Source organism: Lytechinus variegatus, chromosome 1 (genome assembly GCF_018143015.1).
Source record: "Lytechinus variegatus isolate NC3 chromosome 1, Lvar_3.0, whole genome shotgun sequence".
Lineage (NCBI taxonomy): Eukaryota > Metazoa > Echinodermata > Echinoidea > Temnopleuroida > Toxopneustidae > Lytechinus > Lytechinus variegatus.
The window spans coordinates 36055963-36176362 of NC_054740.1; the positions used below are offsets into that span (position 1 = coordinate 36055963).

The 120400-nt window shown below is 36.2% G+C and overlaps 2 protein-coding genes across 4 annotated transcripts; one reads left to right on the forward strand and one right to left on the reverse strand.

The window, feature by feature from the left end:
- The first annotated feature begins 34969 nt into the window (after window positions 1-34969).
- Window positions 34970-74839, forward strand: LOC121412919 (protein Shroom2-like). Of its 3 annotated transcripts, none has more exons than XM_041605683.1 (10): window positions 34970-35196; window positions 46097-46291; window positions 46725-49794; window positions 50176-50333; window positions 50857-51174; window positions 69136-69663; window positions 70023-70200; window positions 70629-70726; window positions 71086-71257; window positions 71719-74839. In XM_041605683.1, the coding sequence occupies exons 1-10, from the start codon at window positions 35075-35077 to the stop codon at window positions 72115-72117; spliced, it is 5238 nt and encodes a 1745-aa protein (XP_041461617.1). In that variant the 5' UTR covers window positions 34970-35074; the 3' UTR covers window positions 72118-74839. The 3 variants fall into 3 exon arrangements, with proteins under 3 accessions (XP_041461617.1, XP_041461625.1, XP_041461631.1); XM_041605691.1 differs by having other exon boundaries at window positions 50860-51174; XM_041605697.1 differs by lacking the exon at window positions 34970-35196 and adding an exon at window positions 42683-42774.
- A 6169-nt stretch (window positions 74840-81008) lies between these two features.
- Window positions 81009-95570, reverse strand: LOC121412939 (deoxycytidylate deaminase-like). Its single transcript, XM_041605703.1, has 5 exons — window positions 95507-95570; window positions 85677-85801; window positions 84346-84481; window positions 82510-82723; window positions 81009-81293 (listed from the first exon to the last, which is right to left on the reverse strand). The coding sequence occupies exons 2-5, from the start codon at window positions 85770-85772 to the stop codon at window positions 81212-81214; spliced, it is 528 nt and encodes a 175-aa protein (XP_041461637.1). The 5' UTR covers window positions 85773-85801; window positions 95507-95570; the 3' UTR covers window positions 81009-81211.
- Window positions 95571-120400: the final 24830 nt, after the last annotated feature.

Consider the following 120400-nt stretch of genomic DNA (forward strand, 5'->3'; position numbering starts at 1 on the left):
AAATGAACATTATAATCATACTTTCTATGGACTGATATTTCATGATAAGTCATGTAAGAAAGTAATTCATAACAAACAAACTGATGATTACATTTAATAGAGTTTCTGCATCAGAAATGGGTAGGCCTACAGTAGTATCATTAGCTAATCTGAAATGAACATGATAAATCTAGGGAATCAAATTCTGCATTTATCTGTATTGTTGCACTCCTTGCTTCAACCTTGCTATTGCTGTCACTTGCAATTCAATTTCATTTTAATTGAAATTTTATTGAAAATATTTGTTAGAATGAATGAGACCTGTTTTGAAAGAGATAATCAAATATTTCCCATCCTTGAAGATATTCTCAAGAACATCTTGCTGGAAGAAAAATATTCCAGAACATATCAAACACTGTATGAAAATCATATCCTTAATCATCGTTAAACCGATTCTTGTTTGGTACCCAAAGGAAAAGAAAAATTTCATCTTGCAATCACCATGGGCAAAGGAAACCTTGTCTTATCAAAAGGGTTGGATGGTAGAATATAATATTCATGATGATGTCCTAACCTAGTTTCACTTCTCATCCGTGTTATTTTAACAGATTTTTTTTTTCTCAAAGGGAATATTGATAAAGTTACAAAGATGACTTGCATTTATAAGCAATTTCCAGCTTAGTTGACCAATAAAATGTAGATTTCTATATTTGGTTTTGAGATTTGATGTGTCATTCTGTTTGAAACAAAAAGAGGAACTATCTTTTTTTGTTATGTGAATAGATAATTATGCTTTCTTGAAATTGAAATCATTCGACCAATTAAAAACAATGTTCCTATAAGCTCTAAATATCAATTAATCATATCTAACTTAGATATTCCAATAAAAGGACAGAATAGCCCTGGTTGTATCAGCAACATTTACTCAGTTCACCTCTGTTTAGGGTGATTTTTTCTTTCATTTGAAAAGAAAACATTGTCAAAAGTCACACCTAAATCCATGCCTAATTCAAACCGTCAAATTTACTTTATCGTTCCCTCGCCAATTCTGTCAGGAATAAATTCCTGTCATTCAGACGCCATTCAAATATCAAATACCAGCTTCACAATAGAAATATTGGAAAAAATATAGTTTTTGTTATATTTGCATTGGTGTTCTTTTCAAACTTTGTAGAAAGAGATAAAGGTGTGGTGTGAAAGTAAAGTTTATTTTAGTTTAACTGGACAAAGAATATTTGTCCAAGCTAATATCTTAAATCAACATGATATTCAAGATGGGTTCTTGTTCAGTTATTTTTATTCAATAAAATCATATTGTGAAACTTTGTGTTCTTTACCTTTCCTCATTTGCATGGTTTTGTTGTCAGGAATGTGATATTTTTGCTTAAATAAAATTCTGTGTTGTTCATTAAAGAATGAAATATAAATAAAAGATTAAAAACACCAATAGCAGAGCAAATTATTTAACATTTTATTTTATGTCATACTAATTACAATTTTATACCCACCCACACACATAATCTCATATAGGGAGAAGTATGTGTTAAAAAAATGTCTTCATATTTTTTTTCTCATAGAGGTTCTTATCTGATTGAACGCAAATACATGCAGTAGTTTCTTTTTCGATACTGTATAATTATAGTTACTAAATGATAGTTCATACAGTATCTCATTTATGAACCACATTGAACATCATTCCCAAAGGGTCCTTCCAGGGACAAGATTATTGGTTTCAGCTTTCATTTTCCAATATTTGTTGGAATGTTTGCTCATAAACTTGTAAGGGGGGGGGGGGGGGCGTCAAATGTATTGCTGTGCACATGCATGACCAAATTATTTCCAAACACTCCCTAAACAAGTTTTTCATATATGTGCAAAGTAACCTCCTAAACAAGTTTTCTGCAGGCTTCATTTACACATTTTGGCCCCTAAACATGTTTTGTCTTCTTGCTAACAATAAGCTTAAATAGACAAAACTATATTCATGGTTATTGCATGCCCCGTGTGCAGTTGGGGTTAAAATACCACAATCTGGAAGAATCCAAACACTTTTCAGAAATGAGGAGGAAAAAGCACCGGGAAAATATACCCTAGATATGTTTGACCCCGCGATTGACCATTGACCAGTCTTTCAAATCCACCCCTTTTTTTGAAAATCAGTGTTTTTGATACCCTTAATGAGTGCATGCGTTGCCCGCGTCAAAAACTGAAAAATACCCCTTTAAACATGATTTTTGGTCACGTATGTGTACAGCAATATTTTTAACCCCCCCCCCCGGGCTTGTAATGCCTACTTCAGAATAGGTGGTTTCAGATTGCCTCAAAGTTTTTTTAAACCACTTAATGAAATGGCAAACATTAATTCTGGCCTGAATGTGAAAAATTAAATTAAAAAAGATAGGTAAAAGATTACATTATATTTGTTGAATTAAAAGGTTTAATCATTAGTTTCAGTTTGCACATTTAAGGTATCAAATTTGCTATTTTCAGAGCATATTGCTCCTTTTCATTTCATTTTCTGATATTCAAGAGCTAATGTTACTTGTTGAAACTAAAAAAAAGGCAAGTAACAAAAATGCATTCTTAAAATAAGTTAATTAAAAATATTATGGGTCACATCATAGCAAAAATTCAGTATTGTTTCAATAGTTTCTACATAGTAGATAACCTGTCAAATATTACATTCATATAATAGGGCTTTTTATTATTACTATAATTAAATGCTTGTAGTTTTGATATAAGACGTGCGACTATTCAGTATCATTTATTCCATTGGGTGTGGCATATCTTTTTGCGTACAATCATCATGAACTTGTGTTAGGATTCTTTGTCCTGGTAAGCCCCGAGGCCTGGGCAACCAGACGCTCATTGTCTAGGTTCATGGGCAAACACAGGTAGGGGGTATATAGGGGGACCAGATGGGACAAGAAAGGGGGAAATGGAGGCACTATTGAAATCCGCCAATAGGTTGGGAATGTTATGACGTACATGCTTGGCATTGTTCAGAGTATGATGATGCAAAACTTTGATAGAGCTTGGATGGATTTACGTTTTTGGAAGAGATGGGTTTGAGGAACGTCTTCCTTTGAATATTGAATATTGATGATCTGATTTGTGAATCCATCGACTTGTGTATTCTCTTAAAGATAAATTCCAGTATTGGTAACGATCTCAAAATGAATATTTACAGAATCTAATATAATGACCACCCAAGTGTCTGTTTGTATGAATAAAAAATATGTGCCAAAGGATTCTGGAAGAAATTGTGTAATTGCTGAGAAATAAGCAAAATAAGCGCGGATTCGGTCACTTCTGTCGGGTCTTTATTCCAGCAATAATTATACACTGTCCCACGTGTGCCTATCTGTGTTGGTGATCTTCAGTGTGAACATTTTTCAGGGTAGATTTCAAGATTTCACAAACTTCAGTTTATGTAACTGTATCAGATCTAGATCCTCGATGATATACTGACAATTCAGCCTGGTTTTACAGACTTTCTCATGAAATCAGTGTTTACTGCAACTACTGGCATTTCTCTTTAAGTACTGCAGGTTTTGTATGTGGATCTCCCATTGCCTTACCAAATGAGAAAGATGAAAGCCCCTTTGTCAGGTTGGAAAATTTGGGTGGAAGTCGTTATATGGAAATGTTTATAGGTGGTTTCAGACCGCCTCGGAGTTCGTTGGTTCCAGGTATTTTCTGATCAGGAAATTTACCCCGAAAGAAAATACCCACTAAATAGTAGGTATTGCATGGTCAAAATCATGAGAACTTTCGCAGGGATTTTACCAAGGTCGCAGGTATTTTTGGCAATGAGAAAGCAATTTACGGGAACTTAGAGCCCAGTCGTGGGTGGCTGCTGAGCTAGTGATTTTGAATCTCGTGCCCTACCTGCTTGTCAGACCATACTGCGCATCCTCGTAACTTCAGGAACTTATCCCGAAGGGTATGTTTTGGGGCAGTGTGAGTGCAGGAATAGTTATTGGGTATTTTTTAGCCTTTTAAAGTTTTTGTAATTTAACAGGGATTCTTATGATTGAGGCGGTTTGCAACCATCTTATTAGAAAATCAGAAATAAGTACTTGAGTCATGAATAAAAATCATGCTTACAATGGGTAGTCTATCTCAGGATATGATGTTAATCGTTGAGATTTGAATTCTTGAAACCACATGGTCATATCTTGGTTGACAGGGAATCTGCATTGTGTGATCAATCTTGACACCCATCTCATGATGTAGTTCTTGGGCAGTACCAAAGCATTTTTAGTAGAACTCAAGACTAGTACCCTGATTTGGTAATGAAGTCGCGTTCATGTTTGTCGACTGGAAATTGGTAAGCTAATTCGGATCTTGGGCCACTTGTTAGCCCTTTTTTCCCATTTATAAATACATCCTTTGATGAATGATATTTTTTAGCACCATGTTCCCATGAAAGGGAGCATTATTCGTCCGTGAGAAATGCATTTATTTTGGGGGGAAATAACATGTGTAAAATGTTATGACACAGCGCAAGAATTGTTTCATATTTTGGAAGAATAGAGACTTGTGTGTATTTGAAAAGTTTTGTTTGATTTAGGGAAATGGAACAAGTAGAATTCCCTATTGAAACCAGATGAGAAAAGTGATTTGTTTTGTATCCAGTGTCATCTTTTTTTTTCTCTAACTAAGCACCCTTTTCCAAAAAAATAAAATTTATACATAATAGTACATAAAATATCATTTCATAAATGATTTAACATTTTTTTGAACTGATTATTTATAGGTAATTTCATAGAAAATTAAAAAATTACTTTGATCTCTTACTGTTTAGTTATGTAAAATAGTTATTTTGTATTTGACTTTTTAGAACTCGTTATTAACATACTAATACACCATTTAAAAAATCTACCACCCCCTGAAAATGAATAAGAAATATATGAATATATTCAATGATAAATTAATAAAAGAGATAATGGCTATTCAAAGAGCAATTGAATTGATTGGTTGAAATCTGATATGACTTGAGGCAATATTGTCATTCTTTTGTATGGAGGCATCAACCCCTATGCCTTGACTATTATCAGTGCATGAAAATTCCTGTGAGAAAAAGTGTAATTGTATGAATTAAGAAACCGCAATCAAGTGCCCATTCGGGGGTGCACCATCAGAATGCAGTTGCAATTCTATGCTTCAGTGATTAAGTTTGGTGAGAAAAGGCAAAAATTGTTTCAAAAATGTGACAATTACAAAGAAATGGAGCTGTGGGAGGCTCCATGCCAGAGGCCACGTGCACCTCCAAGTCTTTTGGGGGAAAGAATTAAAAACTATATCTTTTGGGGCAAAGTAATAGCCTGAGGTTGGCTCGCTGGTAAGCTGGTGGTAGTATAATAATTGGATATTATTAATCAGTGATGGGAAAATTGTGGTTGAAAATTTTCATTTCTTCAGCATCTAGAGTGGAATATTTCTCTGTTATTATTGATGGGAATATTGAAGCTCAGCTTTTTGTTCAGTCTTCATACTTCAGTTTTGGTCAGTAGCGGTATTAAATTGAGATAAAAAAAATTTAATTGGGTTTTACAGACAGATAATTTTTTTAAACATGGGCCCCATTGCATGAAATTTACTATTTTGATAAATTTGCCATCCATTGGTAACTACCATGGTAACAATAATCAGCAGCCAATCAAAATCAAGGATTCCATGAGAGTAATCATTTCATGGAAAAAATACCATAATGGTAACTTTTATGGAACAGGGCCCTGGGAACTGACTGACCTCACTGTCCACAAGATGCGAGTTGAGGCTTGAACCACACACCCTTGGCTTGAAGCAATGTCTAACATCAACCATAAGTTTGATTGCAGGTGCACACAACAACATACCCAGTTGTAGCTTTGGACATTGCAAGTGGAATCTTTATATTGTCAATTACAGATTTCAAGGTTTAAACTTTAACAGCCTATATTCGAACATTGGTAAAACCAGACCCTTGTTTGGGATCCCAGGTTGTCTCGCTCTCATGGACAGTTAAGCCTACAAGGTGTACCTCGACAATAATTTGCATGTCTTTATTAATTCACCTTGACTATTGTTATCCAGTCTGAATGGACCAAGGTGGGTTATGATTCATTTTTATTCAATGTGTGCCAACTGTCTCCTTATGGCAGTGTCTGCAGGGCTTTTGTTTGAGATGCGGTTCACTGATTTGGGTTCAGGTTTGTTGCGCAAGCGGATCTCGATTAGCGCCAATTTGAACACAGAGAAATAAAAGGCTGTGAGATTTCACTTGTAATTAGTTTATCATCAGATGTCTTCATCATGAAAGCATTTTGAGCTGTTTCTCTCTTTTGGACTGATATGAAAGAGATAAATACTTCGTAGCGAAACTAATCCTTCAGTTTATGCAAGAGTCATGAAATTAGTTTTGATTAATTAATTAAATTACACTAACATTTTATGAAATGATAAAAGATAGTTCCAGATTGATACAAATCCCAAATAATTATACTATGATACAAATGTATGTAATTGTAATGTATATTAAACAATTTTAACATTTTTTGGGGGGGGAGAAAGGGGGATAATGTTCCCCCTTGTATTCCATTTTAGCTCTAGTTCAGATGGCACATTCCTGCCAGATTTGAGAATATTCACCTTTCGGTATTTTTGTTTGCAATGCAACTGCCATCATGGGGAAGACATAAAATTCTTATTTCGATTCAGTCATTCCCTTATCTCACACTTGATTGTAATCAAATCTCAACTTTTCCTTTAAGAGTTAAAGTAGAGGTAATGATACAAACTTGACTGAAACCTTTGGTTGACATGTCTGGATAGAGAACTAACCTCATCCATCATTGTTTGATACAGGTAAACATTTGACTCTTTAGCTGAACAAGACTATTTTTTGAAAAAGCGATAATTGGGCCATAAACAAGGTCATGATAAAGTGTGTGAAGCCCTTAACATTCCCCTAATAATTGCCTCAAATTGCTGCATATGTTTGTAGCCATGACCATGTATTTGGTAAGTTTTGAATCAATAGTACCTAAAAAAAAAAAGTTGCGGTTTGTAGATTTTTAGATAGGGAGATTTGTTTAGTAGTCATTGCTATTTGGTATGAAGGTTGATTGTTTTCTAGCCAAGATATATTCAAATAATTACAGAATTTGATTGATCTTGATAATTATCTTCATAAATCAGCCTGATATTATCTAATCAAAGTAAATGGCGTTCATATTGATAATTATGATTTATCATGTTGTTTATATGTAAAGTCCCACCCTAATACTCTTTAGTGACAGGAAGAAAATATTTGAAACTATTTTAAGTGTCTTATTTGAGAGGTCAGTTATTAGTGCATACAGTCCCACTATTCATTTTTAGTGAATTGTGCAGAGAGGGGAGAGAGTTTTACCCCCCCCCCCCAGAAAAAAAAATTGAATGAAATAAAATAAAATGATAATTATGACACAAAAATTGTTTTGAAACAAATAAAAATAAATGTGAAATAAAATAGGGATGAAATTAATGACATTTATCACATACCCCAGTTGCCTGCATATTAATCAAAGCATTCACCTTATATACCAAACAAAATTACCAAAAAATGATATGAAAATAAAAGTGTAGTGTTAATTGGTTCTTCCACTAGTCCTTCTTGTAGAGGGCATCAATGTTCCTACCCATGCAATTAGGAGTAATTTTTTCCTGGTTTACATTCCATTAGACCTCTGAGAATCGGGTCATTGAGGTTGAATGAAAATGAGGACAGGAAAATATTATAAATCATATCTTATGTACAGTCATGAAAGATCAACTTTACTTTGTATAGAATCATGTAGGGTAATTGCATGTTGGATATTCCAGTTGTGTTCAATGCCCATTTAATTTCATCCCACAGGGGCCAATCCCATTTTAGTCTTTAAAAAGGTTTTTTCTATTGATTATGTTTCCTCAAATGGCCTCCATGAAGTTCTGCTGTGTCCAGTTTGTGTTCTACTGCTTGGTACAACATGACACCTATCTGATTAGATGAGCTTGTGGGTGTTTCATAAAGCTGTTCTTCAGTTAAGAGCGACTTGAAGAACGACTGGTGATCCTTTCTTGTTGTAAGGTCTAAATAATATCAACCATTAAAATGATTATTGGCGATTGTTTAGCGTGTAAGAAAGGTTCACCAGTTCTTAAAGTCGCTCTTAACTTACGAACAGCTTTATGAAACGGCCTCCTGGTATTTGACTAAATAGGAAACCTAATGAGACGAAGCAGCAATCACACAAAATAATTAACTACAAACCAATGACTAGTAACATATTTCAATATTTTTTCAGTATTTTTCAAGATATTTGTTTTTGTAAGATACATCAAGACTTATACCCTTTTCATAAACCTATCCTCCAATTAGCCGCCTAAGAGTAATGCGGATAATTCAATAAAAATTGCGTTCATAAACTCCGAAAATAAGCCGCATTATTTTTACGAGCGCCCGTCCTGAAAAAGGCGGATAATCACCATGACAACTGGACATGCCCCCTCCGATGCGGTTTTGTTGGAAAAGGGTGACCTTGTGACCGCACCATGGCAATTATCCGCATTATTTGGAAATGCGTTCATAAACTCAAAATCTTATCCCGATGCTGCTATTATGCAGATAATAGCAGCATCAGAGTAATGCGGATAAATCTTGTCCTACTTCAATTTTACGACCAAATTATGCTGCTATTAGCCGCCTAATTCATAGTAATTGGTTTTATGAAAGGGGTATAAGATTATATTTCTTGTTATGATTATTATGATTGAATCATAAGGGTTTTAAAATGATTTTCTGCTATCTGTTGGGCTTAGATTAATCTTAAGCCATCAAAGCCATGGCCATTGATTCCCTAACAGTTGGCCGCAATGCTCCTCTCATTGGCCTTGCATATTTTGGTGCCCTTTTAAAATTTTCCAATTTGTACTATAACATAGAAATGTACCTTTAAGAAAAATGGCCGTGCCCTGAAAAAAAAGATATCAAGTTCTGTATCTGGATCTCGCAAAATGCATCTTACATCCTACAAAAAAGAATAGTATCTCATTCTACTCCTATAGTCGGTTTGCTAAACTGAATACTTGAATGAAGATCATTGTTCTATTTGAATTTTCCCTAACTGTATGGGATTGGGAGAAATGCCTGAATTCAACCAAAGAATGGGAATTTTAACCCCCTAGGGTAAGGTTGGCTACATAATAATCTGATTAAGAATATTATTTCGAAACTGACATCACTCATAATTCTTTACGTGTACAGCAGATGATGCAATATTGACTTACACATGCTCATGTAAAGGGGATTTTCTACCTCTTCAGCCATCTGGTTTACTATTGCATGTTATCCCAGTCATGGAAAAACTTCCTACCTTGTTTTCCAACCTGGTTGTATTGATTTTGAAACCAAAACCTCATTATTATTTGTTCAGTGAGATATTAAATGATTGAGTTGTCACCTTGATCCCATAAAAAAAGAAACAGAATTTTTATTTCATCACTGACTTTATGAATTTACAGAATATAAGAATAAAAAAAAACCTTGTCCCAAATAGTGAAACCCCCAAAATGCACCAATATAATTATTTTCATTTTTTTTCTGAATGTGATTTCTATTGTCAGCCGTGATTTTATCCAAGTCCATATATAAACCTTTTTCTAAGGGGGGGGTGTTGGATTTAGTATTTTCGATTTATTAAAATGAAAAAAAAAAGAAAAATGATATTTGCCCTGTTGCATAAAGAAATAAAAATTAACAATTATATTCAATTGTAATTTTCTGGTAGTGGTTTACCATCTCAATTTACAGTGCAAATTGATTGTATCTTATACCCTTTTCATAAACCTATCCTCCAATTAGCCGCCTAAGAGTAATGCGGATAATTCAATAAAAATTGCGTTCATAAACTCCGAAAATAAGCCGCATTATTTTTACGAGCGCCCGTCCTGAAAAAGGCGGATAATCGCCATGACAACTGGACACGCCCCCTCCGATGCGGTTGTGTTTGAAAAGGGTGACCTTGTGACCGCACCATGGCAATTATCCGCATTATTTGGAAATGCGTTCATAAACTCAAAATCTTGTCCCGATGCTGCTATTATGCGGATAATAGCAGCATCAGAGTAATGCGGATAACTCTTGTCCTCCTCCAATTTTACGACCAAATTATGCTGCTATTAGCCGCCTAATTCATTTTAATGGGGTTTATGAAAGGGGTATTATATTGCATCTTTCTGTTGCACATGTTAGATTGATATCATTTGAAATTTCTGAGGGCAACACCTCCCCCCCCCACACACACACCTTTGGGTGCAAGCGTGATTACAACTTACCTTTGAATCACCTGATTCAGAAAGTATTCTGTACAATAATAGCTCTTGACTAGAAGTTCAGTCCTCCAAATTTTTTTCTTACATCTTCAAGTGTGGGATGATCCAAGTTTTATCACTCTATTAATAGGGTGATCATTTTCTGGTGACCTCATTGTTTGTATAATTTATTATCAGAAGTTATATTTATAGATTTCTACATTGCGGTCATACTGGATGGATGGGTTTTATCACCATGTATGCCTATTGAGTCTTATTGAAAGGATATAGATGAGGGTCAAACACTTCATATTGATTCTGATTATGTTATATACCAGCAAATATTTATATCTTCAATTAAGAATTCATTCTTTTCTCCTAAAAGAACACTTCTCTGATTTGTAAACTTGAAAATTCTGATGTTAGCATACTTTATGGTCTTTTTTGGTGATGATTTTCATTTTGTCAAAATGTACACACTTAAAACATACAAATATTGTAAACATAAAGATGTATATGTTTTATTTCCTTTTTCTTTTTTTTGGGGGGGGTCCATCCAGGGAAGATTATTCTTGAGATTGGTTGTTTTAAATGATTTTTGAACCAAACTATGAAGTTAAAGATACTTTTCAGATTACACTCTTTCTTATTTTCATTTGTTTCTTTCGCTCTCCCTCTCCAGAGGAGATTGAATTGGCATTGAATTTGTGAAAGGTATTTGAACTTGAAGTGGCAAAGAATTCATCTGGTATTTGTTGGGTCTTATCCTAAAGAGGGCTTGTTGAAACATGTTTGACGATATCACTCGTCATTGGATATGTATCTATGGATTTGTGGAGAGTCCCCCATGGTTTTTAAGCTTCTTATTTAGAGAAAGATGGAGAATCATTCAATCATTGACACATTTTATTTTGTTTGCCCCCTTTTAGGATATAGAATCTAAAGCCTGTGTATTGAATGGATATCATTCAAGTGCATTCCTCTGAACTTAAAGATCTACATGACCACAAATCTTACTTATCATTTTGAAAGACAATAGTCTATATTATTGGTTTGATTGTCCAAAATCATCTATCCTTTCCCCCATCAATTGAAATTTTCTCTATGTGTTCTTTAATCCCTTTGGGTAGTTATTGGCTTATTTAGAATATTACTGAAATGAAATTATGTGTGCCACGGACGTCTTTTTTGATCCCTGGTTAAGTTGTGAGCAAATATAAACTTCCTCGAATTGAAAGCATTCTCAAATAATATTGAACAATCTTTAATTATTTTGAGTAGGTGATGGGCTATAGATATAAGAGATCAATTATCTGGATTTGGGAGTCTTTAACCACTGGTTTGGTGCCATTAATGTGACCTCGGTGACTTCTCATGACCTCTGGCAGGCCTCCCGCCAGTGAGGGGAAGTCTCAGGAATGCCAAGTCTGCTCAAGTGCATTACCATTTTTTATCCTTTTTCTCTGAGACAAGACCCCTCTCAGCAGGTCCCTGGCCAAGCTTGCAATTAGGGAAGAATTTGGATGAAAAAAAGGGAAAACGGAAAAGAGATTATATTGATTCTGTTGTACTAGCGAATGGTAATTCTTTAATCTTCAGCCATACATCTATCCTATCATCTGATTGTACATTACTACTTGGTATTACAGAGACATATGAGACAGCATTGAATTATAAAACTATAGAAAGTGGTTATAAACTCCTTTTACTTTTGAGAGAGGGGTTGAGATGATATAAATGCATTTGTGAACCCAAGCAAGGCAACCATTAAAAATATAATGTAGATTTTAATAATGTTTGAAGGGGTGATACAGAGAAATTTGGCTCCCAAGAAACATCTTTTTCAGTTGATGATTAATTACATTCATTGTTTATTTGTTTATTTTCTGACTACTCTTGCTATCATGTAGGACTTTCATGCTTTAGATAGAGCAAGCGTGTATTTCAAATTTTACAAAAAAAAAAAAACTGATGAATAATTCATGATACTCCATGATCATTTCTGTGTTAAGGGTTATATTGAAATTAGTGTAGGGTCTAGTTGTGACATTAAATAACAAAGATTTCGATAAAGAGGAAATCCTCATATTTGAGGTTATTAACCCTTGTGTACTGAGAAGTGTTGACATCCCATTGATGTTGGATATCTTATGATACATTGTTGATCAAAGAGAGAAAAGCCTTTTGATGAAGTCGCTCAAGGGTTCAATCTCCTGGACACATTCAAGTGGTATCAAAAGAAACAAGTCCAAGACAGGAAGCTAGATCTTTTGTCTTCTCTGGATCTCTTTTGATATTGATAAAAAGCTGGGGGTCATTGTGCTGATGGGGAGGGGGGGGTTGAATATATCTTGAGCAATGGCTCATTGAAACGCGTGATCTTGCTGGTAGGGAGCAACTGCTGCGAGGCAACAGAGCGTGAGAGGCTTAGCATGGGAATGACCTTACTCCGTTTCCATCTTGAAGTGGTCTTGGGGAGATCGAAAACCAGATGCAAAAAGTAGAGCACTGAGGATAGTCATTTAAGAAGTTTCTTCTACATTTTTTTCCTCATATTTTGAGGAAAAGTGGAGTTTTATTCCTGGTGCAGCTTTTCTGAAGTTATCATTTCTGATACAAGATATGGATAGTTTATTACTAGTCTTTGTATCATGTAACGTCATCTTCATCAATCTTTGACTTTATTGGTGACCATTTTTCATGATGTTAATATTGATGCAGTTAGTCTTAAAATTGTCATCAGAATAGACAGCTTGAGAACCAATGTGATTTTTCATTAAAGACACCATGATGGAAATTTATAAAGTGTCACCATTTGCATTCAGGTAAGAGAAAATCTTTTTTGTTCATCACCATGTGACTCCATTTCATTTTCTAAACATTTTATTCAGGATAAATTTAGTAACAATTATACTTTTTGTGATTTCCTCTTTACAAAAAACATTTAATTCTTTTGCTTTATTAAAGCCCTTCACAATCTGTTTATTATGAATGTGGTTAATGTACATGCCTGTAATAGTACAAAAACATGTGAAGAAGAAACTCAAACATGTGTGCTGTATTTTCATCCCATTCTTGTCTTGAGAAGTAATTTCAATCAAAAAGAAATATTTTAATTCAATATTTTAATTCAATATTTTAATTCAAATTCTTTTATTTCACATCTCTTAAAAAACATTAGACATCAGATAATAGACTATCAAAAACTTTAATTGTGTATTTTTAATGACATATATCTTGCAGTTCAAGAGCTCTTGTGAGTATTATGTGCTCTGTTCCAAAGACACTGTATAATGATGTCACGTTTTTTCTCTTCAAATCTGGTCATTGATTTTGTCCACAGAAGGGAAAGTGAAAAGAAGGTGTCCTTCCTTTCACACCTTTAATATGGGTTAAGGAGATTCCTTTTTGATAGGTATTTACTTGGCTCTAAGTCGAGCAAGGCCAAAATGTCTTTGCACACATCCATGCACATGAAGACAAAAAGAAGGCCATGGCTCAACATTGATAAGAGTTGTTACCTTCTCGTAGGAAATATAAGTTCATTTATACCGTGTTTACACAGTGACACGGCTCGGGGGTTCTACATGCGAGCCGTGCTCAACATGGCAATTTTATGCTGTGTAAACGCGATCAGTGTGATCCGCGAGCCGTGTCGAACACGGCTTTTTTGATCCGCCAAAATCGTAGGTTTCAACCCGCGAGCCGAGTCAGACTCGGCAATTTTTTCGTGTGTAAACAGAAAGCCGTGTCGAACTCTCTTGACCTAGGTCACTGCGCGCGCTTTCACTTTTGGCATTGTTGTTGTTCGCACGGACAAGATTCGATTCCGGCGGTGAATTTCCCGCCTTTAATTTGCGACGTCATAATTCTTCTTCCGTTCGAGATCCGCGAGCCATGTTGAACTCGCCTTTTTATATGTACGTATAAACGTGATCTCTGATCCCTTCGCAGTGTTCAACCCGGCTCGCGGATTCAACACCCGAGCCGAGTCAATGTGTAAACACGGTATTAGTTTTTCCCTTGGGTAGGGGTGTCTCAGTAAATGCTGATTCCCGGGGGGGGGGGGCAGTCAAATATATTGCTGTACAAACGTGTGACCAAGGAATTTCCAAACACCCCCTTAAACAAGTTTTTCTCTGTGTGCAAAATAACCCCCTAAACAAGTTTTAAGTTTTTCGCAGGCCTTTATTTACACATTTTGGCCCACCACTTTCACTTGTCAATGCTTTGTGGTTGCCGTGTCCAGCATTTTACATGTACCATATCCTATATTATGATTAATTGAAATTATTCATGAAAGAGAGAAAAAAACCTTAATTTTGCCAAATAAATGAGATGCAAAATCAATGAGTTAATACCTATCACGAGACGAAGGTCATACCATCCTATTGAATTCCTTTCACATTCAGATATGCTTCATTGGAGTAATTTGTCTCTTTGTCTATTGCAATTTGAATGTTAACAAATGTGCTGCCTGATGTAAGATATATTGATTTTAGTGGAGACAATGTGTTCCTTTATATACAAGGAGAAATGAAGACAATATTGACTTTTTACAGCCTTCATATGGATTTGTGATGTGTATTATTCATATCCTTCTTCTTGTGGCTGCTTACAAGTTCCAAATTACTGCTGCCATCTTTTAGGCTCTTGTGCTGTAACAAGACCCCCAGTAAAACTTTAGAAAGAAATGCCTTGTGTACTTGTTTTTCCTTAAGTTTGAACAAGAAATCTTGGTAAAACCTTGTCCTAGTTTGTCCAAATTTCCATTTTGGAAACATTTGTTTAGCCACTGCCCTCATTGGAATCTTATCAGTCTCTGCAGTGTGCACTAGCTACAAGAGACAACTGGGGTTTGAAGTGTGTCCGAGACTCTGTGAGGGCTTAGTATAGTTTTTACTTTCCTAGATATGCACAGGTCCACCCGGAATAGTAAAATATGATATTTTGTTGTGTGAACACCAACTGACCAATCTGCTTATTTAGAATGATTATGAATATTCATACCAGGGAGCCGTTTCATAAAGATGTTCGTAAGTTAAGAGCGACTTAAAGAATGACTGGTGAACCTTTCTTACACGCTTAACCATCACCAATGAATATACCATTTTCCACAAAGGATCACCAGTCGTTCTTAAAGTTGCTCTTTACTTACGAACAGCTTTATGAAACACCCACCAGGGACGTAATGTGGTAATGTCAATTAATTGAATTAAAAAATAAGTGAATATTGCCTGTACTTCTGAATGTACCCCCTCTAACCCTGAAGTTTATTACTTTCTCCCCATGGAGTCCTCTCTATCACATTAACCCCATCCCTTCTTATTGTCCTGACTAATCCCCCTCCTTGGATCAGTGACAGTAATACCCCATTGTCTAGCACCCCTCCACAACCTGAACCCCCCCCCCCTGTCACCACCACCACACATCTGTATTAAATCCCCAACCTGTAAGTTGGTGACCATTTCTGTTTCTACTACAGCCTTCATCAATGAATGGATTAAGCCAGTTAGAAATATCCAATATTGATTTTCAGAGACAATCCTCCGGTATTCTTCCCTGCAGCTCTTTGATCAGCTTATTTCCATTGACCACCAGCTTTGAAATCCAGCTTACTTGTGCCAACATGTTTCAGTTGTTCCATATCTGTATTGTCCAAAGATGGTAGGAGTTAGATCCGTCATTGTCTTACAGTTGTTTGGGTAACATTGATCACAGCCTTTGTAAAGCAGCACTCATTAGGAGGCATGAGGGTGGAACATTGTCTCATTGCTACTATCCACAAGATTTACAGTATTTTGTTACAGAGCAAGATTTACAGTATTATATGCAAAATGCCCAAAACCAATATGGGGGAGGGGGTCATTAAGGTAAAAATTAATGAAATGGGGAAATATAAATAATTCCTTAATGGTAGATAGTAATAATGCAAGCACTTGTATCCACTGTCCACCCTGTAAAATGATTGTTACATTACATTATTGGGTAGATGGCCCAGTTCCTTAATTTGTTATTGATAACCTCATGCTTTTTTTCACAATTGTAACCATGTGTTTTCTAGAACTCCTTAACTTCAGTGACTCAAACCCCCTCATATAAATGAGGATCCTTATTATGAGCTTATGATTGCCATAATTATATGTTGTAATTGTAGCCATATGTGTTTATGGTGTTCAATTTAATGTTCCAGAATATCCTTGTTTTTGTAATTTCTTTTTTTGTGGAAGGTTTCTCTCTACATGCATATTATGGCTTTAGTTATCTTTTTTTTTTATTGAATATACTTTGAATTAAGTTTTTTCTCACTAAAAATACATATAAATACTAAATAGATACTATTCCATTTAAAAATTTTAGTAGCTCCCCTCATAAACTCGTCTATAGGCATAAAATCCAAAACTCGCTCTGGGAACTCAGAAAAAATTAATGCATTCTCAGTAATATACAAGCATGTCAGTTATCAACAGGGTCATTAATTTGTTTGACTTTGAAACATTTTATCATTATATGACTCATGTCAGTTATCATCTGAACGTGGAAATATGCATTGAAATGCATCATTCTTGTAAAAGCATATTGTCTGAAGATAATAAAATTATAAAAAGACAATAGCAAATAAACAATACCCTTACATTTATTTGCTGTTCCTGTTCATTAGAGAAAATTGATGACTTTTATAGAGCTTTCTGAACATAAGTACCCCTGCAATCATGTCTTGATAATCATAAAATGTGTATTTTGTCAGCTATTTGAAAATCATATTGATAAGATTGGGGAATTGAACTTTGGGTTGTACATGTATTTATCATGTTTGTCAAGAATTTGCGCGGGAGCCATGAACCATATAAAAACATATTGTTTTATTCTTGTCAATTCGAAAGGTATGCATATTTACTTTAGTATCAATAATATTGAATGAACGGATGTAGATAACGGTGGGAATTTCCCATAGAAAGAACATAGATTTGTTGAACAAAAGCAAAGGATTCTGAAATGCAGGGTGTAGGCCTTATCCAGATTGCAATAAACTTTTAGATAAGACCGTGTACAGTTTGAATAATGCAAATGTTTGAGTTTGCAAACTTAAAGAGAAATGCCAGTAGTTGCAGTAAACACTGATTTCATGAGAAAGTCTGTAAAACCAGGCTTAATTGTTAGTATATCATCGAGGATCTAGATCTGGTAAAGTTACATAAACTCAACTTTGTGAAATCGTGAAATCTACGCTGAAAAATGTTCATACTGAAGATCACCAACACAAATAGGCACACGTGGGACAGCGTATTATTATTGCTGGAATAAAGACCCGACGGAAGTGACCGAATTCGCGCTTATTTTGCTTATTTCTCAGCAATTACACAGTTTCTTCCAGAATCCTTTGGCACATATTTTTTATTCATACAAACAGACACTTGGGTGGTCATATTAGATTCTGTAAAAAGTCATTTTGAGATCGTTACCAATACTGGAATTTATCGTTAAAACGGCTATTATAGATTGAATATTACTAGTAGACCCTAGATTCAATGGTTAAAAGAAACCATTATCAATATAGTTCTACCTGTCATGAATATCCACTCACATGATTTATAGTAGTTTCATTCTTTTTTACAATTTGAAGATTGAACAAGGTATTTCATTTGTTGTAAAGTAGGTGGTTTCAGACCGCCTCGAAGTTCGCCAGTTCCAGGTATTCTCTGATCAGGAAATTTACCCCGATCAGAAAATACCAGGTATTTTGGTAATGTGAAAGCAAACTACGCGTAATCTCCCCGAAAGAAAATACCCGCTAAATAGTAGGTACTTGGCGAAATTACGAGAACTTTCGCGGGGATTTTTCCAAGGTCACAGGTATTTTGGCGATGTGAAAGCAAATTACGGGAACTTTTAGCCCAGCGTGTCGTTGGGCGCGGGAGCTGTGGGTGGCTGCTGGGCTAGTGATTTTGAATCTCGCGCCTTGCCTGCTTATCAGACCATACTGCGCATGCTCGTAACTTTAGGAACTTATCCCGAAGGGTATGTTTCAGGGCGGTGTGAATGCAGGAATAATTAACGGGTATTTTTCAGCCTAAAAAAGTTCTCGTAATTTAACGGGGATTCTTGTGATCGAGGTGGTTTGAAACCACCTAGTTTGTTTTAGAACAGATACTAGTCATATTTTGAGTTTAACAAACATTTTGGCCCGACTCAAAATAATGCTGTAATATTTGATTCAAATTAGTTTTGAAATTTGCATTGACTGTGAATACATCCAATTGATCCTTATTGGGTTTAGAAATAATGACACCATAGATTAATAGTAGACATGATGTCAAAACTGATTTAAACGTTTCAATTTGATTGAGTGCTTGACAAAATATCAACAAGTGGGATTAAGTTTCGGGTTCATAAATGTCAATGAGTATCTAGTCACCCTATTACCCCTACCCATATTATCGTCCTAAACCATGCTTATTAGAAAAATATGCCTGGCAAGGTTTATTTTGCTTCGGTATTGTTGTATATGTTCAAATATGCAATGAATGCCATATTTGACCATGTATTGTCCATTTGATATCTGCTGCCGGGTATTTTTAGTTGATGTTTTCACAACTGAAATGACGTTCCTTTGTCGGGCATCCCGAGGATAAGTGTGCTGAAAAGTGGAAGGCTTTGGAGAGAAAGACATCATTTTTCGGTCGGCTTGATAGTTATTATGGAATAATCTTATTTCCAGCAGTGCCTGGAATGTGAGGTATATTTTGATGATATGCCCTGATGAACTCACAATGACAAATCATGGGTGTTATATTTATTGCTATTAACTGCCAACAAAGTTTGCAAGTGTCCAAGAAGCTCGTTGTGTGGTTATAATTGACTTGAATTTCTGTCTTCGTTTGTTATTTCTTACCCAGTCTTTTTGCAGCATCTTGTGTAGAGATAAATCATTATGAAAAATGAAGTGAAAAGAAATAGGAAATATAGATCTTCAGTACAATAGCTATTTTGGTCAATATGCATGGTAGAATATTATTTTGATGTAGTGATGTGGGAGTTATTAGGGCGTTGAAATAGATATTTAGTTTTCTTTCACTTTTCTTTCACTATCAATAGTTTTATGTTTCATTTCTTTTACGTCCAGTCACGATGTGGTCTTTGTTTCTGCCTGTGTTTTTCTTTGCTCAGTGATACATTATCCTAAGCATGTAGGTGGGACCAATATTTGAACTCCCATCACCATTTGCTCTGCCTTTGAAAGTGAACTTTGCCCTCGACAACGAAGCCGGCTGGAGCTGCTATGCATCAAATATCCATTCATTCTCAAAGCAGCATACCTTCTTGTCGGCTAACCAAGCTGTATCGCTGTCTCCGGACTACTGCAATTTAGAGGGGAAAGCTCGCTGACTTTCTTTTCAAATATATACATCTTGAATTTATTCATTTTTCTGCATCTTGTTTTGTTGATGTTGGAGTTGGAGTAGTTCTTGTTCAGAGATTGAAGCCAAGGAAATTTTTTGTATACAAGTAAACTTGTTTGAAATGATCATTTCATTTGGATACTTGATCCTTCATTCTTTGTATGTGCTATTTGATTCAGTTGAAAAAACATTTTGATTTTGGTGCTTTTCAGAGGGTAAGTTTCTATATTCTGTATTTTTTTCTTTTATAGTATATCACGCTATTGTATTATGTACTTGAAAAATTATATAATTTGAACAATGTTTCCTTGGCTATTAATTTGTAATACTTTTTTCGTTAGTAGTTACCTTCTGCAAGCACAATAGTTATGTGTGACTATTTAACTTCTATAGTTGCAGAACTGTTTTTCTTCAAATGAAGGTATTTTCATGTCAAGCTTACAATAGGATGCAATAGGATTTTCATTTGAAACGTCTTTCTAAATTTGTTGGAAAAAGTCTACAAACTACCATGTTTGTCACACAGAAATAACAGTAGGTGGTTTCAGACCGCCTCAAAGTTTGCCAGTTCCAGGTATTTTGGTAATGTGAAAGGAAACTAATTTCCCCGAAAGAAAATACCCACTAGATAGTAGTACGAGAACGTTCGTGGGGATTTTTTCAAGGTCGCAGGTATTTTGGCAATGTGAAGCAATTTACGGGAACTTTTAGCCCAGCGTGTCGTTGGGCGCGGGCGCTGTGGGTGACTTCTGGGCTAGTGATTTTGAATCTCGCGCCTTGTCTGCTTATCAGACCTTACTGCACATGCTCGTAACTTCAGGAACTTATCCCAAAGGGTATGTTTTGGGGCGGTGTAAATGCAGGAATAATTACTGGGTACTTTTTAGCCTAAAAATGTTCCCGTAATTTAACAGGGATTCTTATGATCGAGGCAGTTTGAAACAACCTAATTTAGACAAATATCTAGAAGATGTCAAGCTGCTTTTGGGTAATTATACCAAACAAAGAGTCGTTAAGTCAGTGCTCTTATTGATTCTTGTCTACTAACTTGAGTAAACATCTATTATTCTTTCACATAAAGTCATATCACATTTATTTAAAAAAATAAGTTGTTGTTTTCTTGGTGTAAGATGCTCCTATAAGTTCTGCTTAAATCTCATACATCAAGAAGTTTCTAAGTGATGACGTGAATCCCCGGAATTTTATGTTCTCGGATTTGTTTTCTCTTTTATTCATGTGTATACTCTTTTGTGTAATTTATTGCCTTGGAATGGCAAAGGGGGATTGCTTTCTTGTTTATAGGAACTGTACAAAACACCCTCACAAAATACATGTTTCTTAAAGAGTAATTTCGAAGTGCTTGGAATACCAATGAAGGACCCTTTCTTCATTTTCTTGCACAGCAAGAATGATGCATATCTATGGATCAGTGTTTAACTTATAAACAATTTTGCTTCTTTACTTGTGAAGATAGGACTAGGGTTATCCTGAACAGTCATGGTTAAAATCCTTCAACTAATTATAAGATTCAAATATAAAGATTCTTTGGGTTTTATTTTTGTCATATCATATACACAAAGGCTGCCAGCTTTTTCTATCCACTGCATATGACCCTGTAGCCCTACCTGCATAATAATCTTATCTGTCTCTTTGACCAGGTAATAATTTCTGGATTAGAATCATACCCACACCACCACCACCACTACATGGACATGTACCTCTCTTTTTATGTTACCCCTCTGTGAGATCCAATTCTGCCAAATATTGGTCTTGGGCTTACAGCCATTCAAAGTACCGGGTTGAAACTGTTGGTTTGGAATAGGGTGGAGAGAGCATGTATTTATTCTTGAGAGATATTCTGTGTTGCTAATGATTAGAGAACAAGTTATTAAAACAAGTGCACTTTATGATACCGGGACTACTCTTACCTGATAGAAATATGTGGAAAGCATGCAGGTAAAAACATCCTCTGTTTGGTTCTAGAACTCAGCAAGTGGGGGCCCTTACTGTTTAATTTCAGAATTATGCTAAAGTTTGAAGTTCCTAGGTAAAATCATTAAGCCTGAAGTGCTTGGTATATTTTCAAAGAAATTATGCAACAATGAGAATGACAATAATATTTTTAGGTTGCCTTACTCATAGCAAAATCACCTTACAATTGGAGCACAGCCCTTTTTAAAAACTTGAAAATTGTATTATTCACGAATGAATGTCATGTAGACAGCCTCATGGGGTAGAAAAAGAGAAATAAGAGAGCGAGGGGGTGGGGCAAATAAGGAGAGGAGAAAACATATCTGAGAGGTCCCTGGAGAGCAACACCCTACTGAGAGTCTTGACTAGTTAATAAAGATTGGAAGTTTTTAATAGCTTTCCTATTACTGCTGGGTGATTTAATTCATTAGTGTTTTACATAGCTGTAATGGCTAGCAGAGGAATGGTAGTGTTCGTGGTTGGGCTTCTTGAGAAACTTTGTATTCTAAAAAAAAACAGTAACAGATTAAAATTGAGGGTATTGAGAGTAAAAAAATTGTTTTGGGGGATCATAGGGGATTGAACAAAATGAAATTAATATTCAGAGCACTATGGTCACTGTCAATTGGTACAAAAGTAATATTCCTCCCTTCTTGTTTTCAAGGCCGATAAGCAAAGTCCTCTGTTATTTGAAGATCTTCCCACCAAAACCTGTTTCTTTGTTTGGGCTATCTCTATTGGAAGACCATTCCAAAGAGAAAAATAACATTTGCTCAATGGCTCATTATTGACTAGCTCATCATTAGTCAGCCTGTGCTAATGTATATCCCAAGATTTAGAGGGAGACGCAAAAACAATTCCCGAAACTTTGGCAATATTGATCACCCAAAGTCAGGTGAGGGGAAAATAACACTTGAAAGTTCCTTGAAATGTTTGATGTGATTGTGGCGTCAACCGATACTGTGTGACATAAGAGCATCTACCATCTATGCTTTCAAATCATCCACTGATGCGAGGTGTATTCTGATATTCTATGTACCAGATGAAGAGGATCCTAACTCTATTTGTCAGTCGGCTTTACCATCAACCGGGCTTACATACAATATTTGTATTTGATTCAAAAACACAACTCAAAGACACCCATTTCAAAGGGAGAGAAGTGTTGAGTTACTGATCAGTGATGTAAGGATGGAGGGGTGAAGACACCATATTTGTCATCTGGCTGTAAATTGGACCCTCTGAGGCTATCTATTATAATGTTGGTAATACTGATGGAGTATACAAACAAACAAGGTGGTCCTATCTCCTGTGTGTTTGCAAAAGGCATTCCATAGTCTTTCAATCAAGAGCCGAGCTGGACCAGAGATCAATTTTGAAGAACGTTGATTCGGTATCATGAGGTTAGGAGCATTTGCTTTGAACAGGAGGATGGATATCTCATTTAATTCAAGCTCGTTTGTAAGATTGATTAATATTTGCCCAAGCCTGTTCCATTGGATGATGCATTAGCTTTATTTCTTTACTGGAATATATAGGTCTATAGACAAAGGTAATTGAGAAATTTGTTGGATTTTTTTCCTCCATCTGGTTCAGTTCTGCAGTTACATTTCTGCTCTTTTCTTACTATTATCTGTTTAATCCTAATTGAGTGTCCTGTATTGTGATATCTGCATGGTTACTATTTAATTACTGGTAAGCAATTAGATTGATTAATTATATTTTTTTCCAGTCACCCTCACCCTTTACATGTACTTGATGGTTGGATTCTTGCATGCAGATTTCTTAATACATGTAAACTTAGGCAGTTGTATTCATATTCGGATATTTTGTTATTTTATGGAACAATATCACGATTTATTTCATATGACATATTTTTTATGAAAGGCTTTATCTGGTTTGGCTGTGCAGATGCTCATCATTGTAAGACAGATTAACCATGGAGAAACTCAAAGTGTAGATGGTTAACATTGTAGGAAAGCATGGTACACTTATCTTCTTGTGATAAATTACTTGCATCATGTTGTGCTGGTTGTGCAGCCTTCAGACCAGTTATATTTAATATCTTCCCCCAATTTGTTCCTTTGTAAAATAACGAGGCATATATTTTGAATGTACGCACCCTTTTCTGTCATAGTTAAATTTTTGTTTGATTACATTTTCACAATCTTTATCCAATGACTCAAAATGACTAGAAAAGCAAGGGATCTACCCCTGGAGCACTCGATTACGTAGGATCAAAAGAATACAAGCGTCTGCCCACTGACTTCAACTTGAATTGGTTTTATTCAGTTGCAAGAATGGTTTTGACAATCACAAAAAGTGCAGTTGTGACAGTGCATACCTTCTCTACGATTACAAACTCCTCCTTTACAATTGCACAGAGAAAGGGCTGGGATGTATTAATCATATTCTATTTTACAGCATGTCAACATATGTATTCCTCATATCTGCGCCGTGCTTTTGCACTATTCTTTCTACCTACGCACTTTGAATATTGGAGAGGTGTGTCATATTTAATGGCTTGAATTTCTCTTCATTCGAATGAAAATATTTTGGGTTGCCTTGAGCTATCTTTTCAAAGATGTAGTCGTATCCTCCATATCACAATGTTTCCACATAAAGGCGACTGTGATAAAGGCAATTTCACGATCTAATTTGTACACCATCATTACAGGCATTGAAATCTGTCACTGTGTCAATATTTTGTGTGAAATTGTGACATCTAAGTGTTGCAATACGTGAGGCAGGGTTTTCTAAAGAAAATATGTGAATGTCAAAATAAATGACATCACTAAAAAAAAGGTTTTTCACCTGGATTTTCTAGATCATGATCTTAGAGTTATAATGCAACATTTCACATAATAACGTTAAACAGGTAATTTATTTACTTCCCATCTGTCGTCTGTTTCTTTTTATTTTTCTCATCATGATATTGACATTAGTCGAATTGTCAAAATCTATAACAGTTGAATATGTATTTAAGGAACTTCATATTGTCAAATCACTAATGATATTTCTTTCTTTACCTCCATTTCTCCTTATGCAACCCCTCCTGATGTGTAAAAATGGTCATCCCTTCTTCACCATCGCCGCTGGTATCTTTCTTTTCAACCACACAGGTGAGTATTGGTTTGAATTTGTTGGGTTTAGATTTAGCTGAAGTCATTTGGCAAATGTTTGGGTCAAGTTATTAGCTCTGATCAGAAGTTTCCTTTTTGGTTCTCTTTTGAATGATTTTTTTATTTTTTATAATTTTGAATTGTAGCACCTTCAAATGAATCCCCTCCATGGATGATAATCACAGGTCAAAAAAATATTCTGCAGAGATGGGTAATAACATAACTTACATACTATGCAGCAAATCACTTTAGAAACTGTAGTGAATCATTGCTTACACAGCTAGTAAACCAGTTTAGGATTTCAAATCTTTGATCAGGAAAAGCAGTTCATATGTTGGCTGTGTATGTATGTTGAAACATTTCATTCCTTTGTAGAGATGTCACACCCACCTACGCACATACATGTATGCCATATATTTCTATCATAAAACCATTAAATATATTAATTTGACTATATATTCAGCATGAAGTGGCAGAGCTCAGTAGTTCCCCCGAGCAGCATCAGGTGTTTGTTACGATCATTATCATGCCGGGTGTGTGTGAAGGAATGTGTTTACTATCAAAGAATATCACCGTCATCATTTAATATTTCACTAATTACTTTATTTGTCTCACCATGGGGCCTGTTTGTTTAGTGTCTATGCAGTTTACCCAACGGTATTCTTCCCAGGGGCCTACTGTAGTTCTTATAAAATGTTAGATGTATCCCAAGTTTATATGGTATAATCTTGGTCCATGTGACAGACCAAGGTTGAGATAATTGTTTAAACTTTATGACTTCATGAGTTCTTATAAACTATGTGAAGTTTTTCAATTTTGTATTACGATACAGATTGTATTTTGCTATCATACTTTGGTAGCAAGTTTCTACACTGTAAAAACTGTGGTGTTAAGAATGACACCAATTGGTGTTTATAGAGGACCACACCCTGAGGTGTTAAAATAACACCCTAGAGATTGAACATAACACCAAAGAGTGTAAATGTAACAAACATAGGTGTTGTAATATCACCTATAGGTGTAAAACTAACAGACCAATTTAACACCGGTGTAAAATAACTGGTGTGGTCCTCTACGTACACCGGTTAACACCACAGTTTTTGCTGTGTATATATTCTACTCTTTTCCACCTTTCAAATAACTTAATAAACTGCACCTTTAATCTGTCTTGACTCCATCATTATTCATGCCAGGCAAAGTCAGTTTTAGGAGCATGGTATTGCTTATTTTATGTGATAGAAAGAACATAACCCCCAGTCAGTATTAATGTCAAGTTCCCAAAGAAAATTTGAAAAAGGATTGAAAAATTGGCAAACATACCGAAGGGGAGGGATTCTTCAGCAAAGCGAAAGGTCTTTCGGCTAATCCATCAAGCTATTACATCAGACATTTATGAGAGTTGTCAATCATAAAAAGTTGTTTTGCATTCAAAAATGCCAGCCCTCTTTCAACAAGTATGTGTACAATGATCTATCAATATTGAACATTGCTATGATATGCCTTGTGTACAGAAGATTGGAGTTTGCTCTCTCTTTTTGCAATTCACTCAATCTGTTTTGGTTCCCTTTTTGCATGCTTTCTTTACTTACTTGATATTTTTTAATGCTATCACTATCATTTTATTTTCTCTTATCAGATTTTTATCTCAATTACATATTTACTTCTATTAAGATTTTTTTGGAGGGCGGGGTTCCTGACATTTATAATTATGGCATTTTACTTGTGATTGTAAATTTTACCATGAAATATCAGCTTTTGGATTGCATCTTTCCCAGAAGCTGTATGATATACTTTTGCATTTCATTTAACAATTTGAAAATGAATAGTCTTTAGATTTCCAAGCCTCAAGTAGTAAACAGTAGCAAGAATGTCACAAACCAGATATGACACCTGAAAACAAGATCCCTTAATATTAGAATAACATCACATGATTTTTCAAGGTGCTGATCATTGTTTACATATCTTTATCAACATCATGCTTCATACATGATGGTATGTGGAGGTAGAGAACATTTTCAGGCTTTTATATGAAGGGCTTGGCACCCCAGTCCTCCCCCCCCCCCTCTAAAAATGGAGGTGGGGCTTTTGATATTGGCTCAGCAGCTCATGCCAACTTTACCTCTGCCTTCTTGGGTCACCTTTAGAAGATTCCTACTTTGCTTCAATCTTCATTTTTTATCACATATCTGTGTTGAAACTCTGAAAGATCCCCTTGAGAAAAAAAGAATGATGATGGGTGTGATTCCCCTCCCTTTTAGGGGCTTCCGCTCATGTGAACATGTATTTTATAAATCCATTATGTGAAGGATGATGAGCGAGTCATGTGGGATTGATCATCAATCAACATCCTTCATTACCTACCAATGGGTTTGCATTTGATGTCTGGGGACCCTGACTGGAGTATTTTGCAAATTTGTGGAGGAGTAGTAGCCCCACCTGAGTAGTATGTACACCAACATGGATTGGTATCGCAAGTGGGGGGCAGAGGGGCACACACAAAAAATGGGTAGGGGAGCAAAATAAAAAGCAGATTAGGATTGCAACACGAATGACCCCGTCATCAGTGCTGACCACCCCCCCCCCCAAAAAAAAGAAGACAACCATACCCACGAGTGATAACAGGTAGATAAAGTTAGGTAGATAAAGTTTGGTAAATATGGCAGCCGCTGCTTTGTCAGGCAAACATATGCACCATCAACTCAAAACTAGCCAACCTGTCTCTGAGTCTGAGTAGAGTGAGAGAGTGCATGAAGTCAGTTCTGGCCCCCAAAGATGGTGGTGCCCCCCTTTACCGATACCAAACATCTGAACATGAACTTGACAAATTTAAAATACACACCCCTCCTCCATTACTCTCATGACTCAGGGGATGAAAAATGTAACCACTTAACCTTTGAACCCGGCACTAAACAGGCACGGACTCCTATTTGTTTGTGTTCCGGGCCAGGTATGTGGGAAAATCAAACAGAAGACATCTGCAAAATACAGATTGAATTTGATAAAAAAAAAAATAAGAAGGTAGGGGAAGGAATGAACATGAAAAGGAAGTTTGTAAGGTAGGTTGGTATTGACATGAAAATGACTAAATGAGACCCTAAATTTTTTTATTGTTGGTACTTGGAAACCGAATAAATTTTGATAAAAAAATTCCCCTTACCCTGGCCCCTATTTAATGAAAAGGTATCTCTTTGCTTAGAAATTAAGTCCACAGCAACTTTGTTGAAGTGCATCCAATTTTCATTTCTTGCTTGAATATTACCCAATCATATTTTTGTCTCCCCCCTTTATTCATTTTTTGTATTTTTACATTTATTTTCAATAGGGGGGCTTATATGCATAATTTTTTTCTATCCCCATCTAACATTTACCCTTTGCATTATTAAGTATTATAGAATAGTCATTATGGGTACACCGACCAACAAAAGTGAGAAAGAAAAATACTTCTAGTATTTTGATAGTAGCCTGATCTATTTTATCCTGAATGGTTGAATTTATGTTGGTTATATAGGTACACCCACTTAAATACCTCCTCCTCAATTATTTATCAAATTAAAAAAGGTCATATGACAGTCCTCAGATTTCTTTACAACTCTTTTCCAAAATAGATGAGTAAAAAAATAAGTTTGGAATTACTTTGTGGGAGATGAATTCTCTTTCAAAACCTGCGTAATATCAATGTAAAGGTTTGCATTTGAGAAGTGCCGACATGATTCATGGTTTTTTATGCATGCATGATTTCAAATAAGTGTTCCGTTTACATAAAGAAGACCTCCTGCATCGACCTAACCTAACAAATCTGATATCAGTTTAACGTATTGAAAACCATCCAGCAAACCTCTTAGCACGGAATATGTTTATTCCACTTTACCATGTGAATTCATCCATGCTTGGGGGTTAATATTTCCCCTATTGTAAAACAAAAACGTGAGAATGTAAACACTATTAAGTCTGTTTCCTTAGAATGTCAAACATAATGACAAAACTATTGATATGCTTCTGGCCTCTACCTCTGGGACAATATTGAAAAGACCGATGTCAAAAGGTGATGCGGATAGTATTGATGAGAAAACTGTCATCTGTTTAGGGATGAATTCCTGTAGAGATAAAAGTGATTCGATCTCTGAATTACGAACAATTCTCATGTCACCCTCGTCCACCCCCCTTCCCCAGTACAAAAGGAGAGAAGTCAGTCAGTATATGTTATGGTCAGACCAAACATCGCCCCCATTGTTGGATGGACAGGAGGTCGATACTATCGGGCAGCCACTGCAATAGTGCATTCTCTGACTAAAAGAAAGGTCTTTCCCAGCACACAGATGTGCGTATTGATCTTCTTCTGGCTCGAAGCTCTAAAGTGATCATATTTGCATATGAATAGATGAAAATTCTCATTTTCTCCCCCCCTTATGGCCAGTGAGACAGAATGTTCCGCAATTGTTGTTCTAGAATTGGAATTTGGATCCAGGGGGCCTTTGCCTTTTGTCGTCTAGTTACAGAGAGAAAGATAGGCTGTGGACCATGAAGAAGATTAAATTGTTATGGATTTTCCTAACTTTGTAAGGACTTCGTAAGGAGATAAGCATTGATACGGTCATGTTAACAGATACATGTTAAGACCATTTCATATCTATCTTTTGATGGAACTTCTGATGGGTCTTTGCCTAGAGAAGACAAAATTATGTACATATACATTTAGTCATTTTAAAGTGTCTTTTATTCTACTTGTGACTGTGGAGACCAGGGCAGGTTGACACAAGTACAACACAAGTGACTAGAACTGCCATTTTGTTTGGTTATCGAAGCATGTAAGCGGCTCTCTTGAGTGCGACAGATGCTGGGAACAAGAATGCAAGGAATCAGTTCGTACATGCCTCCCCCTGAATGAGCGGAGTCTACTGGCCATGCTCGGCAGACGGGCTCGTTGCTCACTCATGCCATTCAGTCCCAGGCTGCTTACGGAGGAGGTGGTGTAATTGTTACAGTGCTGGCTCACCGTGTAATGATCTCTCGACTTGAGATCCCTTGTCAGTCGTGCTTGCTCCGTGTTATTCATCATCATTCTGCTTCTCTGGGGGAACCGCTCTGTTTGCGTGGTGCACTTAACGTCTTGAACCAATGAGCTCTCTACACAAAGAAAAACCCTCCTTTTATTACCCACTGCACTGCGACAACCAGCATTTAGTCATCAACATTGCACTTGGTGGATATAGTATTTGTGGTGGCAGTTTGACTGGATTTATGATTCACTGGAAGATTTGCTCTCTGAAACTCAGTTGATTGGAATGATAATTTGTCTGCTGTGATGAGTTTGATTTATAGTGGGGATGTCATGATGCCATATATGGATTTATAGGAACTTTGTATTACCACTGCTTTTGACCCTGCAGCGATAAGGTAGGCCTAAATACTTGGTATCTTAGATGGTGGTAGTTGATAAGGGAGATAATCATAAGGGATCGCCATATAGGCTATTACTTGTTATCATTGTTTTCATCTGTAGATTTGTCATTAAATCAATGCAAACTCTTTACTGATCTTGATTATCTGATTATTATCTGGATTATCTCCTGGGATTTTTCCTCTTCATTTCATATTTTCCTTATTCTATTTTATTGCTCAAATCCACCCATCCAATTCCATCTTTTCCATTATTCTGCTTTTAAAACATTAGGCATGTTAGGCCTATAAATCTGTATGTCTATATATATTCACCCCCCCCCCCTCTCTCTCTCTCTCCTCTCCCTATTTTCTAACTGCATCTGAAACTGAATGTCTCTTAATATCCCTTCATATTTCCCAGATTAATTGAAGCTAGCTGTACCGCTGTGTGTCATACACGCACATGTATTCCATACAGTAGTCCATTATGCCGAGTAGCAATTAATCCAATACCGAGGAAACCTGTTGGATTCTATTAGGGGCCCCCTTCATGCCCTTTTGGCTTTAATGTAGCTGGAAGCTACCATTGAACTCTTTCAATTAATTTATCAAGTTGATGATCAAGTGCAAGCCATTTAATTGTTGATTCCGCTTCCATTGCTCTTTGTATTGATTGGTTGGAACCTCTATGTTATTGTATAATAATAGGCTATGCTATTAGTAGTTTAGGCCTATACACTATAAATGAAATGCAAACTCTAATTTTATTTATTGGTGTATTAAAATTAATCCAGTGAGATTTAGAATGTAGAAATTTAAATTGCATATAAATTATGACCTATATAGATTTAAAATTAAATCTATTTGGATACACCTTGCCCCATAACAATCAATTATTTTTTTTTCAATTAAAGTTAAAATCTCTGAAATCTAGATGCAATGTATAACATTTTATTTAGGCCCTAATGTTTGATTTGCGTAATGAATTCACCTTTATTCCTATCAAGTGAAGTAACTGAGATTAATTCAATTAAATTGTGATTTTATTTTTCCATAAATAAGAGGCATTCACCCTGAATGGAAAGCAAACACAATATATACTGGTACCTACATGAACCACTCACAATAGTATTCAGCAGATAATGAAGTCCACAAATCAATTTATTTTTACCTCGCCCTTTTGTGTAATTATTATTAACCATAATGCTTTATTGTTCACAAAAATATTGATTTCATGTGCAAGTTTCACTTCGTATGGAATATTTTGGATTACCAATATTAATGGAATTTTTCATATTCATGAATGAATATTCTGTCTTAATGTCATAATGAAAATTAGTGACCCATGATTATTGGTTTGCTTGCATTAATTTGCAATAAAAGAAAGGCTTGGCTGCAGTAATTAGATACAGATTCTTCAAATAGCTGTGTGCCTTATGCCCCTAAAAATTCTTCAAGTAGCTGTGTGCAGTGTTCGTGCCTCCAATTAAAATATCTTGATTTGAAGAGTTAGTATGAAGGCTGCAATTTCCATGGCAATGGGTTGCTAATATAATATTTGCTTTGAAGTGACAGTTTGTACGTAAGCGGGTTCCTTCCAGACTTAAGAGAATTTATTGATTTTTCTTTAAAAGAAAACAGTCAAGGAAAGTTAAGGGAAATTGCCAAATTCTTCTGGAAAATTATGAGAACCATAACTGATATTTCTATGAAGGACCTTTGCCTTGTAAAACTGCTTGACCTGGAAACTGCACAAGATGGCAGCATTGAACATGGAGTTATACTATCCTGGAACTAAGAATGAGGATCACTCGGTCATCTGCTTATCTCATCATTTTGTCACTTTTGAGAGAGAACAAGTGTAAAGGACAGGTAATGATCTTGCCAAATTGATCACAACGCCCTCGAATTAGCTTTGCTGTCATGCAATTGACTCGGAGGTCAGCCGGTGCCACAGATAGTTCAAGATTGGGGAGCTGATGTTTGAATGTGATTTACAGATTTTGTCTGAAATTGCCGGTCTCTCGAGCAAGCCTAATAAAAGAGGAATAAATCATGCACTGGTTCATAAATTCCCCATCTGATTTAATGTTTTGATTTCTTATGAACCTGATTGCAGAAGAGAATGGTGTAAAGTCTGTAATTCAATTAAACTGCCAGACGTAAACACACCACCTACCTGTGTTGTTGTCCCCAAATGACCGAAGAATAAACAGGAAACAGATGTTTACTTGACTTACTATTCTTAAACAACAAAAAAATCATTTCATAATAGAAACATGGAATTTGTGCATATTTTGCAGTTTGCAACCAACCCCCACGTCCTTGGTCGTTCTTTGTCGGACATTCCTGGCATTTTTCAGAGAGTAATTGGTAAAAGTTGCAAATATGATTAACATCGTGGATTTGGGCGATATGTAATCATTTATGGAGTTTAGGCACATTTTTCATATTAGATTGAGGTTTAGTCGCATTCCTTAGGACGTGAATGTTGTTAGCTGGCCCTAAACTGAGATTGGTTTCAGGGGATTAGCAGATTCAGCATATTTTATTTGATTAAATAATAAACACAGTTTAGAAGTTCAATTTCATGTAGTACCCACGTGTGTGTGTGTCTAACCAATAGTATATTAATTGAATAGGTAAATCAGATCACCCAAATAGAAACAAATACATTGAATAATATGAATAAAAGACCTTTTTTGAAAATCATTAATTAAAATGTTTGCATTCGTAATTGAATGAATGAGCAATATTATATACATGTAGGCCTGCATATGAATAAATGGTAAAAAGATGGATATAAAATCAAAATTGTCTTCATCACCCACCTAAATAAGTAAACTATGAATTATTTTTGTAAAAGATGGAAGTAATGTAATGTTTCTAGTAGGTTTTTAAAGTATACAAAAATGTATACCTGTGTGTACAAAACCCACAACTTGTAGACACTGTAATCTCCTCCCAATATAGCTATGCAAGACAATGCATAAAGAATGCAGTAAGCCATAAGCCAAGCTTATTATCACTATGGCGATATACCCTTCATCAAGGTATGATGTTTGTAGAGTGAAGCCAATCCCATATCCATAGTGGCATTTCATAATGCATCCACCTTGTGCTATTGCTGTCTGTTGCCAAGGACATGGCGTATCCAAGCTATTCTGGATCAACTTGTAGAATTTGCATTCTTGTGTTTCTTATCTTAAACTTCAGCGTTTTGGATACAGTTTTATGGCTGCCTGTCTCCTCTCAAGTGACGCATAAATTAACTTATCTTCCAAGGATTTGTAATGGCTATAGTTCACCACTTTGTATATACCCATGACATGAGTTCATTATGGTACTTATAGTAATTCAATATTAAAAAAAAAATGATTTCCTGGAAAATTTGTTTATATCATATCAGTTCTTTTGAGGAATATCATTTTTATTCTTTTTTTAATATTGTCTAAAGCCAATTCAAGCAGTCCTCTATTGCATTATAGGCCCTGTATGTCATGGTCATCTGTTCTATCTTCCTTGCTTCCGTCTTATAAATCCGTCTTGTCGCTTTTAAATCATGAATCAGACGTGTCTCCTTTTCATGTAAACAGTTGAATGTTTAGAGCAAAGCAAAGACTTACCGACCGGATATGAAATTGAATCAATATGCCAGCAGTCTGTATACTGTCTTTCATTTTATCGTGATTACCTGTATACATTTCCTATTTGAACAATCGGCAACAGATGTGAATAGGCAAAGGGTGTGTTACTAGTATGCTCAGTCACACTTACAAAACCTGACTCGCAACCAACCAATGCTGTGCCATTCAAAATAGCATCTTTGATCGGTCTTTGATCAGTTTCATGGGTGTGACTGTAGCATATTAAAAGTTATTGGCTTAACGGGTTGACAGTTGTAACCTTGTAATTTGTGTATAAAGCCTATCTGAATTACGTAACATGAGAGTCGAAGAGTTAGGATTGAATGCCATCTGGTGAGAGCCAGAAGGGCTTTTGTGAGTTGAATTCAAACTCCAAGCAAATATTTAAGTTCATTCTCAGAAGGCTCCAACGTGCTGAATTTCAGTCTGATTACAACTTACTATGAGGGTTGTGGCAATATACTTTGAAAAATTCACACAATAAGTTTTTTTAATGATTAATGCCATTTTGGTTCTCAACTGACCCCTTCAAGAGTGTTCTATCTGTGGTAATAAAATCTTAGTAGAATCTTCCTTGACTAATGGTACAACAATGTAGAAACTCAACGTCTGTGAACCTGAACCAAAACGAGCACATGTCAACAGTTCGAATCAAAGGAACAACAAGTGAATGAAATACGTAGTCAAATTAGGTTAATTACCACTATTCTGTTTTTGTTTACAAGTATTTCCCCTTCTGCCGTACCTGTGCATTGGTTTCCATGAAAGAAGTTCAATTCTTTGATATCTCTGTACAACATACATTGTCTTGACGTCATAAAAATGTTTACGTTCAAACATAAAGGCCCCTTTTCCTAAGAATAAGATTTAATCAGGGTCTATCCCATACCACAAAGGTTTATTGAGTAGCCTTTGACCAGGAAACTATAGCCTAAGAAATCCTGTATTTGTCTTTAAGACGATTGACACCTTGAGATAAAGGCTGAATCATTGTCCACTATTCAAGTACTGATAGTGAGTACCATTCAAGGTATCAAGCCTTTGGTTTAGTTGAGTCATTATCAGGATTAATTTGCCTTGATTGGCACAAGTTCGTTTAGTTTACCCAACCAGAAGCAGTCTTCCACTACAGATAATTAAGAAACTGACATCTCTACGGGGAAGGTTCAAAGACACCTGAGACCTCGTATAGTGAAGTTCATTTGGATCTAGACAGGCTCCAAGAGTTGTTGCTTTGAACTTGATCTACCAATGAAAGATGGGGTTGAAGAATCTTGCTCGTTGTCTTCTTGATTTTGGAGATGTACATGAAGTGTATGCTCATATCTTTTGCGAGGTACCAGCGCTGAACGTAATCCGGAGACGAAGAAATGGGACACTGTAAGTCATAACTGCAGTAATGAAGACTTGATTGAAAATTAGGCAGAAATCATAGATGTCGGAGCTCGTCTCGTTTGCGGCTAATTATTCAATAACCAAGCAGTATTTCAATAGTACTTGATTCATTTTTCAATTTTCTTTAAGCTGATGGTGATTACAACCAAAGTCTCAAATTAGATTTGCAAAATGGCTGAGCACTACTCATTACTTTTTGATTTAAGACAAATTCTATATCCTCTGTAGTTAAAGAAATCATGTGCTGATTTTTTAGTATATGTACTTCATGAAAGGACCTGTCTGATATTTATCAGACAAAGTCTGTTCTTTGTCTGACAGTTACCATATTATCAGCCAGACACCTGTTTCTCATCAGCCATTCAAAATCAAGAAAAGTTGTCAGACAACAATTTTGACAAATTAAACACTATCCTAGTCTGTGTCTCAAGAGTTCAGGAATTAATTTGTTCCATAGATTTAACATGCTTTACAACATCCGGTGATTTCTTCCTTTCTTTCATCTTCTTCGGTATTCTTTTGTTGTGGTGAATAGTGGAATCTTGTTGACCATTTCTTGTGACCACTTGTTTTCAATGTCCACTGGGATGACTCATCCAGAATCACTTCTTACCAGTGGTTTGAGGTTTGGTTTTTTTAAATACCGTGCTACAATGTATTACATGAGAACTATAACATGGGCCAACAGTTTTGTGGACTAGTCTTTGAGCAAAGACTTCTCTACTGCATAATGAACAAGCATATTGTAAAACCTGTCTGTGATTTTGCACAAGGAATCCCTGACATACATGTACGTCTTTTCCTGGTGCTTTTATTGTTACACATCAAGTTTAAGATAACAGAAACATGAACATTTAACCAATATTATATTGGTTTTTGACCATTATCAAGGGAATCTCATTGTGAATAAAATGGGTTTATTTTTTAGATCTAGGATCTGTGTTTTTCCACAACAGAAAAACACAAGAATTTCAGATTTCAAAATAGAAACACAGAAATTGTGCCTTCTACACAATTTCAGGAAACAAAAATAAAGAAATTCCGTACATTTATCAAGTTTTGTGATCTCAGCACTGTGTCAGTGAGTCTGTTCTTGGAGACAAGCTACAAGTCTTAACAACCCTAAGCTTTATCTGTTAATCCCTGTGATTTAGTGATAATCTATTGACACCATGGTCATGGGAGATTAACTCCAGTGACATCATGTTAATCACTATGACCACTATGGTCCTTCATGCATGGGTGACTAGTCGGTCCTTCAGATTCGTATTGAAAATCAGGGGTTGGTTTAATTCCAAGGGATTTTCAGACAGGAATGTTCACTAGATTATGGATTTGTATTTTTTGTCAAAATGACACTCATGCAGAAACATGTATACATTTACAAAATGATAGTGTCTTTCAGAAGTAAAGTATGTGTTATTACTTGTATTGACCTCATTATAGTGTAGGTGCATGACTTGGACAAAAAGTCTTGTACACCATTCTGCTTCTTTGCAAGGCTGCGTTTATGCGACCTCAACCCAGAATCATGATTGGAATCACGATTTGAATCATGATTCAAAACAGCAACATGAATCACGATCCGACAGAATCAGCGTTTATACGACCATCTTTCTAACGCTGTTTCTCCCTGAATTCGGGCCGATCCAGTGCGCATCACAGTGCGCAGTTTGACCCAGGAAGTATATATAGGTCAACATTTTCGCGCGTGTTTCTAACTTCACGTCGGCTGCTAGATTTTTGCTGCCACCGGAGCTAACGCTGGATCGTTTGTGCAAGTGCAACTCGGCTTCCGAAAAATAAATCTTTTACTTCCAGAATTCCGTGTATTGTACCTCGTATTGTTTTTGTTTACTTGTATTCAATCTTGTCGGTTCATCAAAAATGGTGTTCGGTAGCCGTAGTACTGGGCACGAATTCTGTTAATTTTGTCTCGACAGGCGGTGCCACATCTCCGTTGAAATCCCTCCCTTGCAAGCGCCGCTGAAAGGGACTCGTAGATCGTCTTATATTTCTGTGAATCCCGGTAAGGGATGCTTGTGCTTCAGGCTGAGCCCAAAGCACAAGCAGAGCCCTGAGTTCGTCGTCAGTCCAATTTGTGCCTTTGGAACTTGAAGACATGATTGATGAAAACAGTGAAATCAGGGTGACCAGACGTCCCGTATTTCCCGGGATTGTCCCGTATTTCAGAATATTGAACAAAATGTAGTTAATACATTTGAAAGTGACGAATTTTCATTAAATAACCAACAGCTGACGAAGCAGGGACAACAATTAAATCGATAACTGTAAACTTTTGCAAGTTCTGCGATGATTTCTTGCTAATACATTGCAAACGAACTGGCCTCCTGCCTGTGTGTGGCAGGCTACTAGCTAGGCATGGAGGATCGAAGCAAATTCTCAATGGTGCAAACACCTCACATGATAAACAGTTTTTCCACCAAAATAATCACAAAATCGGCGGGAAATTCTTATAATTATACTATGGATTCTCAGTTTAATGATTTGGAGATGTAATCGGAGGAAAATGTTATTGACTTTTCATAGATCTAGTTTCAGCTTTCGTTTTGAGTCTTGGTGTGCACGATGCCGCGATGTTTCATCTAATTTTTAAGTTTGACAATATGTTTCACTTTGAAATTTTATTCATTTCTAAAACATTTTATGTTTAAAATTTTAAAAATACATTTAATAAAGTTATGATTTTTATTAGATGATTGGATTTTTTTGTTTACTTGAAGTTTGAACTTTTCCCTTTTCTTTATTTTATATATACCCTATCCTTTCTGCTTGCCCTTTTTTGTTCCATCTATCTTTATTTCCTATCTTTCTTTCCTCGACATTTTCTTTTCTCTCTCTCTCTCTGTTCATTTTTCTTTCTTTCCTTCTTTATCCAATATACTTTTTTATTTCCTTCATTCTTTCTTTCCTTATAATTACCTTGGCTTCCTTCTCTCTTCGTCTCCTGTTTCTTTTCGTTCTTTCTCTCCTTCCATTATTTTCTATTTTTTCGTTCTCTTCCCCTTCATTCTTCCCTTCCATTCTTTATTCCTTTCTTCATTTTTCCCTTCTCATTCTTTTCCCTTATTTTTATTTTCTTTCTATTGTTTCTTTCTTTCAAAGAATGAAGGAAACATGTTTATTTCCTTCATTCTTTCTTTCCTCCTACTTTTTCTCACCTTTCCCCCTTTAATTGTCTCCTTTATTTTGCGAGACATTTATTAATCTTCCCTTCCTTCCTTTCTTTCTTTCTATATTCATTTCAAAGAATGACGGAAACCTTTTTTTATCTCTTTTATTATTTCTTTCATCCTTTTATTCTAACTTTCTGTTATTTTTTCTGTTTTCTTTCCTTCCCAATCATCTCTTTTCTTTCTCTCCTTCATTCTTTCGTTCACCTTCCCTTCTAATTCTTTATATTTTTTTCAAAAGTCTTATTATTATACTATGGATTCTCAGAAGCCCACACTTTGTGTGGGCTTCTTTGTTGATCTTCGTTTGTCAATTGTCCCGTATTTCATTTTGTGAAATCTGGTCACCCTGAGTGAAATATACAAATGACGCTACAGTACAACCCCGGGGTACAATACACAGAATGATAATTCCTAAATGCACATGACAATTGGCATATACCGGTACTAGTACACTGGCAATCTGCTACACGAAAATTAACCTGCACGAAACACAGCGCGCGCCTTTGAGTCGAACCCGGAAGAAGCACGACACAATGACGTCATAGAATCATGATTCAAATCACGATATCGTTTATACGACCCTTTTCGTTCGTGATTCTACAGAAACGTCTTTCCAAACGCCCCTTTTTCCGTGTTTCATGTTTGTGATTTGAAAGACGTTTATTTCCAATTTCGACTAAACGCAATCGTGATTCTGCAGAATCGTGATTTGAATCATGATTCTAATCATGATTCTAGGGTAAAAAAGTGTCGAATAAACGCACCCCAAGAGACCCCAAGATGAGCCGTCAGTTCCATCTTCTTTTATTTTTAGTGAACAAATACAGAGGTTTCTGTTTTTTACATTCCCTTTGAATCTAAAAGCAAAGTGTGAGCAGTCAGATCACGACATTCCTTTCCGTGTCTTCACCATGTCATGTGTACCTGAAAGAATGGTGGCGGAGGCACGTAGAGGGCTATAAATAACCGCTAAGCAAAGTCTAGGTAGGGCCAATAGGAATGATAGGACAAATATGGATTGCTCAATCAGATTGTTTTTAATGTGCCGCAACAATGCTGACGCATTATCTACTATCTCTTTGTTTTGTTTTTTGCATAGCAACTCGTACTTCAACCAGGTGTACCTGATCAAATATATTTAAGCTCTTCTTCTTTTGATAGATTGAACATTCACGTGCACTTGTTGAATTGTCATGTGCTCAAACATACTGAAATATTCAGGTTTGTGGGCGTTCCGTTGATATTAAATCATGACATTAGTAGATTTTATTGCTCAGAGCTGGTTGACATGTCAGTTTCAGTTACTGGCTGTGTTGAAAAAGTAAATATATGCCTACAAGTGATGCTATTTTGAAATAAGAAGGAAGGTGAATGTTGTAAAGTGTATTCACATAACATTGTGTTATCAAATGCATTATTCAAAAGCAATCTATTATCATTATTTCAGTCTGTCATTTTTCTACCAGTTGCAACAAAGCTAATAGCTTTACCATGTCATGTTGACATTTGAACTACCAAGTGTATTTGGGCTAAGCTGCATAGTTTTTAATGGTGATCTCATAAGTTTGGAGGCAAATCTACTGTAGCTACTCCTTTATTCTGAATCAAGAGATCTAGATATTGTGGACTATCTTCCCTACTTAACTATGAAAGACTTAAAATACTCAGACTTATAAATTGGGAGCATTCAATGTTAGTCACATCATCAATTAGTACCCAGATGTAAGAATGAACAGATGATAAGGACCAAGGTAACGAGAGGTGATGTCTGCCGGCCTTCATTCACAAGACCTCATTGCTGAGATGACTACCAAATTGGTTCTTCAAGCAGCTGACGATGGGCCACACAGCTGAGGACTGATGGGAAGTCACATGATTGCAAGACTGCTATGGTCTGTTCACATGGCTTGTGGTTCTATGTGACATTGCACATTTCTTTGAGTTTCTGTCGTGATTACCTAGGGTTCTATTTGTTGGTGTTTAATAGAAGTTATCTCTTTCCCCATCTATTACGTACCCCCTTACATATTGTTGAGAAACGGCAAATGTTGCAAATTGTATAATGCCCAAGTAAATCTGAAGAGCTGATACGCAGGCCTACATGTACATTTTGATTTTATAATTTTTTCAGATATTTTCTGAGGATTTCTAAATTAAACAAAGCTAATCAAATCAAGATGCATATCTACATGTAAGATCCCATCGACTCTCAATAGATGATTTGATGTGTTTTTTAACATGATTTTAAATTTCATTTACTTGTGAATTGTGTCGAAGTATGATGTGTTTTAGTGTTATCAGATATAAACTGTTGTACAGTAATTGAAAGCCTCTTCTTGTACATGTTTTCATTAGCAATGTGAACCATCTTCGCAAGGAATTTATGACTGACCAGTCTATGACACTCTGTGGGAGGGATGCCATCCAAGTGATAGATATTCAGAGAACTTCCCTCCTGCTAATTGACCAATGTCCTCATCCCTCACCTCCCTCTCCATAGGGGGTTGATAGAGGGAGCTATTTCTGTTTACCTCATCCTGAGAGAGTGTTAATTGTCCCTGAAACACAATATGAGTATATCTATATCTCCTCGTAACTTTATTGGAATATGAAAAAAAGTTCCTGCTGTTATTCATTTAATTGAATTACATAGCAGGTCTGATTAACACACATTGTTTGGTCATGGGAGGATGTGTGGAGGTAATTATCCACAGGACATGTTTCATTTCAGACCATTCAAATTCTTGAATAATATTACTATATAATTTCTTACATGTAGTTTCAGCCCGTGAACTTAAATACCATGATTTCTTATAGTGAATTATGATGGTTTCATACTACTTGATTAATGTTGGATAAAATAATCACAATTTAGAGGTCATCACAAGCTGTTGGCCTGATGATTGGCAAAAGTCTTAAGATGTTTATTATTATGATTTTATTTTTCTGCTGTGATACCTCAGGGTTTTTTTGTCATAGAATTGAAAGCTTTTAATGTTAGGTGTGATACTGCTTGAAGCCATGTTGATACTTCAGTACTAGTATATTTTCATATTAAAAAGAAAATCCAAGGTAGACCATATTCCATGTGGTTACCCTAAGCATATTGAGATAATTGGTCCAATTTACCTCACAAAAGGCTCACAATTTTTAAACAAACATGAATTGATTGGACTCATTTTCATGGATAGAATTAATAGTTTTCAACCAAACCACCTTCATGTACCAACCTTTAGGGGGTACTTCTGTATGGCATGCCTGAACAAATAATCACTTTTTTTATTTTTTATGAAACTTTGTGGGGTGGAATATTGTTTGAAAAATAATTGTTAACAAGTGCGCTTATACTTGGTCACAAGGTGTCTTTACTTCAAGCTCTTTGGATAAATAGAAAGCGAGACTTTTTGTCCCTGCCACGAAAACCAACATTATTGCTTTAGACCGCGTTGATTGACAAGACCTATTACAAAAGGAATTGTGAAAAGTCCAAGCGAATTCCATAGTGGTAGATTACATTGCTCTGCTATCTTGGGGATAAAAAGTTGGTTTTTGTATTATTTATCAATTGGAACAGGGGAAAATGTAAATAGAATTGTAGCAGCACAAGTTGGAATGTGATATTTGATATTATTCTGTTTGTAAATTGCCTCTGTGATTAAATATTTCTTCTCTTGCATGGCACGATTGGCTATTTTTTACCATCTGCTGCGTTACCCCTTCCCCTCTTGGGCTCTCCTGGTTAAAGCAGTGTACTTATATTTTATAACAAAGTCAGTGTACCAAACGACTTTGAAGGTTGAAAGGATAAAAATAGTGCATTGTTGCTACTTGCAAGTGTATAGCAATCATTTAGGGTGTAGCTGTGTTCTTTTGGCGGTTAGGTCGATGACGTCCAACCCTTCTAACGTGGGCGCATTTTTCACCTCTCCGTTTGCACAATGTGCGTTTCCACTTTTAGATTTTCAATGAGAAACAATGTATTTGTGGTCTCCTACTCTTTGTCAATAGTGTTTGTCCAAAGCTGTGGTACAAGCCATGGTTGCCAATTTTGGGTCACATGGTGTTTGTCGTATCAAGCCGTGCGTTGTATTGTCACCTTCTATTGTTGTACCTTGAATTAGTATTATACAGGTATTACTCATGATAAAGTCCGGTATTCAAGCATTTGTAAATTCCCCTTTCGTTTTTTATATTTGGACATGCATGCTCCTCCCTGTTTTGTCTATTGAAAGCCACCGCAGACTTGATAGTTGGGGAATTTTAGGTTGATTTTTGTCATTATTCCCACGATGGTTTATCTAGAGAGAAGTGTCTCCTGTCGGAGAGCTCGCTCAAGGGTTAGAGTATATGTATCGCAGCGGTGTTGGTAAGACGTGATATTTAACATTTCTGAGGACAGTTCTGGAATTTTTCTTTTGTACCAGATACACGTAGAAGGAAAGAAAGAAGACTGCTTATAAACATTTCAAAATCTTATGTATGCATCTTGATTGTCTAAAAGTTAGAAACACATTAAAAACTTGTTTGAAATTTCCCAACATTAACAACTTTTAAAACTCTTACGTTGTTATAATTTCATTGTTTTAATCTTCTTATTGAAGAAGACACATCTTCTTAAGTGATTGTTCTATAGTCACACAATCTGTAGAAACAATTTAACTCACAGAAAAGTAGACTATTTGTTTTCTTCGTTGAGTTTTGTCCTTTTCATGTTTTATATTTTATAGTAATTATAGTATAATGAAATGAAAAGGTGTGACATTTAGTTTATTTTATATGAAAATTAAAATAAGTCAGCGACAACTAAGTTCCCAAAGTTTTTTTAGGGTATAACCTCTGCCTGTATAGTGTATAAGCATGCCCAATTTGAAATATTAGGGCGGTTTAGGTTTAATTTGAACTAGTTTGATTTCAGTCAGTACTGGTCTCGCCCTTCACTTGTTTACTCATACAACTTCCATTCATTCTCAATCTCTATTGTAACTATCCAACAAGCTAGTATTAGTAAGCCATACTTTTTCTGAAAGTTTGAAATGGAAAAGAACTGAGCAATAAATTGTTTTGTTATACATGTATGTAATATGAATTGTTTTGTTTAATTATCTGAGGCTGTATTGTTTAACTGTATAAAATCACTTTAGTCTTTGAGTCATAAGCAGGGTATTGAAAAATGAAAGCTGAGGCCTATTGGCCTCTATATCTTATTCTTGTGCCTTGTGGCAAAAAGATATATATATAAAAGGCCTAAATATCAGCTGTTCAGGTAAAACCTACAAGATGTGGTTTTAGATCCACAAACAAAATGCTAGTATGTAGACTATGTTACAGGTAAAATAGTTTGCATGATATTAATAATTCAATCTTCAATAGTTTTTCTTTTGCAATTAGCATAAACTGAATATAAATTTGGTCTGTTTGTAGACTAGACCATCTTATCTTCTGATTTTGGTCTCCTGTAGATTTTTAAGAAGGATATGAAACGCATGGTAGGCTGCACAGTTGGATATTCGCCTGCTTTCGTTTTCTTCAGTAAGATTGTGGGATGTACATAGAGGTTAGTAAGAAGTTCCTCAAGAATGAGTTGGCAGTTTTCAAATTAAATATTATATTAAAATGGTGGTTCATCAGTAAGCAAGAAGTTTAAGCAAGATGGAATTCTGTGGATGTGGATTTGTTTGTTGAAACAATTTTGTTTCATATTGCAAGTGTGTAATAGTATGAACTCGGATGTTTTTTTACTTGCAATTGAAGTTGAACTTGGCAATTATTTATAGCTTCATTAAAACCCCTTTAAACCATGTGTATTTGAAATGTAAAATAAGTTCATGAACTATGGAGGCCCATACCCTTAAAATTCATGAATTTAGAATAATTCCAGAAAATGTTATTGGATATAGTTGCTAGTTTGTGAGTGGTGAATTCTTAACTTCAAAGATTTATATCTTACAGATATTAATTTATTGTCTAAATGTTTTAATTTGAATAACTTGAATTTAATGTTAAATCTGTAGGGTTCAAATTCAATCTACAGTTTACTGGTCAGTGGTCACTAACCAGAAGCTGTCCTGGATCTACATGTATTTTAAATCCCTGCAATTTTGCATGTAGGCCTACATTATGGATATTGGATACCGTAAATTAGAATGTTCATCTTTAGCATCATCTTTTTTAGTCTTGACCAAATCTGTTTCCGGAACAGATTGGGCCTTCCTGCAAGAAAGTGAAACGTCATTCATAAATTTGGATGCCATCTTGTATCAGGTTATCAGGTAGACAAAAGATCTTGGACCAGACAATCGTGAGCCAACATGGTCTTGTTTATCCAGATGATAGCTCCAACAAGCCACGTGTGTAGGATATATTTACATAGGCTTTCTGTGCGGAGGAAAGTACAAAAGATTATGGATGACCAAAGGAGAGAAATATAACAGCTCCACAAGTTTGAAGGACCATGCTTGCATCACTGCATATTTGACATTCCAACCAATATGCAGATTTCTATTTCTATGTGGTGTAGGAAAGACAAAGCCACAGAAAATAATATGGACAAGGTCATATGATGTATTTTATAAAAAAATAGCTGTGTCATATATGGATCAGTGAGGAGTGTTGTGGTATTGATATGACAAAAAAAGGTCATCTGTTGTCTACAATATATGTTGCAATATGTCACCCAAGTGATTACCACAGTTTTAAGTTAAGATAATTCCAAACTGGGGCCCTAGTATTTGACCTTTGTTTATCATAAACACATATGTATACATTGTACCATAATGTAATAATTCATCTGTTCTGTCCACTTTAGAACATTATTATTTGCAACATACACTTATAGCTGACAAAAAAATTGTTCAGACTTGGGTCAGTTTTCATTTGATTGTTTCTGTGTGTTTTGGTTCAGAGAATACATCAATCTGAATAATTGGCTGAATCCATCTGTAGAGGCTCTTCAATTCATATTGAATTGGCCTATTGCACTTAAAATGGTCTTACGGTCAAAAGTGTTGGATGCTTACCGTCTCCATTGCATACCATTACTGTGCTCAATTGACAACTTTGTCATGATGGGCTGATCGGTCATAGGTTCACAATCGGAACGATTTAAAAATAGATGCTATTTTCACTCTAATCTTCTATGATGATCTCTGACAGGAATGGTCCTTGAAATATTGGTGGTGGTCATAGTCCCACATGCAGGCATTCCTGTGAGGAGTAAAGGGTCTTTGGAATGCCCAGTCCCCATCATGCAGTTCCACATGCAGGAATGTCCTTTGGGTTGTGGTTTTTCATACTGGTTTAGTCCTGATGGGAGACTTACTACTATGTATAAAAACTGAGACAATTATTTACGATTAATGAGGTTTCAGAATGAAAAGTATTTCAGTTTTATGAATTAGTGAAGCATTGAAAATATAAATTAAGTGAGACTTGGGCTTGAAATAAGTACTTAGTGTCCACCAATGTATGTTATTCATGATATATTACAATTACTGTTTCTTAATCACTTAAAATCTACCCTTCATTATTTTCCTTTTTAACATTTTTTTACAAATTCAATCCAAAATTTTCACAATATTTCTATATCTAACTCTATGACATCATATAACATCTCAAAAGATAACATTCGTCACTTCCATAAAGCACTTTTGATTAAATCAAAGTTTTCCTCTTCTTTCTCCATGCATCAGGGGGTCATCAGCATCTGATTTCCGAGGCCCTAAGAGCCCCGATCTGAGAAAGCAAGCACAAGAGAATGCAGCCATGATGAAACAGACAATGTACCCAACAACGACAAGTAGTGCAACTTCATCGTCAATAGACCCTATGCCAAAGGAAGTCGCTGAACAGAAACCAGTCAATACCAAAAGAGTCAGGAAACGAGAGTAAGATGCCTTTGACTCTCTCATTTTTATCCATTTAATTAAAACTCAGCAAATTAAAAAAAATATATATATTATTTCCAAGTTTCCTTACAATTCATTGAAAATAGATGATATGAATTGTTATTCAGTGTTGGTGGCATCTAAAATGTTTTAAGCAATTTACTTATGTGTTCTATGCTTTTCAGCAGTAATATGCAATATGAAGGAATCATATATATATATACATATATAAAATGCTATGACAAAGGAACCTTTTTGTTTGTAACAAGTCAACTGAAGGTATGCCTCTGGACACATACAAAAAAGACATTTTTGTGCCGGTTTTAGTTAAAGTTTTTCTTGATCCATGAAGTTTTATATTCCTTGCAGTTTCAACTTGGCTCTTGATCATAATGACTTACTGCACTATTCTATTTATATCTCCTTGACACAGATCTCAGCCTGGTTCACCGAGGCCCAAATCTTGGCACACAGACCTTAGAGCCTTGAGTCAACCAGATCTGTCCAGGATGCCTCAGCACTCCCAAAGACCCGGTGAACACTCACAACCACGCTACAGGAATCCTCCTCCAACACAATACAACCAGTTCCACAGTTCATCAGATACATCCTTCATGAAGTCCAGTTACGAAGAGAAAATAATCTACCACCCGCATGGCAGGTCCACCGGGAATCTGAATAACAACAGTGCTGAGGACACTATAGAACCCTTGCCAGGGCATGTGCAGAAGAAAAGGGAAGCATTCGAAAGGACGATTTTGTCACAGAGCATGGATAAGATAAATACTGACGATTATGGGGATGGGTATAGCAAGAGAGGTTTTAAAGGAAAGGAGGTGATAACGCAAGGTGTGAATCCTAACTTAAGAAATATCAGCCGCGATATTGAACCTGCAGAGACTTATCCAAAGGTTGTTGTGGCAACACATATAAACAGTGTCCAGTCAAAGGCAGTACTGGGCAGAGTACCAGAAAGTGGTGAGCAGAAAGGTCAGAAGTTTGGAGGTGCACATGATGTCAATATCTACGCTGTTCAGATGCCAGAGAGGCAGATTGCCAGTTCAGCAGATTCATCTGTCACCAGGAATTACGCGCAGGCGCACAGCAATTTGGCAGGGCATCCCCAGACAAGCTACGTGCAGTCAGCGTTTGGTGCCAACGCACATTCAACAAGTTATAATTCTTACCAAGGAGAAGTAAGGAAGGTGCCACCAGCAATACCAAAGAGAGAAGACTCTAAGACTAAGACCCAGGCGTATAGTGATCATGTGAAATCCTCATCATGGCCGGTATCCACCATCAGTTCAGAGACCACTTGTACATTGACAGTGTGTCCAACAATTCAACCAAGTGAATTGCCTCCAGTGAAACTGATGAAGACAGAGAAAGAGCAGAAGTCACCCTCGCAATCTGCTTCACAATCAAATGTCAATCAGAATTCCAATGGTGCGATGCAAGATATTGTGGTGGCAAAACGAATATGGATTGACGATGCTAGTGAGCCTGAATTTAACTTTGAGGACGGTAAAATTCCTAGTAGTGACAATACATTGAATACAAATGTGAGTCCTCCATCCCCTCCTGTAAGAGACAATGAAAATGGACATTTCAAACTCAAACAAAGCAAAACCACTCGTAGTTCTGATGACAGGTTCAATACATCAGATCATTTGATCCAGGACTATCGCTCTTTCTTGGAAAAGACAGAACAGCAGCAGGAGAATCTGAAGTCATATCAACCAGACAGTAGTGTGCCAGACAATAAAAATTCAAGAGAACTTCTCATGAGAACTTGTGATTTTGGAAAAGCAACTCAGCAAGATATTGTGGAAACTTCACCGATGGCACAAACGCAACCTGCAAGAGATTCTCCACGGATATCCTGGTATCAGGAGAAGAAAAATCAGGAGAGGAGAAGACAAAGAAAACGCTCATCACTGTCCTCTGATGATTCATTGAACTTGTCAGACTTTGATCAAAATAGGAAAAATCTGGTGCAGAATCCCGCTAGAACCTGGCGCAACCCAAGTGATAGTCGGGATGAAGAATGGAAGAAGTCAACAACTTCTCAGCAGCAGCATCCTGTTGAGTCCAGGATTTCTAGCCATTCACGACAATCCAGTGATCTGGACAATCCTAATGCTCCAAGAAAGCGGACACCAATAAGCCCATCTCTGATGGAAGAAACCTTTAGAATGGAGCCAGAACAGAAGACCTTTACTGAAAAGGTGGAAAGGACTGGAATTCGCCAGGAGAGCAGAGATAGTCATAAGTCAGGCATATTTGAGAAGAATGATGACAACCAGCTTGAAAAAATTCAGTCAGACAGTAATCTCTCTGAAAATTCAATTCTTCGAAGATTAAAAAGGGAAGGCTCATTCAAGAACAGTGTGAACCTTGACCCAGAAAGGTCAGAGGGTAATGAGACTTCTGCAAGGAAGATCATACCAGACACAAAGAGAGACCTTCGAAATCTAGGTCTTACTGAGAATGTATTCAAACAGGATCACAGATCAAAAGGTAATCATTACAAATCTGGGTCTTTCACACATGATTCAAGGGGGTATTCAGCAGATCCACGCCTGATGAGAACAACCCCAGTGCCATCATCACACCAACGCACACATTCCATAGACACATACAACCGTAATCCTCCTAGGAGGCATGAAAGTTTTGAGCGAAGGGGAAATGCAGTTTCCCGCGAGAGCTCCTTTTCTGAACGTAATGTAGCAGAAAAGCAAGGGTACTGGGAAGCAAAGTCTCAAGAGAATGACCCGGAACGTGATAAAGGGGAACACAAGAAGTCAAAGTCGGATTCTGATCAACATCCTAAAGCAGACAAACAGAGGAAGAAGATGTCTGATCCTATCAACAAACCCCAGAATGTCAGGAAGACATCAGATCCTGAGAACAAGCAACTGATCTGGGATGCCCTCAAAGGGTTCATGGACTACCGACGTTCCCCACCAGGAACCAGCCCTTCCAGTTCCCGTCCGACTAGCATGTACGGCTCAGAGCAATCCCTGCATCGCAGTGAAATTCACCAATCTACCAGTTCTCTTGTCAGCGGGTACTCTAGTAGCAGACACTACCCCCAAGATTCTCTATCAAGCATCGGCTCATCTTTTTCTTACCCATTGCACCAGCCTCAGGATTCAGGCTTTGGGTCAAACAGTGATATCTCACAAGTCCGTAGCCCACACTCACCTCCCCAAACGGGAGTGGTTTCTCCAAAGGATGTGCGTGTAGCTGCTTCCATCTCACGTATCTCTGTATCGTCTCCAGGACCACAGTACCAGTCTAGCAATTCGGGCAACGAGCGAAGGAGAAGTCACCAAATTCAAAGACCACACCCATCCAAACACCTTACATCAAGGATGTCTGTGGACTCTAACCTCCCTAATTACCGTAACCAACAGGAAATGACGAGGTCCAACAGGTCACCCCAGGAAAAACTGGATTTCTCACCAACTCGACAGATATCACCTTTACCATCATACAATGTAAGTAATGTGATTCTTAAATCAAAATTACTAGAATAAATGTACAAATAAAATATTGCACTGCTTATTTGTCAGATCTGTTCAGTAAACTACATTTTACATTAAAAATACCTCACCTCCAGAAAAAAAAGAAATTTGTGTACTTTTCCCAAACTAATTTTTACAAGGTTAAAAAATATGCAAAGATACATGTTTCTCTCTCTAATCTTGAATGTCAATTATTTTTGTGGAGATTAAAATGCTAAATTGAACACGTTTGTTTGATCCTCATAAATGAAGGTGAGAAAGTGTAGTGCCAATGTGTAAGTAGTTCTACCAAATGACTTCAAGATTAAATCTATCATTAGTAAATCAATTATTTTTTTCCCTTACATTTGTCAGGTCCATGTGGCAGAACGAGTGCCAATCTCTAGTCTCAAAGAGGAGGAGATCAACAAAGAGGGCGCTATTTATTATGAATCGCTTCAACCCGAGCATACAGAGACGGAAGCAAACCAAATCTTCAGATTCCCTCCCAGTAAAAAGCCAGACCATGTCAGGTACGACTGCGTTATCCTCAATAACACTCAAAATAATGATAATCAGCTTTTATATACACCAGTAGTGCTTGGGATGATGATTCGAGAATTTCATAGAAATCATTTCAAAGACATTTTCAGTGATTTTCATGATAATGATCTTAACTTCAACAAGGTTGAGCTCCTTATTTTCATTAACTCAACAAAATAGTTTGTGTCAAATCACCATCTGTTTCAGATAGCTATATTAAAGGCCAGTCCCTAGATGTAGATAATCATTTCTTATTGATCTGTAAAAACCCAAACATATATACATATCATTAATAAGGATAGGGTAGGGACTTAAATATGAAAAAAGGTGGTCTTATATTAATAGAATACTGCATGCCGTCATTCAAATAGTCTCACTTTTCCCCCAATTTCTGTCCATATTTAGCGGAAGAAGTAAAACTATCTTGTCTAAAAGAGAAGTAGTATTTAAGGCGTCAAATGATAATAAATCAAATTTATTTAAATATTTGATTATTAAATCTTTATCATTCAGCAGCTCTGGTGGTCAGAGAATATCACCTAAAACATCACCTGGTCATCCTCGGGTCAGCAGCTTGACCATTGATCCGTCAAACCAAGGAGTGGACATCAGCCCCCCTCCACCACCCACGCCCCTATCCCCTCTCGATATCAAGGGTAACATGGAGTTCCCCCCTCCTCCACCTGAGCTGGCACCCGTATCCAACATCAAGAGGAATAGTCCAAAGCAAGAACCCAGTGAATCGACTGGAAGTCAGGGAACTCAAGAGGGCAGCATTCAACTAACTAGCACAGAGAGAATAACGCCCACATACTCAGACCGGCTGCAACAGTGAGTTCATACTTTATTCTTGTGTGGGTGTATGAAGGGTGTGTTTCTATATGGCTTTGTCTATGGTTGTTTTGTTGTTTGTGTTTTTTTGTCATCTTTAAGGTTCTTAAGTCAGTATCCTGTGACTGTGAAGTTGCTCATACCATTGTCTTCTAAATCTGTTCTTCAGTTTCTGCCCTCTTCAACTTTTTAGTCTTCTTTTTTTTTGGTATCACATTGTTACTTATTGGTTCTATTAGCGGGCACAGGAATAGTTGGTCTCTAACTCTATCATTACATAGCATTGACTATCAATCAAATTCCTTTGTTTATATCAGTAAAGAAACAAGTATTGATTAAACATCTAACGAGGAGGCGTTTGATGTTTAAAATATTTCTTCATGTCAGCAAATATATCGGCTTCTTTTAAACTTCATTCAAGCCAAGCTCTTTCTTAATCTGACTACCTATTCACAATCATTCCCAAGAATGTGTACTATTTACATCCAGGTTTATATATAGTTCAAAATAATGAATAATATCTCATTTTATCTTAATTTCAATATCAACAGTGTACAAAAATAGCTCTTAATGGAATTGAAACCTTTGAAGTTTTGGTCCCTGCAAAGGGTCAACAGATTAAGATAGGATTGATAATGTTCTCTGAATGCAGGAATGATTGCGATATCTTATGCGCTTAGACAATCAAATCCGCTTGCTTCTCCAGGACTTAGATTGTAATTCCACGAATGATGCCAAAGTTATTAATTGAGACAGTTAAAACCTGTCTAGGGGATTTTCGGTTGTAGTGTTGCTACATATGTCTTCATGTTGTGCAAGATTAGGAAAATTAGTATTTTGTTTGGATGATTCCATTTGGGATGTTAATCTATTTGTGTGCATGTTTGTGTACCTACCCCCCCCCCACACACACACAAATGCTCACACACCGTTTCCTCCACACTTGGAATCAAAACTATCTTTGCCCTCTTATAACAATAGGGGTGGGGTCAGTACGTAAAAGCAGAACTGTGAGATAAATGAAATGCAAACTTTCTGTTTCAAGTTTAGATTTTTTTATCTCGCTCAATTCAAATTTGAAACTTGAATACATACTGTGATAGTAATACAATCCCATATCAATAGAAGACCAGCAAAAGTTTCCACCACAATGTGATGAACCTAGCCCTAGTTTCTGCATACCCAAACAAACAAAAAATAAACAAAAAAGTTAAAGAGAGTTAGGTGTGTCTTAAAACCAATTTTGATTTATTGCTAAAACAAACTAATTTTTCAATGTTCTTGATAATAATGGGAAACCAAAAGTTTTACTGCTTGTCATACCCATGTACTTTATATGGCAAATGGCCCCTTTGTGGCTGTTCTTGAGTAGAGGAAATGGCTTTTTAAATAGTTCAAGTATGGTTCAAAATCCTAAAATTGCCTCCTCCATCAAATTCTGTATTACTTTTGAACCTCTGCCAATCACTCTCAACTCCCAATATGCCTTTGATTCTGCTTAGGGAATTAAATAAACTTAAAGAGAAATGCCAGTAGTTGCAGTAAACACTAATTTCATGAGAAAGTCTGTAAAACCAAGCTTAATTGTCAGAATATCATCGAGGATCTAGATCTGGTACAGTTACATAAACTGAACTTTGTGAAATCCTGAAATCTACGCTGAAAAATGTTCACACTGAAGATCACCAACACTGAAGATCACCAACACAGATAGGCACACGTGGGACAGTGTATTATTATTGCTGGAATAAAGACCCGACGGAAGTGATCGAATCCGCGCTTATTTTGCTGATTTCTCAGCAATTACACAATTTCTCCCAGAATCCTTTGGCACATATTTTTTATTCATACAAACAGACACTTGGGTGGTCATTATATTAGATTCTGTAAAAAGTCATTTTGAAATCGTTACCAAAACTGGAATTTATCTTTAAAACAAAAAGACTGTGAAAGAATATTTTACTATAATCTCATTTTTGTCATCTTGGGGGAAAAATTAAGTTGATCAAGGACAAGTTTGTGTTTTGATAGGCCTGAGGTTTGGCCATCTATGGCATTCTCATGAAAGTTCATTAGCTCCATGTTTAGGTTGTAGTTTTTAAATCTACTCAAGTTTGCACCTTGAGGACAATATGGGGGTGAAGTGTCTTCAAAATGTTCTTTCTTGTAGATGTAATGAATTTAAGAATTAATGTAAATTAAAAATGATTGAAATGGTTTGCAGACATTTGTTTATATTAAATCGGAGGTTTTGCTACCTTTTACATGTTTTAAAATTCACTACCTCTTTAACCAGGATTAATATTACAATCATATGTTTGGCTTTGAGGTTTCAGACAATCTGACAATCAATTATAACTATCAATAAGATATCACTGTTCAGTACAACAACTATAACACATCTTCTGTAAACATCTTTTCTGGTTCCCCCAAATTATATTCACAACCATCCAGGCATATCCTTGAACAAAAATCATTCATGTTGTTCCTATGTAGCCAACAGGTGCTCAGCTAACCAAAACAGACCTTATTGTTTCATAATCATATTATCACATTATCTAAGAAAAAAAAGAGGTTTATCATGCGATATGTAATAGCGGATAAGAATCTTTCACATTTTTTATGGGATTAGTGAGCATGCATTCATTTGATTGAAAGCTGCAAGGTTAGACGTTACTATTATCAGATTAGACCAATAATGATGCATTTCTCTTGTCAGTCTGTGAAAATCAGACTGTCGTACATGATAAGAAATTCTACTGAATGAAGCTTAAGGTGTCATGGAAGATGCATCCTTTAAAACATGATGAAGTCGATCTCTCGGGATTAACTTAGGCTTAGGCTTAGAATGTGACTCATGAAATGAGTCTTTGTGTTTACCAACTAGTCCCCCATTGTTACTATATGATCTTGCTATACTTTTCGCTGTGACGAAATTATGAATATCATTTTCATCCAATTTTCTGCCAGTTTGCCTCTCGCTGATCACCTTCTTTGAAGAAAAAATATTTGACTTCATTTTTGAAATATATGGAATTGATCTCTAATCAACTGTCTAATGAGTTTCTTTGTTGGACTTTGAAATGTAGTTCATCCAGAAAATTGCAATGAATGGCTGTCCTATATTTCAAGAGAAACATATTTCATTGAAATAACCTAATATTTCTTTGCTGTACAGCCCTGGGCCATTATCTTTTTCTGTTTTTTTTTATCGGTGTACTTATCTGAAATTCTAATTTTATTTTCTAATAGTGAGACAGGTTAGTGAGGTTGCAACAAGAAATTACCCTATTCTGACTTCCCATTCAATAAATCTATACAATCTGATGTGAAGAGGGTCTTTGTGAGACCCTTCTTGTTCGGAGTTGTAATTGAAATTTTCTCATTTTTTTTTAATGCCTCCAGGGTTGATCAGGCTGCAAATCATTGAATGTAATTGGACAAATATTTCAATGACAGGAAATGAAATAGATGCTTCATTTAGATTAGGAATCATGAGGGAGTGCTTAGAGTTTATATTCGTTGATGTTGGCCATCTACTATTTTGTGCCCCCCCCCCTTTTATTTTCCCTCCATTCTTTATCTTTCTGTTTTGCTCCAGTTCTCTTCATGTTTTTACTTTGCTTTCCATGTATACCACTACATCTTTATCAGTTTCTTTTTATTTTCATTTTCCTTTACTTTCTTTGTTTTTTTCTCTCAGCAGTCCCCTCACCCTTATCTCTCTCTTGATTGCTTCTCTCCCCCCCTCACCCTCTGCCTCCTGCTCATCACTCCTGTTGTCCCCTCCCATTTTCTGACATTCTCTCATGTTAATTCTGTACATCTTGAAACCCCACCCCATTTTTTTTTCTTACATTCATTTGCACTTATAAACATTTACCAAGGCTATTCTTTTCATTGTGTTTCAATAAGTTCATAAAAACAGTATATCATATTTCTGGTATAGCAGTTTCAATTTCAAGAGATAATATTGTGAAATGGAGCTTTCGAATGCTACCATGAAATTGATAACATTCCACAAAGTCCTGAAACAATTCCCAGAGACTGGCCCAAGTCAATCATGATAGCTGTATATCAAAATCAGGGAACATTACATGTAATCATCTTACCAGCGATTCTTACTCACAAAACTACTCTGAGCCAATCAGGTTGAAGGCTTTCGGTAGCTTATGACAGTTGCCAGGGAATATCAATCTGCCTGAAACCCCCACAATATTGCATCTTCACCCAGTCCCTCTGAATTGGAAACCCTAACCTTCCCTCTAGTTTATAATGGAATCTCCCACCACCACTGGGCTCTCATTCAAAGCTCCTGTTCACCCACTTGTAACACACATTAGAAGTGATTGCATTGAGACTGATCATCATCCAGCACAGCACTTGCTCTTTGTGGTTTCTATCCAGTTTCTGTAATATAATTATGAAACTTTCTCAAATCTGAAAATTTGTTTGAGAACATCTGCTCCACGGAGAAGGCTAGAAGCCAACCTTCGAATTCATCTCCTTTGCTACTTTCTTTTAAGGTAGTATTATTCATTCTTTGTTATCCATATCACTTTCAATTCTGTTTTATTCATCTTTGGTGTATTGTGAAAGGTTACCATTTCTGATGAAATTATGATTTTACTATATGACTACTACTCCTTTGAGTACTACTATATTGATGTTTTTGTTGTTGCATCTGTTGGGTGTTTGCAAGTGTGTATTTATTTTTACACCAGGAAGGTTTTTCATCGTCAGCTCCACTTTGAAAGTTTTTTTCTGTCTTAAAACACTTTTTTTGTATTGGTGCGATATTCATATTTCATTTTGATTTGTAGGTCCAGTTCTCTCCCAGTGAGCAAAATGTCTAGAAATTCACTATCGATGTATTGCACAGGGCATAGGATGAAAATAGAGAACAATGATTAAACATGTTTTGGTTTATTATTCACAATTCATACAATGTTTTTCACATTTTATACAATATTTATACTTACAGTACCTCCTTGGTTTCTTATCATATGAAGTTACCAAGTACATATGCTGTTATGATGAAATATGCATTCTAGATGGGATGCTATTTGCAAGCCAAGTATTTTCTTTGTATTTATCTTGTCTGTATGTGTGTGGAAATTTTCCTTTTGAATTGATGCAGGAGGGAATTAATTTTTGTGTAATTTGTGGATCAAAGTCCATCCTAAAATTCTAATTAAAACTCAATGCCCTGTCCCTGGTCAGGCTTGGTCAACATTTTACAGCTCTTCATGTTTGAAGATGTCCTTAGCAAACCTCTGTTTTGATAGACAGGTTGTGGTCTTGCACTGATGACTCATCAGTAGTCCCACACTATTGTGCAAGATGTTGGAGGAACAATGGATGCTCCTAACCACCCTCTCAACAAACTCATCACATCTTGAATAATTTGGCTATCAAGTTCATGCTTCTCCATTATTAACAGTCATCTTTTAATGGGCTCGCCTGCTAGAATCCAATCGCCAACCAATTTTTTACAGGATTTCTTGAGGCATGAATGCCTAATCTTCTTTGCGGCTGTTTGACATCTGCGAAACAAAGGAAATCTTGCTGGTTTCTCGTGATTTATCTTTGCCTTGGGCTGTGAATATTAAATGAAGTAAAATGAGTCTCATTGTGAGGTCCCAACTCCCATCATGCAAATTGCATATGGAGCTTTCGTCCACAAACCTCAAATTCTAACCGGAGGTAATAGCAGAATAGAGAAATTTATTAAAGGAGTGGGATAACTGAAAATTGAGTTGATACAATAGATGTGGTAGTGATGCTGGTACAGTGCCCCTGCTTCATAATTTCTTCCTAATACTTTCTGTTGAGATTTTAAAAATTTTGTGTGTTTATGGAATTATGCATCATGTTGACTGGTCAGTGGTCACTTCTGGAATTTGTTTCTATGCTAATTAACATTAATGTACACTGAAAATGCTATCATGTTACATTTTATGGCCTGATTTTCAGTCCTTATCAATCCAGATCATAATGAGATAAGTCACCAGAATCAAGGCTATAGTTGTTGGTTGGTTTTGTTTGGTTTTTGTCCACATTTCTTGTCAGGAATATGGTGCTTCATTGTTGCATTTCATGGTAGTGTTCAAGATTAAATCTGACCGTAAAGTAATTGCTAATTAGCAAACTTTGGATGTTCATTGTGCCCAATGCAGTATATCTTCAAGTTCTGCTATAGAAGCCATAGCAAATACAATATTTTTTGAATAATGAAGGTTTTCTTTTTGATCATGTTTCTGTGAAGTCGGGATGCTTGTGGGATAACTGTAAAATGCTCATACCTGGAAAATTATAACCGTAATACAGAAAATATGTAGGGGCCTATCTTTGAAGGGTACTGACTTTTTCAATGCCATCATTTCCAGAAATATGCTTTCTCTGTAAAGCTATCTTATGATGCCTTTGCTATGGGAGACAAGACAATGCTGGGAAATTGCCTTGGTCCAGTGACTTATTTCTTTAGACACCAAAAGTTATCCATAAAGTTATCATGCCATATCTACACTTTGTATGTCAATAGTATTTTAAAGGAAGTGGATTAATGAATTGTTGAACAGATATTCCTTCTGTGGTGGATTGGGAATACCCCAAGCTTATCGTAAGAGTTTCCCCTACCTGTAAGCTCCTTTATCATGTGTACATGTCATTGGAATGTGTCATGAGGGGACCAGAGAGGATGTGAAGGATCATTGTGGTTTCATCATGACTCACCAGGATCAAGTCCAGTCAGGGATAGTCCAGTCCTTTGTGTAGTCCAGGAACTAGCCTGTGTTGGTATAGTCAGCTGCTGTGTCTGCGATATGAGACTACAAGATTTGCTCCGTATTATTTTCCACAAAAACTTACCGAAATGCTGGTGCTGGGTTAGATTCTGTGTTTTTGGCCTAAGTTTGAGGCCTTGCCATCAGTTGCTAGATTACAACTAGGGCTATATTTTCCAATTTTTCATTATCTGTAAACAGAAGTCTTTGGGAGAATTCTTACTGGTGAGTACCTAATATTAGATATTTTACCCTTAGAAGGCCATCAGAATATTACAAACATCTTGATTTATTTTCCTTCCCCTCTGATGACGTACTTCTCGTAGCATGGAACAAGAAACTTAGCTCACGACTTGTTGAAAACACCTGATTTGCTATTGTGCTACAGTCCTTTCATGTAGTCAATATTGCCATAAAATTGGCGCTTGCCACTTACGTTGGTGTTGTGTAGCCATGCTTGGGAGATCCTCAGGAATTTCCGCCAATGTGGACTCTTTGTGATACCTTGTTATCAATTGACATAAACAACTTTCAATGAAAACTTTGCATGGTATGGAAACATTGTGCTTTTATTGCAGACCCGGATTGTGAGCATTGTAATTTCCTTGGAAGCAGAGGACAAAAACCATGCTTCATTTAGCAAATTGTCTGCTCGTTCCTGAAGCAGGTTGGTTAGACATCGGTTTATGCCATGCAATTCCTCTTACTGAATTGGCCAGTGGTTTTATCTTTTTTTGAAAAGAATCAAAGTTGAAATTATCCTTTTCAGAGATCCACGTTTTATTGTTGCCATTTTCTTATTTCTCCCGATACCTGTACAAGTTTTTTTGTAAACAACTTGATTAGTTCATTTTCTTGTTTCTTTATAATGCCCTTCACAGCTGTGCTTCTTCAGGGAACCGAAAGTCTAGAATGAAAAGCAATGTTTTGTTCATTGAAAGTTGACTTCATTTGAAGATCACCCAAAACTGAATACTGTGGAATGTGGTTGTAAACAAAATTCTTCAAGATTTCCAGAGGGAAAGTTTCAAGAGAAACTATACAAGAATCTTGGTGTATGACATATCGTATTCAAAAGTTCAAATTAATTCTTAACTCCAATGACTTCATAATTCTTAACTCCAATGACTTCATAATTCTTGAATCACGATTAGCTTACATTGACCCCCAAAACCTGTTGGCAAGGTGTTAACAGATTCTATACAGAAAGTTGCTAAAAACTAAGAAACCTTACAACAAACTCGGAACATCCTAAAACCTCTGGCAAAAAGGGTGTCTTATTCATTTAGTTTTTGAGCTGCAGTAGATCCCCGCTTTGACTACCTGGCAATCTACTAAGGCTTTATAGCAGACAATAAACCAGAACGAATCCTTCCATTTAAAATCCTCTTTATGATGGATATATGTTATAATTATCCTGAGATTGAGAAGATTTTCACTCATTACTAGCTCTTCAGGGCGGTGGTTGCAGACTTTCCCCCTTCTTAATCCTGATCCTATTTGATTTTCAAATCTTTCCGACTTCTGGTTGAGTCTAAATTCAATTCTCTTGTAACTGTTTTCTAAAGGGATGGAAAGCATTTAGGCCTATATAAAAATGAAGTACACAAGGTGATCTTGTAGAAGGCAGTTTGGGCTCTCTTGCATAGGTTTGTTAAATAAATGATAATTCAGGGAAACTAGAGCAAAACTTTTGGATGCCATGAAGCTTTGGCTTTGTTGAAAATTTCAGATTATTGAGTGGGGATGGAGGAGATCAGTGTAAAAATAAATAAAGAAAATGATGCATACAAATTTAAGTCGCACTTTAAGTGAATAATATTGTGAACCATATGTATTACCATAACATTCAAATTTTAGACGGTATCAAAATAAGTATGACAAAGAGCCCATCTTCAATTCAGGATTACAAGTCAAGTTGTTCCTGGCCAGCCATTTTTGATAAATTCCTCTTGAAAAATAGTTCTTCCCTATTCTCTGTGGTCCTGGAATTAAAACGAAGCTAAATCTCAAGTGTGGAGTGCCTAGGATTCCTACGTGGCGATAAACTCTGATGCAAGTCACCAAGTTGAATAACCTTTGAATATGTGAACTTCCAAACTCTCAGATTGCATAGGGGTCCAAAGTCAAGAAAGAAAAAGGTGAATTACTGAAGTTTATGACAGGACAAAGTTTCTTACAAGATGGTGGCCTACTTTGTGATGCCTGAATTGATAATCCTCGATCTATTTAAGATTTGTAGTGCAATAACTGCACAGTAAAGAGATAAATTCTCATGATTATGTAGGCCTAGACCTATCTTTTCTTGAATGGTGCAATGTAGTTCAGTCATCAATTATCATATCTAGTAAAGCTTAAATCATTTTATTGATAGTATCGGTCTTACTATTGTAATACATTACAAGTGACCCCCCCCCATGATGATGACCACCATCACTACATCCGAGAAGGCCTTGTTAAGTGAGAAAATAACCCCCAAATTTCTCACTTTGCTTCTAATTACAGCATACATGCCATGGTAGTGGGTCTATTTATAATGGAGAGGTATTCATTTGCTTATTATAATCATGAAATGTTTCACATTATGCTTTATGTCAACCTCTTCATGAATGAATAGGCCTGCATCTAATTGGAATTTCACCCAAGATGAACAGAGGAATCTTCTGTACAGCTTTGATTTGTGAATTCTAACCATGGTACGGACTGAAATTCCCTGTTTCATTTTCCTAAGTGGAAAGTAAATTTGCTTTGCATTCGTTTGAGTTGAATACTTCACAATATCCCTCTCCCAGCTTAAAATATTAAAGTACCCCTACTGTGCATGTATACAAATTTCCAAGCCTGTTATCATTATTTCAAAAGGATAGAAAATGGGACAGTTTAAACTATTTTAAGCTTTATTGACTTGTTACAAACCTTTTACTCAGCCATTTCTTTTAATATGTTAATGTGCTTGCTTGAGGTGCATAGCCTTGTATTCAGTAAGGGAGGATAGAGGATGTTTTTCATTTCTGAATAGTGCATTCACTAATATTGATTCCGTATTTCAAATCAATATAAGTCATGTCCCGCTCTATTATTACCAAAATTATTGATATTCAAAATTTCAATGTTTTTGTTTATGTTAAAAATCAGTGTTTAGATTTTTGTTACATATTTTCAGTCTTGTCCAGTTAGCAAATAGTCGCAATGAAGTACCCAGTTTTTCCCCTTTTGCCCCAATATATCAAGCTGGTGATGTAACTCCTGTGTGATTATAGGATGAGCATACATTGATAACTGACCGATTGTGGCTGGCCGGCAGGAGATCAGTGATGGTCAAGCGGTTTGTATTGTCCAAGTTCCTTTTCATCTTTGAAAGCCTCTCATTAGGTATTTCGCCCTGAGAAGGACTGCATGTTTGTTGATTGAGATAGACAGTGTATTTTAGAGTGGTGTGGTTTACCAGGTGTTATTATCTCTGTATTATAACTTGTCTGTGTGATTTGGACAGATCTTGGTAAGTTAATTAACCACTTAAACAAGATTCATTCAAGGTACCAAGTACTCTAAAAGGACCAGTTGGATTTTTTGTTCTTTAGGTGGTTTCAGACCGCCTCGAAGTTCGCCAGTTCCAGGTATTCTCTGATCGGGAAATTTACCCCGATCAGAAAATACCAGGTATTTTGGTAATGTGAAAGCAAACTACGCGTAATCTCCCCGAAAGAAAATACCCGCTAAATAGTAGGTACTTGGCGAAATTACGAGAACTTTCGTGGGGATTTTTCCAAGGTCGCAGGTATTTTGGCGATGTGAAAGCAAATTACGGGAACTTTTATCCCAGCGTGTCGTTGGGCGCGGCGGCGTGGGTGGCTGCTGGGCTCGTGATTTTGAATCTCCCGCCTTGCCTGCTTATCAGACCACACTGCGCATGCTCGTAACTTCGGGAACTTATTCTGAAGGATGTGTTTCGGGGCGGTCTGAATGCAGGAATAATTAACGAGTATTTTTTAGCTTTAAAAAGTTCTCGTAATTTAACGGGGATTCTTGTGATCGAGGCGGTTTGAAACCGCCTTTTGTTACTAAAGTTGAAATAAGGAAACCTTTAAATTTAGGTGTGAGATGGAAGTTTAATTATTTATATCTGATCATTACTCAAAGATCATTTCATTGACCAATAACATTACTGTTGATAGTTATTCTGTGGCAATGTTACAGGAAATCTGGTCTTTTTATGAATTTAAGGATATATATTTTATTTAGAATTTTCCTGTTTGATATGTTAATGGAAATGATTGAATATGTGTGCAAAAAGATGGAGATGAAAACTTGCAAATTACCATTGACCTCTACTTGGATGACGTGCACTGTTTTTTGTGGATTCTGTTGTAAATAATTCCTTCAGTCCCAGCATTGGCTTCGGGAAGGGAATGACCTTATTTTGATGAACTACAAAATCCAGTCAAGAACATTGCCTTCTGATTGAAAACCTCAAAATTACAATAAAAACTATGTAGAGTGAATGATCAACCCATTCGGAAACCAATGACATAGTACTTGCTATTGTTGTCAAAGCACAACATTGAGGTTTGTTTCCGTTCAAAGGTTTTCATACAGGTTTTATATTCCATGTCTCATTAGGTGGTCTGTCTATGACAGATCACCTATTGTTTTCGTCAGAATTTTCTTTCTTTATTTCTTTATTTCTTTCTTTATTCTTGGCACCTATGTTTGTCGCCAACTTTTCTCGAAATTGGCTGAATCAATTTTGCTGATTTTTTCGTCATATATAGAATCTATCATAGAGACCTCAAAATAAGCTTTTCAAGGTCATATGGTCATGATGACGTCATCTACGCGCCATTTTGTAAAATTCTTCATTTGATCATATCTTCATTATCAATTATCAAAACTTAACAATATTTACATGACATTAACTTCATGTCAAGGGTCAAATGTCAATGTCATAAAAGGTCATGTAGAGGTCATGACGCGCGCGTACGCGTGCGTCAAAGGTAAAAAAATTCTCCAAATGGCCTATAAAAATTTTTGGGTACGTTTCAGGTCATTTTAAGCATTTCAAAAATTTGCGCGCGCGCACGTACGCGCGCGCGTTCCCGCGCGTAACGCCTGAACGCAACACATAAACACCGTTTTTTTTACATCATTGCATTGATAATAAAATTTTGAACAATTTGATACCTTGATCAACCTTCTACGACCATTAATAACGAAATTAACACCCGTTAAAGTTTGCAGCACGTGTGCGCGCGAGCTCTCACTATAGGCCATATATGGGCAAAAACATGCCTTTTGAAAATTCACTGTAGCTCTTTAAATAGTCCGTTGACGCCAATTTTTTTTTTCATATATCGATAGAGTATGAGTTGTAGATTTCATTTCATGTCACCAATGTCCCTCAATTATATCGTGACGTCATCAAAATGGCGCCTAAACTAAAAATTTTAATTTTTTTAAAATCACGTCATCAAATTTATGCAAATTTGGTTGTAACTTCTTGAATATAGATCGTTTTTCACCCAGATTTTCATATATTGTAGTTTAGAAGCTACTCTTTCTCGTCATTTAACATGAATTTTCGTTTTGAGAAACGCATCATTGCGTAAAATAGCGATGAAAAGAGGCATGTCATTTTTCCTCATTTTGCGTGTAATCTCTATGGGACATGACTTTTTCTCATAACTAGATTCGACATTCCTCTATTTCGTGAGCCATATCTCCATTTTTTCTTGTCGGTTTTCCCTGAGCTTTTACCATGCAGTAGCTGAGATCCTACGCTTTCGGAAGTGTGCCCTCCATTTTTTGATCAGATGCCGGGATCATGCCCGTTTTTCACTTGCAAAATTGGTATTGTAATTCTCAGAATTGCTTACGTGTAATCTCTATGGGGAATATCGTAGCTCAATGGATAACGCATTTGACTTGCTTTCTCGAGGGCGGAGGTTCGAGTCCTGGGGTGAACAAGATGATCTTTTTTTCAATTTTTTTTTCTTTTTGCCACCTCTTACATGATCCTTTATGATAATTAAAAGGCATAAAAGTTTAAATTTAGCAAGATAAAACAGATTATAATTGCTTTTTTCATATAACATGCACTGTCATACATCAAAGAGACCCTTTTCACAGAGCTTTATCATCTCCCGTCTTTCACAAGTATTCCATCCATAATGAGCATTCCGTTGTCATCATGAAGATCATATTGACATGCATGAACATGGTAATAGTGATCATGATTGCGAGTATAAAGACAGACCACCTAATTCGTCCGCCTGACGAATTAAATTCTAGTTTATCTTTGAATTGGTTCAGGAAAATTGGCATTGTGTTGAAAACCCTTGGATGATTTAGCATTTTGTTGGTGTGCCAGTGGGTTTCGGCAAGTGATTAGTGTCATTTTACAGATTACGGCTCCTATTTCTCGGACTTGCACCCTAAATCCTTGATTGAACCCTTGCACTTGCTGGAAAAGGTCAGAAATTGTGAACTTGGTATTTTAATTCTCCCTGCTAGATGTCCAACTTAAAATTTATAGCACCTTTTCATACTCCATTTTGCTGGTAGAGGTGTTCTGTCAATTTTCTGCATTGCCAACGCTCTATTTTGGGTTCAAATTACCTGAAATAAATGGGGAAAGATAAATCAAGTGTGAAATTGATTCCTATCTCAGAGAAAGGAGGGGCATTCAAGTTCATTCACATGCAACATTGTTCCTCAAGTCATAACCCTTTACCTTCTGTAATACAAAAAAATCTAAATGACAAGTTATACCCCCACCACCCTGAAAAATATATTCAAATTTGGAAAGGACATAGACCTACTAGTAATTGCTAGTTAATATGGAAGTTAAGATTAACATTAAATGAAAGTTATTGACTGTGAGTCTGAAAATACTTCAGAATCAGAGTCCAATATGAAATATGGTCTTGCAGATAACGAGATATAAAATTATAAATCTTTATAGTTGCTCCTGGCCATATGTTTCATTCTCTTTATTGCTTCCTGTTGAATCATATATATAGTTCAGGGTTTTTTTTCTTCTCCTGAAACAATATAACAACCCTATTATAATGATTTATTTCAAATAGAGGGCCACTGCACCATCTTGCTTGGTGTCTTCCTATTTGTGTTTGTAAGATGAGGTCATCATAGCCTGAGGGCACAGGCCACATGAGGTCATAGGTAGTCTGCATATCTGAAGATATCAAGTATGGTAGTCTTACCATTCAGACATTATAAAGATGTGTCTTTGAAGCAATATGTAAAATTGGCTTATGTTATTTGAAAGCTGATAACGAGATTATAGTGAATGATTCAATGTGCCTATATTGTTGATAGTGTCTTGTTTAACTTATAGTCTTTTTAGCTTTTCAAAATTCTGTAGAGAATTAGAGAATCCATACATTTTGATGCTGATCTCAGAATGAAGAAGATCTGTTGTGATGTTCAAAGTAGTATTACCATTTTGTTTCATTCTCATGGTGTGAGCAGAAAACACAACTACACCCACATTCTTTATGTTCTTTGGGGCAATAAATGTGATATCTAGGAGTGATCTGAAACAAGCGATTTCCTGTTTGAACAGCTGAACATTTATTTGGCGGTTTCACTGTCATAGCACCACCCCCCTCCAAAAAAAAGAAAGAATATTCAAGAATCTTGAAAGCATAGACAAGGAGCTTCAAACCGTGGATCCTAACACTAGAAGCATGTATGAGAAGGGAGGTCACTCCAGCTTATTGAGGTGGAGGGGTGTTTTTCTAGCGGGATGCAGCAAGGGGCAGGGAAGCTCCATGGAATTTTTCAAAGTTTAGGAAGGGATAAGAACCTGTACATCTTGAGATTTATAGCGCTCCTTGGGGACACTTTGATAGGGGTCACTGGAGGAACTATTTTCACAAAGGGGCATCTGTGTTTGATGGTCTGCGGTAATTTGTAGGGGAAATACTGAAGGATTTCGGGCACTTTCAAGTGTAGTACAGCTTCTTTGGGTTATGTGTGTGGGCTGCTATACTTTATTATGGAGGGTGATTTTATTGAAACTAAAGCAACAGTAGATTTATTCATGTGCTACAGTCAAGGAACAAGGTAGCATTGAGGTTAATGGTGGTCTGAAGACTGATTCCTCCATGTTTTAAATGGATTTCTTTGTTGAGGGGGGTGTGTAATGTAAAAAATAGGGCTCCCAAATTATCACTAACATTGCCTTTTTGCTATCAAGGTAGGACTACCTTCTTCATATTTGAGGCCTCTTATTCTCAGTTTGGTGTAAATGAGGTGACACTATATAGACCTCTTCTTCGTAGAAAGTGACATTTCTTGAAGGTAAACAACTGAGTACTAACAAGGATTTCCATTTTAGTGTGAGCTGTTTACCACCACCAATTCCAAGCAACTTGCTGCTTTCTCATTGAAAGAGTCAAGGAGAATGAAGCAAAATTCCTTCTCACTCGTCTTTCACCATTGGGGAAATGGCCCTACCCCTCATGGTCTAGTTCAAAGCCATCATGACCCAAGGCCGACATGCCTGGTGTCACTTCTCCCTAGTATATTTCCTGCCTGTCTCTCTCTACATCAATCTCTTATCAACCCCCTTTGGCCACATTCCATCCCTGTTAGATCAAGGATTTAGCCGCAGAGCAACTCCAAACTGAATTCATGGGACCATCATTCATCCAAAAACCCATTCATTTTGCATAAAGTCCTTATCAAAGTCATAGGTCTAGGCCAATTTCTTTTCTCAAATTCTGTAACTTTTCATATCATAATATAATTCTACATACTCAATTTCATATTTAATCCTTCGTATCAGACACTTTTGACTTCCTTTAGTCCTTTGACATTGTTGGACTTTACTTGGCATAATTGTATGCACATTGTTTGCAATTATAATTTGAAAACCTGCAAGATTTATAATTATTCTTCTTTCAAAATCTAAGTTTAAACTTTTTCCATTCGATTTAACTAATGCCATTACACCTAAATTGTACAGATGTGCAGGCTTACAAGTAAGCTAAGTTTACTGTTTGTAGTTTAAAGTTAACTTACCGACCAAGCAATAAGTCACCAAAGGGTCACTCAACTGAAGTAGCCAGTGGAATGTTTTCTATCTTAATTCTTTGTTTGTATTTTTACTTTGCATCGTGAAGCAGATCTAAGTTTTGACTTCTTCTACACTGCAAGTACTCAATGTCTAGTAACCTTAATGACTCATGCATGCCCATTCAATAAATTTATTATTTTTTTTAGTTGGAACATTTTTTCTTTTTTGTTGTTTTTTTTATTTATTTTTTCTCTCTTTTTGGGGGGGAGGGTAGTCTTGTAGGGTTGGGAATGTGTAATCAGTATCAGGAAGGTCCACCTTGAATGTTGTATGTTTCTATATGTTATCTTGAGACTCCCTAAAAGTCAAACAAGAAACCATCAGCAGAGTGATCTTTAGATTATCACATTTTGGGGAATGGATGTACATCAATTCATTAGTCACTGCAGTCTGCTTATGATCAATTAGGTCAACAGTAATGGAATGGACCTGTTTTTGCCCCTCATCTTGAAGTCAAATCCATCATCAGGTTGTCATGGTGACCTCTCTGATTGTCATCAGGTTCAAGGAGAAGTCTTTCTCAATCTTGACAAATTTTTGGTGAAAGATATATTCTGATGGTTCTCTTCTTTCTTTGTCAGAAGAGTGTTAATTTTCACAATTTTTTTGTTTCTTGCTAGTCTTGTTGTTGAGAAATCTATGTTTTAAAACCTTGTTCATTTTGAAGAAAAAAATGACAGCCATGATGACAGCATTCCCAAGATGCAAATGTTCAAGGGTCACAAACTAGGTGTCTTGGTTTGTCAAGTTTCTTGGTGTCATTAGTGTAGCATTTCAGGACTTTCTGTGCAAGTGGAAAGTGATATTTCTATATAAGTTTAAATTGGATGTTCTATCTTGGAAATACATCCAAGGGGAGATGAATCCAATGGGATTCTCTGAACCCGAGATTTGTATTTTCATATTTTGGAACAGAAAGGTTATAGTGTAATACGTGAAATGATGGATGTTGTCATGTTAGTGTTTGTGTAACCCTTTGTGACATATTCATGGAATACAGGCTACGGTATGATTATTATTAGGAGACAATGAAATACAAATAATTCAAGTAAAGCTTTAAATTTCCAATGCAATTAGTAGGGGCAATTACATGAAGGATTGTTGATCATTGTTCTAATGAAAACATTTCTCTTTCTCTCACTTAGTTTCTTTGCCAATCTCTTTCCTTCTTCAGTTATTTCCAGTTAGAACTTCTTCCACTTTCTCTCTCTCTCTCTCTCGTCACCTTTCTTCTCACACTGGTGTTTCACTTCATCTTTCTCTCTCAGTTATCTGTTTTACATCCTCTTTATTTTGTCCTCTTCTCCTTTTGTATAGCAATCATTTCTCTTACTAATGAAACCTTTATCATCAGCAGCTATCACCACTTTCACATCCTCTTCACTATCACCTTAGTCTATTTCTTTATGATGAGTGTTTACCAGTAAGCGATAGCAAACCCTCTAGATAGCTAAGAATCTTCTTCACTGAATCACATACCACTCATACCACATCCTCCCCGTCTGTGCCAATGTGTCTATTATGATTAAGATAGCTAAAATGAGATCAGTCACCGGTCTTCATCTCCGGTTACCACCCTCTCTGTCAGCCGATCTCATTCCCAGCTTCCGGAGATGCTCGGATCTTAATCAAGTATCCTCTAATGATCCAACCTGGTCTATGTGTTACGACTTACGAGTACTATATTCCATTGCTGTAGTGTTACAACTAAAGCTGTTGCGATCTTAAACGCCCATGTCATTCTTCGTATGATGATGATATAATTAGCAGATGGCATCAAGTCTATATGAAATCATTACCTAGTGTGTATCGTGTTCATCCTTACATCTTGTATATAAAGGGTGGCTAAATCAATTTATTGTCATTTAGAATCACACGACCACTAGGAGATCTAAACAGGATGCCTACTTCTGCTTCTCAAACTGTAATCGCCAAGTAGGATTTTTGTTTCTTATCCCTCCCCATCTCTCTTTATGTTCTATGTGCCTTTACTCAACGTTATATGGCATATGAATATTTTTGCATTCTTTTTGAGAAAAAATATTGATTGCCATTTCTGTTTTGTATCTTCCACAGAGCACCTTCTCTTGAGGTCCAGGTAGAACCTACACCCTTAGCCAAAGTAGAAGAGACGACACCATCGATATCACCCAACTCTATCATCTCTGGGCGATCATCACCCGACAACCACGACGTTGAGCCTGCAACATCACCACAGCACGTCCCCCGACTTCCCAGCGTCCAAGAGAACATCCCTTTCTCTGAGCATAGGGATTCCCCAGTCCCCACCCGTCCTACAACACTTGTAGAGTCACCCATCCGTCGCAGTCCAGCAGAACCAGAGCCTTTGGACGTTGCAGAAGACGAGGAAGAAGAGGAAGCCTTAGACGTGTGTGACAGCGGGATCAATATCTTTACCAGAGAACAGGAGAAGACGGAGAAGGAGCTTAGTGAGGTCTCTGATCCTGTTTTGAAGTGGGTCCTGCAAGCACTGACTCCAAGCAATACCATCCTATCTGATCTCTTCCCTCTACCCAAGTCTAAGAGGAGTCAATCAATCGGTGGAACTGTCACAATGACCATGGACGTGACCACACCCACAAAGTAAGTTTGAAATGTATTTCTAAATCTTCAATAATCCTTTTAAAAGTTCAGTAACAAAGATTTTTCGATTGGGTTGCCATCAAATACCCTTTCAAATCCAGATTTTTTACACTAAGATTGCAATACTATGTAAGAAGACAAGAGCCGACATTAACATTATATTCATCTTTTTTGGGATCTATGTTTTTAATCAAAGATGACTTGTTTTATCCAGAATATGAAAAGATTCTATACAAACATTTTCAAAATTTAATTGCTATATCCATTCCCCTTCCCCAGTCAATTTGAATTGAACCATTTAATCGAAACATGAATCTGTTTGGGTGGTAACCAGCTTTTTTCCTTTTCTCTTTGATCAGGAGCGAGAGTGAGACGGTAGCTGAACAGAGGAGTCCTAGTGAGTGTGTGAACCTGGTCTTATCAAGTTCCAGGTATCTTAGGATCTCCCCTGCTAAGGCTATCATCCTTCAGAGAGCTCAGACCATGAACAAGAGCGACGATCTTGGCAATAACAACACAGAGCTGAGAAAGACACAGGTAAATAGTCACATTTTGAAATCATATTTCATGATACAAATTAACAGAGAACAGGATGAGCAGACCAACTTGAGAGAAGAAAAGAGATGAAATTGCTTTTCTCAACCATGTGTCCATTAGTTACAAAATAAAATAAGATTAAAAATGAAAGAGCACTCTATGAGTTCCCTAAGTTCATTATTTTCTGAACTATTATGTTTACTACTAGACTTTGGAAATGTCCTGGGACTGACTGTTGGCAAGGACTAATCGTCCTTATTTCCTTGCTTGTATACTTTTGTAGATCTATTTTTTTTGCATTAATCACAAGATAGTTCATAAGATTTGTTATTGGAGCCCATTATTTACTATTTAAGGTGATGTGTATGTGATTTGCATATGGAGGAAAGATATTAGTCAACTATTTTTTTTTTAAATCAATTTAACAGGAGGAGCTCGTTGACCGGATCAGCAAGAAGTTGATAGACATCAAGGATCTGCAGAAGGAGGTTGCAGAGGAAATGACAAATCTTGAAGATATGGGCAGGTAGGTCTATCCCTTACATTCCCATTGAAATTAATTTGATACCAGGGGCATATAATACAAAAGCTTAGCTTAGCATTTTTCTATGATTGATTGCATTATGTACAATCAATCATGAAAATAAAGTGTACAATTTAATCGCTCCCTTTGTGTTAGGGGACTCAGGGTGGTGTTTCGTAAAGATACTCAACTTAACACATTACTGGAACATATTTTTGGATGCTAAATTACTTACGTAGGGATTTGTAATTTCGCAGAACATAATTTCTTCTTGAAAAGAAAATTAGTGCGAGAGTGGAGGATTGTTATGATACACTCCCTTGTCATAACTTCAACATCTTTTGTATTTATTCCTCCAACAGGCAAGTAATGGACAGTGTAAAGGCGAACTGCAAGGCCAGTGAATACAACAAGTGCAACATGTACATTGCAGACATTGAGAGGGTTACTAAGCTACTTCTATCCCTGTCCCGTCGGCTGAGTAAGGTGGAGAGTGTGCTAGGTAGCATGGAGAATAGTGAAGAAGAAGAGAAGGTGAGACCTTTCATAACCTGTTGCCTTTTGGAACTAGGTTTTCTCTGTACAAAGACTGGGAAATACAGAATTCAGTAGTTAATGTGTTAATAAAAAAAATCATAAGACGTGTTTTAAATGTTTGAGCATTGTTGGAATACATATTATCATGCAATTTGGACTATTGTTGAAAAATAAAATGCAAGTGGGCAGATTTATGTGGTCTATATAATCCATTGAGATATTGTATCACATCTGTTCTAATAAAAATGTATCATTCCATAGAATCGAACTAGGTGCTATTTAGTGTTCGTATTTGCCATGTTCTGATAAAAGGTGTAGTGAAGCAATTTTATATCATTGAATATATTATATGTTTATATATTTTAGGAAAATATTTGATTTCTTTGGTCAATGCATATAGTGAAGTTGAAGTGTGTAGAAAACTGAAATTTACATGAATCTTTGTATTTCTTTTCTAGGTGAATCTTGAGAAGTTGAAGGTGACCATCAATTCACAGTACCAGGATGCCAAGATGTTGAAGGAGAGTATCACCCGTCGTCACTCCACCATCAGCTCCATGCTCCTCAACAAGATCTCCAACGATCAGCATGACAACTTCACCTACTATACCCAGATGCTTCCTAGGCATCTCATTATGGGTCAAGAACTTGATGATAAAGTCAAACTAGGTGAGGAGCAGCTGGAAGCACTTAGTGAGAGCCTCAAGCAGATGAGCCTGAGCTCGGATAGTGAAAACAGCAGGGACACCAATGGCAATGTCCATGGTTTCAAAGAAGAGGCTGCGATGTCGTCATCGTCGATTGGGATCGTTGGTTCAGAGGAGATCAACTCCAATGCGACTAGTTCATACTGCTGATGATGACCCCTACGTCATAGCTGACCTGACCTTCATGCTGCAATGTCATGTGACTGTTCTTAGTTTGAGAAGAACGCACCTTGATGACTGAAGATAACAAGAACATTGGAGACTGTTCACATTAAGGACTGTACTTAATCAATGAGCTGGATAAGCAGTGTCCTTTACAAGGAGATGGCTTTATGAGCTGTTATGGAAATAACCAATTGAATTGGTGAGGCGATCCAGTAGTCTTGACAACTGCTATTGTGGTAAGATACATATGTCTTGGATGGACCAGAATGCAATGTTATTTATGAAACATTGACCTGTTGACGCTTCTTCACGATCTCTGCTTGACAGAAAATGATGTAGAGGCCTCTACGAAAGTGATACTTGCAAACAGGAATCAAAGCAAGTCTAAAATTACGAGAAATTGCTGAAACGAGCAAGAGACTCACGATTCCAACCATTTGTTTCTTTGTGTGTGTGGTATGGTCATAACTTGAAATGGCAGTTGGATCTCCCAACTAGCTGGACTAGTCTTATTGATATAGATTTGATGCTGCCTTTATCAAGGGATTTTAAAACTTATATCGGAAAACATCATGAAAGGCTGATAATGTGTCAAGAGCTTTAAAAAAGAAGCGCAATTGAAAAGAGTGATAGAAGCTAAAGTAGCAAGATACTTTGGTCTTTCAGTCATAAAACCCTTGGCCTGTTGATACTAATTTCAGTTATTTAACCGGGCCTACAAACAAGCTTTCTACTCTCAAACAGATTGTTGACACAAACATTTATCCGTCTTTCATATGATACATTTACATATACACATGAAATAATTAGTCAATTTGATATGTTTATATCATATCTATATTGGCATCAGTATGTTGAAAAATTGGCATGGGATAATGAAAAACACTGTAATATCTGTATAGATAGAAGTGCCATATTTAAAATGTTTCAAGTTGTTTGTATTTTTTTAACTTGCAATATTTGTAAGTTTGAGCTAAGAAGTAGAAACTAATTTTTTGTATCTGCATATTCAGAAATGTGTTTTTTATGGACATAACACCCAACCGATGCCTTCTCTTTGTAACAATAACAAAATAGTTTGTATATTTGGAACAGGAAGCTTGTTTTCTCATTTTTTAAAATTATTTAGACCAAATAACTACATTGCTATTAGAATCATGAGCTGAAAGTGGACTAAATGAAACATTTTGTTTTCCAGTTACTGATTTCCAAATTTCTATGTAAAGTTCATGCAAACTCAAGCCGGCTTTCCTAGTATTGAATGTATTCATTTTGATTTTGCTGTGTTCTAAAGAGGTGTATTCATGTAAATCATATGAAATATTTTGTACCGCATTTTCTAGTAATTCTTTTTATCAGATACTTATGTACAAACATAATTGTCAAGTATTTTGTGAATACCAATTCTTCCCAATTCGAGGATGAAATGCTTGCAATTAGAAATGTGATTTTTCAGTTGCATGGCGGTGGAAAAACTATTTTCTCTCATGAAAGTTTTGATAATAATTCAGCCAAATCAATTTTGTATTCATTTTTAGATAAAAGAAAAAAATAATTCACAAAACACTTGACCTTGATCTTTCAGACCTACGTACTGTAGAAGATAACAGCAGGAATGTATTCATTTGTTTTATGAATCTTCTCCGATTATCATTCATTCACCAATTATAATAAATCACTTAAAATACTTATCATTGCATTGTGACAACTTATATGTACAGTGGCTGAAAGTAGCAGACATTGCAGAGCTATGAGGATTAATCAGTTTTACTGGTTATAGATTTGTTTGGGTTTTATGGTATTACTTGTCAGTTTTAGGTTTTGTTAACAGTAACTGGTATTTTGCGTTGCGATTGTGTATGTTCGTTACCAAGGCATTCTGACACAAATATATCCCAGTTTGATATTATTCCATTATAGAATCTCTAGATAACCATGATTCAAGTCATTTGTAATATTCATATGAATTTTGGTGTAGACGTTCATTCATAGAGATCAATTCATGCATCGTAGTCGTTTTCCATTCATTCATCCATTCTTATTTTGACAGAATTTTGTTCCTCAGAATTTGTGTGGAATAGTGCATGTCATAGAAACTCTTTCCTTCAAAAATTTTGACCAAAGTTTGCTCCCAACGGCGAGGACTTGACTGATCATGTGACTTCCCATGAAAAGGTTTCTAGGGCAATTGTAATAGGCTGTAGTGGGTTTTTTAGAAAATCAATGTTGGAATCAAGTTAGTGTTTATAATGAGCTTTAATTTATTAAAGGGGGGATCACAGGGTCTCTGTAAATACATATATGGCCTTTCTACTCTTAAGGGTATCTTGATAAAGGAATGTATTGCACACTGCTTGTGGCGCTTGATAAAGAATGAATGCCTTTTGATCTGTTATTTTGTATTCTTGTGAATTGTCTTGTCCAGTTTAAGATTACTTTTGTATTTGCTGTAACAGCTCATTTTGTAAGACGGTAAAAATCTGTATATAAATTAGTACTATTTTCTCTTTTAAAAGTGAAAAATATATATATATATATTGCACCAGGTTAACTGGTTATGCTATTTAAATACTGCTGATATATACGTATGTTCTTGAATTAAGTTAAAAGCTTTATCCTATTATACATGTAATCTAATGTATTATCAACCTTCTTTCCATAATAATCAAACAGAAGATATCAGCTATTAAAATGTCCTTAAACTGAACTGATTTGCTCTGCGGAATTCATTTGTGTTGACTCCCTATCCTATTCATAAGACACAATACTAGTGTAGCTTGCCATTTAACTCTTAACAGTATGCACACGACTACAGAGAGAGGGGAGAATGAGGGAAAGGAGCAATAGCAAGAGGGAGGAGAGGTCAAAGAAGGGAAAGATGGAGAGAGGGAGAGAGTGTGTGTAAAAGAGGGCCCGGGAGGGCCACTTCCATTGACGAGTGGATACCATGCGCGACCATGTGAATTCGAAATGCACCCTAAACACATATTTTCCATATTCTGAGAATGCACCCCTTAACAAGTATTGGAAACAAAACGAAAATCTTGGCAAGTAGTACCTCAAATGAACCCCTAAACAAGTAATATTTTATTGTTCTGTCACGGGTCCGTCGGTTTTACCTTTACATATCGCGCAAATATTGGACTCTAAACACATAATTTGGGGCAAAAAGGACATCCTTTATAAAACATTTTAATTTTGTTTTATCTTCCACGCAAATTTGACCCTAAACATGTAGCTCTCCTAGTGAAACAGATACCCTTTTTTCATTATTTTTGTGTTTTTGACACCCGTATCACGTTAACTACGTAACGTGCCCTATCTTGAAAAAGACATCCATTTTACGTGTTTTGGGGTCGCGCATGGTATCCACTCGTCGATGTAAGTGCCCCCTCCGGGAAAGAGGTGACGAGGAGGGGACAAGAAGGGAGCAAGGAACAGAAGAGAGATTATTTTGCTCAAGATGATTAAATTTAGATTACTTCTCCAAGTTCATATTGGTTGGAAGGATGAAGATTGGAAAAAGTGAGCAACAAATGCAAAAGAGGAGAGGGTAAATTGAATGTAATTGCTTGATAAGAATGAATGAATTATAAGTATGATATAAACTCAAAAATATACTTTGTAACAAATTCACCAAGTTTGGGAATTTGGGGCCAATTTTTTTTCTTTTTAAATGATAAAGCCAATTTTCATGTATTGGGAAAATATCAAGGAGACCCCCAAAATATACAGTTTTGGCAACATTTCTAAAAAAATGCCATTTTTCCAAATGATTAATTCTGCATGTTTGCTAATATTTTGAAAATGTTCAACCAAGCCAACTTTCATGTGTTTCATATCAATGCCCCCAATTATTGAAAAGGGGGATTAGAAAAACTTTTTAAAACTATTTTCATTGAGAAATATCTTAGTAGAGAAACTCATAAAATGAACAATTGGTAACAAAATTATTGAAAAGGGTTTGTTAAGCACCTTGGAAGTATTTTTTTTTAATAAATTGCAATCATACGAATGTTCATGTTTTTAAATTATTTCAGGTTCAACTCTCATCAGAGAGAATGTGGAACACATTAAAAAAGTCTGTTTGCTACATAAATGACACATGAAGAAGCAATCAATTTTTCAATTTTTTGGTGAAGCCAATTTTAATATTATGTTCAATCTTATCTCCACAGGGATCAAGTGCTATCGTCATATAAAAAAAGCTACAAAGGTTTGTATGCACAAAATTTGACATTTTTTCATGAAAATCCATCACAATCTGTTTCATGCCGCAAGCACCACTTTCAATTAGGTGAATCAAGGAACTTGCTTTAATAATTTCATCTTTTATTTTTAAGTACTGTTCAAACACTCTGCTTACTCTGCCTAAGTCAAATCTGTTCAACTTAGGAGAAATTAAATTTTGAAAAGGTGTATAACAGATGTTTTGAATAATCTGGTCTAAAAAATTGCTTCAATTGAAGCAATTATTCAACTTCAAGAAGTTCGACTTGGGCAATTAGTTAACGCTACATGTATGTTTTTTTTTATTCTTATGTATCTTGAAATATTGTACAAACATTAAAATGATAAGAAATTTGAGGATTAACTCTCAAATGTGCATCAAATACAACAGATCAATGATTGCAATAAAATACACACATTAATTATTTCTGTCAAAGAAGGTAAGTTGCACTTAAATTTTCCAGGTTCTCTGTCAGATAAAATACACACTAAAACATTTTCAACTGACCAGGAAGCATTATCAGATGTAAACCCCTCAAAAAAAGTTCGGAAATCTGTTTTTGGCCATTAAATTCTCCCAACTCCTATTTTTACACAATGCATATTTTACATCATTCAAAAGATCATTTAATTTTCTTTAAAATGATACCATTCTTGTTATGATCATGCCATCATGAAAAGAGTAGGATTCAAAAGTAATGGATGAGGTCTGAATTGAAAAGCTGCGAAACGAGCGAAAAAAGTTTGGAAATCTGACTTTGGCCATTAATTTATCCTAACTCCCAAATTTTAACAATGCATCTTTTACATCATTCAAAAGATCATTTCATTCTCTTTAAAATGATACCATGCTTGCCAAGATCATGCCATCACGAAAAGAGCAGGATTCAAAAGTGTTGGATGAGGTCTGAACTGAAAAGCTGCAAAACGAGCAGAAATAGACATGAAGGGTCAATACAGAACATGATTCTTCTGTGTCAATACAGATGAAAACCCATTCAAATGAATTTTGACCTTGCCCCACATTTCAAGGCACTGCACCTCCATGCGAACCATAATCATATCATGTAGGGTATCATTTTAAAGAAAATTAAATGCTCTATTCACCGATAGTAATTACACATTGATATTTACTAAAATCGAGGAGGGATTATCAATCAAAGTCAGATTTCCAAACTCTTTTTGAGGAGTTTATAGCATCAATGTGCTTGTACCTAAATATTCTCCACAAGTAGGATAGTTCAGATAAGGCTGTTAATAAAGTTTAATATGGCAATGGTGTCAACCTCATATTGTCTGAAAAACAGTCACCTACATGAATTCACCCCAATCAATTTTTTTTAAAAACTTAATCCATGTTTTTTTCTTTGGTGTAATGAAACAATTTTTATACTTTTTTAAGCACTACTACTACTTGATAGTTATATTCATTGTTTGTTTTTAATATCTATAATTTGTAAACTCATGCTGTTAGTCTTTTGACTTTTTTTAGTACTTTACTATTGAATTTGAATTTTTGTAGAGAATTCTTTCTAGTTCTAGGCAAAATAAAGTGGTCTTAGCAGTCCTCAAAATCATGAATTACTTATACACAGATTTTTGACAGCCAACCAATGATAAAGAGTATGTGTACATCATCATTTGCATTTATAAATGTATGAATAGTACATGAACAATTGTAAAAAAATGAGAATAAAACATTGAACGTATTTAACATTAAGAACTCAAAACATACATGTACACATAGCAAAAGAATGTCATAATATCATTAGTGGGCAATGCAAAGCATTTCAAGAAATTTGAAAATTACTTGCTGGTCAATTTTTTGTCCCAAAATCAACCAATCTTACAACTTGCAACCGATTATCGTACTAGCCTACCTACGGGGGGCGGGGGGGGGGACAGTTTGCACCCCCTGACGAGTCACAACCCATGCAAGGGACGTATCCCTGCCCCCCCCCCCCTGACGAGCTTGAAGACTTTTTTTTAAAAATTTTGCTTGTCGATTTTTTTTCTGGAACTATATCCTATATTTGTGGTTGAAGACCTTTTTTTTTTGCTTGTCAAATTTTGGGCCGACGAATTTGAAATATCAACTAATCAAATCAATCATAAAGGAGCATAACAAAAATTGTGATGTTCATGAAGCACTTTAGTCTACCTTTATCTTAAACAATAACAAGTAGGACATTTCAACCTGAAGAGAAACTAAGACTGTTTGACAAGACAGTGAGTTGTTGGGCCAAAATAGACCACAAAGTACAAACAGGCATATTGCTTTACCATTTTTTCACCCCAGACCACCCCCCCCCCCCTTTCTAACTCATAAAACCCTTGTTTCATGTATGCTAAGATATTCTTTTAATATACATTACAAGGAACCGGATAGGTGATGTTGTTTAAAATTTCCTATAGATGTGAGAATTCAAGAAGTATATATTAAATTAATAAATATATTACCAACTGCAACCTATGAAGAGCATGGAAAATTGATCAATTTTTAACAATTAATCAAATAATTTGACTAAGTACTTTAAGTAGCCTCAATAACAGTGTAAGACGACTTATGTACATGCTGAATCTGCTAAATTCATATCTCAAAGTACCACAGAAACAGTTTGATTCGGGAGAATTGGACCAAACAGACATTGTATGTTCTAAAATTGCTCTCATTTGGCCAATTATTTTCTTAGAAGGTCAATTTAGGCAGACTTAACTTCAGATGAAACTAGAGTCTCAACAACATGTCCTTTAAAGTATAAACTTGATTTTTTTTTTGGGGGGGTTGAACAGGGGAAGCTATAGTTCAGTTCAGAGATTCAGGACTTAACGGAGGCCAATAGTTCTAATAACATATTGTGGTTAAAGTAAATAACAGACAAGATATAAAAGGGAAACACATTTGAGTACAAAAAATTGAAATGAATTATATTCAAGAATCCATTGCTATTTCAGTGATTTTTTTTAACCACCGACTGACCAATACACACATATGATACATGGAATGTTCACTTTTACATGATTCATGAATCTTAAAAACTAATAATGATGGCAGCTATTCAAATTTTCACTTTACTGAACATATTATAGTACTGCTAATACATACATATAAAAAAGGACTAAAACTGTTCCAGCCAATTATAAAACAGAACAAGTATTTTTTTTAAATAGCAAAAATACAAAATATTATAGACTCCATGTGATGAAAATACATTACAGGAGAATGAAACCATTGGAACAAGATAGCTTGTGTGAAAACAGAAAAATCAAAGAAACAGATCAACAAAAGTTGGAGAAAAATCGGACAAATAATGAGAAAGTTATGAGCATTTGAATATTGCGATCACTAATGCTATGGAGATAGCAAATTGGCAATGCGATAAAAATGTGTGATGTCACTTGTGAACAACTCTCCCCATTACTTTAGTATATATTTCACTTGAATTGCCTCTTTTATCACATCTATCCATAGATAATGTGTTCTTTCTACATGAGGGCATGTATTACATATTTTTTAAGAATACATCATGGATAAAGAGTTTGTATCATCATAAGAAAAAGCAAAAAGAGACATTTTGAGGGTATTTTATAGTCCACCAAAGGGAAAGTTGTTCATCAGTGACATCACACATCCTTGTCGCATTGCCAATGGGAGGATCTCCATAGCATTAATGATTGCAATATTCAAATGCTCATAACTTCCTCATTATTTGTCCGATTTTTCTCAAACTTTCTTTATTCTTATTCTTTGATTTTTCTGTTTCTACACAAGCCTATTCGTTCCAAAGGTTTCATTCCCCTTTAGATATCAACTTGGGAAGTTGTCACTGACAGCAGTAGGGCCATTAATCCTCATTCATTGAAGTTTTACAATCCATCCATATCAAACTAAAAGTTGGGATGAGTTGGATCCAACAGACATGATACAGCATGGAGATGACCAATGCTTAAATACTCTAAAGGCACTGACACGGTCAGCATGCAAGCATTGGAACACATCACCTACAAAGCAATCCCAATTCACTCATGAAGTTCTTTTTCTCTTTCTCTGTGCTTTAAAGGTCAAGTCCACCCCAGAAAAATGTTGATTTTAATAAACAGAGAAAAATCAAACGATCATTACGCTGAAAATTTCATCAAAATCGGATGTAAAATAAGAAAGTTATGACATTCTAAAGTTTCGCTTATTTTTCACAAAACAGTGATATGCACAACTCAGTGACATGCAAATGAGACAGTCGATGATATCATTCATTCACTATTTCTTTTGTTTTTTATTGTTTTACTTAAACGTTAAAAAAAAAACATTATTTCATTTTTTACAGATTTGACAATAAGGACCAACTTAATTGAACCATATAGTATTAAACAATGCTAATTACATATGTTTAGGGAGGAATTAACCTTTGTTTCACACGACAACAGGGAGAAAAATTGAATATTTCTTATAATAAAATACAAAAGAAATAGTGAGTGAGTGATGTCATCAGTCTCCACATTGCAGACTGACAAGGGTGTAAATATATAACTGTTTTGTGAAATTAAGCAAAACTTTAAACTGTCATGAATCTTATTTTACATCCGATTTTGATGAAATTTTCAGTGTTATGCTTATTTGATTTTTTAGTTTTTTTTATTTGAATCAACTTTTTGTTGGGGTGGACTTGTCCTTTAAGGAAGATAATTATTTGGCACTATTCCATTTGAAGTAATAAGTAGATATTTCATAGCAAAATCCAAATACTGATACAAGTACTTGTTAGTTCTCTCGCTCTCTCTCTCTCTCTCAATTGATCCATCAACATGATTTTTCTCCTCTACCATCTTGGTACGCCCGCACAGGGTCCTGCTATCTGTCGTTCGTTGAGTCGTTCTCGTCTTCCAAAGCACCAAAATCTATGGTTACTCTGCTCTGCTTAGGTACATGTTGCCTGTGTGAGGATAAAACAAATTATACATTTTTCATTTTTTTAATATGGTCCTTACCAATTTAAGCACTCATAATTTTTCTGGACCTCGTTGCAGAAAGAGTTGCAATCAACCATGACTCAAAAAATCAAACAAATTTGATTTTCAACCAATCAGAAGTGTGCATTTAAGACTTAACTTTAAGCGTAACTCTTTCTGATACCAGCCCGACTTCTCTTCTGATCTTCCAAATTTTGATTCTTCATCTAATCCACCTTAAAGACTTACTCAATGAATAAATTTAACTGCATAGACTGCAAAAACTTCAATATATTCACAATATTCACATCCTAAAAATCATTTTCATTTATAAACAACACCAATGAATATACTTTGACTCTTTCATCCTACAGATATCAGAAGTTATTACCAATTACATTGATTAAGGGGGTGTTGCAAGAAAATATATTTGCAATCAAATTGCAAATATTCTGTTGTAATTTTATAATTTATAGATCAATTTTAGCTGCAGCAAATCATATTACACCCCTTGTTTCAAGAAGCAGGTTAGCAATTATTCACAAATTTGCAATTGATTGATTGATCGATCGATTTAGGGACCAAAAATAGACTTGCAATTGACCGCAAGTTTCTTACAATGTCCCATTAGACTATGGTATGGACACATGGCAAAGTCACACACTTTAAAGGTCCCATGAAATACAGCAAAGATGCTGATTTATTCGTTAGCTTAGCGGTTACTAATTACGATTCCATCAAAATTTTACCCGAAAAACGTCCCACATCAGGTTCAAAGGCAGTTTTATAATGAAAATTGAGCCAAATCGCCCAGCCTACAAAAATTTAGCCCAATTTGGGTTTCATATATCACGTGACAATTATGACGTCAGGGAAGGAAACTGCTGAGTGTTGTTGACGTTTGGAGCATGAAGTGCCTATTGTGGTTGCACGTGGACGTGTACAATAACTAAGGGTCCGGCTGCACAGCTGGGAAAACCTGCCTTCGATGACGTCACAATGATTGACAGGTCAATCGGTCGACTCTTTTGAAAATTTTAGTGGGCGTTCCCGTTGAAGTTCATTTCCATGGAATAACTCAACACCGGTTCGTCGTTCACAGGAACCGATGGCAAATTTGTATTTTTCGAGTAAAACTACCTAATAATAGATATGTATCTAGAATAATATGGAATCGGTGTCATAGGACCTTTAACATACCTGTATGGTATCCCTGCTGCATCCAGCAACCTTCTCGATGCAATCATAGAAGGTTTATCATGCTTGGTATCTGACATGTAGACGACCTCTTTGATTCCAGATTGCATTATAACCTTGGTGCATTCATTGCAGGGGAAGAGAGCGACATAGATGGTGCAACCTTTCACCGATGCACAATTCTTGTTCATCACTGCGTTCATTTCAGCATGGCATACTGCATGAGGGAAGAAAATAGTTTGTTGGCTCCAAGAATTCTTTCAGGAAACTGTGATCAGTTTAAAGGGGAATGAAACCTTTGGAATGGGTAGGCTTGTGTCAAAACAGAAAAATCAAAGAAGAACAAAAAAGTTTGAGAAAAATTTGACAAATAATAAAAAAGTTATGAGCATTTGAATATTGCAATCATTAATGCGATGGAGATCCTCCCATTGGCAATGCGACAAGGATGTGTGATGTCACATGTGAACAGCTTTCCCTTTGATGGACTATAAAATACCCTCAAAATGTCTCTTTCTGCTTTTTCTTGTGGTGATACAAACTCTTTATCCACGATGTATTCTTTAGAAATCTGTATTATATGCCCTCCTAAAGAAAGAACACATGATCTACTGATAGATGTGATAAAAGAGGCAATTTAAGTGAAATATATACTAAAGTAATGGGGAGAGTTGTTCACAAGTGACATCACACATCTTTGTCGTATTGCCAATTTGAGGATCTCTATAGCATTAGTGATCGCAGTATTCAAATGCTCATAGCTTTCTCATTATTTGTTAGATTTTTCTCAAACTTTCGTTGATCCGTTTCTTAGACTTTTCTGTTTTCACACAAGCTATCTTGTTCCATAGGTTTCATTCTACTTTAAGTTTGTAGACACACCATAAACAAAACATACACTGTTCGGTCCAAAGAATACAAGTCCATTTATGGACATGGCAGGATATTTTATTGATTCAATTATTTCACTATTTCATAATGAATGGTTTTTGAGGTTTACTAAACAATTTCTATTGTTTCTGTGCATACAATATTGAATATTCTAGCCCACTTGAATTGCAATGCAATATTACATTCAATGATTGACAATGTACCATTATACTTTTCAAGTTTTGAGGTATTTTTGCATGAAATAATCCAGGGTGCTACATAAGCACTTGCCTGACTCTAACTTTTACTTGCCCCGGGCAATGGGGCAAGTGTTTTGAAGTAAAGAACAAAATTACTTGCCCGAATTGGGGAACCAAAATTCTCACAGTAAAATGACCAAAATTAGGCTCAATATGATATAATGAACCTAATTTTGGTCATGGCAGGCAAGATAGAATCACTTTGGAAAAAGACATGCAATAACAGAGTAGATCCGTTCATGTCAAAAGAGAGAAAAAGGTCGATGGTTTATAAAACCCCAAAACTTTCTTTTGAATAACAATATTGATATCTTATTGTGCGCACACACCGTCCAGAGATGCTCATGGTGCTAGCAAAGCAACAGTTCCTTTGGATACAAATATTTTATTTTACATGTTTTGAAGAGGTAAAACTTCATTTTTCAATGATTTTTTCGGGCAAGTGAAAAAGATTTTTGGGCAAGTATATTCCAACTATTTACAAATTAACTTGGCCAACTGGGCAAGTGCTTCTAAAAAGTTATGTAGCACCCTGCATAATCTATCCATTAGATGCCTGTATGTCATTATGAAAGAAGTTATGACAGGTTCAGAGGTGTCATAAATGTTTAAGCAGGGTTGTTGTTCCCAATCTTGGCAAAAAAGGTTAGCAGACAATCTCTGATTTAGACAAGAAGGAATTCCGTGCAGTTTCAAAAGACTTACATACCATATGGAATTTTGGTCTCCAGCCAATCATCATTCTTGCGTTGCCACGGTAACGATTCATCACTGCACCCTCTAGGCATCCCATTGTATCCAATGCCAACAATTTTATTTTCATCATTGACAATACACGCTCCAACCTGAATTTCATGAAATGAATTAACGGAAATTGTCTAAAACACTCTCCCTTACAGCACATGAAATAATATCCATCATTAGATTTGATCTTCCTTGCTAGTTTTATAGTTTACATTGCAAATCAACATTAATGTGTACATAATGGCAACATGGTGTTAACTGTTTTTAGTGGAAAAACAGAGAAAATGTGAGTCATATGACCTTTCTGTAGCATAATTCTATATCCCATCCCCATTTAATTTTCACAATATGTACAAGGACGTCGTGTGACTGTGACGTAAATGCTAATATGAAACATGACACGTATAAGAAAAGCCTACAAAAATAAATGCTTTAAATTGAACAACCCTGTGTACAACAATGTTGCTGTTTATGTTTGTTACACGACTCAGTTTTATAGAGGGGAGCAATAAAAGCTCTCCTAAAAATTTAAAGGGGAGCATTAGAGGAGCAAATGCTACAAAAAGCTCTTCTTTGACTATGCAATATTTATCTCATTGAACTTTTTAATGTCATTCATGCAAGTGTGTCATTGCTTACAATATAATTGTGTGTTATATACAAAACCTTGACAGAGAATGAGGTTTTTTGAGGTTGACTCTTAAATGTTTGATCATCGACGGACACTATTAAGCGATTGCAGAGGCGAGTGATAAATCACTATAGGAGAGTGGTAGCAATTGATCACTCAAAATGAGTCCCTAGATGGCTTCAAACTGCCTCGATCACAAGAATCCCCGTTAAATTACCAGAACCTTTTTAGGCTGAAAAATACCCATTAATTATTCCTGCATTCACACCGTCCTGAAACATACCCTTCAGGATAAATTCCTGAAGTTTCGAGCATGCGCAGTATGGTCTGATAAGCAGGCAAGGCGCGAGATTCAAAATCACTAGCCTAACAGCCACCCACGGCGCCGCGCCCAACAACACACTGGGCTGAAAGTTCCCGTAATTTGCTTTCACATCGCCAAAATACCTGCCACCTTGGAAAAATTCCCGCGAAAGTTCTCGTAATTTCGCCAAGTACCTACTATTTAGCGGGTATTTTCTTTCGGGGAAATTACGCGTAGTTTGCTTTCACATTACCAAAATACCTGGTATTTTCTGATCGGGGTAAATTTCCCGATCAGAGAATACCTGGAACTGACGAACTTCGAGGCGGTCTGAAACCACCTACTGATAACTCTAGTTTACCTGTGTACGTGGATCTTTGCTTCTCTGTGCTGATAAGAAAGCCACAGCCATGAAATAATCAGCCCAATCAAGATAGTCCTCTCGTTTCACAGCCATTCTCGTCCCGTCTGCTGCTGAATACAGAGCTGAGATACAGTATTTAATTAAAGGACAAGTCCACCCCAACAAAAAGTTTATTTGAATAAAAAAAGAGAAAAATCCAACAAGCATAACACTGAAAATTTCATCAAAATCGGATATAAAACAAGAATGTTATGACATTCTAAAATTTCGCTTAATTTCACAGTACATTTATACACACATCCTGGTCGATATGCAAATGAGAAGACTGATGAAGTCATCCACTCACTTTTTCTTTTGTATTTTATTATATAAAATATGAAATATTCAAATTCTCTCCTCTTCATGTGGAATTAGCGTTGTCTAATACTATATGGTTCAGTCAAGTTGGTCCTTATTGTTAATCTGTAAAAAATGAAATATTGTCGATTTCATACAATAGAAAACAAAAGTAGTGAGTGATGGACATAATCGACCGCCTCATTTGCATGTCACTGAGATGTGCACATAAGCAAACTGTAAAATGTCATTACTTTTCCTTTTTTACATCCGATTTGGATGAAATTTTCAGCCTTATGCTAGTTTGATTTTTCTCTATTTATTCAAATCAACTTTTTTCTAGAGTGGACTTGACCTTTAAAGAAAAGGTCATTATAAAAAAAGATAATATAATAAAAAAATGAATAATAATACAATCATTATTATATCACCAATTTTATATTACCTTCTAACAAGTAACAACTGATATGAATGACTGAATGTTATAAAAATAATATGTCAACTTATATAGCACAGTTACTATGTGTATATACTCAACTGCGCTTTGATACTTGATATCATATTACCCTGGCTGGAGATGAGCCGTCATGTTAATAGGCGCTAAAGCGTTCAAGGAATAAATCCTACCGGGTACCTATTCACCTTTAATACACGAGTAGGGTGCAGCACAATGTGGATCTTGCTGAAGTAAATTACGCCATGGCCGGGATTCGAACCCACAGGCCACAACCCTCTGTTTCAAAGTCCAGAGACTAATCAACTGGGCCACAATGCTCTACATATACAATTATTATTTCACAGAAAGATATTGGTAACTTTATTGGTTTTAGATGGAATATGATACACAAATCATAATTGGAAGCAATTTGCCTTTCCATTTGCTCTGATAATAAGGTGCAACTATCAAATTTCACTTTAAACAGAAGCAAAATTTAAACACATGTGCCGCTACCCCCCCCCCCCAAAAAAAAAATTATGGAAATCAGCCAATTTTAATCTGCCCAGTGGTACTTCTCAAATTGGAAATATCGAACAAAACAGAGGTATCTCTCTGTTTTGATCCTCCGCTCTTCGGAGATTGGCGACAAATTGCAGTCAATAGCATAGATGAGTTGCTCAAATACTGGGATGAAATCTAGCTCATTAGTTAGTGTGAGAAGAGTACAAGCGATGGGTTTGAATTTTATATATAAAATGAAGGGTCATCTTCAGGATGGAATCATTAACCGTATGAGGAAGGGAAGGGTCATGCGGCAAGAGAGTGACTTGTGGAATATTTTTCCAAACTCTTAGAACATTGTGGTATTTTCTGAGCCATCCAATATAGTATAAATATTTATGCTGTTTGACCTGCGACCGATCAGTGGCATGCAATGTTTTGAAATCAGCCGTGAATAAAGACGTGTGAGGAATTAGATACTGGCCAAAAATCACCAATTTTGAGGATAACTGGAGGATGGACACGGAGTGAAATACGGGTGTAGAGTACGAAATTAAGCTCTTTTTTTTCTCATTAATATTTTTTTCTATAATATTTACAATAAATTTTTTAATCACATTTGCCTCCAGGAGTATCCGAATGAGTTCATGGTCCTGAAGTTCGGGTAGGTGGAGTGTAGTGTAGCGGTAGTGAAGTGGAGCTTGCACAAACTTCGCTTGAGGTTGCAAGCAGATATCATAAAAAATAAACTTTTAAGTTCAAACTTTAATGTGATACTGACCAATTATAGCATTTTGCCATCTGATATAAATATCTCACCTTGTGAGCTATAGTTTTTGTTTAAATTGCGACAAAACTTTGTTCCGCAAAGTTAGGTCACACTTTTTCGGAACAGATTTCAAGCACAGCGCACATTTGTCAATTGGAATAGAATTTTGACTTTGAGATGATGAGATCGCGATAACACGGCGAACACATGTGCACACTTGACCTACACTAACCCAGGGAACTCCCGCCTGCGTACCGCCCGCTACGCGGGCGGGAGCCCAGGATCTTACGTGTAAAGGCATACTCACCTGACAAGCGTGAAGTATGGTCAAAATAATTCTCCGAATAAATAGTTAAAACAGAAATCAAGCACTTACCACGATTATATGGATGATGGCCTAACGAGTGGCAGTTTTTCTGACATCTGGGCACAGACTGGAACCTCAAAAAACAAAAAGTTCTCTCCTACCCCCGTCTCGATCGGCCATTTTTGTTATGAATTGTATTTATAAATTGTATTTATTCGGAGAATTATTTTCCCTGGGTTAGACCTATGGTAGGCAGGACAACAAGAATTTCAAAATGTGTTTGTTGTCCCCAAGAATGATATCAAAAAATTTCTTAATATCTAATTTGTCATGTGAAACCACTTAAAACTTACGTAAAATTCATTTAAACTGCAAAAAAGAGCAATTTCATAGCACCAACGTGGGTCGAAAAAGTCACAGACATTGCGGGTCCCTGTGTTATGCACTGTCCTTACTATCGATAGTTTAAACGATCACGATGTGCTCGCTAAATGCGCGCGCCCGTCGGCGTCTGCTAGCCGTCCTCTGCTGTGACTCTCAAATAGCCCCGCATGTGCGATTTTTAGTCAGATCGTCCCATATGCTGTTTTTCATGTTAGTACATAGATGCGTGCGCGTTTTTTGCGGACGCAGATCATGTACCCATCTCCGTCGTCTGCTACGGCTCTCTTTATCAGTCCCAACTTGTGAAATGTGTTTTCATGGTGTATTTTCATTTGGTCTACATGCAGTTTACCCACTTGTCATTTGGTCTAATGCCAAATGGACTAAACCCATTTGGTCTACTAAATTGCCATTTGGTCTACACTTGGTCTAATTCTCATTTAGCGAAATGTCCAGTTGGTCTAATTTCAGCATAACCTACATAATTATGTATTTTTTTTACTTTGTCAAATACTGGTACATACAATTGGCTTTATATCATGCAGTTCCACATTGTAAATATGTATATTCATTTGGTTCACATGCAATTTTCCCACTTCTCATTTAGTCTAATGCCGAATGGGCTAAACCCATTTGGTTTAAAAAAAAATTATAATTGCCATTTGGTCTACAATTTGTCTAATTTACATTTGGTCTACACTTGATCTAATTTTGAGTCCAGTCCAGGGTCTAATTTCAACATGACCTACATCATTATGATTTTATACTTTGTGAAAGATATACTTTTTTCTTTATATAATTTCATTTTACCTTCTAGTTTTAGCATTGGTTTCCAAATAAATAATACTTGAACAGTGGCATAATCATGATAATGGAGCCAAAAGTTTTGAAAGGTGTATCGGGTAAATTTATAAAGTTGTAAGCAGAAGCAAACAACAAAAAAATGTTGAAGCGGGGGGGGGGTGTTAATTAATTTCCTTTTATTTTCCAATGCCTGATCAATCTTTGTTTTTGCTTGCTAAATTTTTTAAAAATGATATGTTCTGTTCTCTACAATTTTTACTAATGATCCTTTTTTTACTTATCATTTTTTTTTCAGACACATTCGCACCCGAACCGACTCTACAAGGGAAGAGAAGGAATTATTGAACCCCTTGAGAATATACAGGTCAAGGGCTGTAATAGTATACAGGGGCACTTCCTGGGAGTTTAATTTCATTTTAATTATGTGTTTTCAGGATTTTTTTTTTAGGATATCTAACATTGCAGTGAAAATTATTGCCCCTGCTGATAGTTTTTCAGCTGTGCATGCCCCTCCTTAATTTCAGTGAATAAGGTGTGTCACTGCCCTCTATGATTCATTTTGAATTTTAATGGGCTCCAAAATGCAGTAATTTATAAATGATAGCATAATCTTATTTTGATAAAGCATTTTACTTAACGGGGGGGGGGGGGGGGTGAATTTGACTACTAAACCAGCCCCCCCCCCAGGTCAAGGATTAAATTTTTGGAAAAAAGCATATATCATATATAAAATAAATATAGTTATTGCATATCAGAATGTTATTTTTTTTCTTGATGTTTTCTCAATAACTCTAAGCTGTTATTGATGAATTCTTTCTTGAAACAAAAATAAGCAATTTATCCAAACATGTCAGTTTCATTTTGTAGACATATGCATTGAATTTACCAATTCAGAATATAAGGTATGCAATCTTTCATAAATGTTGATTTTTATCACTGGTGGATCTGGGGGAGGGCACATCTAGCTCAACCCCACCCCCCTTTGAGAGCAACAGTCAAGATGTAATGAAAATGTGCAATTTTTATCAAAGAATGCCCCCCCATAAGGCCCTTTTTTGCTTGACAAATTTTCATCCTGAAAATGTGCCCCCCCCCCCCAGGAAAAATCCTGGATCCACCACCCCTGGTTTTGATTAAGTTTACATGTATTTTCATTTTGAAAAAAAAAATTTCCTATAGAGATTTATAAACAGCATGATTTACACTGAGCATTTCATACACTTTGTGCAGAAGAAATATTATCTTGAGAAATTTGGTTATTAAATTATGGAAGATATCTTTTGGAAATGAAATTACTTTATTGCAGTTATTTCTTACATTGTATTGTCATTTTACTTGATAGAAATTCATTATTTTTTATAACCATGACAGTGTTATAAATTCATATTTGCTAAATTGTAATAATCATTTTGATGTTCCTTCATCTTCATGAAAGTATGAATTCTAGTCATCTGCTTCAGTCTGTCCAATGCAATGGTTACAAAGGTCCTAAGCATCCCTTGTCATTTTGCAATAATTAGTTAAGTCAGTAGTCAAGTAAGGGGTCAGACAGTTTGGCTGTATTATATTTGTTTAATTGTCTTACTAGTGTCAATTTACTAAACTTTTTCTGCTTGTGATTGAACCACCAAATTGCCAGATAGTACCATTTTGTTGGGCAGACATTAACATTGACTAGAGGACTTACTTTCCAAACCAACCTAAAGATAATATGATACTTCATGTATTACAGGGGTATATTGCCTCCATTCCATTGTTGGGATGTATGCCATGGGCTGGGTAATATCATCTAACTTGTCCTGGAATAATCATTCTCTATAACAAGTTCACAGACAAACGGAGATTCCACTTCAGCAACTCTCAGTTGAACATCAACATTCCTGGCATTGGTGGGGGAAGCCAAAAATTTTAGGGGGGAACCGTCAAAATCTTTTGACCCCCCCCCCCCAAAAAAAAAAAGAGTGACCAAATAATATCTTCGGGGGGGGGGGATACAGGAAACAAAATTGACAAGCCAAAAAAAATAATGTTATCAACAAAAAATTGAGGGGGGGGGGAATCGTCCCCTCCCCACCTCAAATTTAGGGGGATACGTCCCCCCCCACTTCCACCGCCTATGATTCCTGGTGCTTGGAGATCTGCGAAAGGCATGCTATAACATCCACTTAAGTTCCATTTCCTTTCATGTTTTTTCCTCTTCTTAGTGAGCATCTCCAAGTGTTCATATTTTTTCAGTGTCCTTTTTTAGATTTATCAAACTCAGTTTTATTACCTGATAAAATTCTATCCCAAGAATTGAACACTTTGATCAAATTTGGTTACTTCAACTTAATGTTAAAGGAGAATGAAACCATTGGAACAAGATAGCTTGTGTGAAAACAGAAAAATCAAAGAAACAGATCAACAAAAGTTTGAGAAAAATCGGACAAATAATGAGAAAGTTATGAGCATTTGATTATTGCGATCACTATTGCTATGGAGACAGCAAATTGGCAAAGCGACAAAGATGTGTGATGTCACTTGTGAACAACTCTCCCCATTACTTTAGTATATATTTTACTTGAATTGCCTCTTTTATCACATCTATCCATAGATCATGTGTTCTTTCTACACGAGGGCATGTAATACATATTTTTTAAGAATACATCATGGATAAAGAGTTTGTATCATCATAAGAAAAAGCAAAAAGAGATATTTTGAGGGTATTTTATAGACCACCAAAGGGAAAGTTGTTCATCAGTGACATCACACATCCTTGTCGCATTGCCAATGGGAGGATATCCATAGCATTAGTGATTGCAATATTCAAATGCTCATAACTTTCTCAATATTTGTCTGATTTTTCTCAAACTTTCTTTATTCTTATTCTTTGATTTTTCTGTTTCTACACAAGCCTATTTGTTCCAAAGGTTTCATTCCCCTTTAAATAAACTGACAATATATAACTGAAAATATATAATAAAAGGCAAAATAATAATTATGAGAAAAATAATAAAGAAAAACAGTTACTCAAATCAAATTCACTCAAAACCATACACTAATGTACTCTCCTCAAAAATCAGTTCTCACTTTTAGGTATTGATCATTCATTCAGTCAATAAAATAATAAAAACAGAGACAGGAGGTCCTCCTCAAAATAAACACAGTGTCTCACATACACACTACACATTAAGAGTAAAATCAGTTTGTATCTTTCGTGGGATTTGTTTTTATGTAAATCTGGATTCTTCTTGTTAGTAGGGCCTTAGGTCACTCTGACTTGAACTTAAAACTTCCAATCTCAAGAAGGCAAGATATATCTCAGTAGATAGTCATTATCAAGATGTTTAGGAGTTCAATCTGGTGGTGAGGTTATTCATGATGGCATCTGATATTCTGGCAGAAAGAATGAGAAATAAAAAAGTGCATAAATACAATTATTTATTTTTTCAATTCAAATTAACTTAACGAGTCATTCAAGATATTGAACTTTTTTAGAGGGGGGGGGGGGGGGGGGGGGGGTGATGGCATGACAAGTTTTTAGTCCAAATTATTTTTATCTTCATTTTTTTCCACTTTGTATTACCATTTATTCAAAAATTGCAATAAACATATTAATAAATGAGTTTTAATCTAGTTGGCAAAAGAAAAACCAGTGGTGGCGGCAGTGCAAAGAAAAGGCCAGTAAAAGGCAGTAAAGCACTGTGTCTGAGTGACTGACACCACGTACGGCACTGACAGTGAGGTGAATGTTCATTTTCCAGTGCATGCACATTATTGCCCCATCATATTCACTCGTTTTCAGAAAATATTTAGTTATTCCTCATATGACCATGATTATCTCCTTCATGTCATTACTCTGGTGTTTATTCATGATTTTAAATTCAGGAAATCATTTAGCAAACAAAGAAAACAAAGCATTTCTTGACTGTGATTCCATGTGATTCAAGTTCAATTTCATTTCTGTGTATCACACGTACGCACGTACGTGACGTAATCTTGATCTCTAATCTGCTAATTGTTATGTTAATTAATCATCCCGTGCGCGCGATTAAAATGGCTCGAAATTCGACCAAATTCAAGGGCAGCTCAGCTTGTAAACCTCACTGAGAAGGGCTTCCACAGCCCTTGCGATTCCCCGCGCTGCAATTTAACTGCAAGACACAGAAAGGAAATCAATTCAAGTTTCACAATCAACGGAAAATCCAGAACCCTTCGAGACCCATTTTGCAAGAAATACAACTAAATAAGGTAAAAATTTAGAGCAACTCAAGACATTTTTCACTTACCGACACTTTCATGGTTATTTTTGGAACATTTCATGGAATTTGGGGCACGAAAATGACTTCGGTAGCTCGCGAAAGTCCTATGCATTATGATGACATATTTTTCATCGCACGGGAGGACAATCACAAAGAGAAAATATCATATTCATCCGCGCTGACAGAGGCTTAATTTTGACGATATCGCATCGCTATGCGATTTCACTCATTGACAAGCGGACCAAACTTACGTACAAATTTTGAGCACTTCCGCGACAGCGCCATCTAGTGACTACGGCCGTGCCTACCTACGGCTACGCCATACTTCACCGTCACATTCATGACATTATATGGTGAGACTACTACATATCGACCACCTCTTTTGAAACCGACCACCTTGCGCGCGTTAAAATTGTTGCGTACATAGAGTTTTTGTTTAGTATGATGGGGTGTCCAAACTTCGCGCACTTTTCAAAAATATTCATCAGGCTTAATTTTGTCCACAAATTATTCATAATTTATACAAAACCAATTCAAGAAATAGTTACCACATTGACGGCAAGATCGTAAACTATAAAATCATGGACGAAAATGTAAAGTAGGTCACGGGGTTTCGCCAGTATCGCGATCTCAAAATTCTATTCCGATCGGCGAATGCGGGCTGTGCTTGAAAACCGTTCAGAAAAAGTGTGACCTAACTTCGCGCACCAAAGCTTTTGTGGAGATTTAAACAAAAACTCAAGCTCAAAAAGTGAAATATTTATATCAGATTGATGGCAAAATGCTATGGAATAGGTTAGTACCAAATTTAACTCACATTTTTTATGATTTCTGCTTGTAAAATGGTGATATCGTGATGCTTGTTGCTTTCTTCAAAACGGGCGCTAACGGTGACAAATTTGCCGATCTTTTGCCTATATTTTCATGAATACTGGACTAATCCTAAAGAAACTTTCAGCGAAGGGTAATTGTAGGTCGCTTTTCACATTGATGATGTCAGATTTTAAGGATATTGGCTAGTTTTTGAGATAATGACCGTCCGCGAAGTTTGGACACGCGCGAAGTTTGGACTCACTGCCATACGTATTTAACTCTATGGTTGCGTATTACAAACGATACGCGCGGGAGAGTAGGCGCAGTGTCCATAGAAACGGTAAGAATCGATTTTACGAGAAAAAAAGAAGCAACAAAAAGTAAATATTTAGTAGAATTGATCAAAATTGTATTGACCAGACCCAAACCCCGCTGAAAAACCAAGAAATCCGATAGGAAACGGCTTTAGAACAAGTATCCGTCGTCAATCGTCGAATCATGTGCCGGAGCTCGCAATGGAAGTAGTGAGACGATCATTTAGCATGTTAACATTCTAACTGATTTGGAAGAGTCAAAATACTTCGCCACAGCGACAAAAATAGGCCGTAAACTTAGTGTATCGCGGGTGGTCGGTTTCAAAAGATGGGTGCAAATGAGCATATGTAAAATCGTCGCATTCGTTGTTCGTCGATATATATGCTGATTGAATGGGAGTCGCCGTGAGAAACATGGGAATCTGATCTGCTCAATTTTCTGCACAAATGAGATGAAAACTGGGTAAAAATTGATGAATATTTTCGCAGATACAATGCTTAGAAGATTAGGTGGTCGATAAGGGGTAGTTCCAACCATACTAGGTTTATAGTGTATGATCTTGAAGTCGATTTTGGTAGCTTTCATTTGAATATTATTTGAATCGTTTTCTTAATAAAATGTGAATATTTTTTCAAGAATTCTAGACTAATGTCTCAAGTTCAATTTTAGGTGTGCAGACATCATCGAGCTTCTCTCGCTACGCCTACCGTACGCCTCGCCCGCCGTAGTCGGGGGCGCGTCTCATCCCTAGGTATTGCTGAGCTGCGGTAGTGGCAGTGCCGCAATTCTGCCGACATGCGCCAGTTAAACTTGTATATATACCGGTACGCCACTCACTACGAAATTAATCACAAATATAATCGTATATTATACTTAACTACTCTCAAATTGCAACATCACAGGCCTAATTATACTCACATTGCGGCACAAAAAATGGCCCTTGCCTCGAAATTTACAAAGTTCCGCGCGGATAATATGTCATAAGGTATCTTCCAAAAAATAAACTCGCAAGAAAAGAAAAAAAAGGAATCCGAAACTCACCATATCAATAATCAATTTACTGGGCGTTGTGGCATGCGCCTGTAATCCAAGTCATCATCACCAGGCGCGCCGGAACACTTTCAGTTTTGGGGGGCAAAATCCCGAAGAGGGCACAATATTTTTGACAGCGTGAGATACCGAAGAGATCGAGCGGGAGAGGCTGTGGAACCCCCCCCCCGTAAGGACTTTGTGTAAAAATGGAGTATAAAAGTTGCGTTTCTAAGAGCATTCAAAAATAAATTTCTTGAGAATTAAACAGTATTGGAGTTCCTTTTGCTCCTTCTGTTTCCCCCTCTTCTGACCCGGACTGGTTTTTCTTCATGATCAGGGTCGCAGTTCCAGCAAATTACGAGCCTTATTGCAAACGAAATTGTTTCAAACCAATGTATAATATAGGCCTTTGACCGTACGCAGCCGAGGGCCGCCGATCGAGAGGGCAAAATTCACCAAAATTGTGCACGAAATCCTTCAATTTTATTCTAGAAAATGCAAAAGCTCCCCCATCACAAGCCCCCTCGCTCTTAAGTTTCTTCGAAAATTTAGGTTTTGCAGCCCCACCCACTCCCGGGTTGTTGTTGTTGTTGTTTTTTTTTAAACGTCCATGAATAACAAAAGCTGGGATGAACCAGAGCTAGCTGCAATCTCGATCTGATTAGTAACAGGTAATGGGAAGAAGTTTTGGAATCTAAAATACATAAGTGCTATATCATATGAGCTGAAATAGTATCAGACAAAACGCTTTCCAATCATGCCAATGAAAAGGAATAGAGGAAAATACGGGGCTGTGAAAATATCTTAAGATTTTGTTTTATAGTTGAGCAGTACTGTAACGCTTATTTTTTCTTTTATATTCTTTATTTACATTTTTATTCATATCTCGGATAATATGAGTCCGGTCAAGAAGACACTTTCACAGATGATTTTATTTTTTTTCATGTCTAAACATTATCTCTAAGTTGCTTTCGAGTGGGATTCACCATTTTCACAATATGAATTATAATCCTCTACACATGATTATTCTGTGTATAATTTTCTGATAACATGTCTATACTGAGTTGAAATGACCTTGGTATTTTCTTTAGGGCACTGTCTTGTTATCACTATCAACTCAATTTATATTTAGTTGAAAATGAAATAATTGAAACAAGTTTCTCGAGATAATATGGTTTCTGGGCTTGACAGCTATGACATAGATCTCGGGGGGGCGGGGGGGGGGGCACTTCCATTCATGAGTGGATACCTTGCGCGATCATGGGGTCTCGAAAAGCACCCTAAACACATAATTTCCATATTCTGAAAATGCACCCCTTAACAAGTATTGGCGTGTGAAACCCTACCCTTAAGAATTATTGGAAACAAAACAATACTCTTAGTAAATATTCTCTGAAATGAACCCCTAAACAAGTATAGGAATGTTTATTGTTATGGGTCCTTCGGTCGTCTGCTTTACCTTATTTGGTTTAGTACGACCCCCAACTTCTAAACCTTGCGCAAATCGGACTCTAAACACGAAGTGTTGGGGCAAAAAGGACATCCTTTATAAAACATTTTAATTTTGTTTTATCATCCCCACAAATTCGACCCAAAACACGTAATTTTCCTAGCGAAATAGATAGCCTTTTTTTTCATTTTGTGTTTTTGACACCCTTATCACGTTACGTACGTAACGTGCCATATCGTGAAAAAGACATCCTTTTTACTTGTTTTTTTTGTGGTCGCGCATGGTATCCACTCGTCAATGTAAGTGCCCCCCCCCCCCCCGGACATAGATTCCATTATGTTGCTCGAGTAACGAGTGTTCACGCGCGTTAGTGATATCGGGTCCGGTCTGAGCGTTTCTGGGCGACCGCGCGTTTATAGACGACACAGCCAGCATCATAGAGTTATAAACCTAATCATTGGTGGACCACTATCAATTTGCCATTCGCTTTTAGTCTGAAATGTATTCATTAAAAGGTTGAACGTTATCACACTGTAATAAGATGGAAAAGGGGCTTATCAAAGGTATGTTTCACAGAGGAACACTGTTCGTCAAAAGACGCGAGGCTTACTATGATAATGTATTTGCCCCGTCAGGGGCAAAAATTTTTCATTTTTGACAATAAAAATGACAATTATCAGGCAGAAAAGTGCCTTCGTTTACTTTTATCCTTAAATATTTTATCATTTTTCTACTTTCAGGGGGGCACATTGGGGGGGCAAAATCTCGTTTTGCCCCCCCAAAATTTTATTTGGGGGGGCAAATGCCCCCCCTGCCCCCCCGCTTCCGGCGCCCTTGATCATCACCACCACCACCATCATCAACATCATCATGCACAATCATCATCACCATTATCATATTCGTTACAATCATTAGTCTTTTGGTTAATCGTTGTTAATCTTAAAATGTAGTCCGGCAGCCCAGGAGGTTTATTCAACCGAAAGCCGGACAAGCAAATGACCCCATAGCTGGATGGCATGGACCTTGAAGTTTACAAAAATGCATTGCTGCCGGGTTCTATGCGTGGTCTTCCTTCCGAAATGACGTAATATATGACGTCACTACAAAATGGCCCTATTTCACCATTTTTCAGACATTGTACACATATCATGAAGTCAAGGGAGAATATCTCAGCCAAATCATGCTTGTTTTGTATGAAACTTTCACAATGTATTGTTCGAGTAGTGCACAAGAGATATGCAAAATTTCACGAACAAAAATTATTGTTTACATATGCAAATTACGTAATGAAATTTGCATATCATTAGTTTTGGAGATTTCTCGCATAAAAAATTGTCAAAAATCGATTTAGAAATTTATTTTCTTTTGTAGTGTACTTTATTTGATATTTTTTCTCTCAAGCATAATATCATTGTCTTTATCTATATCTCTACTTTAAGAAAATATATAACAGTAATTGAAAAAGACATTACAGACTGTGATTTCAGCCCCCTTTCCAATATGGTGCGCACGTAGAAATCGTGCGTTTTTGGCCTATTTTCACCATATGGCTGAGGTGTGCGAACGATATGCCTACTTTATTGATGTTTCCTGCATTTTGCATGATATTAAATCTTCCAAACAACATATTTTCTTCTTCATTATGTCTCTGGTGATCAATCAATGATTTCAGCAAAAATTGACTGCCCACTGGGCAGTCTATAGGCTACGTTTTCAGCCTAGTTTTCAACAACGAACCTATACAATGTAAGACTGCATCGTTGTAGTCGAGTCGGATAAGAGGTTCCTGTACATGTGTACCATCAAAATATTTTTCACTCAATTTTTCAATCAACGTTTTGGTATTTGTCTAAACTGTCTCGTTAATGAATCTTGATGTTCCCTTCCCAAAATCGTGTCCAACGGGGTTCAAAATTGATATCTTTGGCGGCCCTCTTGGACTTTTTAAAAATGAAAATCAATTATTTTCATATTTTATTGCACGGAGTCTGACAATGGGACAATCTTTTAATCAATACGCATTTCTCTATGATTGGGATAGTAGAAATCGATTTAATTCGTTTTCTGATGATATATTTTGAAATAAAATTTATCCCGAAATGGGCATGATTTTGGTCAAAAATTTGCATGTGCATTGATATCTATCTGTTCAATCATTAACATCAACAACTATTCCAAAATATCAGCATTCGACACGAAAGAGGATATAATATACCGATAATACTGTAACGCTTCATGACAGTATGTATGTCTTTATTTGCTTAGTTAAAGGGCAAATACTATTATTACCCATTTATTGGAAAATATGCCACTTTGGACAGTTGGAGCCCACATTAAGGTAAAAAACGTTTCTGATATGGAATAAAGCCACTTTCATTCTTTTTAAACTACATGGAGATAAGAAGGGTAGAGTTTCCTCTATCTGCTACTAGCATACTGAAGCATACCCCTTCAGGGAGCGTCGAAATCACCCACCCTTTTTCATATTTGTGGGAAAATATGCTTTTTCAAGCCCCCATTGAGGCAAAAAGTGTTGCTGCTATGAAGTACGGCCACTTTCATTGTTTTTAAACTATGTGGAGACAAGAGTAGAGTTTTCTCTATCTGCTACAAAAAAGGTGTGCTGTTACAGCAAAGCCTACCCCCTCTGAGGACTGCTAAAGTTACCCGATAATTATACATATTTTGCCCATTAATGGGAAAATATGCTATTTTCGAGCCCCCATTTGGGCAAAAAGTGCTTCTGCTATTTAGTAAAACCACGTTTATTATTTTCAAACTATATGGAGACGAAAGAGTAGAGTTTCTCCTATCTGCTACATATAAAGAGGTGTTAGCATATTGGAACATACCCCCTTAGGGGGTCTCCGAAATCACTTACCCTTTTTCCATATTTTACCTATTTATGGGAAAATATGCAATTTTCGAGCCCCCATTGAGGCAAAAGTGTTTCTGCTATGTAGTAAGGCCACCTTTATTTTTTTCAAACTATATGGAGACGAAAGAGTAGACTTTCTTCTATCTGCTACATATAAAGAAGTGCTGGTACAGTAAAGCCTACCACCTTTGGGAACTGCCAAAGTTACCCGCCCCTTTTACGTAATTTGCAAATTCATGGGAAAATGTGCTATTTTCGAGCCCCCATTGAGGCAAAGGTGTTTCTGCTATGTAGTAAAACTACTCTTATTGCTTTTAAACTATATGGAGACGAAAGAGTAGAGTTTCCTCTATCTGCTGCATATAAAGAGGTGTTGGCATATTGGAACATACCCCCCTTATGGGGTCGCCGAAATCACCTACCCTTTTTCCATACTTTACCTGTTTATGGGAAAATGTGCTATTTTCGAGCCCCCATTCAGGCAAAAAGCGTTTCTGCTATATGGTGAAGCCAGTTTCATTCTTTTGAAACTACATGGAATTAAAGGAGTAGACTTTCTTCAATCTGCTGCTAATAAGTGGTTGCACAGCAAAGTCTATCCCCTCCGGGGGTTCCGAAAGTCACACACCCCTTTTCCATATTTTTTCCAATATGGGGAAAATCTGCCAATCTTGGAGCCTCTGAAGAAGGTAGCAGTCGATGTACCGCACTTTTTTTTACATGTAGCTGATAGATAAAAATGCCTCTTCTTTTATTTCAAAGTGGTTTCCAAAATCAAAGCTAGCTTTACTATATAGCAGAAATGCCCTTTTGTCTGAATGGGGGCTCAAACATTGCATTTTTTTACAATAAAGAATGAAAATAGACATATGTAACTGATAAAGAAGATCCTACTTTGTCTCTTTATGTGGTTACAAAACAAAAACAAGGGCTTTGCCGCAAGGCAGAAACACTGTTTGCCTCAAAGTGACTAATTTTCCGAGAAACTGGCAAGATACGAAAAAAAGATTGGGTGACTTTGGCAGCCCCCTGAGGGTTAGGCTTTGCTATGCCCCAATTTCTTTATATGTAGCTGATAGAGAAAAGTGATTTAAAGGAAAAAATTACATACTCAAAACAAAATGTTACCACATTGGGGGCTCCGAAAAGCACGATATCATCATAGTCAAGCTATGGATAATGGTATGGTACTGTATGTAACATTTTACTGGTTCTTGTGGGACTATGCTTTAAGGTGCCCGAGAGTAATTGTATGCAAAATGAAAATTCAGAGCAATGCCTCGAACTTCTATCTTTTTCAAGAGATTTAATTATCATAAAAATTGCTTTGTGTAGAAAATGCCTTTTACCCTCATACACATTATACAAGTAATACATACCTTTCTATCGATCGCTAAGTACGTTATTTTCTGCATGTTAGGCACATCAACAAAGGCGATCGGATGCAAGATGAAACAGATAGATGTTAATGCACTTGAACATTTTGGTTCAAAATTTTTGATGAATTCTTTTTTTAATATATTAACCGGACTATTCAGAAAACAATTTCAACCGATTTCTACTATCCAAATCCTAGTGAAATGCGTATTGATTTAAAATTTCCCATTGTCAGACTTTGTGCAATAAAATATGAAAATAATTGATTTTCATTAAAAATGTCCAAGAGGGCTGCCAAAGATACCAATTTTGAACTCCGTTGGGCACGATTTTGGGAAGGGAACATCAAGATTCATTAACTAGACACTTTAGGCAAATACCAAAACATCGAGTGAAAAATGTTTTGATGGTACATAGAAACCCCCTTATCCGACTCGACTACAACGATGCAGTCATACATGGTATAGGTTCGTTGTTGAAAACTAGGCTGAAAACGTAGCCTATAGACTGCCCAGTGGGGAATCAATTTTTGCTGAAATCATTGATTGATCACCAGAGACATAATGAAGAAGAAAATATGTTGTTTGGAAGATTTAATATCATGCAAAATGCAGGAAACATCAATAAAGTAGGCATATCGTTCGCACACCTCAGCCATATGGTGAAAATAGGCCAAAAACGCACGATTTCTACGTGCGCACCATATTGGAAAGGGGGCTGAAATCACAGTCTATAATGTCTTTTTCAATTACTGTTATATATTTTCTTAAAGTAGAGATATAGATGAAGACAATGATATTATGCTTGAGAGAAAAAATATCAAATAAAGTACACTACAAAAGAAAATAAATTTCTAAATCGATTTTTGACATTTTTTTATGCGAGAAATCTCCAAAACTAATGATATGCAAATTTCATTACGTAATTTGCATATGTAAACAATAATTTCTGTTCGTGAAATTTTGCATATCTCTTGTGCACTACTCGAATAATACATTGTGAAAGTTTCATACAAAACAAGCATGATTTGGCTGAGATATTCTCCCTTGACTTCATGCTATGTGTACAATGTCTGAAAAATGGTGAAATAGGACCATTTTGTAGTGACGTCATATATTACGTCATTTCGGAGGGAAGACCACGCATAGAACCCGGCAGCAATGCATTTTTGTAAACTTCAAGGTCCATGCCATCCAGCTATGGGGTCATTTGCTTGTCCGGCTTTCGGTTGAATAAACCTCCTGGGCTGCCGGACTAATGTCATCCAACATTATGATATAGTATACCCATGCATCTTTGGGAGCGATACAGGCGAGCTATCGGAACCACCAACAACAAAAGAAAACTTGTTTTAATGGTCTCAATTACACCATATCCTACTTCGTTCCTTGTAAGAAGAAGACTTACCGAGATGGTTATATCGTGCAAACTATTCCCAAGCAAATATCTGGGTCACCTCAAGATGGTAACGGATGCACTAGAAAACAAAAGAGAAGACATCATTCCAATCTCATCATCTGCCGATTCCCAGGTATACGGTTTAATTACGTAGCAGTGTTGTTTCTGAGTGGATTTGTCTCCGGGTTTTGAACCACAATGTCCGGGGATCAAATCCCGGCGCAGCACCCGTGTCCTCTGGCAAGGTAGAGCAAGGATGACCAACTCTGTATTGTCCCGAAGAGAACTTGAAAACTTACTCAAAATTTCGCTATTTGTTTTGGAAACAATAACTTATGTCAGTCTTGTTTACCTCCTCAAAGAAATAATAATTTTCTTCGAAATGCAAACAAATATCCCCGGGGCACTTCCATTAACGAGTGGATACCATGCGCGACCAAGAGGTCTCGAAAAGCACCCTTAACACGTATTTTCCATATTCTGAATATTCACCCCTTAACAAGTATTGGCATGTGAAACCCTACCCTTAACAAGTATTGGAAACAAAATGATACTATTGGCAAGTATTCCCTGAAATGAACCCCTAAACAAGAACAGGAATATTTTTTTATTTTTACGGGTCCTTTGGCAGTCGGCTTTACCTTATTTGGTTTAGTACGATCCCATCTTCTACACCTCGCGCAAATAGGAATCTAAACACGTAGTGTTGGGGCAAAAAGGACATCCTTTATAAAACATTTTAATTTTGTTTTATCATCCCCGCAAATTCGACCCTAAACACGTAATTTTCCTAGCGAAATAAATACCCTTCTTTCATTATTTTTGTGATTTTGACACCCTTTTCACGTTACGTACGTAACGTGCCGTATCGTGAAAAGGACATCCTTTTTACGTGTTTTTTGGTCGCGCATGGTATCCACTCGTCAATGTAAGTGGCCCCCCCCCCCCCCGGGACTCGATCTTGGAGCAAGAAGTACATCCTTTCTAAATCATTTTAGTCTTAATGTTTTATACCCTCGCAAATTCGACCCTAAACACGTATATTTTCTATTGTAATAGATACACTTTTTCAGTATTTTGGTGTTTTTGACTATACGTACATCTTGCCCTATCTTATAAGTTAAAAAAAACATCCTTTTTACGTGATTTTTGATCGCCGCATGGTATCCGCTCGTCAATGTAAGTGCCCCCCGGAAAAATATACAGAATTTAAATACAAGAAAAACAGATTTAAAAACAGTGCTTAACAAATATTACAAATAATAACTGAAACAATTTGAAAATTATTAAACGTTTGATATATATATACATGCTTAGCAATTGTGAATTCTTTTTAATGACCATTGACTAATTATTGTGTCTTAAAAAGTTTTATTATGGATAATTTTATCAATCTATCATTCATTTTTTATCAATAACTTACTGCGCAAATGTATGTGTATAATTTTAATTGTCTCTCTACATTTTTCTAACCATGTATTTTTAATTGATACCCTGTAAAGCATGTGTAATTCAGTTTTTACTGCGATACATGTCTATTGAATAAACCATTAATTAAATGAATGAATGAATGAGGCATTTATCGACATTTGCCATTCTCCACCCAGGTGTACTCAAAGCATGGCTCCCGGCAAGAAGGATTTTTTTTTACTCCTCTATGCCGTTCAGGGCGTGCAGGCCCGTGCTAAAGCTGATGTAATTATTATGAAGCACTTAAAACCAGTAATCGCTATCAAATGTAAATGTTCCATAAATACATTTTGACATCATCGTTATGATACAAATTATCATCAGTTTATTATCAAATATTTCAGTTACATCCCAAATTTAGCAGGACCATTTTACTTTTGTTTTATTACAAGGATATATTTCCATATTTAAAGATTTTATTTCATTATTGTTTCATAAATTTAGATTGCCTGGGTAATCCCTGTATTACTGGTTGGTGTGAGGAAACTCCTACCGGTATATATATGTCGCAACAACGATCGGTTTTCTAACGTAGCCTCATGGATGTCGTCACCGAAAACGTTTGACTTCAAATACCAAAGAAGAGACACCAAATACACTCGAACCGGCATCAGCCACAACGGAATCGGGAACAAAAACCCGGAAACCGCACTGTAAAAACTGCGGTGTTAAAACTGACACCAATATAGATCGAGGACCACACCCTGATCCTGAGGTGTTAAAATTACACCCTAGAGATTAAACATAACACCAAAGAGTGTAAATGTAACAAAAAAAGGTTTTGTAATAACACCTATAGGTGTAAAACTAACACCACCAATTTAACACCGGTGTACGGTGGTCCTCTAATACACCGGTTAACGCCAGTTTTTGCTGTGCGGCACCAAATAAACAGGAAGCGGTAACCGGTTCATTGAAACCGGATCCGAATTCACTACACTCGCAATGGTTTCCAAGGCTTCTCCACAAAACATCACCGACGATGGTTAGTAATATTCATAGAAATATGATTTGAATAAAGAAATAATACTTAGAAAGTACAAGTTAATCTAGGAAAAGAAAGACAAGTAGACAGGCTGGGCTTTACACAAAACAATTAAAGGTGAATTAAGTCAATCACAGAGAAAAGGAGGATTTGAATAAATGGAGGAAAATCATAAAAGCATAATCCTAGAAATTTCATCAAAATCGGATGTTAGATAAGTAAGCTTTAATTTTTTTTGAAGACTTAAGAAGCAGACCATAATTATTTTCTTTAAAAAATGTGAGACAGTAACACTGACAGTGTAACTCTATAGGTCTCACACTCACCCTTGCTTAGTCTTTTCACACTTATAATGAAAAGCATTGTTTGATTCACTGCAAAAACACCGGTGTTGATTTAACACCAGCCCGGAATCTATATGTCCACACCAGAGAAGTGTTAAACAACACCAGTTTGGTTTTGGTCTAACACCAGATAGGTGTTTATACAACACCAATTAGTATATTAAAACAGCATCGGTTTGATTCCAAACTGGTAATGTTTCTGAACCAGTTTGGAATCACTTCACTAGTGTGGACATACTAGATTTCGGGCCGGTGTTAAATCAACACCTGAGTTTTTGCAGTGTTCCTCTATGAACATGCTTTTCATATTGAGTTTAAACTTACTTTATTGTCTGCAGTGACTATTTTAGTGAAATGTCTTGATTGGCTGATAAGTACTGGCCTCTGGTACTATAGTAACTTCACTGGGCCCCGTCCCCGGTGGGGTCACTCAATATGACTTGGGGACCGCATGACCGTTACCAAAATCGCGGGAAAAGGGGTCAATTTCACGGAACGTCCGCGGACAGAACACTCCTCGAAGTAGTGAAAATAGGGGTCCTCGATCTCGATCTGATGGAACTATAGGGGTGCAGGAAAAAGGGGGGAACGATTGTACGGGAATCCATCGCCGAGTCACCAGCCGCAGAGGGCACGCGCATCATGCTCTGTATCTTTATATGGACAACTCTACATTTATTTTTTACAAAGAATTCTACTTTTCTTATTTTTCACGAAAAATAAAGTTCTTTTGGATTATTGTATCAGTAAGACATGGCTCTTGGTCATCTTTAATTTAGGACTGAGCACTCTGACGCCTGTGTTTCAATTTCCTATCGGAGGAAAGGGTGTAAATGCCCTGTCCTTGAAATACGGTAAATAGGGGTAAATTTGCGAAATGGGCAACAGTGTCCTTACAATCTTATAATTAGGGGTGTTTCAAGGTACCATTTTACCGCAATTTTGTCCTTGTTTTGCGTGAAAATAGGGGGGTAAATTTCACAAAATGTCCTTGAAATTGACTGCAATAGGGGGCTACTTGCATTTGTGGTAACGGTCATACGTGTCCCCCTCTGCGGCTGAGTGACTTACGATTGATCTAATCAATCACAACTATGGAAAGCCAGCAACGTCTACAGCTAGAATACATTTTTCTTTTGTCTTCAAACTAGATATGATGTATATTCATACATTCACTGTTTTCTTATCAATTTAGCATGTTTCTCTTTGTTTACAAAGGACATTGTGCAAATATCCTGGAGATTAAATTATGACATTCCCATTTAGGCCTACTTGGGGTTAATCAGATCAATCCCAATTCTTTGTAAGACGGGCGGGCACAGGACAGCATTTCAAGGGATTAAAAAATTGATATCGATCGAGTCCGGATAGCGTCTATAATCAGGTGTTGACCAAAACGAATGCTCAAGATCGAAGAACATAAATCAGGATAGCGTCTTACAAGGTGTTTTGATTCCAATAATTGGCTTAAAAAATACGATCTGGGTAGGGTTTATAAAGATGTTTGGACTCCAATATAGCAACATTTGTGTGACGAGGGGCAAATAAGTTGTGTATAGCGATGGAGGTATAAAGAAATTATTGTCAAAACTTTTGAAAACACTCCATTGCAAAAAATTGATGACTATATGCATGTATGTATTAAATAAATAATACCAACTTTCAACCACTAAATTGTTCATATTAAAAAAAGATCACTGTTCAAAATTCAGTAAATCGAACTTTTCTTTTTTTATTAATTTTTAAATTTGAATAGGCTTGGATCATAATAATCTAGACATTTTGTAAAGTTACTTGCGACCCCCCCCAAAAAAAATAGAATAGAATAAAATAAAATGAATAATAAAAATAGGCCTAATTAAAAAATATACGGCCAAAATGTAGGCCTAATCTTCTGAAATAAACACACGAAAAAACCCAGAAAAATCATGATAAATGGGAATAGGTCCACATTATTTGAGTTTCTCGAATTACCAATATAGTTTTCCTTTAATTTTCAACCCAATATAAATTTCAGTCACATTTCATTTGTCTTTGTGGCCTTGTCTTAACCTTTGTCTGTGATATGCTAGCTCGTAGCAAGCCTGCTCGAAGTATTTTCGACGGGCTTCGACGTCCTCTACGGTGATAAATTTACACACTTTTGGTAGGAAACACATTTTCGAGTGATAACAGAAACATCTGCATTTGGTAAGTGTCCACTTTGTGTTATTTTGATATTTTCAATTCTATGAATTCATCTCATTATTCTTTTTTAAGCATATGTTTCAATTGTGAGCGATAGACAGTGATTAAGATTGTGAAGTAAACGTGATAAACCATAAACGAGCATAAATTTTTCAGTACAGAGTAGTTTAGTCCCACACGTGTAATTTCAGGTACCGGTACCATATGGACTTGGTAGCGCAGTCGACACCACGTACTCCTTCAATGAACAAGCACTCATCCTACGGCTGTATACCTTGTAATTGTAAAAATATACATTGCTAATTTTCCCCCCATCCGTTGCCCAAAGCATCATGAATCAAATCATCATGAACTGTAGACAGCTGGCAGCCGTCTGTTTCGAGGAGTTTTTAAACATTTTTTAAAATTTCTTCTCGTACACAGACGGCTCGCTATCGTGTTGTAGACAGGAATAACCGTCGTTTCTGGGGATTTATTCAACAATTTCTGACATTTTACTACAATCCCCATTTACCGACGGCAATGTGTCAGTACGAGCCTTCATGTGTAATCTGGTCCGACAATTCGGCGGACGGGTTTTGTCCAGATTTGTTACTTCTTTTAGATTCTAAATGACATATTATCTTGGACGAAGGTCCACTATTTTCGTTAGACTCTAATCTTTCTATTGATATCATATACATTTTATAATATTTTGAAAATATACGTTACCGATGAGTTATTCCCCGGGTTATTCCTTATTTTTTGACTTTCTGCCGGAGAGGAAAATATGGCAGCCGTCAACGACTTGTGCTTTTATCAAGGCTTCCCGATTAAATTTTCGATATCTTGGCCAATCAATGCGAGCGACAAGTTCCGAACGCACGCACATCAATATGTCCAAGCGCAGCGCAAAGCAGCGGCACAAATCGCGATAGGTAGCGACTGGTAAATACGTCTGTAATGATGATGACGTCATCCAAGATGGCAACTTACCTTGACCAATGAAAGGATCGAAGATGACGATGTTTCGATCATCATTTCAAAAGAATTAGCGGTAACTGAGGTCTAAGGTACGATATTTCTGAATTTTAAACATTTTTTCGTAAATATGGATGTGATTTCTTTTTCATAATATGACATTTTATGTACAAAAAAATGATCGGAAAATCGGGTTCCCGCTGTTCGATCTAACGTTACTGCTAAAATACGTTGTCTGTGCGTACGGGCCTCCAAGCTTTTCAGTTTATGTATTGGTGAGTGAGCCAACGCAGTTCAGCGGAACAACCAAAATACAGAGACTGAAGCTTTTGGTCTAGCTATCGTGCAGCCACCATTAGGGGACTTGCAATGCAAAATCCCCCCATCAGGGCTCTTAAATTTTTTTCTTTAATGAATAATTTTGAAAATGCGACCAAAATGCAAATTGATATTCCCCCTTGGCATTGATTGCCAAAAAACAGAGAAAAATCAAGTTAAAAAGAACATAGTGTCTTATCTCGGCTGTCGCGCAAATTTACTTCCCCGTGGTGTGCCGTGGGTCACGGCATTGGGGGGGGGGGCACCAGCAGAAATTTTGGGTCACTTATTGGGCTTGCGAAGCCCAGTTCAGATCTTTCGTTTAAAAACTTCGAAAAGTGATAGTTGTGAAACTGAAATGAAATAAGATATTTTTTTATGAAATAAAAAAAAGGAGAAAGTCAGTTGTTTTGATTTTTAAAATACTCTGTTATGGGACTCTTGATGAAGAAGCCCTTATTCTTTTCTTATTAATGAACCTGACAATAGAAATTTCAACAAAGTTAGGCATTATTTTCAGAATTATGAATGTGACAGAAGTTCGGAATAACAAACTTTACTGTGGGTCTAATCGGGAGAATCCAGGATTTTCAAAAGGGGAGAGGTGGTTTCTTTTACAAAGAAATAACAAGCCCCCCCCCCGTGAAGTGAAGGAGATTTACGTTACGAATAATTTCACAATTATGATAACAGCTCCTCGCTTTACATTATGAATTATCAAGTTTGTTTTCACTGATTTAAAATCCAAACCTAAAGGATTTTCATTAAAAAATAAATAAAATAAAACAATCTCTTACCACAAAGGCCCATTTAGGGGCAGATCCAAATTTTCAAGGGGGAGGGCGGGGAAGTTTCAAGTTGATTTTATTTATTTCAAATCCAAACATAAAGGATTACAATCAAATGAAATTAACAATTTTTACAAATTATCACAAAAAATGGATGCAAAACAAATCTGTTCTATGGCTTTCAAGGGGGGTGGGCACGAGCCTGATGTGCTCCCCATCCTGGATAAATAAAAGAAACTCATTGAAAAAAATGGAACGTAATTATGTTCTGTTTTATCACTTTAGTTCCTTGCCCCTTTTCATATTTCACCCATATTGATTCCAGGGCGGTACAAAATGTGGGTTTACAAAAGTGATATGATGAAAATGAATATTCAACAACAATATGAAAAATAATAGAAAAACCCAAATAGTAATATTAATAATTAACCCTTACAATGATAGTACTCAACAAGAGGTGAAGGCAAGACTTAGGGATCCAAATGTCATCCGCCCATCACTAACCTAATGACACCTAACTTTGGAACTGTAAGTCACTTTTCAACCAAACTTGGATGGTAGATGGACTTGGGGGACCTGCATGTTATGCTGCAGTCGGAGGTCACAGGGTAAGGTCAAGGTCATTTTCAGGTCAACGTTAAAGTTTACATCCAAGACTCTCTTTTGACACCTAACTCCGCAAGCGTAAGTCACTTTTCAACAAAACAATGTTAGAAGCAACATTAGAAGGTGAAGCGAAGATGCCTATCATTTTTGGTGGGGAGTCTTAAGGATAGGTTTACAAAATATATCCAGATTACTGGACAATACTTTAGGTTCTGCAGAGTCACGCTGCTACGTCATATTATTGTCATCAAATTTGGTACCCACAGGCAATATGTGGCAGGGTCATTGTCGCCATAATGATTGTATTTACATGTCAAATTTCTGTGTGAGCTCTATATATCGCAATGACGCGGTGGGCTCGGGGGATACATGTGCTCGGCTGCGCGACCCGCTGAGCATCTCTATATAATAGTAATTATTTACAATCAATATTCAGATTTATTATTTAATAAATATGAAGGGGTAAAAAATATGTTAGTATAAATATGAAAAATGAGAGGTTTCTTACCAAACCGATCTCATGTAGATCCCTCAATGTATGTATTTTTGCTTGTCAAATTTGTGTAGGGAACTTGGGTATGAAACGACCGAACTTTTTGGTGAAGACCTATTTTTTTTGGGGGGGGTTGTTGACATTTCATCTAAATCTGCTGTTTGGGAGAGGTTTTCAACTTTTTCTGGTTTCTAGACAGACGGATGACGGCCATTAGGCTCGTAGTGATGGAGCTGCACCGGCACCTTCACTACAGCGTCTAAGTCGATTACTCCTAAATTCTGCTTTTTGAGGGGGGGGAAGGGAAGAAATGATAAAGCTAAATTTCTATTAAAGGTCAAGTCCACCTCAGAAAAATGTTGATTTGAATCAATAGGGAAAAATCCGACAAGCACAATGCTGAAGATTTCATCAAAATCGGATGTAAAATAAGAAAGTTATGACATTTCAAAGTTTCGCTTATTTTCAACAAAATAGTTATATGAACGAGCCAGTTACATCCAAATGAGAGAGTTGATGATGTCACTCACTATTTCTTTTGTTTTTTATTGTTTGAATTATACAATATTTCAATTTTTACGAATTTGACGATTAGGACCTCCTTGCCTGAAGCACAAAATGTTAGAATAATGGAATTCCACATGTTGAGGTAGGAATGAAACTCCATTTCACATGACAATGACAAGAAAATCAAAATATTTCATATTTCAAACAATAAAAAAAAGAAATAGTGAGTGAGTGACATCATCGACTCTCTCATTTGGATGTAGCTGGCTCGTTCATATAACTGTTTTTGTGAAATGAAGCGAAACTTTGAAATATCATAACTTTCTTATTTTACATCCGATTTTGATGAAATTTTCAGTGTTATGCTTGTTGAATTTTTCACTTTTTATTTAAATCAAGTTTTTGTTGGGATGGACTTGTCCTTTAAATACAATCAGCTTACAACCTTTTCGGAAAAATATATGGACAATTCCATAAAATTATCAACCTTTTTGTACATCCTACCCCCATTTTTATCGAGCTTTACTTCTCTTCATAAACTGACAAAGTCATGGTCCTTTCATTACCGACTGTCGAAAGAGCAAGAAATCACAGACAAAAATTTCGCAAAGGTCAAATATGCATGTAGGGGGTCGGACGTACATATTTTGGAATTGCCCATATGCTGGAAAATAACGAATTTTGAGAAAAAACAGCTCAGGATCTGCCAGGTACTTTTCTGAGTCAGTTGTTTCAACTTGTTTGTTATCATTGCTACTTCATGAGGCTAATTATTATTAGACAGGAAGAATGGGTGCAGCAAGTATGAGGTACCTGTACCGTACATGGAAGGTACGATGACATGTTTGGGACAGTGTTTGAAAGCTTGAGGCCCGAAAATGGCGTGTACATTAGTGCCAATTTGGAAATCGTACAAATGACAATAATTGGAGGGGGAAAAATCTAAATTGCATAGGTAAGTCGTAAGAACGATCAAAATATATTGAAATATCTTCAGGTCAGAAAATAAAAATAAATATGATTATTATTTATATGTATTTTTCATCAACTAGAAAAAAAATTGTTATTTTTTTTCCAATCTGCAATCATCTCATTCATCTGTAAATTGACACACTCTTAATAGTCAGCTGACTTCAGTCAGTCGATTTCAAGTTTTAGCGTGCGTCTTCAGAAAAGTTTGGAGACAATCACAACTTCTACGCAATTTTACTAGAAGTTAAAGCTAAAGGATAGTAGTTGCAGTAAAACACTAATTTCGTGAGAAAGTCTGTAAAACCAAGGTTATGTATGACTATATCATCATGGATCTAGATCTGGTACAGTTACATAAACTGAACTTTGTGAAATCATAAAATCTATTAAAGCTGAAATACGATCACACTGAAGATCGCCAACACAGATAGGCACACGTGGGACAGTGTATTATTATTGCTGGAATGAAGACACGACGGAAGTGACCGAATCCGCGCTTATTTTGCTCATTTCTCAGCAATTACACAATTTTTTCCAGAATCCTTTGGCACATATTTTTTATTCATACAAACACACACTTGGGTGGTTATTATATTAGATTCTGTAAAAAGTCATTTTTAGATCGTTACCAGAACTGGAATTCATCTTTAACAGGAAATTGAACTGGTTTCAAAACTATAGCCATTATTCGTGAAATAAATCAATAATTACGCATCAGCCTTTCATCAAAAAGATTGCAGATACCGATGTTTTTGCCGTTGCGGTAAAATATTGGCCCAATACGATTATTGGTTAAGGCCTAGTTTTTTTTCATGGGAGGGTGTGTAATATTGGGGTTCCTTTGGCTTGAAATATATTGTAGACAAAGAATTTGTAATATACATGTAAGAATGACCAAAATAGATTTTGGGGTAGGGGAGAGTGGGGTAAATAAGGCCAACTTTTTCATAATTCCAGTAATATCTTTTTCATGCATAGCATTAGAAACATAATTAGATGTCTAATACTAGGTCTGCAGTAGACCTACATTATCCAATAGAATGAATATTAATGAGCATTAAACATTGTTGTAAGAGGGCCTATTTGCCCATCAAAATGGGACAAACTTGTGTTGCTATATTCAAAGTAAAAATAGTTCAGTTTGTATGATACAAACATTGAACATTTACTAGTAACTAACCATCACAGAATTAGTATTTTATTATATTTCCAAGGCCCCCATTTAAGGATTTATTTATTAATCCTATCCAATAAAGTGATTGTTGGATCTTAGTCTTAGTATATTATTATCTTATTATATTGGAAATTGTAGTTTTAATGTACATTGTAGGCAAGTTTGTAGTCTACACTGCATTTTTTTGTTTAAACAGATGTAAGTTTTATTGTAACTATACAGTGACAATCATGTTTTCATCGAGGGGGCCTCATTTGTCCCATCTGGCATGTTCATAGGCTTCCAGTAAAAAAAAAAGGGGGGGGGGGAGAAGTGATGAATTTCATTACAGTGCTGGCATGTACAATAATGCCTTTCAAAATTAAAAGAAGATAAAATTTAATACACATTATGGTAAGCTCAGTACTCACCTGGCCAAAGTGGCGATGTTACTTCAAAAATTTTGATTTTTAGGTGCTGCTGATTTTGTGCTCCTCCAGGCCATATGCATGGGGGTATGAGATTTTGTCTATGTTCCTGGGGGGGGGCGGGGGGGGGGGAGGCCACTTCCATTTACGAGTGGATACCATGCACGACCATGGGGTCTCGAAAATCACCCTAAACACATATTTTCCATATTCTGGAAATGCTTTGGTGTATGAAACCCTACCCTTAACAAGTATTGGGAACAAAACGAATACTCTTGGCAAGTATTCCCTGAATTGAACCCCTAAACAAGTACAGGAATATTTTATTGTTATGTCACAGGTCCCTCGGTCGTTGGTTTTACCTTTTCACATCATTTGGTCTAGTACGACACCTCATGCAAATCAGACTCTAAACACGTAATGTTGGGGCAAAAAGGACATCCTTTATAAAACATTTTAATTTTGTTTTATCATCCCCGCAAATTTGACCCTAAACACGTAATTTTCCTAGCGAAATAGATGTCCTTTTTTCATTTATTTTGTGTTTTTGACACCCTTATCACGTTACATACGTAACGTGCCCTATCGTGAAAAAGACATCCTTTTTACATGTTTTTTGGTCGCACATGGTATCCACTCCTCAATGTAAGTGGCCCCCCGGGCTATGTTCATGATATGTGGTAAGGAACTGTATGAAATGCCACACAAACAGTTACCCCTTTGACACTGGAATATTTGAGCAGTAAGGTAAAAACTTACTGGGGGCCTCATTTACCCCCATGGCCCCACATCATATTTTCAGAGTACATAAGGGAATGTTATTCTTCTGTGACATAAATATTGCTGCATTGCCAATGGGAGAATTCCCATAGCCATAGCATTAGAGTTTACATTCCACTGCTTGTAACTTAGTGATTGTTTGTCCTATCTCAAAATTTCATCGACTTTCATACAAGCTTGTTCCAAGTATTTCATTCTAAAAATGAAGTTGATCCATCTCTTAGTTTCAGTAGATTTGACATGTTAACATATTTAACGTCTGTCGGTCTGTCTTTCCATCCGTCTCCCACTTGGTTTCCGTGCAATAACTCAAAAAATATTTAATGGATTAAAAAAAAAAATGGTGTGTAGGTAGATGACATCAAAATGAGGCTTAGTTCGAATTGGAGTCTGCAGGTCAAATGTCACAGCTCATTAAATATGTGAGTTGGTTTCCGTGCAATAACTAAAAAAAAATATGAAACAGGTTTTAAAAATTTTGATGTGTAGGTAGATGACACCAAAATGCATGCTAAGTTCGAATTCAGAGTCCGCAGGTCAAAGGTCACAGCTCATTAAATATGCGAGTTGGTTCAAAGGTTTAAATTATATTGGTCTCTGCACGATATCAAGTTTGATCATATCGAATGAATTTCTGATCGCATTAAGCGGGGGCATATGTCAAATTTCTAGTAAAGTACATAAACTGGTGTCTTTTTTTTCTCACTTTTATTTAACAGGTCAAAGCTACCTTGCCACCATGATCATTCCTGTGAGGTGTTTCACTTGTGGAAAAGTCGTGGGCAATAAATGGGAAGCATACCTTGGGCTACTCCAGGCAGAATACTCAGAAGGGTAAGCTTAAAAAAAGAAGGGATATTTGCTATTAGGTGTGGGTAAACACATAAACACATATGAGAAGCCAAACAGTTAATCATCACCGGTGCATCTATTTAACATTGTGTTTTTAGAGTCAATGTGTAATTTATTGTAGTTACGTTATATGTAACTTGCAGTATTAAAGAGACTGTATTTTCATTGGTTAACAGATTTAAGACTGTGTTGTTTTGAGTACATTGTAAATTTAGATTCTGGACTTTTTTTGTTGATCTTCTATTTAAGGACGTTCTACAGTTATGTTTGTGCGCATCATGATCTGCGCATATTTTACACTCTGCGCGCTGACGTCACAATGGATGAACTGGTGATTAATCAGCTGTAGGTAATGTGAGCTGATTTTTCTCCTTATCTGCACTAACTGCAGATCCGATGTGTAATTTTATGAAGCTACATAAACTTGAATTATTCCATGGACCATTTTTTTTATTCCTCTACAATTTCAAAATAGTTTCTCTGTAGTGCTGCAAAGTATGATGAATATGAGCCCGAGTTTGAATAAATGGAAAAGTGGTTCAGAATTTTTCCTCACATAAATACAAAGCTTTTGGCACGTTTTCGGGTGTTTTAAAAAGTACAGAACCATTCGCATTTTAGACGGTATTATTAGACTTTTGCACGTTTGGGGCGTATTTTGGGCGATTTTCATGCCAACTCGCATCACTTTGGACACTCATAGTTAAAAAACGAGCACATGGACCCCATATTTTTCACTTCCCTACACCTTCGATATGCATTCCTCTACAATTTAGCTGAATTTGATGAAAATGACATGGATTTTGAAAAAAGTGCCGCTTACAAAATACTTTTTTAATTTTTGAGTAGATGCACGTCTTTGAAGATTTGCTTTTTACAAGTTTTTTTGCACCATTGTTGCCAAATGAGGGCACTGCTGACTCCAAATAGATACAGTTTTACCAATTAAAAGACTTTCTCTTACTTTGGTATACATTTTGTTATATATCTTGAAAATTTGATGAAGTTTGATGCGGTATCCATTGAGTAAAGATGATTTAAACTCATTTAGTGAATTCGTGAGGTCTAAGAGAGGCATAATTCTCTTGATTGCGCAAGATTGCATGTCATTCAAATACGGCGACTTTGAAGACCCGTGGAAAAAAAAATAAGCACATGAACCTCTATTATTTTTTGCATTTTCATAATGCATAGATAGCAAAGTAACTCTGCAAATTTTGGTGAAAATGACATGGACTTCATTTTAACTGTGGAACGTTCTTAATTGGGTACATATATCAAATACAGCATTGAAAAATGTATTGCAATTTTTCATATATTTTATTAAGGTAATGTCAATTCTGCTCAATTCAGCTTTTTCATCAGTCTGATAACTTCATTTAAATTGAATACTATTTCAAAGTAAGTCAAATAAAATAAATATTCAAATGTAAGATAACTTTTCTCACTACCTCACTGTTTACTGAAAATGAGTGATTGTTTTCTTTTCCACAGAGATGCCTTAGATGCCCTTGGCTTGAAGAGGTACTGCTGTAGACGAATGTTATTAGCCCATGTTGATCTTATTGAGAAACTACTCAACTATGCCCCACTGGAGAAATGATATTCATCTCTTCTTATTATACGGACATTTATGTAAATAGTAAACAGTGATGGCCAGTGTGGCGATGGAAGTCTCCTTGTGCCAAGATGGAACAACATTTTAGGAAATGCTAGTTTGAGATCCATATTTTATCAGAGGAGTTAATGGAGGATATCCAACTGTGGCTCTACACTAGGCCTACTTGATACAATCAAGAATGTTGTCAAGATCTACTCTTGTGTGCACTGTAGCCTGGTCAATTTTGTGATGTATGGAATGATCACATGGCTGTAATGAAGAGCCAAATCAGCAAATTAACCATGTGCTACAATGTTTTTATTCAATGAATAAACCAATTGTACTATTGCAAATTCATTCTGAATTGTGTAATTTTTCTTTCCTCTCATACATACAATTGTTCACCAGAGGTGAATTGTAGAATTACAGGTTTCTCAAGTGGTCTATGCACGATGCAAAAAAATTGTTAAATTTTTGGAGCTGTATCATTTGTGAGCTTGAACTCGTTAGTAATCAAAACAATCTGAATAATTACGTGATGAATCTTTCCATCAACTTTAAATGACGGCGTTGATTTATGTTTTCACTCATTCCAATGTACAGTTCTTATTGACGCTCACATGTATGTATCATTCATTCAAATGTAATGATTTGTACATGACTGTATGAGCTACAGGCAGCCATTATACACTATAGGAAATATATATACTGTATACATGTATCATAAGAACCTGTAACTGTGAAAGCAATTTATTTCCATTTACTTGTGAGAAACAGAGGAGCTTTAATGGTTTTCATGTTATAAATGCTATTTTGTATCTTAAAATTGATTTAGGCAGTCCTACTTTGAGTGAGATTGGATTTATTCACTGGTTCATTAGCATTTTCAAGTCAAGTGATTGTAATTTTCATCAAATTTCCTTGAATGTCTAGCCGATTTGATTTTGTTCCATCCCTATCAAAAATGTTGCTTCAATATCCCACAGGATTGTGTTAATGTCAAAATTTGCACTGTATGTGTTCATTTTCTATTTATTGTCTCATTTAACTGTGTAACAAAAGTGCATGTAGATCCCCTAAAGTTGAGTCAAGAGCTATACAAATGTGTTAAATTTGAAGTTCTGTAAATTCCACTTCCAAACTATTTAGTCTCATCAGATTTCAGTCACAAGATAAAATGAGTGTGGAACAAAATTGCATTTCTTTTATTACATTGATCCTTGGATATACTCTCACTCGGCAGAAAATTAATGATTTTTAACTCAAGATGAAAGAATGGTTGTATTAAAGAAACAAAAGCTACTTCAAAGATTGATTTATAATTTTGTTTGGTTTAATTTAGGAGAAACTGTCTCAAAGCAATAAGGAAATGCTGATAAAAATGCACCTTACAATTACTTTATATTGTATTTTATCTCAAGAATTTTGAAAATGTAATTTATCAATTACATGTTAAAGGAGAACGAAACCTTTGGAAGAAGATAGCTTGTGTGAAAACAGAAAACTCAAAGAAACAGATCAATGAAAGTTTGAGAAAAATCAGACAAATAATGAGAAAGTTATGAGCATTTGAACATTGAGATCACTAATGATATGGAGATCCTCATATTGGCAATGCGACAAAGATGTGTGATGTCACTTGTGAACAACTCTCCCCATTACTCTAGTACCGGTATATATTTCACATGTGTTCTTTCTATAGGAGGGCATCTGGGCATGTAATACAAATTTTGAAAGAATACATCATGGATAAAGAGTTTGTATCATCATAAGAAAAAGCCAAAAGAGACATTTTTGGGGTTATTTTATAGTCCATCAAAAGGAAAGTTGTTCGCATGTGACATCGCACATCCTTGTTGCATTGCCAATGGGAGGATCTCCATAGCATTAGTGATAGCAATATTCAAATGCTCATAACTTTCTCATTATTTGTCTGTTCTTATTCTTTGATTTTTCTGTTTCGACACAAGCCTTCTTGTTCCAAAGGTTTCATTCTCCTTTAATTAGAATATACATGATGAATCTACCAAAGTTGAACCTCTAGGGAAGACCACAGAAGTTGGCAAAATTCAAGAAGGGGTAAATGACATGTTATGTACAACCTTGTCTAAAAATATCGCTTCTGCTGATCTAATGAATTATGGAAGATGGACTTTATGCGGATTCATGGTTGTTTCAAGATTCATGATACAGGGAATAATTTTGCTTTACAAATTTGAATAGCATTTTGGGTCACAAGAGAAAAGCTCTCAACAAAGTAATGTACTGTCCTATGTAAAAATATGCTATACAAAAGACTTTATGCATAGCAGTCTTTCAAAAATGTGGAGCAAATTGCGATGAGATGCCAGGAAAATTATTCCTTGATATAGGGCAAAATATTCGACCATTTTGTACGTCCGACTCCAAGACCTTATAATTATGAAGGTATTGTACTTCTAGCTAAAATTTATTACTACTAGGAGAACTGTCTATTCATCAAGGTTGGTTATCAAACTTTATGATTAGTGGCAATACAGTGACTAACATAAGTTGACAGTGCTCAACTACTTATGTTGCCTACTTTCTTGTAAAGGCAGAATAATCAATATCCGTTGGCTTTAGAAGTTTAGATTGGCAAAATATTGTTTCATAAATGTATGGTACATGTATGTCATTGCACAGAACAGTTGCCCCATGCCTTGTGTTATGCATATAAGAGTATTTTTCACCAGACTCCTGTGTCACAAAAGTTGCATAAAAAATGATTTGAAATGTTTTTCATCCTTACACATTAATACCATTAGATGGATGAAATTCAGTTCATAAAGATCTTTTGTGGACAAAAACTTAGTATCCAAATGAACACAATGAAGGGCCATGTTGATATTTCTTTTTGAGAAGATGGAATTAAAATGTATGTAATTTCTATACCTGATGTGCAATGTTTGTGATTTTGATTGATGTTTTTTTTTTTTTAACCTCATTGGCTTAACTGGCTCTCATGAGTGTAAAATCAAGCAAGGGATATTTAAAGATCAAGCCCACCCCAGAAAAATATTGATTTGACTAAGTAGATAAAAATCAGGCAAGCATAATGCTGAAAATTTCATTCAAATCGAACATAAAATAAGAAAGTTATGACATTGAAAATTTTTTCTTATTTTTCACAAAGCAGATGTGCAATTCAGTGACGTGCAAACAAGATAGTTGATGATGTCCTTCACTATTTCTTTCGCTTTTTATTGTTTGAAA

What these genes read in the sequence shown, in the direction of transcription:
- LOC121412919 (XM_041605683.1), top strand. Translation starts at nt 35,075, where the DNA reads ATGGGGTTGAAGAATCTTGCTCGTTGTCTTCTTGATTTTGGAGATGTA. An exon ending in AGACGAAGAAATGGGACACT is followed by an intron (nt 35,197 to 46,096) that starts GTAAGTCATAAC and finishes TCCATGCATCAG; the next exon opens with GGGGTCATCAGCATCTGATT. An exon ending in ATAGTGAAGAAGAAGAGAAG is followed by an intron (nt 71,258 to 71,718) that starts GTGAGACCTTTC and finishes TTTCTTTTCTAG; the next exon opens with GTGAATCTTGAGAAGTTGAA.
- LOC121412939 (XM_041605703.1), bottom strand. Translation starts at nt 85,772, where the DNA reads ATGGCTGTGAAACGAGAGGACTATCTTGATTGGGCTGATTATTTCATG. An exon ending in GCAAAGATCCACGTACACAG is followed by an intron (nt 84,482 to 85,676) that starts GTAAACTAGAGT and finishes CATGAAATTCAG; the next exon opens with GTTGGAGCGTGTATTGTCAA. An exon ending in GCAGCAGGGATACCATACAG is followed by an intron (nt 81,294 to 82,509) that starts GTATGTTAAAGG and finishes ATCCTCACACAG; the next exon opens with GCAACATGTACCTAAGCAGA.